General features: G+C 43.4%; 1 protein-coding gene and 2 pseudogenes across 5 annotated transcripts; all 3 read left to right on the top strand.

Moving 5' to 3' along the window:
* The first annotated feature begins 30,754 nt into the window (after nucleotides 1-30,754).
* LOC110309296 (low molecular weight phosphotyrosine protein phosphatase pseudogene) lies at nucleotides 30,755-32,853 on the top strand (annotated as a pseudogene).
* A 798-nt stretch (nucleotides 32,854-33,651) lies between these two features.
* Tgfbr1 (transforming growth factor beta receptor 1) lies at nucleotides 33,652-95,279 on the top strand. 5 transcript variants are annotated; one of them, XM_085839307.1, is made up of 9 exons: nucleotides 33,652-33,670; nucleotides 63,135-63,380; nucleotides 72,583-72,825; nucleotides 75,724-75,954; nucleotides 83,461-83,628; nucleotides 84,029-84,185; nucleotides 85,931-86,055; nucleotides 87,288-87,418; nucleotides 91,010-95,279. In XM_085839307.1, exons 2-9 carry the CDS (start codon nucleotides 63,245-63,247, stop codon nucleotides 91,133-91,135), a joined length of 1,317 nt encoding a protein of 438 aa, XP_085695433.1. In that variant the 5' UTR covers nucleotides 33,652-33,670; nucleotides 63,135-63,244; the 3' UTR covers nucleotides 91,136-95,279. The 5 variants fall into 5 exon arrangements, with proteins under 5 accessions (XP_085695433.1, XP_029331840.1, XP_029331841.1 ...); XM_029475980.2 differs by lacking the exon at nucleotides 33,652-33,670 and adding an exon at nucleotides 34,610-34,786; XM_029475981.2 differs by lacking the exon at nucleotides 33,652-33,670 and adding an exon at nucleotides 34,611-34,786 and having other exon boundaries at nucleotides 72,595-72,825.
* Nucleotides 95,280-141,360: 46,081 nt separating this feature from the next.
* LOC110293290 (microfibrillar-associated protein 1A pseudogene) lies at nucleotides 141,361-142,907 on the top strand (annotated as a pseudogene).
* Nucleotides 142,908-143,493: the final 586 nt, after the last annotated feature.

Below are 143,493 nucleotides of genomic sequence, written 5' to 3'. Positions count from 1 at the left end.
TTTCTCCAGTCCCTCTTGTTGACTTTTAAGTGTTTAAAGTACCAGGAAAAGTGCTTCCCCAAACCCTTTACTGAACTAGACAGGGGAAGAAGGGCAGGGCATGAAGTACAGCCAGCTAGTACAGTGGTAGCTGGCTCCCAGTGTCCTCTCAGGAGCTCTAGGACCTGTCTTCTGGAACCTCAGATTTTCCACCAGATTAAGGGCGCTGTGGTATTTATATATTTGTGGATTCAGTTTTAAATGACTGCAGCCATCTTGAGTCATAGCCATCATGGTTGCCCCTAGTAACTCTAGTCGGTTTTTTCCTGCATAGCTTTCCAGCAATCGATAATGAATGGCTCCACACCAACCATGTATGGAGCTTTACAACAGAGCCATTCGTGTTTCCAGAGATATTCCTGACTCTTCCACAGATCCGAAGAAAACCCAGGCACATCCCACTTCATCCTGGATGAAGTCAACTTAGTCCTCACCCACCAACCTACACTCTTTCTGACCCAGATTTTGAGGACCCAATTGATGGTGCTGCCTGCGAGGACCACATTTTCATCATTGACATAATGGTTAATCAATTGTCCTCTTCGATCCTCCAGCTATTTGCCTCTTTTCCCTCAGTCTCGGCACACTGGGACCAGACTTAGAACACCAGGGCTAAGCTATTCCAAAAGCACAGACCAATTCTAATAGGTTCCTGAGAAGTGGGTGGGCAGGGGTGGAGTTAGGGCACCGTGTCGAACTCCAGCTGGCCGCCCATAAGCAGACTGGATGGACAGAGCAGGCTCTCAGGGCAAGAAGCGCCATTACAGGAATGGAGAGGCCTATGCGTGCTGCATGAGGACTTACTGTATCTTGTGCAGTTTGACAGGAAACCACTCAGGTTTGATTTCAAGATAACAACTTGAGCTTACAACAACTTCTTAGAACCTCATTGAGATGAGAGGACCGAAGAGGAGAAAGGGATGGTGGAGGGGGAAGAACAGGAAGATATGGTAGAGGAGGAAGTAGTGAAGGAAGAAAAAAAGGAGGAGACAGAGGAGGGGGAGGAGAAGGAGGAGCAAGGGAGGAGGAAGATGTGGTAAGGAGTAGATGGAAGAGGAAGAAAAGGAGGAGGAGGGGGAGGAGGAGGAGGAGGAAGAGACCATCTGCAAGTCACTGGTAGAAAGGGAAGCACACCATGAGCCAGAACTGTGACTACTCGCTGGGAAACATGAACCTGGTATGGCTGGATAGCTGATAACCACAGCAAAGACCAGGCCTGGGCCCCACTTGTTCTCCGACTGCTGGTCCATGCAAGCAGGGGCTGAAGTCAGAGATTGCTGAGGAAGAGGTGGGGGCTCACAGACACCTGTACCACAGACCACAGCCTCAGCAGATCCGCTGATGCTTATCTCTAGCTTTTCATATTCATGAACAGCAGCAGCAACAATCATGTCAGTCATCTGAGACGTCCCGGCAGCTCTCAAGCGGGAACGAGCAGATGGGTCAGAACCAATGGCTTCTATTTAAAAAGAATGCTCATAACAAAAAAGGAGACAACTTTGTAAATTCAAATTTGTATTCTCAGTGAAATTTTAGAGGATAATAAATTAGATAAATTTAGGAGGATCAGCAACAGTCCTTGGAGATAAAATAAGGTACCAGTGAGGTGGCTCAATGGGTAAAACTGTGGCTGAGCTGGCCTGGTGACCTGAGCTTCATCTCCAGCTCCATGGTAGAAGGAAAGAACCAACTGTAGAAAGTTGTCCTCTGACCTACACACACACACACACATACACACACACACACGCAGAGAGAGAGAGAAAGAGAGAGAGAGATACATACATACATACATGCAAGCACATACATACACAGAACAAGCATACACACAGAGACACACATGTAGACACAGACACATGCACAGGCACACATATAGATGCATGCATTTACATACATACACAGAACATGCACACACACACACAGAGAAACACACAGAAACACATGTGGACATGGACACACACAGACACAGACTACATGCACACAGATAAATACACATGCATACACGAAATGTGCATACACACACGGAAGGGGGGCATGGATTTCAAAATTGCAATATCTAGGTACTCAACCTGTGGAAAAATCTTTTGAAAAATTATAACCAAATGAAAGTCGATAGAGAATTGAGATCTCACACAGTAGAGAGCAAGGAACCATAATAGAAATCTAATGAGAAGAAAGTCACACTATAAATTCTAGCTATGTTCCAACTGGTGGTTTCTAATGTGTAATATGCGTATGCCATCTGAATTAAAGTGGCATTTACTTTATTATTCTGACATGTTAAAAAAGTGTCTGTAGATATCCAACTCATAATTTCACATTTATTTTCATTTAATATGAAACTAAAATGAATCCAAGAAAAAGTTATAGCGTGTTTGTTGAAGGAAAGCTCTTAGGCGACTAATGGCACAGGCAGTATGACGTTAGGGTGTGTGGTATGAGGCTCCATGTTGTTAGAATGTATGTGGTTAGGGTCTATATTGTTGGCATGGTAAATGTGCTTCTGCTTCTTGACATGGAAAACATGCCAGCGGGGATGTCTTGAGGTGGTATTCTAGCAGCACGAATTAAGTAGAACCACGTATCACAGCGGTGACTGCAGCTGGGCTAAGGGACAAAGGCTGACATTGGCAGAGTTTACTGCAACCTCTCAGCAGGCCACACCCAGCCTTGTCATCAGGGCTCCAGGCACCATTTTGTTCTGTCCAGTAATTCCTCCTGATCTATGGGTGTTGTTTTCTGTGATTTCCATTATCCATGGTCACCCACCATTCAGAAATATTAAATAGAAAATGGCAGTTTAAAGTATTCATAAGTTTTACACTATGCATAATTCTGCACACCATAGCTATCCTCCTCGGGCTGGTTGCTTTTAACAGTCAACTTAAGACATTCTAGGATCACTGGAGAATAGTATTGGTGAGGAACTGTCTAGACCAGATTGTATTGTGTTGTAGTTGTATCTGTGGGAACTTCTATCTTCCTTCCTTCTTCCTTCCTTCCTTCCTTCCTTCCTTCCTTCCTCCCTCCCTCCCTCCCTCCCTCCTTCCTTCCTTCTTTCCTTCCTTCCTCCCCCTCCCTCCCTTCTCTCTCTCTCTCTCTCTCTCTCTCTCTCTCTCTTTCTTTCTTTCTTTCTTTCTTTCTTTCTTTCTTTCTTTCTTTCTCCTGTATGTATGTATGTATATATGTATGTATGTATGTGTGTGTATTTCATATATATGTGTATATATACACATATATGTGTATATATACATTTATATATATATATACATATATATATATCCTAGATCTCCATCTCTATATCTATCTTTAATATGTATAAGTGTCTTTCCTGTGTATATATGTGTGTACTATGTACATGCCCGGTGCCCTTGGAGGTCCGAAGAGGTTATCAGGTCTCTAAAACTGGAGACAAGATGAGTGCTGAGAACCAAACCCAGGACCTCTACTAACACAACAAGTGCCCTTAACTGCTAGGCCATCTCTGCAGCCCCGTTTCCTTAGTGGCATTAACTGAGACCAGAAGCCCCGCCCCAAATGTGGGTTGCACCTTTTTATGAGCTGAGCCCTGAACTGTATCAGTGGAAAAGGTGAGGTACATGTGCAAAGATTTCCCCCCTGCTGTTGACTGTACATGTGACTAGTTGCCTCAAGGCTCCTTGATTTCCCCACAATGACACTATAAACTAGAAGTGTAAGCCAAGTAAATCCTGTCTTCCTTAAAGCTGCTCCTGTCAAGAGGATTTCCTTACCACAAGGAAGTGAAAGTAGGGCACTCCCATTGGTCACTTAATAGCCATCCCAGTCTTAGAGTGACTGTCAAAACATCTACTAACTTTTATGTTAACAGTCCAATGCAGAAAACCTCATGCAAGTCTGGCAAGCATAAATTATAGTGAAAATATAAACCACTGACATAGAAGCCATTTTAAGCTAAGAAGAGTCTAGAAGGGGCAGTCGGAGGCAGGTATGATTAAGTTACATTATATACACATGTGAAGTACTCAAAGAGCTGAGTAAAAGGTGCTGTAAAACTATACAAGATCCTATATACAAATCATAATTTTAAATTTTAAGATGCAGATACAGTGAATAATATGCTATGAAAATGTCACAGGCACAATTGATGCGGGCAGTCTGAACATTTCACCACCTATAAATTAAACCAGAAGGAATACTTTTTTAAAAAAACATCTGCTCAGCTTTCCACATTCGGTATATGTGTTTATGGGTAGTATGGGGGGGCAGTTCCTCAAGGAAAGAAAGATGCTACAGAAATGAGAAAAATGAAGGGGCAGGTGACAATTAATATTGCCCACTGAGGCTCGGGATGTAATTTTGTTGGTAAAACATTTGCTTACTAGCCACAAAGTCCAGGTTTCCGTCCCTAGTACCACATAAACCAGGCGTCACAGAACAGACCTGTAATCCCAGAAGTGGGAAGGTAGCTCAAGGATAGCGTTGGCTACGTAGCAAGTTTGAAGCCAGCCTGGACTACATGAGACTCTGTCTCGGGGGGGGGGGGAAGATGCCCATTGCATCCTACTCCTTGTGTTAAACACTACACATACAGACACACTACACACTGCCTCATTAACAATTTCAAGAATGTCCCAACTCAACTGCCTCTTTAAGGATCACCCGCCAAAGTGACATGCAGCTACCAGCTGTCCAGTGCAGCCGAGGTCCTGGTGTCTGTGATGAGGTTCATTCCTCTTATTCAGGTCCTTGGTGCAGATTAGATTGTGATTAATTAATTACTGGGAAGGGCAGAAAAAGAGCAACTTCCCTTGAGGGTTATATTCCCGTGGAGTATATAGAATACGTATGTAACCAAGTACATTGATGTGGTAATTCAGGCAGTCCTGAAAACTGCAAAAAGACAAGATAACAGGGCTGGGGGTGGGGGTGTGCACTGGTGTGCAGAGGCTGGTGTGAAAGATGACATCCAGATCAAGATGCGTGCAGCTGGCTTAGTGAGTGTCTTGATTTAGGTGTAACTATGGAGTGACTTCTCGTAGTTTCTGTCATTAGTGCCGTCTCTGCAGCACAGTCTCCTCCAGCATAGACTGTAAAGACCCCTGGGAAAGGACATTAGTTAAGTCCATCCAAGAGACAAACTGCACTTTAAATAATTGAGCCCAGGGAATTTGATGTGAACAATTAATTATATGGATAGTAGAAAAGACACGACATGAATAGAGGGCAGTAATGTCTGTCCCGGTATTATAAAAAGACAGGCAAATGGAGAAGGATGTGTCTAAGAGCTCAGAGGCTAGGACTGGAATTCAGAAAATGGCTTGTGCTAGGCCTGCAGTCATAAGGGATGGATAGAGCCCACAGCAAAAGTGTTACTGGAGACGGGAGGAGGCTGAGTTCTTATTCACAGGACTTATCTATGCCAAGCACCAGTCAGCTGGCCCAGCATCTTAGAAACTTCAACCTGTAGGAAAATGCCCCCTATCCCTTAGAGAGCATGGGTAAAATAGGGGAGGGGCCAGAGGCACAGGATGGCCACAGGAAGATTGAGTAACTTTCCAGTTACTAAGTGTCTATCTTCCGTAAGAGCCAACCTTAACATCTCCGTGCAGGCTGTCTTCCTTGCCCCACCCTCACACAGCTGTCTTGAGTCTGCATCCTTTTAGGAAGGAAAATAGAAGAGGTGTGTGATATGGACCCAAAAACTCCCCTCCCCTTCCTTCTTCATGCCCAGCTCTTTTCATGTGTCTGAGGTGGGTAGAAAGGGAAGAAAACAAGACTAGAGTCTCTATTCCCCTGGCTACAAAGACAGTCTTTTCTGGGTCTGCAGTTGCTGCTTCTCTGACTAGGCCCTCACTGCGATGGGCCTTCAAATGGTGGGAGGAACAGATTATGGGCTCAGGCCTCACCACTTCTTGCCTTATCACTGTGTCTAGCCAGACTCTCCTCCAATTAGCTTCCTTCTCTCCCCCATCTTCACCTTGACACAAAGACCAATTATTTCTTGGCTCAGCCCAAAGCCAAATAGAATATGCCAGATTTTGGGGACTCCATGGTGGCTTGAATGAATGGCCCAGATAAGTGCATCTAGTGATTTGAATAGGTAAGGCTTCCATAGACTTATGGTTTTAAATTCTTGGCCCATAATGAGTGACTTTATTAGCAGGTATATCCTTATTAGAATAGCTGTGGCCTTTGGAGCAAATGTGCCACTGTGGGGGTGGGCTTTGAGAGCTCCTAGTACTCTAGCTCCATGCAATGCAGAAAAGAGAGTCTCCTTCTGCTGCCTTTGGATCAAGATGTAGAACACTCAGCTCCTTTTCTAGCACCATGTCTTCCTGGATGCTGCCATGCTTCCTGCCATGATAATAGAATGAACCTCTGAAACTGTAAGCCAGTTTTAATTACATGTTGTCCTGTATAAGAGTTGCCTTAGTGGTGTCGTTTCAAAGCAATGGAAACCCAAACTAAGACAGCGCTTATGTTTGAATACTTGGTCCCCAGTTGGTGGAACTATTTGGTAAAGATTAAGGGGTATGACCAGCCTTGTTAATATGCCACTGGGGATGGTCTCTGAGGTTTCAAAAGTCCTTGCCATTCCAGTTATCTATCCTTCTATCTGCCTCCAACTTGTGGATAAGATGTAAGCTCTCAGCTACTCCTCCAGGGTCATGCCTGCCTGCCTGCTGCCGTGACAGTCATAGACTCTAACCCTCTGAAACTGCCCGCAACCCCCATTAAATGCTTTCTTGACAAATTACCTCATAAGGGTCTTGGTGTCTCTTCACAGCATTAGAAAAGTAACCGAGACAGGATCTTACCAAGATTGACGTCATGAGGAGGGTTTGCACTTATCTAGAATCCTGAAGTATTCTCAAGGCAGATGACCAAAACTCTGTCTCTCCCTCTAATCCTGTCCCAGGCTTCTCATGAAGATTGGGTAGTAAGCCTAGGGAGCTGCAGTTGGTGTTGTGGTGGGTAGGTGTAGGCATTATTTTTCTCACAACTGTTCCTTGTTGGTGTGAACAAATACCCAACAGAAGCAAGCTAAAGGAGGAGAAAATTATTCTGGCCCATGGCTTCAGGGCATAAAGCCTATTATAGCGTTGGAAATGCAAATGTTTGAAAGATTCCATTTAAGTGGGGGGAGCACAGGGAGGCTCCTCTCGCCTTGCTGTGCCACATCAGGATTCAGGATGCCATAGCCAGAAGCAGAAGCACATATCACTTTCAGAACCTACTCTCAGTGACACATTTCTGTCAGCTAGGCTAGAGGACCCAAAGGTTCCACAGCTCCCCCAAACAGCGTCACCATACGTGACCACCTTTCAAACACATGAGCCTGTGGGGGACACTTCAGATCTAACCATGAGAGCAGATAGCGCTCTTGAGAAGGTGTTTTACTGACAGTCAAGTTTTTTGGTTGAGCTTTAGGTGGGATTTCCAGACAATAGGAAAAGTACTGTGGAACATCCCTACTTTTGAACAATGGCAAAGAGGAAGGTTCACTATAGTTGCTCTAAGAAGTGCTATTGACAATTGGACTTATTTTTTAAGTGTGTGTGTGTATGTGTGTGTTGGGAGTAGGGGATATCCAGGTATCTGCAGAGGAGGAAAAAACCTCCAGATCCCCTGAATTCAGAGTTACAGATGGTTGCCAGTGGTCTGATTAGGGTGCTGGTAACTAAAGTAAGGTTTTCTGGAAGAACAGCGTGTATCCTTAAGCACAGAGCCATCTCTCTAGCTCTTGATTGTTTTGAAGTGTTGAGCATTAAACTAAGTCCTTATGGATGCTCAAGCACTCTATCACTGAAATATATCCCTAGACCCCCCTCTCTTTAATTTAATTTGAAACAGGCTTTTACTAATTTACCCAGACTACCCTTGGACTCTATATATAGTCCAAGCAGACCTTGAGCCCATGAAACCTTTGCCTCAGACTCTCAAGGGGCTGGGATTATAGGAACATATCACCAAGCACGACTTTGTTTTACTTCTTTAAGTTTTTTAGGGGCTTTGTCTTAGTTAGGGTTACTATTGCTATGATGAAACACCACAACCAAAAAGCAAGTTGCGGAGGAAAAGGTTTATTTATTTAGCTTACACTTCCATATCATAATCCATCACTGAAGGAAGTCAGAACACAAACTCAAACAGGGCAGGAACCTGAAGGCAGAAGCTGATGTAGAGGCCATAGAGGGATGTTTACTGGAGTTGTTCCTTATGGCTTGATCTTCCTGCTTTCTTATGGAACCCAGGACCACCAAGCCAGGATGACACTACCCACAATGGCCTGGCCATCAATCACTAACTAAGAAAATGCCCTACAGACTTGCATACATCCGAATCTGACAGAGGTTTTTTAAAATTGAGGTTTTCTCCTCTCCAGTGACTTTAGCTTATATGAGGTTCACATTGAACATTACAGCTTTCTCCAGGGTCTCATGTAGCCCAAGATAACCCCGAACTCCTGCCCCTGCTCTTCCTGCCTCAACTTACAAGTGCTATGATGACAAGCCCACCCCACCACGCCCAGCTCATTATGCTATTGTCTACTGTGAGAGAAACAAAGCAAAACTATCCTTGGAGATTTTACACCTGGAGGCCGTCTCACAAGCCACACACCTTGATAACATGAATTTTATTTCTGAGACAGATATGTTAATCTGGCTGTTAGATTTTAGCAGATCCTTTGGGCTTAGTAGGACATGAACTGGTATGTGTTTGGGGTGACCCGTGTGACTTCTGTGCTGCTGCAACTGTGGGGGAGAAATGGAACAACTGATTGATGGTTGCAGTAATGCCCCGAGAGCTTATGATGATATCTTAGGCTAGGATGAAACAGAGGAGGTGGGAGAAATAGAGATATTTAGGTTAAATCGGAAAAGAAAACTTGCTGGAAAGTCTTGGTTATGATACAACAGTCCTGGGCCTTGGGCCTGGCTCACTGCCTAAATAGTGATGCTATTTCCTGGTATGGAGTGACTCCACGAGGGTGAAATTTGCTCATACTTCTGTTTGTTTTGTTTATTATCCTATCCCCAGGGTCTGGAAGAGTGTCTGCCGGTTAGTTGCTCAATAAATAGATGCTGAATAACTGGAAGTCATTTGATCAGGATGTAGTTTGTTGGGCATATACATTTGCCACCTAAGACCAAGGGCATGTTGAACCACTCCCCGTGTTTGCCAAATCCACTTGAAAAGGGGTGGTGGTGGTGATGAATTTCAGTTGTTGTAACTGAGAACCACTATCCAAGCCTTTTGAACAAGAACAGCAAAACCTACTTTGTTTGTGGGAGAGAAAGCTCTTCCTGTCTGCCTATCTGCCCTGCCCCTCGGAATACTGGGAGAATCCATTGAACAACCAAAAACTTACCTGCATCTAAGTGTAACTCTTGGTTTCCCCTAGAGCTCTAGACGAGGGCCCATTTCCCATCAGCTCGGCTTCCTGGCCTCTGGTGTTTCAGTGTTTCTGGTGATTACTGACACAGGCAATGGCCCTGCTAATGCTACCTTAAAACAAAGCATCCTGCTTTGCTCCCTAGAAACATCACTTCCCCATCACAGAACAGCAATTTTGCAGTCCTTGAAGGACAGAGATCAGCAATGGCCGTGCACTCAGAACCTTGCTGCAGGGAGGAGCCTCTTTATACACCTACTGCTCCCTCCTGCTTTCAAGCAGCCTAGCTTTCATCAGAGTCCTCATCCTTGGTGCCTGGGTGTGATGTTGTGTTTGGGTTTTGTCTATGGTTCCTTGCCCATAATCCTCTCCTTGAGACAGGTTATAGAAACTAGGATCTCTCTTTCTCAAAGTAAATCCTATGCCCCCATCTTCCTCTGAGCATCTGGTTTGGAGCATGATGAGCCATACCCATCATACCAGCACTTCAGTAGTGGACGCAGGAGGATCCTGAATTATAGGCTATGAGGAGTGGGTATGTGAAAGGAACTCTCTGATCTATCCTCCTGGCAGCAGATCATAATACCTGAATCGAGAATGGGTCCTACTTCATACCCTTGAGCAAGAGATGCAATAGAATCCGACAGGCAGCTTCCTGAACTGCCCCACCCAGGTTAGTCATACCAGAACACACCCTTTATATCCAGCTTTGTTTTTACACTGTTTTTTTATTTTTCTGCTTCAATAGTACCCATGCAATAAAGTCTCCATGAAAACCCAACAGGACACAGTTCAAAAAGCTCCCAGACAGCTAAAGAAGACACGAAGAATCCCAGAGTGCCATGCTACCCAAGGCTAGGGCCACGGAAACTCTGCATCCCTCTCCCATTTCAAACCTTATGCATCTCTTATTTAGTTCACACAAGCAGTCCATATATCCAGAAATTAGCTCAAGCTGGACTACAGAAGGATTTCTGGTGGTTAAGTTAAAAGCCAGCATTCCTCGGGAACTTGTGAAACAGGTTTTTTTCTGCTCCCTCAAAGGAGTCATTTCTTTACCTCTGTCACAAGGGCTGGATGGTTTTCCTGTGGACGTACACCCGTGGTGGCTATCAGCATATCAAAGCCCATGCTGTCCTCCAAGTGTCCTCAGCATTACAAGGACTTGGTACACATTTCAAAGTCCACCCTGGCATCCTAATGCCTTACACTTCCCCCTCTGCCTCCCCTTAGCTCATTAGCTTCCCTCCCTCCAGATACTCATCCTTCTGATAACTCAGGTAGCTGTGCTATTCTCTTGCTATGCTCTGTCTGTCTGTCTGTCTGTCTGTCTGTCTCTGTCTTTGTCTGTCTCTGTCTTTCTGTCTCTCTCTGTCTCTGTCTCTGTCTCTGTCTCTGTCTCTCTCTCTCTCTCTCTCTCTCTCTCTCTCTCTCTCTCTCTCACACACACACACACTATCTCACTATGCTCTATTTTCAATCCCTTGCTATTTGCTCTCTCGATGTCTCCACTATTCTCCTCCTCTATGTTCCTTCACATACATCTGATGCCAATCTCCTTAATGTCTTTTACCTGCAGCCTTTGGGATAGTCTTCATAATAAGCCCAAGTATTTCCTTGAGTTTTGTGAAACATTCAAGCAAACTAATCAAAGCTGAGTAGGTGGTGGTAGGGACTCCAGTTGATAGGGATGGGAAGAGAAGCCCAGGTAGCCTAGAGCTTGCAGCTGCCATCTGAAGGAGAGGTTGGGGTGTCAGTTTGTGAACCATCCTTCAACCTGTGAGATGTAATGCTCATTTCAGATAGATAATATCAGAACGATTGAATTAGAGGCCACCAGTTGAAGGATCAGCTGAACAGTTCATTGCTAGCTTTCTGATTGGGAGAGAGCCCATACCTTCTGTGCTCACAGAATGATCTGTGTGGTAAGCACACAGTAGAAGAAACTGAGTCCGAGCCTTTCAGTTTGTCTCCTACCAGTTCTACAGAGCAGAACTGCCCATTGTCTTTGTAGCCTAGTATCCAGAATCTGTAATTGGCCACTGCATCTTCCCGGGGCCTCTCACCAGAGGAGCGGGGCGGGGCTGTCTACCGGAAGAAGGTAAGGATGGCTATCTTCCCAGGAAGAGAATGAAAAGCCGGGCAGGCCTACAGCAGAAAGCCCTCTTAGAACAAGTCAGATAGAATATGGCATCTGGGAACGAGTGAGCAAATTTTTGTTTTCTTCTCTAACTTAAAAGAGAGCAAGTTGGTGAGGAGTAAGTGACTGCAGACCCCTTCCTTTGAGGGGAGCTGCCAGAAGAGCCCTGAATTGTCATCCAGAGCAGAGGCAGAGGCACTTGGAGAAGAAATCTTCAGGTGGTGACTCAGCCTGTCCTGCCGCGCCTTCCTCAGTCTTGCTCTGTCCAATTCTCCAAGGCCAAGCAAATAGGAAGTGCAGCAGACGGACCCATTTTAGCAGCGGTCCACTTGGGGTTGTTTTGATGGGCAAGAGTCCACTGGAAAGTAGTTCTTTTCCTTTGCATGTCTGTTGCAGCAACGCGCCTCTAAAGAGAGTTGTTTTTTTTTTTTTTTTTTTAAAAACAACAAGTGATATTGCCTGAGCAAAACAGACCCACACACTGCCAAGTTGGATGGGCTAAATGTCATGACTTCTTCTGATCTCGGGATTTATTATAGCCCTAGCATGCCAGATTCAGAAGATACTTCAAGACCAACTCTCTCACCCTCCAGAGAAGGAAACTGGACGTTGAATATGAGCCTGTGGTGACTTAAAGGATCGGTGAGCTAGTGGTAGAGCAGTGGCTAACTCAGAGGTCTTTCAGATTGCTGAAGCACTGCGTGCTGCCATCTTGTCAGCCAGTAATGCTTGTTAAATAAATAACGAAGAGTTTTTGTGAATTTGCTTCAAAGTGTCCTTGAAAACATGGTTGGAAAATTCCAACCTAGTGCTACAAGTGAAATGGTTATATGAGCTCAATTCTTATATGCCAAAAATCTCCCTACAAAGAATCAGCAATATACAGATGTTGTTTGGACTTAAACATGGAGCCCTTGAACTTAGCTGTCAAGGGCATGGCTTTGTTCAAAGTAACCTTGTTTCCACTGGTGTTTTCAGTTCCTAAATGTCTGAAGTCTAAAGTTGTCTTGACAGGGCGACTTCTCTTCCTGTGTTTTCTACCATCTCTGATCCCCTCACCTCCACCATCTTGTCTGATGTGCTAGGATGCTCAAGGCTGGTCCTTGCAGCTCCCCCAAACTTTAACTGTGAGTCAGAGTGTAATTAGCTCTCTATCTCCAACTTGACCCCCACCCAATATAACAGAAGGACTTAGTCCATTGACTTCCATGTCAGTTCAGTCGACTGCCTAGAGGTGGGAGGGAGAAATGAGTTGAGATTTCCCAGTTATCTGTCTGTGGGACCTTCAAGGATGGCTCGAGAAGCACAGTCTCACCCTGCCCAGAGCTCGATCCCCAAAACCACAGCAGCTCTCCTTTCTCTAGGCACTGGGGAGGGGAATAAGACCTGCTGATGCTGTTGCTTTGATGAGCCCTTTGGGTTCTCCCTTGTGGCTTCTTCTCAACCTGCCATTCCTTTTTAAAATAACCCTGACTAAACTTGCCTCAAATTACCTGCCATCTGTTCAGTTGGATATAACTCCAACCTAGGGCATCCCCTGCTCCCAGTCTCTGTGTGTGGAATAGGGGGGGAGAGAGAGCGAGAGAGAGAGAGAGAGAGAGAGAGAGAGAGACTCTCTAGAGACCACTTTAAAGAGTCACAGTGACTGTAGGGCTCTTGAACTTGGACTCCCCCATCTTCATCACAAGTTCCTATCTTACTCTTAAGAAGGAACTCGAAGAACTAAGATGGAGCCTTCGAATGGGTATGGCCGAAGGCCAGGAAATCAGAGGCTCTTGAGCCAGCAGCAGAGGGGCACAGGCTGAGTCTGGGGAAAGGAGTGTCTGCCCTGTTGGCATCAGAGGTAGATTACTTTTTCCTTGGGTAAAGAGACCTGGGTATAGAGCATGTATGATGATGCATGTCCAGAACTCGGGAAGTGGAGGCAGGAAGATGGAGAGTCCGATGTCCTCCTTGGCTTTTTAGTAAACTTGAGGTAGACCCAGACTACAAGAAACTCTGTCTCCAAACAAAAGTAACAGTAGTATAAAGCACTGGGGGAGGAGAGGACCTTGGTGTGTGTTTAGGCCCAGGCATGAATGCAGGTGATAATGATGAGGGGCTGTTACCAGGATTGAAGGGCTCTTGACAAGGTGAATTATAGTCCTCTCCCCCAGAATCTACCAGTTCAAACTCATCTCCTCTTGTCTAGCCGTCCCATGTTCCCTTAAGCAGCAAGCCCCATTTTGACAATGACAAGCTATTCAGCAATAGCCACGGTCTTTATTTCCATCCCTCATCGTGCTAGACACAAAATATGTTAGATTGAGAATAATTTATAGTCACTTACAACCTGCTTCCTTCCGACTGCCACTTGAGTATAAAACTGTGTGGATAGCAGTTTCACAGGAGAAATAGACAGTTAGCGGCAAAGCTACCCAGAGCGATAATATTATCTCACATTTTTTACAGTTTCACAGTTTGTCAGACATTTTCTCATGCATTATGTATATTAGTTGATTCTCATAATAAACCTACTATATATGTGTGTGTGTGTATTATATATGCATCTATGTAAATGATATACACATATACAGATATATGTATGCTCTGCATAATGTGCCTAAAGAATAAGGCTTAAGAAAGAAAATCACATACTCAAGGTCATGGAAGCAGGCAGAATGAGTTTCTCTGGGTATGCCTTATGGCCTCATTGTGTAACACAATAGCTGTGACGATGTCTGTCTGCTTGTGTCTGTGAGCTCTTTTTGCCATATACACTGATGTTCATGTCTATGTATGTCAGGTACTGTGAGTGATTGGGTACACTCAACTACAGCCTATGGCCCATCTCTTAGATCAGGAAATAAAAGTTTTCCTTTACTTCAAGACTCACTCCCTTCTGTGTCTCTTGCTTTCACCCCTCTGGAACTCCCAATCACTGTTGTGAATTTTGCCTTTAACCCATGAAAACACCATGAATAACATAGCATTTGTTTGTGTGCATCACTGAACACTATATGAATGGGTCCATGGCTCATTCATTCTCCTCCGCTCCTGTGCCTTCAATATACACAGTGTTGTCTAACAGGGCCCTGGATTTCCTTGCTCACTGTCACTTCCTAGATGTTGAAAATGTCTTGTCAGAGTGACAAAACATCTTTGAATGTTCAGTGGTGTTGCGTGCCCAGTCTGCCATCTCAGAGTGATTCTTCATAGCCATGGAGCTGATCTAAGCAGGAGGAAGGCTCTAGTGAAAGGTTTCACTATTGGCCTCTATAGTCCTGGTGAGGAATACAGATGTCTTCTGTTGCAAGGTCCTTCCTTCTGAGCTTCCAGTGACGAGTGTCACCCACTCCTGCCCATTAACCCAACTTCCATGTCTTTACATACTTCTCTCTCAAATTTTTGGAGTATTGATGCTACATTCTTACAACAATTTCAGCAGCAAGCAGCTTTTGCAGAGGTAAAGGATGGTGTTAGGGGAGAGGCCACCTTGCCCAGCATGTGCAGTGCCCTTGGCTCAATACCCGGACGACATGGGATGGGAGGGAGGCATATTCAGATTGTAAGTCATGACCCACTTGTGAGTTATGGAGTTCAGAATAGAATCCTTTAAAAGGTCATTACTTTCTGTAGCAGCCAAGACTACAAAAACATCAGAATGTGTTCCCAATAGCAGGTGGCAAGTAATAGTTTGTGACAATTTTGTTTTAGGTATGTATATGTGTCACAATGTAAGATGTTTCTGTGGTCCATGTACAAAACTTCTTCACAAGCCGCTGCTCAAGAGGAACATTGCAAGGTCAGTGGCTACTCACCTACACCATCTATTTCTTCTCTCTGCCATGGTAGCATGGTCTGTGGTTTGGATGGACCCCAAGAGCAGCTATGGATGACCTAAACCAGCAACAATATTCTTAACTCAGTGGGCACCATGATTGGCTCAGGAATGAGCATTAACCTCACCTAGACCAACCAGGACATGTCATTCCTGTCCATGGGGGAAAATACATATGACCAATTAATCTAGATAGCCATCTTTTGGAGAAGCCAAGGAAATCCTTTCATGAGACTGTGAATCTTATAAGCATGCGGTTTAGAGACGCTCAGTCTAGTCAGAGACACAGAAAGACTTTTCGCCATTTCACCAACTCCTACCTGAAAACAGAGATTCTGAGAGAAGTGACAAGATCAATATCCAGCATGGCACAAAGTGACTTCCAAGTGACATCATCAGAAACCCACTTATAAAGTCATAATCCCCCCAAAAAAGCTTTGTCAGCTGGGCATTGTAGCGCACACCTTTAATCCCAACACCTGAAAGGCAGAGGCAGGATGATCTCTGAGTTCAAAGCCAGCCTGGTCTACAGAGAGTCTTCCAGGGCAGTCAAGGCCACACAGAGGAAAAAAAACTTAAGAAAAAGCAAACTGTTAGGGAAAGTATGCTTAGAAAAGAATAAATTACATTAAAGAAAGAGAAAGAAAGGGAGAGAGGAAAATAGAGAAAAAAGAAGGAAGAAGGAGGAGGAGGAGGAGGAGGAGGGAGGAGGAGGAGGAGGAGGAGAAGAAGAAGAAGAAGAAGAAGAAGAAGAAGAAGAAGAAGAAGAAGAAGAAGAAGAAGAAGAAGAAGAAGAAGAAGAAGAGAGCACAAGCAAGCAAGCAAACTATGTCAGTGACCACAGGTCTCCCTCAGTCTCTAGCCCCATAAAAAAATAGTCTGAATGTTGGAAAGTCTTGCATATGTAGGAGGCTGAATTCCTAGGGAAAGAACCAAAGACTTGGGAGTCACCAGTGTGCCTGTGCTGGTAGAAAGCAGGGAAGCATTTGATTGTTCCAGAAGAGGTAAAGACAAAGAGAGGTGGCCTAGAACACATTTCCGAGGAGAAGAGTGCTTGGAGGTGGGCAGAGGGGAGAACAGTCAAAGATCACTCCACCTGAGCTCTTGCTTCGTGGTTCATCTGCCTGACTTCCAGAGCTTTCCCACTGGAGCCCTCCCTGGCTGGTGGAGAAGTGGAGGGAGAAGGCCAACTGCAAAGTTCTTACTTAGAGTGTCCAGAGCCCTCTCTAAAGGAAAGAGAAGGCACTGACCTAGACCACTCCTGGACAGAAATCTTTCATATAAACTCTTCTGGAACCACTAGAATCTTTGTCTTCATCAACTTAAGTGACCTCAGCGCTCAGGGTGAGTGAGACTGTCATCCTTTAATGAGTGAGCGAAGGGGGTGGCTGGCTAGGTTGGCGTTACAATGGTGAGACAAGTGATTGTATGTGGCCATCTGCCTCGCTAAAAAGAAAGATGGGCTGAAAGGGATATCGGTGGATGCTGGAGGGAGAAAGGATGAAGAGATGAACAGGTGAGTTCTTTGATTTATTTGATCCTGTCTCTGCAAGGCTATTGTCTTCCCTTCTCCCGTGCTCTTGAAGACTAAGGAAGAGAGAAAAGCACACGCAGAGAGCCAGCCTCCTCCACTGGCTTGTTTTGTTTTGTTTTGTTTTATAAGCAAGAAGGAAGACTTCATCTAAGAGAGATAAATAAATGGAACTCTAAAACAGGATGCAGAGCAGAACATTCTAGAAGTCCAGTCACTCATTCTGTAAGGTCGGTACGGTCAGTGGACCTCTGGTAGTTTCTTTTATTTCCTTTAGCTTCAGAACTAAAATCCTTTGGAAAGTACCTAAACTAACCACCTCAAATTCATTCCCACAGGTGAGGAAGGGCTTAGGGTTGATTACATTCTGGGACTGAAGGGAGAGGAGAGGAAGACACAAGCTCTTCTTTGGGGTTGGATAGGATGACTGAGGAGTGGAGTTAGAGGTGCCCCACCTGAGCAGTGTGGTCATCGGTCACTGAGCTGCTCTGAAACCTATCCCAGAAAGTCATCCCGCCGGCCTTGGCATTTTGCTCTACTGCTGTGGGACTGCACTCAAACTTAGCCTTGGCCCCATGAAGATGCTGGAGCTCTTCAACAGAAATCTCACCTTCCTCTTTTTTTTTCCCCCAGAATCCAAAGATGGCTAAGCTGCTGGCTTCTCAGCACCTTCCTAGAAATCCACATGACCTAGTTCTGATGGGCTGATGGGCTCATGTGCCCCAGATACTGCATGCCCATATATATATATATATATATATATATATATATATATATATATATATATGTATATATATATATATATAGCCTTCTGGCTTGGTCTAGCAAGGTTCTAAATCTAAGGGCTGAGTCCCACATACAATGAACACCTTGATATTCTTGGAGATTGTGGGGCATGGAGCACATGGAGAGAGTGTGTGTGTGTGTGCATGTGCATGAGAAAGAGAGAGAGAGGGAGGGAGAGAGAGAGAGAGAGGGACAGAGACAGAGACAGAGAAACAGAGCGATCAGGAGACCCCAGGGGCCACAGTGAATAGATGGTTTTCAGCTGGATGCAGGAATTAGTTACTGAAGGTGGTTGGTAGGAGGAGAGGGGAGTAGTCCTTTACTCTTGGGAGCATTCACTTTCACTCCAGAGTGTGGCAATCAGCAGCTGTCAGTATTTGTCTCTAGAGCATCCTTTCTGAAATAGGAACCCTGTGACAGTTCCTTTGGGAACAACTTCAGTTAACTCCTCAGCCACTGGTGCCACTGGGTCTGGAAAGTTACAATATACAACACCCTATCTGTGCTGACTCTACCGAAGAGAAGGCTCAGCTAGTCACATGGCCACAAACCCCTGGTTTCAGTGGGAGTTTTCAACGTGAAGCAGTGTGGCACTCTACTCACTGGGCATTAGAAATGGGGGACTGTTTGGGTGACTGTTGTCACAAGGGTGATAGATGTTTCTGGCATCCTGGGTGACCAGGAGTATCAAATACCAAACAACAAACAGCAGTAATCTACCCTATTCAAGAGATTATTAGCTTCTCCATGGAGTTACCCTATACCAAAAGATGGATACCCTGTCTTTGCTGGGCCAATCTGTCTGTTCCTGGGATTTTTAAAATATCTGGCAAGGGCTGGAGAGATCCTGGGATTTTTAAAATATCTGGCAAGGGCTGGTGGTTAAAAGGACTTCTGGGCTCTTTAGAGGACTCAAGTTGTGTTCCCAGTTACCACATCAGATAGCTTGAAATAATACCTTATATTTAATTCCTTATATACTAGCTATATATTATATATAATCACTAATATAGTGTTAAAATTTATTATTAATTTAAGAATATATCAAATTATAATTTATAATACTATGTTTTATAATAATACTTTATATCCCAGCTCCAGAGGATCTAACACTCTCTTCTGGCATCTGTGGGCACACACACATAAGCATACTTTAACACACACACACACACACACACACACACACACACACAAATAAACATAAACAAAAAATTTAAAACAAATTTTCAGAAAGAAAATTCTCTACCTCTGGGTTCACCAGCTACAGGAAACCTGAGACAACTTGGCCATTTCCCACCTAACAACTCAAGCAATAAGATGTTTGAAGGTGAGAATATGGCTAGTACCCAGAAAAGGCTGAGATGAGCCATGAAGGGTGGTGTGTGTGTGTGTGTTTGTGTGTGTGTGTGTGTGTCTGTATGTTAGTCACACCATCTGTCCTTGTAATTCTTGTTATGACTGAAAATATTAATTTTTCAAATTTAAATTATAAATTTTGTTTATGCCCTACTTATCTCAGTGCATTTCCAAAGACCCTTGTAACCCAAAGACTCTTGACAATATTGATGTTTCAGAAATCAATGTCCCTCCTCTGTGGGTGACAGATGGTGTGAATGTGAGACTGGAGAGATGGCTCAGTGATTAAAAGCACACACTGCTATTGCAGAGGACCCAGGTTTGGTTCCCAACACCCACATCACGTAGCTCACAATTGGCTGTAACTCCAGCTCCAGGCAATTTCTTCTGGCCCCACAAGTACTTACACACGTGAAGTACACATCCTTATGTTCATGTAAGCACATACAATGAAATAAATATCTTAAAGGTAGCTTTAGCTTTCTCTATTCCTTGCACCTCTCCCTTCTGAGTATCTAAAAATAGAGAAAACAGTCCAGGGAAGGCTCACATATCAAATTAGGGACAGATGTAGGGTCTCGGCACCATGTCATTTAATAAGATAAAGCTGAAGCTGCTGCCACTCAGGTGGAAATGTGACTAGTCTTTACTAACCCACCTGGCACTCTGGAGAATACAAAAATCAGATCCTCTGGGAATGTGTAGCTGCCTGGGATCACCACGGCTACAGAGATCCCATCGCTTTGGCCTAAATAAAGACTGGGACATCAACTGGAAATGGTAGTATGAGAGCTACGGATGAAAGGGCAAAGAGATGCTTGCCTGCTAGCTGGGGTTTCCACGTGGGGTAATAAAGGAACCAGGCAAGGTTCTCTAGAGGAATATAATCAGTGTATGTATATGTATGTGTATATAATAAAAGGGGATTTTACTAGAATGGATTACATGATACGGCGTGGAAAATCCAACAATGACTATCTGTGTGCTGGAGAACCCAGGAACCTGGTAGCTGGCAGACCACAAAATCAAATCAGTGGACATCAGACTGACAGCAATTGACTCGATGCCTTAGCAGTCCCAGTCTGGTGCTGAAGACCTGTAATGTTCCTGTAGAGTCACTGGTCAATCCAATCCACCTTTATGGCCAGGATCTGGAGTCCAAAGTAGCGACAGCATATTAGATGCACTCAGCAGCAAGGGGTGAAGGCAGGCAGGCTGAGAGGTTTTGTTGTAGACTTTTATCTGGGAACCTGTCAGAAGGTGCTGCAAGCTCTGAGGGAGGGTCTTTATCCCTCAGTTGATCCTCTCTAGAATGCCCTCAAGGGTCTGTTCAGAAGGGTGTTGCTTAGTTGATTCCAAGTACCTGAAGTTGACAATCAAGATTAAGTGTCCTGCTGCCCTATGGGGGCTCCCATTTCCACCAGGAGGCGGCTGCCATCTCTTTCCAGCCTACAGCATTCTTAGAGGCTCCTTGTAGTCAGATTCTACCTAGATGGGCATAGAGCTTTTGTCTTTCCTATTAGGCATGCAAAGCTGGGGCTTGCCTGACTTATCTGTTAAAATGGGGAAACTGACCACGTCTAATTAGCGTCAGTATTGAACTATCGGGTGTACGAGCCCCTCTGAGATGCCCACTGTTTATAACCTGTCTACCAGCTCTCCCCTCCCCTCCCCTCCCTTCTCCCCTTCCCCCATTCTCCTTTTCCCTTTCCATTCCTCCCTCCCCCTCTCTCCCTTCTTTCTCCCTCTCCCTTCCTCCCTCTCCCTTCCTCCCTCTCCCTCTCCATCACACAGACCAGCTTCAAAGTCATTGTGGGTTTCTCTGCCAGCATACAGTATTAACTGTAACAGATACAGGAGGGACTCACATAAAAAGCATTGGGTAACTACAATACAAAGAAAGTGTGATTCTGATTTGTCTAAAATTGCTCTCACTTTCTTCTCTTTCAAGTTGATTTCTCCAAATGATTTAGTTACTGCAATCTCTCTCTCTCTCTCTCTCTCTCTCTCTCTCTCTCTCTCTCTCTTTGACTATGCTGTTTTCATTCAAACATTTAGTACCCATACCCAGCTTGAAGCACACCAGAGACAGAGGATTAGTCTCTTCTTGGGGGCATTTCTTGGAGTTTGTTAATTTATGATTCCTATTGTACATGTCCCATGAGTACTTGAAAACAACAAAGGACTCTGCTCCTTGGGTACTTGTACTGGATCCTGGGAGTTATTTACTCTTCTTCATCTTTTTAGTTGCTCAGGTCACCAAGTTCAGCATGTCTCTGCAGATCTTGCGGTGCTTCTGTTGAATTCTGTCAGCAAGTGTGGGAAACTACTGTGTGAGCGTAGAGTTGTGAACGTGCATGAGAACTGCATGTGCGTCTGTGTGTGTGTGTGTGTGTGTGTGTGTGTGTGTGCGTGTTTGCTTGCAAAACTAAACCTGTGCAGGTTTCCAACAAAGAGGCCACATGGTCATGCATCCCTCTGCCTTCTAGTCTGTTCTTCGTCTTTGTGCTTTCCAGAATATGTGATTAAAAGGGAATTTGATCCAGAGGAAGGGGTAGTGGCAGTCTCTATTGAAAACCTTCAATTTGTTTTGACCATAGGATTTGTTTTCTCCTGATTGAGCAGGAGAAAAGCCAGGCTCTGCCAAGAACAATATAACTTGGATGGGGCAGAATGATAAGGAGAAAGGGGCCAGCATTGAAGGGAGACAGGGCATGCAATCTGAGAGGCAATAAATAAAGCCACAGTGGCAGATGACAAACAGGCAGTCAGTTTTGGAGATTCTAACAGGGGTGTAAGGTGAGCGGAGAACAGCAGTAGTATTTGAGATGCTGAAAGAGATGGACATTATGGAGGTGGGATTGCAGAGAGCACACACCCAGATCCTAGGCTGGATCTCAGCCTGTGATTTCTGCCTCATAAAGAGGAATGGTAAGAGGCAGGCTGGGCCAGTCTGGAAGAGCCTGACATTATAGAAGATGAAAAGAACAGCTTAGGTATGGACTCTTTAAGGCAGGAGTGTGCCCATGAGCCCACTCAGGGTCTGAGGACAGACCGCTGTTTGGGAGCAGCTCTCTGAGGTATGGAGAAGCTACAACTTGCCAGCCCCACGCCCTGGCTAAGAGAATCCCAGAGGTGCACATCTCACTTTAGTCCCCAAGGGAGAGTGGTGAAGACAGAGGGACTGTTTCCAGGGACACAGGGACAGCAGCAGGGAGTAGGGTCAGCTTAATACATTTCTATTTTTGGCAGACCAAACAGTCAAAAAACCAAGCAAGGATTAGCAACTAGTATTAAGTGCACATGTACCCACAAATTCACATGCCCAGCAAACCAAGTTCACTCTTGCTTCCAGGTATTCGTGGAGCATTTATGAAATCAATCATAAATACAAAAAGAAGTTCCTTGCCTAAATTTAAAAAAAAGTTGTTGGTCATAATTCTCTGACAACAATGTATTTTCAAACGAGACATTCGTAAGAAAAGTCTGAGCGAAAACAAAACAATACAAAACAAAATCAAACAAAACATTTTCCTAAAGTAACCCAAGCATTTGGGGAGGCAGCTTGAGAGTGGGGGGTGGGGTGGGGGTAGACAGCCTGTGAGACTATTTCTAATGTTAGAGAAGCAGAGAGGCAACGCCAGAAGCAGAATTCCTCTGGTACTCTATTGGCAAAATAGCTTTTCTTTCGATCCTCTTGGATCCCTAGAGTGGTTCCAACAGTGTTCTGCTAGAACAGGAAAACTGCTCGTGATTTTTAATTTGTCTGTGTGATGGGGGAGGTTGCACGGAAGAGATTTTGCTCCTGGTCGTTAATAGATTGACCCAGTCGTGAGAAGGTAAAAAAACAAAACAAAACAAAACACACACACACACCAAATGAAACAGACACCCCCAAACCACAAACAAAAATCACTGAACATTCATAAGAAATACGTCTTCTTAATTGCATTTCTGAATTGGCAAAGAATACGAGATTTTGAGGCTAACACAGGCTTTTGTGGGAAGGAGCTCAGCGGGAGGGCACAGCTGGCTGATGCTCTGATGCCCTGGGGGCCCATGCTGAACCAAGTTCCCTTGAGCTTTGTGGTCTGTTCTCATAGGGCACGGAGACTAGGAGAGGAAATTCAGGGACCATCCAAGGCTCCCAGAACACCCCCTACCCCAGAACTGAAACCCAAAAGGTTGTGCACCTCCAGTGGAAGGAAGGGTGAGCCAGAAGTAACTCTTAACCCCATTAACCCTGGAAGTTTCAAGAACTTCGGGGCGAGGTAAAATGACAAGAGAATGAAATCACTGAGAACTTGAAGCCACACGCTGGTATAGTTTTAGAAGGGTTTTGTTGTTGTTGTTGTTGTTTTTAACATTATTTAGTTCTTGTGTGTTTATCTGTACATGTGTATATGAAATGGGGCACACACACTATGGCATATCTCAACCCTCCAATGAGTGTTGCTTGGAATTGAAGTTGAATTCAAGGACCAACAGAACCTGGGAACGCAAAGGCTACGATGCTCCCGAGCCCTTGATTGGTTGGTATTCTATGAAGTTCTGGAGAACGAAGAGTTCGAAGCAGGGAGAGAGAAATAATGAAAACCACACAGCATGTTTCTCACCTCTATGACCAGATGTGCTCAGTGTACAGGAGGTCTCATGGCAGAATGGGGGTTGTTTGCAGGGTGACCTTGAGCCTGCTAAGCTATATTGCTAAGGAAGGGAGAGGAGACATCTTACCTGAGGCAGTCATTGACCAGGCAGGCAGAGGCATTCCTCTAGGGGAGTAAACAAGGTGCTGTGGGAATTGGGTTCACACTTCATGATAATGTAGGAAAGTCCACTATATGCAGGCTACAGTGGCAGTTGTGTAGAGGTCAGAGGTCAGAGGTCAGAGGTCAGAGGAGGAGCTACCAGAGTTAATTCTTCCCTTCCACCATGTGAGTCCCAGGGGTCAAACTCAGGCCACCAAGGTTTTAAACAGGAGCCTTTCCCCTGTTGAGCCATCTCTCTCTTAATTTTTTTCCTTTTCCCTCCCTCCCTCCCTCCCTCCCTCCCTCCCTCCCTCCCTCCCTCCCTCCCTTCCTTCTTTCCTTCCTTTTGAGACAGGGTCTCATTCTGTAGGCCTGGTTGACCTAGAATGAACTCTGAGGACCAGAATAGCCTAAAGCTCAAAGAGATCCCCCTGCCTCTGCTTCCTGAGGGCTAGAACTAAAGGTGTAAATCTTCCTTTCACATATGTTAAAGCCCAAAGTCATGCTACCAGTATGTTTCAAACAACAAATGAATAAAAAATAAGCCATACCTTAATTTGCACTCATTATAGACTCACAATTGTTCAGGTGGCAAAAAACAAAAGCAAGCAAGCAAGCAAGCAAGCAAACAAACAAACCAAAAACAAAACTGGAAGCCTTGATATAAAGGCTGATCTTTCTATCAGATCTCAAAAGCCCAGGAAAATGAGTTTTCGATAAAAAAAAAAAACAAAAACAAAAACAGAAACCCGACACAGGGGGACTGTGAACAAAAAGCAAAACACAGTATAAATGATCAAGTTTAAAAAAATAAAGAATTTCAATGTAAAAACAAATATATTTGGAAAAGATCAATACAGAACTTGCATAAATTTGAAATATAAATTAATGGAAATTAAAACATCTTGGAAACTGTAAGAAAGAAAATTTAAAGATAAATCTTGTAATTTAAATCTCACTTTCCAATATTTCTAGGTTAAGGACTTATCTAAGGATAAATTTGACACATTGCCATAAAAGTCTCATGCTAATAGAAACTCCAAAACATTGTAGAGGAAAATTAGAGAACAGAAATATGCCATATTCATGGAGGATCAGATTCAATACTGTAAAATATGTCAGCCCTTTCTAGAGTGCGGCTCTGACTCCACCCACTGAGCGCTGCAGTTATGGGTGGGCTCGGCAGCATAGCCTGTACCTGTGTAGGTGCAGGAGATTCAAACTTGGGTCTTTGTGCTTGTGTCACTGTACTTGTCCACGGAGTCATCTCTGTAGCCCTGTAAACAATTCTTGACAAAGGCACCTCTGTGGTTCAGTGGTGGAAAAGAGTATTCAACAAATCATACTGGGAATAGAAAAAAACTCGATTATTCTTCACATCATACCTATGCATTAGTTTAAGACAGCTTGAGGACTTAAATATAAATTATTAACATCCAGAATACCATGTACAAGAATGTCTTTGTGATTGTGTCTTGGACAGTTGAACTATTCTATAAGAAACTACAATGTGGGATACATGGGCTTGTACCTTTGTTAAAGCTCAAGGAATGTGCAAGTGTTATAACCATTATTTCTTCCTTGGAGAGATAGAAACAATGTATACTCTTCTTCATGAGGTCCCACTGATAAAACAAAGTGCATCCTGGGAAACGACTTTAGGCTTCCTTACAGGGCATAAGTGAGGGATTACTTACAGTGGGGGGTGGGGTGGGGGAACTCCCAAAGTAGCCACACTGTAAAGTCTTCCCTCAGAAGGAGTGATAGAGTCTCATGGCCATACAGATGGAATTCCCTCCAGTTAATCTCCCCAGTCTATATACTTCTGTACCCAGAGGCCATGTCCAATAGGGCAGAATTGAGTACAGAGCTGGGAGGAGTGGCTGGAATGCAGTGACCTCCCCCAACTCCTCTGAAGAAATGTGCGCAGCCAACAGGCCAACGGCTCTAGTCTCTTACAAGCAAGCACAGCTGATCTGATGCACACAGTGGCTGTTTTCTTTGGAGGACCATGTTCTCTAACATAAACCAAATGTAAACTGATGTGAGTGTGTTTCCGTTCAGGCTCACTGTTAGTAACAATGTACTCCACTCTATGTGGGGCATGGGTAGTGAGGCAGGTTGTGTGTGGATTGGGGCTGGAGATAAATGGGAAGGAATTCCATGGAATTGCAAGTCAGTTTGGCTACAAACCAAACTATGCTGCAAAAAGTCAAGTCAAGGGCTTTACTTCTTTTTACAAGGGGTGTGGTTGGGGTGGTAGAGCGCTTGCTTAGCTTGCACAGAGTCCCGAATTTGATCCCCAGAACTGTACAAACCCTTAGTGGCAACAGAGGTCTGTAATCCCAGCACTTGGAAATTAGGAGCAGAAGGATGTAAAATTCATTTTTGGCTATATAGTAAATTTGAGTCCACTGTGGGCTACATGAGACTCTGTTTCAATAGATGACAAAATAAATAGTCCATTAAAAACCAACCAAAGAACAAATAAAACCAGACAGAAAAGAAAGCCAGGTTACCTACAAAGGAGAAGCTATTTGACTGTTCTCTGATTTCACACCAGCAACAAAGGGAAGGCAGAACCACTCCCGTATTCCAGTTGCTTACTAGCATTCTATTTTCAGCGAAAACATAATCTAACAATGACAATGAAAGAAAAACATTTGTACCAAACCAGAGCCAAGAAGGTATGTTAGTTACCTTTCTGTTGCTGTGATAAACATCATGGCCAAGCACTTTATAGAAGGAATTGTTCATTTTGGACTTATGGTTCCAGAGCATTAAAGTCTATGACGGCAGCAGCTCAAAGTCATGGCTGCAGGAGCAGCTGAGAGCTCACATCCCCAGCTAAGAGGAAGGCAGAGAGCACACTGGGGATAGCAGGAGGCTTTTCAAGTCAAGCCACCTCCCAAGGCCACACCTCCTCCAACAAGGCCACACCTTCTCAAACAAAGCCACACCTCCTCCAACAAGAGCATGTCTCCTCCAGGGCCACACGCCCTCCAATAAGGCCACACCTTCCCAGACAGTCTCACCATCTGGGAACCAAGTATTTAAAGGCCTAAGACTTTATTGGGTGACTTTATTGGGTGACAACTAATTCGAAGCACCACAAATGGTTCCCTCCAAGGAGACCAAAAAAAAAATATATTTTAGGCAGAATGGAGGTGATGCAATCCGGATATTCAGAGATTTAAAAAAAATGATCAGAATTGTTTTGCAGTGTGATTTTATGGATTCTTCTATTTTAAAAGAGAGTCTATTTCACCTTTGAGTGGGGGGGGGGGGAAGGTCAGTGCTGGCTCACTTTCTTCTATTTTGTTTTTCAAAATGTTGTTCTTAAAAAAGAGATGTCTGGTATTTTTGGTGACATGTTTACATGTGTTTACTGTGTATGAGTGTGACCATGTGAGTGCAGGTAGCAAGGAGGCAGGAGCTGGAGTTTCAGGTGGTCGTGTGAGGTTAAGTTCTAGGAACCAAATTAGGTTTCTGTGTGTGAATAGTCCGGTACACTCTCGTAACCCCTGCAGCAGCCTCTTCAGCCCCCTCTCCTGACCTTCCCTCTGAGCACGTGCATTTCTAACTGACTTCTTTCATGAGTCATATGGGTCAGGGCCCCACAATGACTTATGATATCCCTACCATATGGTTTCCTAAGCAAGACCCACACACCCAACATGGATAAGAAAATGTTTATATGGCCCTACCCTTAGATCAAGAGCTATGTAGCTGCTGAGAGAAAGAGAATCTGTTTTCTTCAGGGATGCGCTCCATGAGAGCCTATTCAATCCCCAGGAGCCAGTCCTAAACATATGTACATATAAATGGACTAATGTTGATGTGTGTGACGATAATAATTAATGGAGAGGAGGTTATGAATTTCAGAAGGAGATGGGGGTGAGCTGGAGGTAAAAGACAGAGGGATAGAAATGAAAAAGATGAAATTCCCAAAAAATAGTTAAAAATGAAGGGGAATAATAACATAATTCCTTTAACAAAACAAATAAATATAGACTTGCAAGGTAGTATTAATATAAATATATAATGTACATGTTTCTCTCTCTCTCTCTGTTTGTGTGTGTGTGTGTATGTAAAGCAAATAACTTAAGGTTGAAAAAACTGTAGCATGACATAGAAATTGGCAAGATAAAAATCAGTTCGAGTTTGACCAGAAATACCTCAATTTAGAAACTGAATAAAACCCAGGCTGTTATGTGGATTCAATCTGGTGCCTCTGAGTCCCTGCATTTTCAAATGTGTGGGCCTGGGGTCAGTGTTTGTAAAATCTCCATCAGGCTTCAAATGAGTTAAACCACATCCTTCTGATGTGAGTTTCAAGTCCCAGCTTGTTTACGCTTACGCCTCTGGCCAACTGACTAAATTAGATTGCTAGAAACGGCTCACATCTGAAGAAAACACCTAGACTTAGCAGCTGATTGTGAAGAATATCACAAAACCTGCGGATGAAGAGATGCCTAGGATTCGCTGTGGGAGAGGGACACAGAGCATCCATGCCTTGGAAAGAGCATCACCTTCAAGGATCCTCTGTGTGTTCATCTCCCCAGAGGTCTCCCATCCCAGCCTTGCACAGGCATGGTTGAAACATGGCTAACCATATAAAACATGACTGGACAAGAGGGTATGTTCTGGAGTGCCTGGCCTGGGTAGAGAAGTTTAGCAAGTCTGTCAGCCTGATTCTGCTGCATCTCTGGAGAGTACAGAATACGACTCTTTCTTAAGTTCAGGTATTATGTCAAACAGGATGGGCAAGTTTCTTTATGTCCAGTGTCTCCAAGATAGAAAGGGAGTGAGTGGGGGTTACTATCTATGACCAGCTTCAGGGAAGAAACATGAAAAGGGAGCTAAGAACCATGAATGGATTGTATATATATTATATATAACATGTGTGTGTGTGTGTGTGTGTGTGTGTGTGTGTGTGTGTGTGATAACTTCACCTCTATGCTTTAACTTTGGTCTCTGCTCAGTTTTTGCCCAAATCAGTGGAAGGGGCAGAAGTGAGCCCAGTGTGCTATCTCTAAACCTAAAATATGTCAAGCAATCTTACATATTTTCTCTCATTATCTTAGATCTCTGCATTGCCATGGTAGCAAGTCCAGGCTAGCCTGCTAGAGGATGAAAACTCCCCCAAGAGGGTCTGCCTGGTCCTGACAGCGTGCTCATGACAGAGCTTAGCGGAGGCCAGCTCACATTGCTCTACACCAGAGAAGCTGGCTCTGCTTGCCCACAATCTCTAGACAATAAATGTGGCTATGATTCCTAGCCACTAAGTTGTGAGGTACATTGTCATTCAGTTAGGAGCACAAAGAGTTGGCAACATCTAACCAGGACATAAATCAATAATATTCTGCAGGTTAGAAGAGAGAAAAGGCTAGGACAGAATAAGCAGAAATGAAGTATTCTAGGGCTTAAAACAAAGGCTTGCTTTTTTTCTTACGCAATAGGAAATATGCATTAGAGTTGATGTAGTTGATCACCACATTTACTGGGGACCCATTTTCCTTCATTATTAAACCTAATATGAGCTATCACCATTATGCTTACAAGATGCTGTTGTGTCTCCAGAGGTTGCAATTATGTTCCAGAAAGAAAGAAAGTGAGAGTGATGTGTTTGCTCCTTGTTTAAATGGTGTATTAGTCCCGGTCCTCTAAAGGAACAGAACTGATAGACTATACATGTAGGTGTATTAAAATGTTTTGCAAGATGTAGTTTGGGCGGTGGAACACTTGCTCCCTCACACTGGACAGGCGGAGATTCCAGGAGTTTCTCAGCCCATGAAGCTGGGTATCTCAGTAGCCTCAGTCTGCTGTTCAAAGCCTGGAGGACGGCTGGTCTCCAGTGTGCATCTGATGCCCAGAGAAACTGTTTCTAAAGTGGGTGAAGGAAGGCTACAGTAATGGGATCCTTGGAGTTGCTGGTGAAAGTGAGGGCAAGGAGGCAAACAAAAAGCAAAGCAAAGCAAAGCAAAGCAAAACAAATGCCATTTAGGGTGAGTCTTCCCATTGCAAATAATCTGCTCAAAAAGACACTTGCAGGAGTGGCTAGCAGCTTGGGTTTTAGTAGATTCAAGTTGACAGCCAAGGTTAGTCATCTCAGGGGGAACAAACTTAGCTGAGAAGGAAAGCGATTCCTGTTCCTGTTTTGCTGGACTGAACCCTGCTGCATGCTCACTCAAGTGTGGAGCTGAACAAATTGAACCCCTCCCCCTTCCCTCCTGGTAAATTGCTTTCCCTGAAGGAGTTAGGATTCTGTTACCAAGCCAGTCTAGAAATGGATAGAGATGAGAGAACTAGAACCTTTTGCTCTCTGTTTCAGAGAAAGTATCTTCGTTAGGAGAATTGCCCAACGGGAAAAGACCAAAGTACTCAGGGTAAAGACTGAGGGTTTACCCGGTAGAGGGCAAGGTGCCGGAGTACTTCTCTCAGACAGAGCTCCAGAGCCGACTTGCTGAAAGATGATCCTCTTTCTCTTCCCCTTTAAATTAAGACACTAGAGTGAGCATCCTATGAGCCTTCCAAGAATCTGTGGAGACTAAGATGGGAATGAACTTTTGTGATTGACTGTCTACGGGCAACCACTCATTTAGGCCTCACAACAAAACTGTGTATATAGGTAAGATAATTCTTACTTTGCCACAAGGAGGGTGGACAGGAGGGGTGTGTGTGTGTATGTGTGTGTGTGTGTCTGTGGGGAGGGGTAGCAGGAGGTGGAATGAGTGTTGAGGCTAGGGAGTGAGTAGAAATCAGGCAGCCCAGACCCATATCTAAAGAATGCTAGGATCACTAGGGTCCAGAAGTCTCCAAGGCTGGAGGCTTCGACCTTTGGCTCAACCTTTCAACACAGGTGGGTTCATTCATTTTACTGTATTTAAGCAAGTGGATGTCTTCTGAAGTGGTCAGGTGCCCTGTGCAGTAGAACCTCCTGAGTAGTTTATTAGCGATGAATATTCTTGGACTGCCTCCAGAGGAGCTTAAGCAGGCATTCCAGGCCCCAGACCCAAGCAGCTGTACCCAAAAAAACTGTAGAGAGTCCCAAATTTAAATAGACAGTTTTTGTTTCATTCCAACACAGCTTGTTTTCAGATCTGTAGCTCATGGAAATTTCCCCCTAATATCAGAAAGATATAATTTAAAAATAGTCTGTTTCTCCTTCTTGTTCCTCAGTTTCCAAGTGAACGCACTTCGTTCCATGGAAAATGTCCTGGACTAGGAAGTGTGTCACAGAAAAAATCCTCGTGTTGATCAGTACAGGCTTCATAAGGCAAAGCATTGGGTTAGACTCGGGTTAACATCATGCAAAGGGGAGGGGGCAAAGTAAATGGTATTAACTAAATATTTACTATGTCCCAGACACTGTTCCAGACACACTATGTCACTAAGGCACCCTGGACTTGTGATTCAGTCCCATTTATAAGTGGGATGGGTGCTTTTAATATTTGCAACCCATTAAAGATAACCAGAGAAAAAATTCCTATGAGATTAATTATTCATGCATAGCATAAAAATCTCTTGAGATCTTATGCAAGGCACAGACTAGATCAGAAAAAGAAAAGTGGGGGGGCGTCTTGGCATGTGGCTGCAACCCCAGGCCTGGGGGAGGGGAGGTGGGGGACTAAGGCAGGAGGATTCCAAGTTTCAGTCTAGCCTGGTTTGCATAGTGAGATCCCATCTTTAAAAACCAAGGGCTGGGCAGAGGTTGGGTCCAAGTCAGTGCTGTTCGTGTGTCTCGGTAACATTTGCCGGTCACCCATTGCAGAAGCAGTATTCAGAAAACTGGTAACTGATGAAAAGGTTTCCGATAATTGGGCCATTGACAGCAGCGCCGTTTCCGACTGGAACGTGGGCCGGCCCCCAGACCCAAGAGCTGTCAGCTGCCTAAGAAATCATGGCATTAGCACAGCCCATAAGGCAAGACAGATTACAAAAGAAGACTTTGCCACATTCGATTATATACTATGTATGGATGAAAGCAATCTGAGAGATCTCAATAGAAAAAGTAATCAAGTTAAAAACTGCAAAGCTAAAATTGAGCTACTTGGGAGCTATGATCCACAGAAACAGCTCATCATTGAAGATCCCTATTATGGCAATGACTCTGACTTCGAGGTGGTGTACCAGCAATGCCTTAGGTGCTGCAAGGCCTTCCTGGAGAAGACTTACTAGCTGGTCCTAACCACCACCATTGAGCAGCTCATTCATCAGTACTGTGCCCAAGGGTGGTGGCAGTTCTTAGCCCCATACCCCACCTCTCTTTTCAGCTGACTTACTGTATATCTTTAAAATAATTGTAGGTGGAAATTAGGCATATGTTCAAAAGGATAAAAGCATTTGAGTCAGACAGTTCGAGATGTGGCTAAGCATTCTTAGACTAACTAAACCTTTGACCTTGCCGCAATTACAAAACAGTGGAACAAGCAAATAGGGAACAACAACAACAACAACAAAAAACCCAGTAAAGTAAGAGTGACCCAGAAGGTCCAGGTCAGCCTCTGAGCTCGGCAAGCTTGGGTAGCCGGGTCTAAGTAGAGCGTGTGCATGACCAGCACCCAGTGTGCCATTTGCTTGCCGTGTACCTCTCTACTCTAGACTCTCATTGTGACAATATCTCCATTCACGGCAGCCTTCCAGTTAGCACTGGCAGAGTTTAAGCTCAGACACACTGAGGGTGTTGAGGGATTTGAGAAAGGAGACGCTGGATGTGCTGATGGGCCTGGGACTCCAGCAGGCCGTCCTGGGCTGGACAGTGACACCCTGTCTAAAAGGGGAACAAAAATAACAACGGATGGGAGCAGCAGACGGATAAAGTTACCATCTTCAGTCTTACTTGGTTTTTGTCTGCTTTCCTGAGCTTTGTTCTTGTTTGAGCCAAAGTAAGTGTGCTTAAATACTGGTATGTGTTTGTAAGTGTTCTCTCATCAGCAATTTACAAAGTTTTAGGCAAGCATGAGTAATTTTGGTGTATTTTCACCTCAAATTTATATGAATGTATGTCAGAAAGGAACCTGAATTCAACTGGGAAGTTATCAAATACAACTGAGATACAAAAAAAAAAAAAAAAAAAAAAAAAAACCAAGGGCTGGGGGCCGGAGAGATAGGTTAATAGTTAAGAGACTGCTGCTCTTGCAGAGGAAGTGGTTCCGTTCTTAGCATCCTTGTTAGGTGGCTCACAACCACCTAACCACTCCAGTTCCAAGTGATTGAACGCCCTCTTCTGGACCCCACAAGCACTACTTGCATACGGTGCACATAGGAGCACAAGAACTGGGGGTATAGCTTATGAGTAGAGTACTTGCCTAGGAAGTACAAGGCTTTGGGGGTGGAGGTGAGGCCGGGGCAGGCACTGGAGATTTTAGGTGTCTCAGGCTCTTTATATTTCCCAGAGAGATTTCATCAGAAGCTGGTCAAATTTAGTCCCTGTAGCCTCAGGGCATTGGAGCCAGGGGAGCCAGGGGAGGCAGGAACTGATGGTTCTGGAGTTCCAGAGAGCAGGCCTGTTCAGGTCCTGGCAGGTTGAGGACTTGCTGAAGCGTGTCCTAGCTGGAGCTGAGGAGCAGTCTCAGACCCCAGCTCTTAGCCCCCACGGTTTGCTTTCATAAGCAGGATCAGACTCTTGGAAAGTGGCTATAAAGCAATTTACCAACAGCTACTAGAGGCCGGCTGATTCCTACTACCGAGCTTTATTTAATTCCGAGTTCAAATCACACAGAAAATAACATTTTCTCCTTAAAAGGTTCTGCGGAAAAATGCTGTCGGTGCCATGCGGCCGCCTCCGTGACTGTGTTTGTGTCTGAAGAAAGGACTAGTCTGACAGGAAGAATTACAAATCTGGAGCTCATTTTGGCGTCCCAGAGGGAAGGTGGGTGGAGCGTCTCACAGTAAATTAGGAATTCAGAATGAAAGCGGAGCTGAGTTTATTTGGGTTTTTAGTGACACCTCGAAATTATTACACAGGCGTGTCGGAGACAGCGCAAAGTACCTATGACTGCTCCCGCATCGCCCCGGGGCGGGATGCTTCGTAGGGCAATCTCCCTCCTTCGAAACCCGTGGGCCTCTCCGCTTCCACCCGGGGTCAGCAAAGGTGGGAGGGAAGGAGGACGGAGGGGACCCTTAGTCTGGGTCGTTTTACGGTGCCGAGAGACAGAGGCCACTCGGGGGTGTGTCTGAGCTCCACCTTGGGATTCCGAAACTGGGCTCCGACTTAGACTGGAATTTGGGGAGAGGACGACGAGGTCTGGGGCGGACGTGGAGTGCAGGAAGAAATCGGGCTGTCTTTGCGGGGAGGCTGGAAGCTGCGGGTCTAGGGTGAGGGAAGTTGAACCGCGGACAATATTGAGGGTCCGAGTGGCGAGAGTTGGGTTTTGCGGGTGCAGGATTGTGCAGGGGAAGTCAGGGTGGGGTTGGAGTAGAAGAAAAGAGCGTGCAACGGTCACAGTCTTTCCCTGAGCAACTCTCACGGGCACACCCTGCGCTCAGTCGGGACCGCGGGCTCCCTAGGGCGCGCAGACTGGGACCCTGCCCCCACCCGCCGCGGGAGCGCGAGCTGCCCGCTGTGGCTGGAGTAAAGGCGCCCAGCGGTGAGGGGGCGTGGCCAGAGGCCCAGCAGTGCGGGGGCGTGGTTAGAGGCAGAAACCCACGGCCGCTCATTGGCAGCTCAGGGGCCCCGCGGGCGGGGCTCTCGGCTAGGTCCCGCTAGGGCGCTAGCGGGCGGCGGGGGAGGCGGGGTCGGCGGGAGCCGGGCAGCCAATGGGCGTACGCCCCTCGAGCAGTTACAAAGGGCCGGAGCGAGGCCGCGGCGGCGGCGGGGAGGTGGGGCGAGGAGGGGCGAGGCTTCCTGAGGAGAAGCTGCGGCCGGGGCCGGGCCGGGCCACAAACAGTGGCGGCGGGACCATGGAGGCGGCGGCCGCTGCTCCACGTCGCCGGCAGCTCCTCATCGTGTTGGTGGCGGCGGCGACGCTGCTCCCGGGGGCGAAGGGTGAGTGGCGGGCGGGTGGCTGCGGGGCGCGCGGGCCGTGCCGGGCCTCTGGCTCGCTTCAGCTCTTTCTCAAACATGGCGCGGGGCCGGGGGCGCAGGTGGCGGCGCCCGGCCGGCCGGGCGCTCCTGACCCGGCAGGCGCCACGCGAGCCGGGGCGGGGAGGAGAGGCGGGGCGGGGGCGGTGTCGAGCGCGGGTGGCGGAGCACCGAGCAGAGGTCGGCCCTCTTGGGCTCCCGGTGAGCAGCGGCTGGCGAGCCTGCCGAGGTCGGGGGCTGCCCTTAGGGGTGCGAGGCCGGCCGGGACCGTGGCTCCCTGATTCCACTGCCTAAGTGCGCTCCGGCCTGAAGCTCTTGGGGCGCGGGCGGGCACCGGCGTGGAGGCGCTCGGGGCCGGGCGCGTGGAGGGCTCCCCGGAGGGTCGAAAGGGGCGCCGTGGGCAGAGACCCCGGGTGGGCCGCACCGCCGTGAGTGCCGACGCCCGCCTAGGGCGACTTTTCTTCAACCAGGGGCTTTGTGTGAGAAGCAGGCGCGAAGATGCGCGGAATGTTCTCCCTTCGTGCGTCTGGGAAGAGTTCAAAGTCCAGTAACCAGAAGGCTGCAGATTGTCTTCTTGCTAGTAGAAACTTGAACGTTTGCTCACTCTGCAGATTTGGGAACGTTTGAATGGGAACGATTTTGTAGAATTGACCAAATGCTTCCTTCTCTCGAGGGGATCGTTGCTTTGGGTGTATTATTTCCTTAAGCGGTAGTTTAAAAATCAGACCTCTGTGTAGCTGGGGTTTGAAGGGAAATGTGTGGTTTCCCAAAATATTAAAGCCGGTCGTGATACTGGTTGCCACCTCTGGAGGGAAGATTGAAAAAACTTTGTCAGGAACCAATTAAAATAGGAGAAAACAAAATACTGAGGCTCGGCATTAGCAACCAACCTGCATACAGTGAAAATACATTTTTGTTGCGGAAATTGGATAACAACATTTTAAAAAGCAAAACAAGCCAAAACAAAAGTCTCTCCAGACTGTGGGTGCCAACTATGATTAAACTTAATAGTTACTGTTTATTGGGAGTTGATTATAATGCAGATGTAAAAGACAGAGTATCAGAACCCTCGGAGTACCAGTATTTGTCCTGTATATTGACATGAAAACTGAGGTGCAGAAGATTAAGTTCTTAGTAAGGGCAGAAATTCGGATTTGCACTTAGGCCTTTCAGGGTTCAAAAGCTGTGCACCTGCTACACCAAAGTAGCATGACTCACTTAAAGAACAGTTGATATTTGATAACATAACTTAGCCATCAGTTTCTTAGTTTACTTGAACATTCTCTTTACATAGGTCTACAGTAGAAGATACAATGGGTTTTTGACATTGGCTTAGGAAGGAAATAATGGTGGACAAAGTGGGAGAATTGTTATAATTATGCATCAACTATAAGTGACCATATCTAAGTTATTTGGGTAAAGTAATTCTTTTCTACCTAAAACAAAGCAGGACACGTTCATGCATTTAGCAGTATTGATGTGGATGCTGAGAAGACTGGTTCATGTCCTGGAGGACTTTATAGCCTATTTAGGCAATGGTGTAATACAAAATTAGCCTAGATGTTTTTATTGCTCAAAACCTAGACTAGTACTTCATAAACTTTCCCCACTTGCCACCCTCTTTTCTCAAAAGATTGTATGTGCCCTTGAGTCACATACAAAATGTAAAAGACGGGTATATAAATCAAATGTACTGATAATAGATCATAAATAAAATTATTTTAAAACAATTCATTGGTATATACAGTTTTACCATTTATTAAAGATTAAAGCACATTTCTATAGTAATGAGATGGGTGAGTTTACTTTTACTTAAAGAACTGAATCATCCAGTGCCGGCGACGCCACATAATTATAGATGTTTAGGACCATTTCAGAAATTGTTGCAATTCTATCTTAATCACAAGATGAGATTCATGTAATAATTTTTAAAATGAAATTTAAGTCAGCAACTTAAACAGCAGTTTTTAAAATCAGACATTTTAACACAATACAATCAGTCAAGGATATACCACTTTGATGTACATGAGGAAAGAAAGTCTTTTCTGTAGTTTCTGTATGTTTCTGGAAGAATAGAAAACTTTGTATATTCAATAAAAACATTAAAACTCATAAAATAATAGTCTGGACTGTGTTAGCACTGCATAGCATGACAGCATGTGTGTTTAGAACCAAGACTGTAGTGAAGTTGCATCTTGCAACATAAGCATGCATTACCAGAAACACCTCAGATTCATTACTCATTTGATTTTGAATTAATTTTGGGGTGTTATACATTCACAAGTCCTTTACTGTTGCCAGATTGTTATATGACCCAGCACCTCTATGTGGAATTAGGCATCAGTTTAAGCTATGGCCTGCTGGGCACGGTGGCTCATGCCTTTAATCTTAGCACTCAGCAGATTCTGATCTCATAGTGAGTTCTAGGACATCATAATATAGAGGTCTTATCTCAACCCTACCCCCGAAAAAGAAGACGCTAGACCTAGATAAGTTCACCTTGTCTCATTGCATTAGGTTGTTTCAGTGTAGCCTTTTATACATTCTGAAGAAGTGCAAGTCTTTTCTTTAGAATTTAGCTTCTCTTAAAACTTGAAATTGCTCTTTACTGTCTATTATTTATATTTCTCTGCTAGCTTTCTCCAATATAGATTTTTGTAGGGAAATTGATTCCTTATCCCTGGACAAATACACAATATTACTTGTTTATATTTGCATCACTTGTTAGAATGCTTTTTGCTGCCACAATTTCAGGGCTTTCTTGGGAAAAATGCCTAACATCCTCTTTCTCCCCTCTTGCTGAGCAACTACCAGCTTAGTACTGCCAGTTATCCCCTAAATCTACATGGTTTTGTTGTGTTCTGTCTGTCATGGAGGATTTTGTATGAACAGGTGCCAAACTATCCTGGATTTTCCAGTGAGGTTTGAAGGTTTCCCATGTGAGGCTAGGAATTAGGATTGTTCCATTGGAAAGATGTCTCAGGACTGCAAACTCCTGAGTTCTAGTGATAACTGTTTTCCCACTAGTTCCTGACTCTTAAGTCTTTGCTGCATGCTTCATTTTATCTCTTTTGTAGGAATTTGAGGACAGAACTTCTCAGACCTGATATTCTAGATAGCTTTCATTTGGCTCTCTTTGAATTCCATCTCTTGGAAGTATATAGTATTAAAAAGTTTGTGTTATCCATTGTTACTATCCTGCATTGTTAACTAACTGTATTTGAGTATGTATTGAGTATTCAGGGGTAAATTATGCCTTTATGTCCTCAGAACCTACATCCGTGTCTTATAGTCTGTTCTACATAGATCTGTGTTGATTAAATGAATTCTGTGTGAGCAGTTCTATTTATGTACAGATGATGCTATGTTGATTTAGAATTATATGTGTATATATATAATTTGAGAAAGTTGCATGATGTGGCAAACAAAACAGTTATTTATTTTGTGATACTTGCTTTATATAATTCATGAGATTTTAGAAATTAGATGAGAAAATATGTGTATTTAAATTTGAAGTTGCTGGTCTTTTAGCAATGAGTAGGACTTGTGTATAACCACTGCCCACTAGGCTGCTTAATGTTTTGATTGTTTAGATACATTTTCTGATTGCTTAATGCCCTTTGTAGTACCTGTTAAGTGTTTTTAATACTCACCTTGTGTGGAGAGGCATATCAGTGTTTGATAGGGAAGTGGTAGTACAGGCTGAGGTCACTGGAGAGACTCATTCTGACTAAAAGATTTTGAAGGGTCTCTAGAACTTAGATAGGCAGAGAAGATGATTCCATGATTTCTAAAGTTCTTGTCTTTATGTTCCCAATAACCTCATGGCAAGCCCAGTGATTCTTTACTTTAGTCTATACCGTGTGTTTGGATTATCAACTTGTATTATCTTTCCCCCAGTTCTAAAATCTCTCTAATATGTGCCTAGAAATGAGACAGAATGGTATGTAAGTGGGTGAAGTCAAGGAGGATAACGTAAATGTGATGCTGGCCTCTTCAGTGGTGAAGATCATAGGTGTGTCATCATTTCAGTTTACCATAGAGACTCCTGAGAGTAATTGAATTTCTCAGGGCTCCACTGCACCAAACTGAGAAAGGAACTTAAATTTCCTAATTTCAGATCATCTACTTTAAAAGTAAAGGCCTTGAAGATGAAGGAGGAACTGAATTAGTGGTGATTTCCTTAAGTGAAATTGGTCTTGATGAGCAGAATTTAAGAAAAGTGAGTTTTCAGGAAGGAGGGAGGGTGATTAGATATAAGTCTTCCAGGGAGAAGTCACTTTTTAAAAATTTGTTCATTGAAAGACTTGGTATATAGTACTTACTGATTGAGAGTAGTTTTCGATTGTCTTGGTTAAATAAGGTGTAGTTGGATTAGGTATAACTATGCAGGTATAGTGAACATGTTTCTAACTGCAGCAAATTGTGAGCCTTTGCCGCTCTTTTCTTGTTGTGGCTTACATAACACAATGTTTTCTGAACAGATGGACTGTGGTTTAATATCATGTGATTGGGACACATTCTTATTTCCTGCTTCTGAAATTAAGGGCAGATGATGCTTGCATGTTTCTCAGGGATGTTTTTGCTTTTCCTCATAAAACTGGCTCTAGGAAATGTTTTGGAGTATTCTCAAATGTATAGTAAGCTTGACCTGACCTAAGTGCAGTATTTAGGGCAACATTGAAGGCCCCCTACCCATTTTTTGAGAAAGGGTCTTATGTAGCCAACCAAGCTAGTGTCGAATTTAGCTAAGAATGACCTTGAACTTTTGACCACACTGCTTCTACTTCTCCCTGAGTGCTGAGATAACAAGTTTGTACTGCACAGATTGATTGGTTGATTTTGCTTAACTTTTGGACAGTATTTAGAATTGAACCCAGAGTTGGTTTTGTTTGTTTGTTTAACATGCTAAGCAAGTGCTTGGCCAGCTGAACCACATTCTTAGCACTGAATGCATCTCTGAACTTTTTCATAATGTTTTGCTGAAGTAGGTCCATTTTTTAACTGTTGGCCTTCAGTTCAGACACTGTAGGTTGCTCTAGTGACTACTTCATTGTGAATTTGTAATTGGTTGACTTATCAACTTTTTGTTTTTCCTTAGATCCATTTTTAAATACCAATTAAGCTGATTATATGAGCCCAATTTTATTGCTCTGATATGGTCTTTTATAAAGCTGTTCCCCCATTTGGCAGCCTGAAAGCAAGACATGTAAAATTAATTTCTAGCTCAAATACAAATAGCTTCCAGACTATACAGATAGGCTGCATTAACATTCACTAGAAGAATATATTATGAGAGTGTGCCAGGCACTTACTTACCTTGTCTCATTTAACCTAGTAGCCAACCCTGAATGCTAGTTCCATAGTAGCACACAAAAGGAACAGATTCTTGTTTACACACTGATTAATTCCAAAAAAGACTGTAGTGCTACCAATCAAACCCAGGACCTGAATTTGCCGGGCAAGCCTTCTATCCTGAGCTACAACCCTGAGCTTACAGAATGACTCCATTTGTTCCAGGTCTGGACAGCCTGTGCTCAAAAGATAACTGGATTTTGATGACATGGATCCTTTTCAGTGCTCGTTATCATTGACCAAAGATACTAAGGTTTTGTGTTTGACCTTCCAGTAATAGAGACTTTTATAACAGTAACTCTCTACTTTGGTTAAAACAGCTATAGATTAACAATAGTCCAACTACTGAGACTCAAATGTTAGCATTAATCCCTTGTGTCTGGGTAGACAGAGCTAACAGGAGTTTGCTTAGATTGATACCTACTTTCCTTATAAGGATGTGCAAATGAGGAGCTTCTGGCCTCTATTTGACAGTCAAGGAAAGTCATATTGTTAATGACTGACGAAGTTTGCATTTGATATTGTGCTACTTTTCTATATTCAGTGAGTATATTGTTAGAGTTACTTCAGCAGCAAATCCTTCCTTCCATGAAAATATGAATCAAAATTTTACTTTTTATTTTTCTACTTTAAAAGATATTTATTTGTATCAGTGTGAGTGTAAATTGTGTGCCTGTGTATAGAAGTGCCTGTGTGTGTGCAGAGACCAGAAGGGTGCATCAGGTGACCGTCTCTATCACTCTCTTCCTATTCCTTTGAGGCAGAATCTTTCCCTGAACCTGGGGCTCATATTTTCTCAGCTAGGCTCGAAGCCAGTAAGCTACAGCAGTCCCCATTTCCCTGTTTTTCTTCTTTGTATCAATCTATCCTAACTACTGAATCATCTCTTCATACTCCACCGCCCCCCCCCCCCCACCACGTTTTTTAAAATAGTTTTGAGACTTGGTCTTGCTATTGAGCCTATGTTGGCCACCATGTAGTCCCAGGCTTTCCCGGGGCTTGAGGCCTTCTTTCTGCCTTAGTTACTTGTGTGCTAGGATTACAGGCATGTACCACCATGCCTTGCTGCTTCAGCTTGTCTTAATTGTAGTTTGGTTCTGCAATTGCAATTGACTCAGTGTGTGATCTTTCCTTAAAGTTGTATTTTTAGGTAATTTGAGAATCACTTATGAGCTCAATGATAGTTGATCACTTTATTTATATTAATTTGCATAGCCCATAGCAAACTCCTGCTTTAAAAATAAGTACAGAAGTGAAAACAACTGAAATTTCGGATTAGAGAAAAGACAAACAAACAAAGTAGATCTTGCCAGATATCATTAAAATCGGTGCTTTATGCATCCTTGAACATTAAAAAATACTTGATTTCAATTGTTTTAAGTGTGTGTGTGTGTGTGTGTATACAGGTGTATGCCTTTGTATATTCACTTGCAGATATCTTCCTCTGTTGCTTTTTACCTTTTTTAAACATTCTCTTTGATTGAACCTAGAGTTTGCTATTTCTGCTAGACTGGCTGGCTAGAGAAAATTCAGGAAGGACTCCACCTGTCTCTGTATCTCCCAACCCTCCACCAAGTGCTAGAATTACAGATGTGTACAGCTGTGCAAAGTTTTCTGTGTGGGTGATGGGAGTCTTAACTCACCTTGTCATGCTTGCACAGCAAGCATTTTACCAGTAGAGTCCTCTGCCACGCCCTGAGAATGCTCTAACTGTTGTGTTTAGAAGTTTATCAGTGCTAATAAAAGTCTTTACACTTTGCAGCTTGAAGAATAATTTTTCTTAGCAATTATTTGGTAATCACATTAAGGTGGGAAATACAGGAAACCTTGATGACTGGTTTTCGTTTAGAAATTACAGTGCTGGGATATTACAGACTCAGATATAGCAGCCATAGCAGCAGTTGCAAAGGCAATAGAGCTTTAAGTCCACCCTGCCCGGCAGTAGGGTATAGAGGACTGAAAGAGAAGTGGTCCTGGATAGGGGAAGATGGCACTTCTGGAAAGGACCATGGTAAAGTTTTACAAATTTTAAGTGAAGTAAAAGTTTGTCATATTTGGGATGGGTGGATAAAAGAAATTGTGAAAGTTGGACTGGCAGTTTTACTGTGGGAAAAGAATGTTTAACTACCACAGAGGCAGTGGAGCAGGACAGCTGTCTAGGGAGACTTTGGAATTGGTTTGATGATACTGGAAATGGAGTGGAAGAGGGGCTCTGTGACATTTCAGTCTAATCAGAATTATTCTTTCTCTGGTTCCTAAATGGCCTCCTCCCACACCTCTCAGAAGTCACTCTGATGTCCCTTTTACAAATTGTTATATTCTTCTACTTTTTCTTTCTGTAATACTTCCTTCCCACATATTTTATTTACTTATGTAAATACTATATATAGTTTTCATTTCTTTCTCTTTTCTATTAGGAGGTAAACTTGAAAGCAGTATCTTTTTGTTGGTTGGTGCATAAAAAGTGCATGGTAAATAATTAAGTGGCAGACTGTCTTAGCAGTAAAAAGTAGAGTATAGAAATCAAGAAGGACTCCATCAAAAAAGACTGACTGAAGCCTATGCCCCTGAAAATGTCTTCTATAAGGAATCTGGAAAGAGAGATTGCAGAGAGATGGATTCTGACTTGAGCAAGCTGAATTAGGCAAAGGTAGCCAAGAGCTACCTTTGTTGCTTAGTTGTTCAGTGGGGAATGAAGACAATGCCTTACCACTATTTTCCTTTCCCCTTGCTCTCTTTTCCTTGGCTCCTGGTAGTCTGAAAAGCCTCCGTAAGAGGTGTCGTACTCCTGAATGTTCCTCATTCCTGTGTTGGGAGGCCTTACTTTGTATATTTCCCACCTGACTAACAAAAGATATGTGCGTTCAGAATGTGATCGTTTGGTTATAATGTACTAAATAAAAATGTCCAGTCGATGTAAGAATTTGCTTTGGTTCCTGGCTGAGATAGAAGACAGGAAGCTCCCTTTTTGGAGCTTAGGTTTCCACTTCTGGTCACAGGTCACTGAGATTAGAGAAATCTTTCTTGGAGTTCCCTGATCCCTGTCCTGTTATATGTTTTTGTTGTTTGTTTTCCTCCTACTCTTCTGCTTCATAAGTCAAACACTGGTGCTGGGTATCTCTGGACTGTTTCATTTTTCTATTTGAATTTCTCTAACTGAAGTTTGGTTTCTTTCCAATTCTGAAGGCAGCTTCCCAGAAAATTAGTAGTATTTTTGTTTCTAAGAGTAGATAAACAAAACCTGGTATACTTATTTGTAATTATCTTTTAATGGGTGTGTTTCAATGGGGAACATTTTTCAGAGGTTAAGTGCTGACTCCCGTGGCCATTGTGAAGATAGGAACACAGCTGTGTATGTAACTAATCTCACATGAGCCTGCCATACTAGGTATTCAATAAATGGAAATTATTACATATTTTAGTAAGTGAAGAAACAGAAATGTTTGATACACTGAAGCAAATTTCAGCATAAAATACAAAAGAACTTTCTTGATCTTAGCTGTCATAATATACCTGTCACTGCAAAGAATGCAAGCAGAATCTGCAGGCAGGGCTGAAAAGCTACAGAAGAACTTTCTTGCATTATGTGGAAGGTTGGAGTTGATTATGTCTATGCTGTTTCTCCTGGAAAATTCTGTATATTTAGGTATAACCCAAACTTTCTTGCTTATTGTTTTTAGCTAATATACCAGCTAACCCCCTTAGCTAACATATCAGCTAAACCCCACTAGGATTCATAGTTTGAAGATGAGCATTATCTTCATGAGGCTGGAAATAGGGCTCAGCAGCTAAGAGTGCTTGTACATTTTCAGAGGACCAAGAGTTTGGTTCCTAGCACCCACATCAGGTGGCTTACTACCATCTGTAACTAGTTTCAGGGGATCTTACTCACTCTTCTGGCCTCTGAAGGCACCTATACACTTATAGACACACACACACACACACACACACATAAAAATTTTTTTCACAAAGATCTTTTTTTAGTACTATTTTCTTGTAACTTCCTTATTGTATGAGAATGGTTGTCTTATACTCTGGCTATTCTTCAAAAGGGGATTTAATGACTGGAAAGGATAAGGAAGACACAGAGGACAGTTATCTGTACTGTAGCTGAGGAAGGCTTTGCATTTGAGCATGTAGTTAGCGCTTAATTTTCTAGCAGCAAAGACAGATAAAGATGACGCTCTCCTGCCTATTAAGAATTCATGAGCCGGGCGTGGTGGCGCACGCCTTTAATCCCAGCACTCGGGAGGCAGAGGCAGGCGGATTTCTGAGTTCGAGGCCAGCCTGGTCTACAAAGTGAGTTCCAGGACAGCCAAGGCTACACAGAGAAACCCTGTCTCGAAAAGCCAAAAAAAAAAAAAAAGAATTCATGAACAAGGCTCTCCCTCCATCCCACTCCACCCCAAGCTTACAGTAGTCAAAGAATTTCCAAGGGATAAAGTTATTGCTGGACTTGTCATTTCTGATTTCTTGTTCTGAGGTTCAATCTTCAACACTTTCCTAGGGTTCAGTTTAGAACCCACTGACACTATCCTTCCCTATTTAAGGCTCTGATCCAAGTGTGGACATTTGAATGCCTAATACCAGTGGAACAGCTGATGTTAAAGCTGGGACATTTGAATTAAGCTTTGCTAGAGGCTAGAGGCTAATGGTTAGAGAACAACATGAAACTATTTGGGCTGGCTTATAAAGACGTTTTCCTAATGTTCTTAAATTGGCCAGTATCCATCTGGCAGACATCATCAAAGAGTGGTCCTCAAAGATGAACAGAACCAGACATGTTTTTCTTCTAACAAGTCCAGCTAGGCCAGATGCTGAAAGTGTCTTTGCTTTGGGTTTCCTGTTTGAAAAGTGACTTCTGGGTAATGGGTATTAAAAATGATTATTTTAGGAGAGATAACATGTACCCAGGGTGTGTTCTTCTGTTTTACCAGTTTTATAGTAACCCTGAGATATGCACATTAGCTTGAGGAGTATTCTCTATTCAGTGTATCCTAAATTCTTCCTGCTTCTTAGTAGAATCCTTCTTTGTGTAAGTACCCTGAGAAGTGAATGGGATTTTTACTCTTTGCAACTTAGGAGGATATTGTTCCCATTTAAGTTTTATGTATGTATCTGCTTATCATGTATCCTTTATTGATTGGTGGTTGTAGTTGTTGCTACTTTAAGTATCTGTTTATCATGTATCCTTTATTGATTGGTGGTTGTAGTTGTTGCTACTTTAAGAATCTGTTTATCATGTATCCTTTACTGATTGGTGGTTGTAGTTGTGGCTACTTTAAGTCCTTGTCAGAGTTGGCTTGATCTCACCAGCAGGACAGACCTAAAGCGTACCTTATGTTTGATTACTTGCTTCAGGATAACTGTTCTATCTAGATTTCTTAGGTGTGGACCTCACTGGTTACATAATGGTGTATTTATAGTTCTAGGACACCTTGTACAGGCATCCTGTTACATTTCTACAATATAAGATCCTTAAATATGTATTGAAATTCAAATCGATCCTGTGACAAAAGCAAAAATGAAAAGCCTTCCTACTAGAAGCTAGGACTAATATACATATTTGAGAGCATTGAGCATGGAGGATATAGCCAGGCCTACTCAGAATATAGAGACAAAAGAATACCAACTGTGGCTTTTCATTTATGTGTGTGTATATATGTATTTTTTGCTTGATTTATTCATTTCCAAATTGAACTGTAATGTGCTCTAATTGAGTCTTTTTGTTTAGCACATGGCTGTTGATTTGAATATTCTCCAATTGAGAAACTGACATTTTAATTTTGTTATTCAGTATGCAACAGATTTAAATAAAACATCAAGATTGTCTATTGTAGATTTCCTTCAACAGTAATTATATGTAATTATTTTTACCAAAATAAACAAGCTAAAATAGTTTTGGTTATTTTATGTAATTTTATATTTGGAAAAAAATTACAAACCAGGGGCCAATTTGCTTGTGTTCCTCAGTGAGTAAAGATACTCTGATTACAAGCTTCACAGAGGTTCACAAAACAGGTCCTGGTACTAACAAATGACTAGAGACAAAGCATGGTGTGAGGGATTTCTTTCTTCTGTACTGTGAATTAAATTTAGGGCCTCACTCATGATAGGCAGGTGCTCTACCACTGAGTTTCATCTATCCTTATCTAAGATACATCTACTCTTACCCCTTTTTAAAAACTGTTTTGTTGTTATTATTGTTTTTTAACTTTGGTAAAAACAGGGTCTTATTCAGTTGCTCAGCCTGGCTTTGAACTGGTGATCCTACCATTTCAACCTTTCAAGTAGCTGGAACCTATAAGCCACCAGGCCTGGCTTATGGATTGCTTTCATATGAAGAAATACTTTTCCCTACTTCTATTATTTTCCTTTCTTTGCTCTATTTTGTGGTCTTCTTACCGTTTATTGTGCTCTCACACTCAGTGGTCACCATTGTATCTTCCATGGTATCTTTTTATTAAGCAAAAAAGGCTAATTAAATGGCTTAGTTAGATCTGATCTATTCACTTCACTTTTTTTTTAAGACAGGGTCTTACTATCTAGCACCAGTCAGTCTGGAACTTCTTATATAGACCAGGCTGACCTTGAACTCACAGAGATCCATCTGGTTAAACTTCTTGAGTTCTGGGATAGAATCAAATCCATAAATGCCTTTATTTTATGATGGAAAATGGAAAGAAGGAATGAGGTTGGTGGGGAGGGAGTAGACAAGCAGAAATAGCAGAATTGGGGGTACATTGCAATTAGTGTGCCCTGAGGATAAAGTCTACTCTAAGCAGCTGGATACTTCCCTCTAATTTAGCTTGGAGTCCCTGGAACTGGGAAAACAAGTCTCACGGAACAGATGGATGTAATCACCTATGATCTATATATCCTAAAGCATAGCTAGAGCTTAGTAATTGTTGACTTGTATATAACTGTCACAATTCTGTAAGAAGAAACTTCTGTGCTGTATCTTTACTTCTCCAAGTGATACCAAGACCTTCATTTCCCTGACCCTAGCAGGTCATTATGTTTCTCCCAGTATTGAAGACTTTCTTCAATAACCACTTGTTAGCAGCAGTAGGAAGCCTGTCATATTCTTATTGCCAAGTTTCTTGACATCTAGGTTTCTGGGTCTGAAAACTTACTCTCATCTAGGAGTAAGCCTAAACTATATGTAAGGGGCAAGTGTGTTCCCCAAAGGAGTTGAGTTACCATGAGGTGGTTGCTTCCTTACCCTGTAAGCCAGCCCCAATTAAGAGTCCTTTTAAGACTCTTTTAAGACCTTTGCCTTGCTCATGGTGTCTGTTCACAGCAGTAAAACCCTAAGATACATGGCTTAGTTTGTTATGTTCTTGTAGGAGGAGCTGTAGCTGCTTGCTTTTATACTTTGTTTGCTGAGGGAGGTGAACATTTCAGCTGAGAGAAGGCAACAACATACAGGTTTGTGTAACTACTATGTGTTGTCATTTACTGAATTTTCAAGCTTTCTAATCATTCCTAGCTACCATCTGGTTTTGCTAGGTTCAATAATAACATTTCACTTTGCAAATAAATGGGAACTAAGTGAAGCTAAAATACAGAGAGAATCAACCAAGGGTAGAATGAATTTGTTTCAGTAGAGCAGGGACTATGCAGAGTTGACTATTGGAAGTGCTACTTTTTTATATTAAAAGTCTTGGAGAATTAACACTATAAATTGTACATATGTCCCTTTAAAAAATATAATTACAGGTTAAATTTAAGCTGTGAATACTTAAGAAATCTGAAGGGTTTTTGAAAAATTTCTTAGATTTTATTAATGCACCAAGAGGACTGCAAATCTACCTGCTTCCCCCACCCCAAGAAATCCTTATAGTACCACCAAAATAATATAATAAATAAAAGGCAAATCTGATAACAAGAAGAGGTAGCTAAAATACGATTAACGCCAGACAAAGTAACGGTCAAGCTGCACAGCCTTAGGTGAGAGGTGTTTTATGTCGAGATACCATTCCCTGTGCTGCATTATTAATCATTATATAGCTAGTAAGATATGTATATATGGCTAAAACTGTTAGAATATAAGACACATAAAACAACTGTAGATTAAGAAAAGCAGGATTCAAATTAGAGAATAAAGAGTTAATGAATTCCAATTTTGCAATCATAAATAGCATTCTTTCAGAATACTACTGGATTTTCCAGGAAGTTTACCATGCAGAGGTCTATAAAGAACACTCTGATTAGAAATTAACGATAACCAAAACTAAATCAATAAAAGCCAAATAAATGTGTTTACTTGGAAATTTTATATTTTCTCAATAATCCTTTGGTTAAGGGAAATTTAGTTACATAAATCTAGAAATGATTGTGTACCCTCCATACCAGAACTGGTAGTTCTGATAAAGTAATGTCTAAAGGAAAATTAGAAGGCAAGAAGTTTGAAGATCAAGCTGGAGATAGAACATTTTGGTAATGCAAAGAAAACAGAAGTACAGGAAGAAGATTTGATCAATAAACTAAATTGTTTTTGTTAAACATTAAAATAGATATTTGGTAAACTTTTAAAAAGAGATTAAGTGAATAGAAAAAAGATAGAAAGGAGAATGGGATAGATAGGTAGATACAAAAATTAATTTATTTTTATTTTATGTGCATTGGTGTTTTGCCTGTATGTATGCCTGTATGTGAGGATGTCAGATCTTGGAGTTACAGATAGTTCTGAGCCACCATGTGAGTGCTGGGAATTGAACCCTGGGTCCTCTGGAAGAGTAGTAAGTGCTCTTAACCACTGAGTCATCTTTCTAACCCCCAATATATTTTAACTTTAGTTCTAAGGTTGGTGCATTTTATTTATTTACTTTAAACTTTTTATTGATTCTTTGCAAGTACATGAACTCCAATCCCGCTCATCTCCCTTTTCCCACATATCTGCCCTTCACTCTTGCAATTAACCACCCCACATAAAACACACACACACACACACCCTCACCACCACCATCAACACCACCAAAAAACAAGGCATAGAAAACATCTCACTGTGGAACTGTAGTATGTCACAGTGTGTCCTACAGTATAGCCCTCTGTCCATACATCTCCACTTGCAAATGTCCATTGTAATGAGTCATTGGTCTGGGTTGATAGTTTCTGTAATACCATCAATATTGGATTCTCATTGGGACTCCTCCTGGTTATCTTACTGTTCTGTGTCATGGAGATCCTGCAGCTTTGGATCAATAGGACTGGCCCTTTCACTTATCCCAACCATGTGCAGATGATAAAGATTTTAGGGTGGCCCATTTCAGAGCCCTGATCTGGGCCTGGACAATAGCTAAGAAGGTTGGCCCAATGACTTTTCTTTATCACTCTACCAGAGCAAGTTCTCCAGCACTGCTCCAGGTAGGCCACCCAATGCTGCCATCAGCAAGAAGCAGGGTCAGTTCTCTTGCTCTCATGTCCTTGGGGCCAACTCACTCCCACTCAAGCTTCCAGAGCCAGCTCCACTGTGCTACCCAGTCAAGCTGTGGGGCCCATTCTCCCAAGGGCTACAGCCTGTGAACTGGACTCTCACCCTCTGGGACAACTCACCTGTGCCCTCTCCACCAGGGCCAGCTCTACTGTGATGCCCAGGCAAGGTGCAGGGCCCACTTTCCTAAGTGTTGTGGCCAGTGAGAGGCAAGGCCAGCTCACCTGCTTTCATGACCTCAGGGTCAGATCTCCCGATTGCTACAGGTGGTGAGAGGAGGGAAGGGCATCATCTCTGCCCCATGCAACCTCAGGACAGAAAGATAAGTGACAGTGCCAACTCTCCTGAGCTCTCACCCTCAGGGGCTGGCTTTCCTGTGCCCCCTCTACCAGGGCCAACCCTACTGTGCTGCCTAGACGAGGTATAGGAAAGTTGTTGCATTCTAAACCAGTGTGATTTATCTTTCTGTATCCAGATTGCCCCCACCACTGCCCCTTGTTTTTAGAAGTTTCTTGTTTTACCTTTCTCATTGAGATGTATGGTAAGCTCCTGTATGTAATGCTAGGAAATGAACCCTAAGCTTCTTTTATGTTAGGCTTTACCCACTGAGGTTTATCCTTAACCCTTCAAAGTTTTATTATACAATTTGCTAATAGCTTTTTTTAAATGCATGTGGTTTTATCTGTTATTTTGTTTGTGTATATTGTCTAAACTATCCATTTGTTGTGTCATCTCTCCCAAGTGGTTTTCCTTTCTTTAGCTTTCTTCATATTTAGTGTGGGCATCTTTTTCAGAGAACTTTTCCTTTACTCTTTTAGAACTTTGCATGGCATTCACCAGTAGTGTGTTTTGTTCTTCATGTGATAAAGTAGAAGGCAAGAGTCTCACCCTCTACATCCTCTGAATGTTGTTTTTTCCCTGTGTGGGTTACACGTGTTCTTGTTTTCTAGAGGAAAAGCTACTAACCACAATGACAATATTAGCTCATTTTTTTCAGCAATGGGTCCCATAGGTCCTTAGCTGTTTGCTGGTCCAGGTGTTATTTCCTGTACCCTAAGTCAAAGACAGCTCTGGGAGGTGATTACTACTTACATCTTCTACCTCACTTAAATCTTATACCTCAGGCCCTTAGTCTAGGATGGTCTATTACATTCTCATACAGCCAAGGCACAGTGTTCCCTACAGCTCTTCTTTCCAGAGAGACAATATGGAGCCTTTCATCTTATGCATCAGTGTTTAGTCAGAACACTGTAGGTTTTCTCATTCTTTTTGTTCTTTTTTTTTTTTTTTTCTAAAGTAAGTATGAATTTATTGATGTAGCACGTAGGACTTTCCTATATTGTCATTTGTAAAATAAAGGACTAGAATCAGTGTAAACATTTCATGGCTATCAAGTTCTAGTATGAACTATTAGTCGGTAGTGTTTTGTATAAAGGTACTCCCAGAACCTTTGTGAATTTGGGTTGTAAGTGAAGCTATATTTCCTGTAGATACCCTCTTTGCTTCCACAGTAAAGTTCTTTTGCCAGCGTGGTTCAGATGTTACTAAAAGATTCCACAGATGGCAAGATAATAATGCTTGTGAATACCCATTGCTTTTGTTCCTCCAGTTTATATTGTGCTCTGTATTAGTATTGTCTCTTAGAGCTGTCAGAAGATTATTTGTGTAGCTTTTAAAATGGATAACAGCATGAAGTAGATGCTCTAAAGAATATTTTTGAATGATTGTGTAACAAATTTGGATTATAAAGTGCTTTGAGTACTGCTGATATTTAATGTCCAACTCTACATTTAACTCAGATCTTCTATAATTAGTACTGTTACAGAGCATAAGTCGAAAAATAAGGCTCAAAATAAATTAGTGACTTTTTTAGATTTACTTTGTGTCTGTCTGGTAGAGTTAGGATTTAGTGTAAGTCTTTTGTTTCTGATTTCTGTATGCTCAACAATTTTGTTCTTATAATGCCAACTAGTCAAATTGAAATCTGCCAAGTAAAAGTGTTTAGGAGAAAATAAGAAATGTAGATATTGTTTCACCACTCACCATCAGCAACAGAAGTTTCCGGTTTCTTTTTAGGATCTAATGTAATGCTGGGTACACCAGCCTGCTTTCTGCACACCCAGACTCAGAAGTGTAGAACAAAACTACTAAGAACTTGGCAGAACTGTAATTATGCCATGTGGAGCTTTACTTCCTGTTCTCTTCCTGCAGTTAATAACATGACTATTTTAACATGATCGTTTCCTGTCCTTAAACATGCTGGTAAAATCAGTCTTCTGTATCTGACTGTCTCATACTTAAGGTTCTCATTGCCATTGTCATTGTCTCATTGTCATTCATGCAGGTTTCTCAGTCATAAATACGGATGGACAAATATGTGTGTACATTTTTGTTCTCATCTCCATAGACAAAATTCTATAGAGTGACATGAATGGATTAAAAGGTAACTGTTTAAGGCTGTGTGTGTGCGCGCGCACATTTTACTTTGCAGAGTGAACAAAAGTTTAAGATTGGAATGAGGTAACTACTTCCTAAGGAGAATATGCTGATGTAGAACTGTGAAGGAAGTATAGAGAAAAGGATGGAACATAGAGAAGCATTTTAATTGTTTTCAGTATCATTGGGTAGGTATAATACACTCATCCTTTTGGAAGTTCATACATCTTTCAAATGTATATGTGGTAAAGTTTTCTTCTCTTCATCTTTTAGTCACCCAGTCCTTTCTTTGGAAGCTGATGTTACTTATTTCTTCCTTTAAATTTATTTATTTATTGTGTGTGTGTGTGTGTGTATATTGTGTGTGTGTGTGTATGGGGGGGCACTGGTAGAAAGTTGTCTGTTGAGTGAGGGATTAATCTCCATATCTCCATGGCCAGAGTATCTTTCTGTTCCTGCTTTAAATTTTTTGATACCGTGAGAGTTTATATTCAAGTGACTAATATGCTGTCACTTACTAATGCAGTTCATTCTTTGAGAGCTGTTGTCAAATTTCCCAAACCTGCTGAGTAGATCTTTATCTGGTACTAGTATAATTTATCTCATTTTGAACTTAAAGGAAGACCTTTGCATTACTCCCTTCTAATATCTCCTCTTGTAACTGGATAGCCTGTTCACAGCATGCTCGTATACATAAATAAATAAACCTAAAAAAAGTTGGGTGTGATACCAACTTTCAGTACTTGGAAGCCAGAAACAGACAAATTTCTGTCACTTCAGGGCCATCCAGAGCTACATGACCCTGTCTCGAATGAACAACAAACTCAAGGCAATAACCTGGTTTCGTTTCTTTTCTCTTTTCTTTTCTTTTCTTTTCTTTTCTTTTCTTTTCTTTTCTTTTCTTTTCTTTTCTTTCTTTCTTAAATGGTTTTAGAGCTTTATTGTAGAAAGGCAGGGAGAAAGGAGAGAAGGTAGAAAGAGAGAGGGAGAGGCCGGCCATGGCCACGTAGAGAGAGGGGGAAGGGAAAGAGAGAAAGAAGGCTAGAGAGTAAGAGAGGTGAGGGCTAAAGAGCCAGCCCTGTAGTTTCATCTGTACTAATAGCAGTATATTGAAAGGAGGAAGAGAATTTTCCTGAGATGCTTGCTGTATTCAGAAGTAGAAGAAAGGGGGGAGAGAAGAGAGGGGAAAGCATATTGGGAATGGTGTGGGCAAAGTAGATTTTGCAGAAGAATTGGAGTAGAAGAATAGGTGGAAAGAAGTGCCTCAAAGCATTTGTCAGGTACGGAGAGGATTTATCACCCTCATACTGTACAGTAAAGAAAGATACCCAAGGGAACTGCTCTCGTTTTATTTGAGTCACTTTATTTGACATGCTAGGAGTTTGGTATCTGATAATCTTTCACATCACTCTGACTTACTCGGGAATATTTGAAAACCTCACTGGAAGTAATTATATTCCTGATATCAGTCTGAGTGGAGGGGGTTTTTGTTTGTTTTTTTAAGGTTTTTTTTTTTTTTTTTTGGTGTGGAATTGAAGTGAAATCTATGTACAGACATTTTAATAACCATCAAAATTATAACACTTAGTTGCAGGAAAGCAACCAGTGCAAATAATTAATGTGATGATTTAATGAACAATACCATCTGTGATCATCCCTATAAGCAAGAGTGAAGTGAAAACAGTGAACTAGACTACTGCTCTATGGGTAGAAAGAAAAGTTTATTTGGGGAATTAGAACCTTCTATGGCTATTTCTTTTGGGGGTTGCTTGAACAGCCTGAAACTAAGAGTAGTAGCGAGGTTTTTAGGCCGGAAGAGCCAGGAGCTATCCTGGGGTCTTTGGTTTGTATTAGGTGTGTGCTAATAAGGAGATTGTTGGCTGTGAGGCAGATAAAGGAAATAATGGTTCTTCCTGACAAACAGAGATCTGCTTCAACAAGTTTCTGAGGAATTCTGATAGGCTTTTGTTTATATCTTAGCAATTCTGTTTCAGTCTGAGTACAGACTGAGGTGTCATTTAAGACATAATCAGTGCCATTTTGTGGTACCCATTTAGTTGGAATATCCATCTTACCTGTCCCAGAGGTTGGACTATGATGGCGTGTGTCTTGTTCCCTCCTCCTCCATTGTTATTTTTATAACTTTGATTGTGAAGTATATCTAGATTTCAGAATGTTGAAAGTTCAAGGAAATATACTTCTCAGAATTAAACCTTTGCATAATTCCAGAGATTATGGGATAGAAATAAGATTGGACAGTATATTAGGAAGGTACTAAACATTGAGTTTGGCTTTTTATCTTTGCAATCAATAAGAAAAAAAATCAGGCTAAGGATCTAAACGTGAAGCTGTCCAGTTGAGCCACAGTTGAGATGTGTGTGTGTGTGTGTTCGCCAGAGGTCAATATTGGGTATCTTCTTCAATTGTTTTTCACCTTTTTTTGAGATAGGGTTTCTCATTGAACTTGAAGTGCACCAGTTTAGTAACACTGACCGGCCTGCAAGTCCCAGAGATTGTCATGTTCCTCCTCCTCCTCTTCAAGTGTTAGGATTGCAGGCATGTGCCACCATACCAGGCTTTTACATGAGCACTAGAAAGCTCAAGTCATTTGTGTTCATGATGATTATCCAGAGGGGATTCGGATCCATCTGTGTAGCCTAAGGAGAATAATTGCTGTTAATCATTATGGGTCTCTTAACTTGATTTCTTCATAAATGACAGAACTGAATTACAGTCTCCTGAAACTCTTAAGAGGAAAACCAGTAAAACACTTCAAGGTACAAATTGTATTATGTACATTTCTCTTGCTGTAGTAAAATATCCTGATAGAAACAAGGGAGAAAGGGTTTAATTTGGCCCCCAGCTTGAGGGTGTAGTTTATCATGTCAGGGAAGTCATGGCACCTCAGGAGCTTGAGGCAGTTGGCCAAGTTGTACTACAGTCAGGAAGTTAAGAGTGATGAATGCCTGTGTTCAGTTGCAGTTTGGGACTTCACGTGCCATTCACAATCACATACACATAGTCCGGAACTTTCTGTGATAGATTCCACTAGCACAGGAAGTAATACAAGAATTAGTCAGCGGGAATACATGAAATTAAAAGCTTCTGTACAACAAAGGCTACAATCAGCAGATCAGCAAAGAGAGCCTACAAAATGGGGGTGGGAGGTGGGGGGCAACTATGTATCAAACAGTATCAAGAGTCTGATACTTAAAATACACAAAGAGCTTCAAGCACCAAAAAAAGAAAAAAAAAATCACCTTGTTAATAGGCAGGCTACTGCATGAGCAGCTAGTTGTCAAAAGAAAATATATAAGAGGTCAATAAATACTTAAGACAGCACTCAACATTTTTAGCTATATAATATAGGAAATGAATATTGGAACTACTTTTTGAGCCTATTTCAGATACTTAAAATACTCATCCTTATACTTCTGTTTCTTTAGACCCCACTCTTGGTACCAGTTTTTGTCTTAGGTAGGGTGAATGTTGCTGTGATAAAACACCACAACCAAGTTGGGGAGGAGGGGATTTTATGCTTTTACATCGCTGTTCATCATCCAGGCATCAGTAAGGCAGGACAGGAACTAAAAATAAGTCAGGAAGCTAGAGTCAGGAGCTGATGCAGAGGCCATGGAGGAGTGCTGCTTACTGGCTTACTCCACATGGCTTGCTCAGCCTTCTTGCTTATAGAAGCTAGAACCACCAGCCCAAGGGTGGCCCACTCACACTGGGCTAAGCCTTCCCACATCAATCGCTGGTCTTATTGAGGCATTTTTTTTTCAGTTGAGGTTTTTTCTTCTCTGATGACTCTAGCTGTGTCAGCATAAAAGATGACACAAAGCTAGCCAGGATAACAGAAATACTTGTATAGGCATAATGTTACTGTGTAGTGTATAAAATTATTCTTGTATTATTCAAATGCTGGTTTCTCTGCCACCATATCTTGTCACAATCTGGACATGGCATTATAATGCTTATTCTAAGTATCTCCTATTTCAAGTTTGTAATGTAAACATTGCTCTCCATTTATTCTCTGACTTGTCAATAGAATCAGCCAGTGCCTGCACAGAAGAGACAATAGGGCTGGGCTTCTTCCAGCCAGGGGAAGGAGTGAGGGTAGGGGTAAGAAGAGTGGGGAAGAAGGGACTTATAGTACTACGTAGAAGTTTGGAGAGACACCAGGGAAAAACACCTAGAGCCCAGAACCAGACCAATACTAAAATGCAAATATCTCAGGGATTTTGGCTGGGAAGTAACCAGATTAGCTTAGATGATTAGAACAGGTCAATGACTGCCAGGTTATTGTGTTGTAAAGCTAATTAAATAAATCTTACAATGTCTCATTCATTTGGGAGCTAGTCGGGGATAAAGAAAAACTGCCACTTTAAAAAATGCACTTACATACTTGAACATTCATGTTTATAGTTTCACTGTTCATAACAGCCAGAGAATGTAACCCACTTAGATGTCCATCAGCAGATAAATGCACATAAACATAGTCCATGTATACAGTGGAATTTTGTTCCTCAGTATCAATTTAGGAAAATGGATAGAACTATAAATCATGTTAAATGAAGTAAACCAGACACAGAATGACAGATGCTGTTTTCTCTCACGTGAGACCTGGATTTAACTGTGTGTGTGATAGATCTAGAACAGGGACTGTCAGGATGTGAAGGATCTTACTTGAGAATGTACTGGAATACATAAGACATAAAAAGAGACTATTTGTAAAGGGAAAGGTGATGAGGAGAGGACATGGGTGAATTACAATATAGTGTAATGATACATATGTGTAACAATGCAATCATAATATCCATTACTTTGTATACTAACTTAAAATGTTTACAAATGGAAACAAGACCTAGTTTAATTAAAAATATTTTAATTACATTTTTATTTGGGATGTAGTACTTATAAGAGAAAATGTACCACTGTACATGTGTGTCAGTCAACTTAAAAGAGTCAGTTTCTCCATTTACCATGTGGGTTCTGGTGATCAAACTCAGGTCCCCAGGCTTGGTGGGAAGTGGCAAAAAGCTACTGAGCATTTTGCCAGCCCCACTTTTACTTTAAAAAATTATTTGTGTGTACTGTGTGTGAGTAGAGTTCAAAAGACAATTTTGGGAGTTGCCAGCCCAAAGCCCTATTTTAATAAAAGAGGAGAGAGGTGGAGGCTGGAGAGATGGCTCAATGGTTAAGAACACACGAACACATGCTATTCTGTCAGAGGACTAAGTTCTGTTCCCAGTACCCGTATCAGGTATGCACAGCAGCCTATAACCCTCTCATCTGGCCTCCCCAGGCACCATATGCACATGGCATACACACAGAGGCACTGAAACATACACATAAAGGAAAAACATTAAAATTAAAAATGGGAATGAGATAACCCAGATCTATTTAATAATAAAGTCAGTTATAATTTTAGGGGGAGATATAGTGCTGAGTTTTGAAACCAAGGTCTTGCACATGTCAGGCATTACCACTGACTACGTCCCTAACCCCTGATTTTTTTTTTTTTTTTTTTTAAGAAGCAATCTTACTGTGTATGTAACTCAGGCTATTTTGGAATTTTGGATTCTCTTGCCTCTGCCTTCTAAGCACTAGAATTAAAAGTGTGCACTACACACTTAGCTTACAGACTTCAACTTGTAAGAAATGAGAATTAAGATATATGTTCATGAGAATCTGTTTCTGTTTTAATTTACATAAACTATTTTACTATGTCATATGTCTCAGTCAGGGTTTCTATTACTGAGACGAAACACCATGGCCAAAACAGAAGTTTGGCTTACATTTCCAGATCACAATCCATCATTGGAGGAAGTTAGAACGGGAATTCAAACAGGGCTGGAACCTGGAGGCAGGAGCTGATGCAAGAGCTCTTGGAGGAGTGCTGCTTACTGGCTTGCTTCCCTGGTTTGTTCTTATAGAACTGAGGACCACCACAGCTCAGGGATGGTACCACTCAAATGGGCTGGGCCCTCCCCCATTGATCACTAATTGAGAATATGCTGGATCTCATGTAGGCATTTCCTCAACTGAGGCTTCTTTCTCTGTGATGACTCTAGCTTCTGTCAAGCAGACACACAAAACCAGCCTGTACATCATATAATAGCAAGCCTATATTCAGGCATCTGATTTAGACTGGAAAAATGGAATTTTAAAATTCCCTCAAGACATAAACCCTTGCCTGGATAAGCATTGTGTTATAGGATGTTTATATTGTCTAGTGACCTTTCTTGTTGAAAGACTAGTAAGAGAAGCCCTTCAGCATTGGCATTTTTCAAAATTTCATCATATGTAGACCTCTTTGAAATGAAAAGTGCAAAACAATTTTTCACATTATTCCTTAAATCGTAAACATGAAACTAGAAGACGTAAAACTTAATGTTTTGGGTTTATTTACAACTATAAATTAAATCTGTAAATTAGAATCAAAGACAACTACAAATAATAGAATGCAAATTAATACAATTATTTGGTGTGACAATTGATGTTTCTGTTTTATTGTAGAAATAAGATGACCTTAGGTCTGATTCTGTTTTTATATCTGTTTCACTGTTGTAACTGCAGTGATAATAAATGCTGCAAGTGGCTGCTCTGATCAGTAATGTTCAAGATAGTATTAATGACCTCAGGGCTTGTTGGGAAGTTTAGGATAATGAGGTCTCATACCTAACCAAAGCTAGGGGATCAGTTCTCAAATATCAGCTTTAAAGAGTTATTTTGTTTACTGGAAGATGTGGCTCACATTATACTATAATTGAAGTCTTCACTAAATGGTTTTCTAAACCAATTATTGGAAGTTAGAACAAAAAGTGTTGTTGAATATCACAGCCATATATAATGCTAGTAAATGTTTGCCAAGTGTCCTACAAAGAAAGGATTTGTGTAAGGCTTGCATGGACTCGGGGCACTGGCTATTTCAACTTGACCAGGTTTACATTGTGCTGTGTATTTAAGTGTTACTTAATCCTGTGATTCAAGTGTTACTTGTATGTTTTTACTGTATACACATTGTGAAGCTGTCTGTATGTAAAGTGTGCCACATGGACACTTGACCAGAATGAGCTTTTCACATAACTATAGAAACAGCAGTGAAAGTTTTGTAATGCTTGTGGAGATAGATGGTGGTTACTCAGGATCCAGAATGTTTGTCATTGTAGATAGATTATCTTTGGAATGAAAATGTGTATGTAATTCATAGACTGCATTTCTCTCCTTGATGTTTGTGATCTCTTGTTTGGGCAACTATTTAGCAAATGTATTTTTCTGATACTATACTATCTAGAGGTCCAGAATAAAACAAGATAGCTCAACACAGCCCTTCCTAAAGTAAGGAGAGACACTAACAACAAACTATATAGACAGATTTGCATGCACCTTCAAGGTATGCAGAAGTATGTGGGAGCAAATGAAACAAACCCCAGTATTTGAAGGGGAGAAGTAAGATCACTTGTGGAAAGGATCTTTGAATAGAATTCTTTGAAGGATAATCTTGAAGGAGGAAGAGACAGAGAAGTGGAATTTGACTAGGCAGAGAGAACTACTAAATCTCTTTGCCAAAATCAACATCATATTTATCTCTTTTTAACAGTGTTCGGTCTTTTTACTTTTCTTGAGTTCCCTTCATACTTGGTTAGAGTTAAGTCAAATGACTGAACTCCAGGAAGAAAGAAAATATTCTTTCAATTTACTACTATTATTTATGTGTGAGGAAGAGAACACAGTGGAGGTCAGATGACAACTTTGGGGGTTGGTTCTTTCCTTCCATCTTTTATATAAGTTTTTGAGATTGAGGTCAAGTCAGCAGGTTATGTGGCAAGTGCATCTCATTCTGAAGATGTTTTATAATGGTCAAATAAAACTTGGTAATCTCTTAAAATAATAGGCAAGTGTGCTGGTTGCAGCAGAAACCTTTTTAAGCATTCTCGAAAAGAACCTGATATCCCCGAGTTAAGAGTTTAGCTATCAAGTCAGTTCAGGGTCTCCAAACACCATTAGCTATGATGATTTGGTAGAAGGACTCACAGTGAGACCAGGTTGGAAGACAGAAAAAAGTAAAAGGATGTAGGAAGGGGAAGAAGTCAGAAACATGATTTGAGAAACTCAGAATTGCTACGGAGAATACTTTTTTTTTTTTTCCTAAAATCATCTCAAACAAGATGCTCCAGAAAACAAGCTATGCTTATTTAGAGCTTGGATGTTTCCTAAATCTAATGAAACCACCTATGCCTGCTGTCATGGTTCTCTGTGGAGGGGGGTGGTGGTAGGGTTGTTTAGACCTATAATACCACTACACCACAACAATGGGAGGCTGAGGCAGGAGGATAGCAAATTGGAGGCCTGCCTGGGCCACTTACCAGGTCTGTGTCTCAAGGTTTTGAAAATGCAAAAAAGCTTCAGGGTATATAGTTCAGTACTTAGTGATACTGTGTTTGCCAAGCATAATAAGGCCAAAAATTCAAAAAGGTAATTCCCTAAGTTAATAGAAAGATGTAATGTAGCTCATATATTTACTTGATATTTTATTTTATTTTATTTTTAAAGATTTATTTATTTATTTATTTATTTATTATATGTAAGTACACTGTAGCTGTCTTCAGATGCACCAGAAGAGGGCGTCAGATCTCAGTACGGATGGTTGTGAGCCACCATGTGGTTGCTGGGATTTGAACTCTGGACCTTCGGAAGAGCAGTCGGGTGCTCTTACCCACTGAGCCATCTCGCCAGCCCTTACTTGATATTTTAAACTTAAATTTTGAGATTTGCTTAATCTTTAAGCCTTGTAGATTATATTGTATGAACAATAAAAATACCTCAAGAAGCTCTTTATAATTTTGGAGGTATACTGTTCTTGTCCTAGATGAATTTCTGCCTGAATAAATTTTCTGCTTTTGATTCACTCTGGCTCACCTTGAGATTCATTCCTTTTTGCCTTCCCTAAGAGGAGGGAACTTAAGGCCATGGTGGCAGTGCTAGGCTGTGTTTCCCTTTTGCCACTAAGAAGACTCAGAGCTGTTACAGTCATGGATACAAGGCACTACAATGAAAAGATAGAGCTTAAGTTTGACAAAGCTGAAAGGCACGTAGGCAGTAGTTTGGCAGAGAACTGGAACACTTTTGTAGATAGTGTCCCAGTGGAGCAGGACCCTTCATTCTCTTAGCAGTGGCATGTACAAAGCACTGCAAGCCAGTGAAGCCAACCTGAGCCTTGGTTAGTGTCCAGGGTTTTACTGAGGGTCAGCCACCAGCCATGATATTAGTTAGATTTTTCATTGCTATGACAAAGTATCTGACAGAAACAAATTAAGGATTGCTAACCTTAGTCTTTAAGGAAGGGCTTAGTTCACTGAGTTTTAAAGGTTTCGGTTTCAGGTTGGGAAGGGCATGGCAGAGCATCTTAAATGGGTCTTTCTGTCTGTCACTGTCTCTCTGTCTGTCTCTCTCTCTCTCTCTCTTTTTTTTTTTTTTTTTTTATTTATTATATGTAAGTACATTGTAGCTGTCTTCAGACACACCAGAAGACATTTTGGGTGGTTGTGAGCCACCATGTGGTTGCTGGGATTTGAACTCTGGACCTTCGGAAGAGCAGTCGGGTGCTCTTACCCACTGAGCCATCTCACCAGCCCTCTCTCTCTCTTTCAGAACAGTAACATCCATATTCAGGGCAGGTCCCCTGCCTCCACCTAAAATCTCCCTAGAAATGCCTTCAGAGGAGTGCTTTACAAATCTCTTAGGTAGTTCTAAACCTGATAAAGTTGATGATCTAGATTAGCTATCACAATCCATAGGTTTATAGTCTGCATAACAGCTGAGTTAAGTAAGGTCTTAACTGCCTCCATTCCAACAAACAAAAATAGATCTTTTCTGTGACTCACATTGTTAGTACAAACTATCTGGTCAAATTGGTACTGTGTGACCCAAGGCCTTACACATACAGAAACATTCTTATCAGAGAGCATATCCCAGAGGCTCAGCGCTCACATCCAGTCGAGGACAGTTCTGAAGATATGCTGTTCTTGTGAACATGCTGGGTTGTTTAACTCAGGCCTGCTAAGTAAACTTACTTGCATAAGCCATTTAGGAAGAAAGCTTTCTTCTGGGCTGTTGTCTGCCCACTACTCTTTTTTTTCTATATATAATGAACCTTCCTGGTCTCATCATTGTTGGCCATTCCTCCTAACTGGTCTTTTCCCTTGCCAGTGAGTAATTAGATTACCTATTATGTTGTTCATTCAGCAAGAAGTTTTGAATACTGCCCTTGGGCATAAAACCAACCATATGTTGTGGATTTCCAGGATAAATATGGGTCTCTGAATTCAAAGAAGTTATATTTTCTTAGGGGAAGAAATAATAAAGTCAGCATTTCTGGTAAGCTGTGTATACTTTGAGAAAGCACTTAACCCCATTAGAGGATATGGCTGTGTTTGACAAAAGATGTTGGTGACAGCAGACACTTCCATAAAGGGGTCATTCCTAGAGTTGAGTCACAAGATCTAATAGATACAATGGGCATATAACTAGGTTCCATGTGGTTTGAATATATAAATTGTTGCTGGAATAATCTTCCCTATACCAGCTGGAAGATACATGTCATAGAGGTTGCACAGGATGAATGAAAAAACCTGTGGCTCAATATGAATCTATTCCTGTTACTTCATTACCACAAATCAACTGAAATGGTGTTTCTAGCCTCTAATGGGTTTGTGGCACTCTTTTCACACATTGCTCTGAAATCACTTGTGAGGGGTGGGGTATGTGTGTGGATGTAATTGTGTAATTTAATACTAGGAACAAATGTAACTGTACTGTGTTTCAAATGGGAGGGCAAATGATTGCCTTATCTAGATGAAATTTTGTGGACTTTTTTCTAGGCTAGGTCAAAATTTCACTAAATTACCTTGGTCTCAATGTATGTGTAATTCTTGGACATTCTAAGGGTAATAAAGTTTGTTATTTGTACAGTGCATAAATTGTTATAGTAAAAAAATATAGTAGTAGTGGTGTAAATGTTGAACTTTTAAACTTAATCTTGGCACTATCTTCTAATAAAATCTTATTCTCTTTCTCTAGCATTACAGTGTTTCTGCCACCTCTGTACAAAGGATAATTTTACCTGTGAGACAGATGGTCTTTGCTTTGTCTCAGTCACTGAGACCACAGACAAAGTTATACATAATAGTATGTGTATAGCTGAAATTGACCTAATTCCTCGAGACAGGCCATTTGTTTGTGCACCATCTTCAAAAACAGGGGCCGTTACTACAACATATTGCTGCAATCAGGACCACTGCAATAAAATAGAACTCCCAACTACAGGTAAGTTGTTGCATTAGCACTCTTCCCTTTCTTCTTCCAAGATGCTAAAAAAAAGCTTCTAGACTGCCTACAAATATAGAACTGTAAGTGTTTACAGAAATCATCAAGCCTGGCTTGTTGAGGGTAGAGGCAGAGAGTTACCTGTCCACAGTTGTAGATGTATGAGTAGCTAGGAGCTTGACTCCTGGGTGTGTATTAGAGAAAGCAGTGCCAGGAGACTCGGTGAGATCTGCTATGTCTACAAGGGTAACCTCTTCAAAGTAAATTTTAGAATCTCATAGGACAACATGTTAAGGGTTTTCTTTGCCTTGTCCTCAGTGAATTTCTCATTCCTTGTTTAGTGTACCTACATCTTAAGGCAATCTAATCAACAGCCTTTTAATGGGCAGAAATCGAGTGCACCAAACAGTCTAAATGTTTTCATTTTGTAATATTTACCTTTTGATGATATGTAAATTAATTGTATATGATGTCTAGTGGCACTATGTATTTAATAATTTTTAAAAAGATTCTAGAAGGCCTGGAATGGTGGTGCATGCCTTTAATCCCAGCACTTGGGAGGCAGAGGCAGGTGAATTTCTGAGTTTGAGAGGCCAGCCTGGTCTATAGATTGAGTTCCAGGACAGCCAGGGTTACACAGAGAAACCCTGTCTCGAAGAAAAAAAAAGGAAAACAAACAAACAACCCACCACCAACAAAAAGATCCTAGAAAGGCTACAAAAATGGCTTAGCAGTTAAGAGTGCTTGTGACTCTTTCAGAGAACCCAGGTTCAATTCCCAGCGCCCATGTGGTGGCTTACACTGTGACTCCAGTTCATGGGATCTGATGCCTACTTCTAACCTCAAATCATGGATATGGATGCACAAACATACATATAGGCAAAACAACCGTACACATAAAATAATAGTTAATAATAAATGGTCCTGATATAGCTAGTAATTTAAAGCTTAATGAATTAAATGGAAATTTGCCACTTTCTCTGAGTCCTGAATTCTTATTTTAATGGTCAAAGGAATATAAAATGGGAGAAAACCTATATTAATGCTAGCAGATTTGATGAAAGAATGAATACTGCTCACAGGCCAAAACTGTGAATAATTTCTGCAGTGTGTGTGTGTGTGTGTGTGTGTGTGTGTGTACATGCATTCATGTGAGTGCACCTATGTTAGAGAATACTTTGTAGGAGTTGGTTCTCTCCTTTGGTTCCTGAGGATCGAAATGAGTTTATCAGGCTCGGTAAGAAGGATCTTTCCACAAAAGTCATATTGCTGGCCCAGTATAAGTTTTAAGTATGGCGAAAAAGCCTCAATGCATTTAACACTGTTTACCAAAAAAGGAGGAAAATGTTCAGATTTTCCACTTTATTCCAGTTTTGGGGCAGTAGAATATTATATATTGGTTATCACCCAGAATTCTTAAAGTAAGCCTTTTAGAAAGACTTTTTTTTATACAAAGATAACAGCTGTCTTCAGATAACTAATTAAGTATGCAGTATATAAGGATTTAAAATCCTTCCTGAAAGAATTTTTAGAAATAGTTTTGTTTGATAAGAAATTAATCTAAATGAAGTTGTCAAGAATGAAAAAAGATTATAATATCATACTTTCCCTTCCCATTCCTCTCTCTAAACCCTTTCATACACTCTCTCCAATCCCTATTTAAATTTGTGGCCTCCTTTTCTTCAATTGTTGACACATTTAGATATGTGTATAAATGTGTTTTTGAAATGAGTAAATATTAATTTATTTAGAGATTATAAGAAAATAAATGTAATTAAAAATGCAATTGGCGGCCGGGACACTTTGGGCTCGAACTTGGTGGACAGTCCCACAGTCCCCAGAGGATTCTCCACCCTCCAGGCGCCCTAGCATACCCAGGTTCTTAGGATTACTGGTGAGTGGAACCAACATCTGTTCCTACAGAACTGGGAGTTCCTGGGGCCAGCAGGAGCAGGGACACAGGAACCCACCTAACCAGTGGTTCTGCTTCCTTCCATTCGGCACTGGTCTACCTTGGTTTTGAACTCAGCAGACAGCCCCACGGTCCCCAGAAGAGGTACCACTTCCAGGCGCTCTAACACGCCCAGGATCCTAGGATCCCAGGATCTCAGGAGTTTGGTCACACCAGGATCTCAGGATCTCGGAGGAAGCTTGACTGCCAAGAACTCTGACACACCCAGAATCTCAGCATCACAGGATTCCAGAATCACAGGATCACAAAGAAAGCTGGACTCTGAGAAGTTCTGACTTAACTGGAATTACAGGAAGGACAGGCTCCAATCAGAGGGCAGGGAGCACTTGAGATAATCAGATGGCGGAGGCAATCATAAGAACAGAAACAATAGAAACCAAGGTTACTTGGCATTATCAGAACCCAATTCTCCCACCATAGCAAGTCCTGGATACACCATCACACCAGAAAAGCAAGATATGGATCTAAAGCCACTTATCATGGTGATGATGGAGGACTATAAGGATATAACTCCCTTAAAGAAATTACAGGAGAATAAAGGTAAGCAGGTAGAAGCCCTTAAAGAGAAACACAAAAATCCCTTAAAGAATTACAGGAAAACACATCCAAACAGGTAAAAGAATTGAACAAAACCATCTAGGATCTAAAAATGGAAGTAGAAACAATAAAGAAATCACAAAGGGAGACAACTCTGAAGATAGAAAACCTAGGAAAGAAGTCAAGAGCCATAGATGCAAACATCACCAACAGAATACAAGAGATAGAGAGAGAATCTCAGGAGCAGAAGATTCCATAGAAAACATGGACACAACAGTCAAAGAAAATGCAAAATGCAAAAAAGATCCTAACCCAAAACATCTAGGAAATCCAGGACCTAATGAGAAAACCAAACTTAAGGATAATAGGTATAGACGAGAAGGAAGATTTCCAACTTAAAGGTAAAGGGTCAGTAAATATCTTCAACAAAATTATAGAAGAAAACTTCCCCAACCTAAAGAAAGATGTTATGAACATACAAGAAGCCTACAGACCTCCAAATAGTTTGGACCAGAGAAGAAATTCCTCCCGTCACATAATCAAAACACCAAATGCACAAAACAAAGAAAGAATATTAAAAGCAATAAGGGAAAAAGGTCAAGTAACATATAAAGGCAGACCTATCAGAATTACACCTGACTTATCCCCAGAATCTATGAAAGCCAGAAGATCCTGGGCAGATGTCATACACACCCTAAGTAATAAATGCCAGCCCAGGCTACTATACCCAGCAAAACCTCAATTACCATACATGGAGAAACCAAGGTATTCTATGACAAAACCAAATTTACACAATATCTTCCCACAAATCCAGCCTTTCAAAGGATAATAAAGGGAAAACTCCAAAAGAAGGAGGGAAAATACGCTCTAGAAAAAGCAAGAAAGTAACCTTCTTAGAATTGGGAACAAAACACCTATGGAAGGAGTTACAGAGACAAAGTTTGGAGCTGAGACAAAAGGATGGACCATCTAGAGACTGCCATATCCAGGGATCCATCCTATAATCAGCCTCCAAACGATGACACCATTGCATACACTAGCAAGAGTTTGCTGAAAGGACCCTGATATAGCTGTCTCTTGTGAGACTATGCCGGGGCCTAGCAAACACAGAAGTGGATGCTCACAGTCAGCTATTGGATGGATCACAGGGCCCCCAATGGAGGAGCTAGAGAAAGTACCCAAGGAGCTAAAGGGATCTGCAACCCTATAGGTGGAACAACATTATGAACTAACCAGTACCCCGGAGCTCTTGACTCTAGCTGCATATGTATCAAAAGATGGCCTAGTCGGCCATCACTGGAAAGAGAGGCCCATTGGACATGCAAACTTTATATGCCCCAGTACGGGGAACGCCAGGGCCAAAAAGTGGGAATGGGTGGGTAGGGGAGTGGGTGGGGGGGGAGAGTATGGAGGACTTTTGGGATAGCATTGGAAATGTAATTGAGGAAAATACCTAATTAAAACAAACAAATATATATATATATAAGAAAGTAATCTTTCAACAAACCTAAAAGAAGATAGCCACATGAATAAAATTCCAACTCTTAACAACAAAAATAGCAGGAAGCAACAATGTCTTTTTCTTAATACCTCTTAATATCAAGGGATTCCATTCACCAATAAAAAGACATAGACTAAAAGACTGGTTACATAAACAGGATCCAACATTTTGCTGCATACAGGAAACCCAACTCAGTGACAAAGACAGACACTACCTCAGAGTAAAAGGCTGGAAAACAATTTTCCAAGCAAATGGTCTCAAGAAACAAGCTGGAGTAGCCATTCTAATATCGAATAAAATCTACTTTCAACCTAAAGTTAGCAAGAAAGATAAGGAGGAACACTTCATACTCATCAAAGGTAAAATTTACTCTCAATTCTGAACATCTATGCTCCAGATGTAAGCGCATCCACATTCATTAAAGAAACTTGGAGACTTCAACACTCCACTCTCATCAATGAATAGATTGTGGAAACAAACTAAACAGAGGCACAGTAAAACTAACAAAAGTTATGAAACAAATGGATTTAGCAGATATCTATAGAACATTTTATCCTAAAACAAAAGGATATACCTTCTTCTCAGCACCTCATGGTACCTTCTCCAAAACTGACCATATAATCAGTCATAAAATCGGCCTCAACAGATACAAAAATACTGAAATAATCCCATGCAGCCTATCAGATCACCACAGACTAAGGCTTATCTTCAATAACAACATAAATAATAGAAAGCCCACATACACATGGAAGCTGAACAACACTCTATTCATTGATAACTTGGTCAAGGAAGAAATAAAGCAAGAAATTAAAGACTTTTTATTTAGAGTTTAATGAAAATAAAGCCACAACATATCCAAACTTATGGGACACAATGAAAGCAGTCCTAAGAGGAAAAAGAATCTGGAGTGTGCATATACTAGCAGCTTGACTAACAGAACACCTAAAAGCTCTAGAACAAAAGGAAACAAATTCACCCAAGTTAGCAAGAGTGGTAGACTGCAGGAAATAATCAAACTTAGGGCTGAAATCAACCAAATAGAAACAAAAACAACTATACAAAGAATCAACCTGGTTCTTTGAGAAAAATGAACAAGATAGATAAACCCTTAGCCAGACTAACTAGAGAGCACAGGGACGGTATCTTAATTAACAAAATCAGAAATGAAAAGGGAGACATAACAACAGAATCTGAGGAAATTGAAAAAATCATCAGATCCTACTACAAAAGCCTATGCTCAACAAAAGTGGAAAACCTGGATGAAATGGACAATTTTCTAGATAGATAACAGGTACCAAAGTTAAATCAGGATCAGATTTAATGATCTAAACAGTTCCATATCCCGAAAGAAATAGAAAGTCATTAATAGTTTCCCAACCAAAAAAAAGCCCAGGACTAGATGGGTTTAGTGCAGAGTTCCATCAGAGGTCTTCAAAGAGGACCTAATTTCAATACTCTTCAAACTATTCCACAAAATAGAAACAGAAGGTACTCTACCCAGTTCATTCTATGAAGCCACAATTACTCTGATACCTAAACCACACAAAGACCCAACAAAGAAACAGAACTTCAGACCAGTTTCCCTTATGAATATTGATGCAAAAATACTCAGTAAAATTCTTGATAACCAAATCCATGAACTCATCAAAACAGTCATCCATCATGACCAAGCAGGCTTCATTCCCAGGGATACAGGGATGGTTCAAAATTCAGAAATCTATCAACGTAATCCACTATATAAACAAACTCAAAGACAAAAAACACATGACCATCTCATTAGATGCTGAGAAAGCATTTGACAAAATCCAACACCCTTCATGATAAAAGTATTGGAAAGATTAGGAATTCAAGGCCCATACCTAAACATAATAAAAGCAATATACAGCAAACCAGTAGCCAACATCAAACTAAATGAAGAAACTTGAAGCAATCCCACTAAAATCAGGGACTAAACAAGGCTGCCCACTTTCTTTCTACCTATTCCATATAGTACTTGAAGTCCTAGCCAGAGCAATTAGACAACAAAAGGAGATCAAAGAGATACAAATTGGAAAGGAAGATGTCAAAATACTACTATTTGCAGACAATATGATCGTATATAGAAGTGATCCCAAAAATTCCACCAGAGAACTCTTAAACCTGATAAACAACTTCAGCAAAGTAGCTGGATATAAAATTAACTCAAACAAATCAGTGACCTTTTTCTACACAAAGGATAAGCAGGCTGAGAAAGAAATTAGGGAAACAACACCCTTCACAGTAGTTACAAATAATATAAAATACCTTGGTGTGACTCTAAGGAAGTGAAAGATCTGTATGATAGGAACTTCAAGTCTCTGAAGAAAGAAATCAAAGAAGGTCTCAGAAAATGGAAAGGTCTCCGATGCTCATGGATTGGCAGGATTCATATAGTCAAAATGGCTATCTTGCTGAAAGCAATCTACAGATTGAATGCAATTCCCATCAAAATTCCAACTCAATTCTTAACTGAGTTAGAAAGGGCAATTTGCAAAATCATCTGGAATAACAAAAAACCTAGGATAGCAAAAACTACTCTCAACAATAAAAGAACCTCTGGTAGAATCACCATCCCCGGCTTCAAGCTGTGCCACAGAGCAATTTTGATAAAAACTGCATGGTACTGGTACAGTGACAGACAGGTAGATCAATGAAGACCCAGAAATGAACCCACATACCTCTTGTCACTTGATCTTTTACAAAGGCGCTAAAATTATCCAGTGGAAAGAAGACAGTATTTTCAACAAATGGTGTTGGCTCAAGTGGTAGTTAATTAGCATGTAGAAGAATGCCCATTGATCCATTCTTATCTCCTTGTACAAAACTCAAGTTTAAGTGGATCAAGGAACTCCACATAAGACCAGAGACAGTGAAACTTACAGAGGAGAAAGTGGGGAAGAGCCTTGAAGATATGGGCTCAGGGCGAAAATTCCTGAACAGAACACCAATGGCTTATGCTTTAAGATCAAGTAACAATAAATAGGACCTCATAAAATTGCAAAGCTTTTGAAAGGCAAAGGACATTCTCAGTAAGACAAAACGACAACCAACAGATTGGGAAAAGATCTTTACCAACCCTAAACCTGATAGGGGGCTAATATGCAACATATATATACATATAACTCAAGAAGTTGGACTCCAGAAAACCAAATAACCCTATTAAAAATGGGGTACAGAGCTAAACAAAGAATTCTCAACTGAGAAATACCAAATGGTTGAGAAGCACCTAAAAAAATGTTCAACATCCTTGGTCATCAGGGAAATTCAAATCAAAACAACCCTGAGATTCCACCTCACACTAGTCAGAATGGCTAAGATCAAAAACTCAGGTGACAGCAGATGCTGGTGAGGATGTGGAAAAGGGAATACTCCTCCATTGCTGTTAGGATTGCAAGCTAGTACAACTACTCTGGAAATCATTTTGATGGTTCCTCGGAAAATTGGACATAGTACTTCCAGAAGATCCAGCAATACCACTCCTGGGCATGTACACAGAAGATGCTCCAACTTGTAATAAGGACACATGCTCCACTATATTCATAGCAGCCTTATTTATAATAGCAAGAAGCTGGAAAGAACCCAGATGTCCCTCAGCAGAGGAATGGATATGGAAAATGTGGTACATTTACACAATGGAATACTACTCAGCTATTAAAAACAATGAATTCATGAAATTCTTAGTCAGATAGATGGGTCTGGAGGATATCATCCTAAGTGAGGTAACCCAGTCACAAAAGAACACACATGATATGCACTCAATGATAAGTGGATATTAGCCCAGAAGCTCAGAATACCCAATATACTTTGCAAAACAGATGAAACTCAAGAAGAAGGAAGGCCAAAGTGTGGATACTTCAATCCTTCGGGGGAACAAAATTCCCATGGAAGGAGTTACAGAGACAAAGTTCAGAGCAGAGACCGAAGGAATGACCATCTAGAAACTGCCCCAACTGGGGATCCATCCCATAAACAACCACCAAACCCAGATACTATTGCAGATGCCAACAAGAGCTTGCTGACAGGAACCTGTTATAACATCTCTTGAGAGGCTCTGCCAGTACCTGACTAATACAGAAGTGGATGCTCACAGTCATCCATTGGACAGAGTACAGGGTCCCCAATGAAGGAGCTAGAGAAAGTACCCAAGGAGCTGAAGAGGTTTTCAGCCCCATAGGAGGAACAAAAATATGAATTAACCAGTACCCCTAGATCTCCCTGGGACTAAACCACCAATCAAAGAAAATACATGGTGGGACTCATGGCTCTAGCTGCATATGTAGCAGAGAACGGCCTAGTCAGTCATCAGTAGGAGGAGAGGCCCTTGGTCATGTGGAGGTTCTATGCCCCAGTATAGGGGAATGCCAGGGCCAGGAAGTGGGAGTGGGTGGGTTGGGAAGCAGGGTGAGGAGGGAGAAGATAGGGGATTTTCAGAGGGGAAAGTAGGAAAGGGGATAACATTTGAAATGTACATAAAATATCTAATAAAAACTACAGTTGGCAAAAATAGTCTAGAAAGAATGTGCATACACAAAGTATTAATATCCAGTGCTGGAATGCAGAAGTTGAAGAATCCCAAATTTGAGACCAGCCTGGATGAACTATGTGATAAAACCCTGTCTCACAAAAAATTGAGGGAAAGATTTAAAACTTTATAAATAAGCAAATAGAATAAAAAACAAAAGTAAACAAAGGAAGTCTTAGGCTTTAAAAAGTTGGTGGAAATGCATATAATAAAATATGAGTCTTTGAAGCTTTGCAAGGAAGTTGATAATTTGTAAGAACTTTATTAACTACATATATATATATTTCTTCTGCTATAATCCTGCAGTAAACTTGGAATAAGAAGAAAAGACCAAAGTGCTTTATAAAAAATGAGTTATTAGAAGTTGTTTCAAATAATTGTTTCCTTTTCTTGTTTACCTGGGGTGACAAGTGGGGAAGGAGGTCTAGAAGGGGGTTAGCTAATGAACTCAATGGTGAACTAGAAGATAGGCTGGGGATACTCAGGAAGAGTAAGAGGGTACTGACAGCCGATGGTCTGACAAAGGAGACCAGGGAGGGAAGCCCTGTGTGACTAAGTGATAGTAGTGGACATGGGGGAAAATATGGAGGGTTTGGGAACTGTGAGTGTCACCTACAGTGTTTTGTTTCTCTTGCTGTTTATTTCATTTGAGGACCTTTTTCAGAAAAGCAGTCAGCTGGCCTTGGTCCTGTGGAGCTGGCAGCTGTCATTGCTGGTCCAGTCTGCTTCGTCTGCATTGCACTTATGCTGATGGTCTATATCTGCCATAACCGCACTGTCATTCACCACCGTGTGCCAAATGAAGAGGATCCATCACTAGATCGCCCTTTCATTTCAGAGGGCACCACCTTAAAAGATTTAATTTATGATATGACAACATCAGGGTCTGGATCAGGTAATGTTATTGTTTACCTTTTTCTTAAGTCTTAACTCATTTTTCCTATTTTATTTAATTAGTTGGTTGGGGCATTTGGCTTAATTTGTTAAAACTTTGGAATAGTATGAGGACTATACAGGATTGCAGCCTATTGAAAACTGTTGAGCTTGCTGTCTGACTGGATAGTTTAATAGAGATAAATTGGAACTTGGTTTTACCATTGAAACAAGTAAGTCACAAATGTATAGGCTTCCACACATCCTCCCCTATATAACTTGAGCCTGGGAGGTAGAAAGTTGGACACCATTCTTACAAAGATAGAGCTGCAGTTAAGAGATGCATCTACCGTTCTGCAGCTCTTAGACTGTTCTGGAATTTGAAAGCTAATTAGCCTCTTTAACATGATACAAAATTGTTGTTTTAATAAAAATTGTGTGTGTGTGTGTGTGTGTGTGTGTGTGTTTGCACACACATGCCTGCCAACCACAGTATCCATGTGGAAGTCAGAGGACAACTTGAAGGAGTCATTTCTCTCTCTCCTCTGTATGGATCCTGGGAAACAAACTCGTGTTAGCAGGCTTGGTGGCAGATGATCAGACCAGTCCAGTTTATTGTTTAAAATTAAACTATTGCATCTTTAGTAACTTTTTACATTTAAAAGAAAATTTCAAACAAAGAAACAAAAATAGTAGTCCTGTGAGTGAATGTGCTATGATGTTTGTTTTTCTCGGCTTTGTTGATTTTTGTGGACTCAGAAGTAGACTGGCTGATTGTCAGGATCATGCTGAAATAGATTTTAGCATAATAGTATTTTGCTTTTAGACCAAAGAGAAAATACCTTTTTTTTTCCTTGTCTGTGGTTTGGAAGAAGACTAAGAGAAGTGTGCCTCCTTTACAGTTTTGGACTTTAGGGATGGAGAGATGGCGCAGTGCTTAAGAGCACTGCTGTTCTTCCAGAGGTCCTGAGTTCAATTCAAAATACCACATGTTGGCTCTCACTGTCTTTAACTAATCTCTGGATCCAATACCCTCTTCTGATGTGTAGATATGCATATAGACAAAATACCTATATGTATAAAATACATAAATAAATTATAAGAAAAACAATTTTGGAATTTGATATGTGGCTAGCAATCAATAGGTTTAGACTCTAACACATGCTCTATGACTTTGGTCAGTCCATATTTCCTCTTTGTTTTTGTTTGTTTGTTTGTTTTTAAGCTTATAACTTGCATTTTTTTATTTGATATTTTCTTTATTTACATTTCAAATGTTATCCCCTTTCCCAGTTCCCTTCCCAGCCCCGAAGTCTCCTATCCCATCCTCCCTCCCCCTGCTTCTATGAGGATGTTCACCCACCCAGCCACTCCCGCCTTACCACCCTAACATTCCCCTACACTGGGGCAACGAGCCTTCAGAGGATCACGAGACTTTCCTCCCATTGATGCCTGACAAGGCCATCCTCTGCTACATATGCAGCTGGAGCCATGGGTCCCTCCATGTGTACTCTTTGGTTGGTGGTTTAGACCCTGGGAGCTCTAGGGGTAGAGGTGAGGGGTCAGGTTGGTTGATATTGTTGTTTTTCTTATAAGGTTGCAAACCCCTTCAGCTCCTTCAGTCCTTTCTCTAACTCCTCCATTGGGGACCCCATGATCAGTCCAATGGTTGGCTGAGAGCATCCACCTCTATATTTGTCAGGCTCTGGAAGGCCTCTAAGGAGACAGCTGTATCAGGCTTCTGTCAGCATGCACTTCTTGGCATCTACAATAGTGGCTGGGTTTGGTGACTGTTTGTGGGATAGATCCCCAGATGAAGCAGTCTCTGGATGGCCTTTCCTTCAGTCTCTGCTCCACACTTTGTCTCCGTATTTGTTCCTGTGAATATTTTATTCCTTCTTCTTTCTTTCTTTTTTTTTTTCTTTTTTTTAATAATCATATTTGGTTTATTTTTTATATTTATTTTTTATTTTTATTTTTTAAATTATTTTTATTAGATATTTTCTTCATTGACATTTCAAATGCTATTCCCAAAGCCCCCTATACCCTCCCCAACCCATCCACTCTTGCTTCCTGGCCCTGGCATTGCCCTGTATTGGGGTATATGGTATTGCGTAGATTATTCCTCCTTCTAAGAAGGACTGAAGCACCCACACTCTGGTCTTCCTGAAAGGATTCAAGACATTGCCGTGTAGATGATAGCTGAGTTCTAGCATAGGCCTGTTTATTTGCCTTTGAAATGTAACTATGGATTGGAGCATGGAGTTACTCTTCCTCTTTCTATGACTCATGCACTTACTTGTAGGGCCATCAGGAGTTGTTCTGTTGCCTCAGAGCTTCCCTCTCCTTTCAGACCTCTCACTCCAAAAGCTTATAGGTCAGGGCTCAGTTGTGTTTGTGTCCACATTCTTCTCCTCCTCCTCCTGTAAGTAAAGCAGTTACTTGATCCATCTTTCTAAAATCAGATTTTACAGCCATTTTACCGTTGGTCATCGAGGGACCTTGTATTTAGAATTGTTTATCTTCTGGTGACAACTTACCTTTTCTTCCACTGACATTCATATGCTCATGAGTGAGACTGGTACCCAAAAGATACCTTGTTCCTTTCTTTCATCTGCCTTTGCTAAATCTCTCTCCACAACCCTCTTCTTTATTCTCTCCCCTTTTGTCCTGACCCTTGAAGGAAAAGTTCAGTTTACATCCCCAAATCTCTAGGCAGGTGTCTCTGAATTCTTTTTCAGTATTTACTACTTTTTTTTTCCACACACACACACACACAGACAGAAAGGTAGAAAGACAAAAGTCTTTCCAACAAGGCAAAGGTTAAGGAATAGTACTTGCCTATGGGTCTCCATTGTGGACTGTCAGGGGTGAGACAGGGACCGTTGATGATTTATGCTGTACTTATTTCTATATTTAGGTTTACCACTGCTTGTTCAAAGAACAATTGCCAGGACCATTGTGTTACAAGAAAGCATTGGCAAAGGTCGGTTTGGAGAAGTTTGGCGAGGCAAATGGCGGGGAGAAGAAGTTGCTGTGAAGATATTCTCTTCTAGAGAAGAACGTTCATGGTTCCGAGAGGCAGAGATTTATCAGACTGTAATGTTACGCCATGAAAATATCCTGGGATTTATAGCAGCAGACAACAAAGGTCAGTGATGTTGTCTTTCATGTGTGTGCATGCGTGTGTGTGTGTGTGTGTGTGTGTGTATGTGTGTGTAGGATGTTGGATATCTACTACAGTCAGTCTCCACCTAATTTTTGAGATGGTTCCCACTGAACCTGGAATGCATCTGTGTGTCTAGACTGATTTGCTAGAAGCTCAGGATCCACCTGCCCAGCACTGAGATTTCAGGTGTGTACTACCACATCTGGATTTTACATGGCTGGGAATCTGAACTTAGGTGCCCATGCCTGCATGACAGGCATGCCGCCAGTTAAGCCATCTTACTAGCCCCATCTCCTTACTCTTAGTGGAATGTATCAAAGTCTGGACGTGCTTTGTTTTTACAGAGATGACGACTAAATACTGTCATATTTGGTGAGAAACAGATATTTGTAATATAGTAAGATCAATTAGGGCAAATACAGTCTTTTAGACACAGAACTTTATTAAGATTTTCTTCATGACAGTATACTTTAAATATCATTTTGTATGGCATTGTGTACATGTGGAAGTCAGAGGACAACTTGTGGAGTGTTCCACCATGGGGGTTCCAGGGATTGCACTGGCAGCAAGTATCTTAACCCACTGAGCCATCTTGCAGGCCCATGTAGTGGATTTCTAAGTTTTTTATTAATTTGTAAATTAGAAAAGACCCATAAAAATGTCATATACTTTTGCTGTTTTAAATCTGGCTATTAGTTGAGTATAGTCATAAGATAGAAGGAAAATACTATAAACTTTGGTTTTTCAGAATTTGATATGAGACCAGGAAAACATCTTAGTATAGACTAGCTCCCTGCCACACCCCCACTGCTTTGGTTTATAGGACATCTCAGCAGCATGGATTAGTTCGTCCTTTCCTCTCCTAGTACTGGGGTTAGTAGGACATCTCAGTATAGACCTGGTGCTGGGTTAGTAGGATATCTCAGTATAGACTAGCCTTCCCCAATTCAGTTCTGTGATTTAAGCCCAGGGCCTGCCTTGCACATACTAGACAGGTGTTTTACAACTATGCTGTATCTCCACTCACAATGGCTTTTTTTTCTTTCTTTCTTTCTTTCTTTCTTTCTTTCTTTCTTTCTTTCTTTCTTTCTTTCTTTCTTTCTTTCTTATGCTGTATCTCCACTCACAATGGCTTTCTTTCTTTCTTTCTTTCTTTCTTTCTTTCTTTCTTTCTTTCTTTCTTTCTTTCGCTGTATCTCCACTCACAATGGCTTTCTTTCTTTCTTTCTTTCTTTCTTTCTTTCTTTCTTTCTCTCTCTCTCTCCCCCCTCCCCCTCCCCCTCCTCCCTCTCTCTCTCTCTCTCTCTCTCTCTCTCTCTTTCTTTCTTTCTTTCTTTCTTTCTTTCTTTCTTTCTTTCTTTCTTATGCTGTATCTCCACTCACAATGGCTTTCTTTCTTTCTTTCTTTCTTTCTTTCTTTCTTTCTTTCTTTCTTTCTTTCTTTCTTTCGCTGTATCTCCACTCACAATGGCTTTCTTTCTTTCTTTCTTTCTTTCTTTCTTTCTTTCTCTCTCTCTCTCCCCCCTCCCCCTCCCCCTCCTCCCTCTCTCTCTCTCTCTCTCTCTCTCTCTTTCTTTCTTTCTTTCTTTCTTTCTTTCTTTCTTTCTTTCTTTCTTTCTTTCTTTCTTTCTTACTTTATGTCCCAATATCAGCTCTCCTTCTCCTAGTACCTCCTCATGCAGAACCCACCCCCATTCCTCTCTCCCTTTTCCTTTGAGAAGGGAGAGCTCCCCTTTGGATAACAACCTCCTTGCCCTCTCCATCATCAGGTCACAGCAGGACTAGGCACATCCTCTCCCACTGAGGCCAGATAAGACAGTCCGTTTAGGGGAAAGGAATCCACAGTCAGGTGGGCAGCATGTTCAGAGAACCCTTGCTCCTGCTGTTGGGGACCAAGCTGCTCTTCCGCTACATATGTTCAGCAGGCCTAGGTCCAGCCCATGCTCGCTCTTTGGTTGTGATTCAGTGTCTGGGAGTCCCCAAGGGTCCAGGTTAGTTGACACTGTTGGTCTTCCTGTGGAGTCTCTATCTCCTTTGGGTCCTTCAGTTCTTCTCCCACCTCTTCCATAGACTCCCTGAGCTCCATCTAATGCTCCGCTGTCGATCCCTGCATCTCTTTCCATTGGCTGCTTGGTAGAGCCTCTCAGAGGACAGTTATGCTAGGTTACTGTCTGTAAGCATAACAGAGTATCATTGACAAAATAGCCTTATTTTTGAGGAGAATAACAATAACTTACCAGTGTATTCTGTTCTGACCTGGCAGGGGTTAAATATTTCCTCAGTTCTGTAAGGAAGTACAAGTAAACCTGAGAAGGGGTTTCTCCTAAATTGCCTTGCTGCTGGAGCCAGTGAACACTACAGACAATGTAGTGAAACTATGAGATAAGGTCAGGGCACAACACGCTCAAGAAGCATGGATGCTGCTCAAGAAGCATGGTGACTGACTGCCAACAGTGACCTTAGACCCTCTTCTTTATGGCTTCTGTTAATACCTTTATGCCACAGTGTTCTCTTCTGATATCTGTTGTGGACTTACATTGTGACTCAACTTTTGCCACCCTAATCAAATAAATATATCTCCTGCCTTCCTATTAAAAACAAACAGTGAGGGGCTGCAGAGATGGCTCAGAGGTTAAAAGCACTGGCTGTTCTTCCAGAGGACCTGAGTTCAGCATCCATGTGGCAGCTTACCACTGTTTGTAACTCTAGCGCCAGGGTTCTGACACCTTCACACAGACACACATGCAGGCAAAGCACCAATGTACATAAAATAAAAATAAATAAATCACTAGAAAAATAGCAACAAAAATCACAACAAGTGTCATTTGTGGCTTGGTGAGAGAGACTTGCAGTGGCCATCCTTCCCTTTTCTAATGTCAGGTGGTTACTCCTTTTTCTTTTTTCTTTTTGGCTTCTCAATATTTTCAAATTTGTAGTATACCATTAGATTTAGAGGCTCTATTAGTTAACATGGCATTACTATGACAAAATACCTTTGGGAGGGCATGGTTTCTTTTGTTTTCTATCTGAAAGGATCATGATGGAAGGCATGGTGACAGACTGTATGTAGCCTGAGGCTGGTCACACTGCATCTGCAATCATGAAGAGGGGGCAATATGCAGCCATGAAATAGTGCTATCCATCTTAAGGGTGAGTCTTCTCACCTCATTTAAACTTCTCTGAACAACCCTCACAGTCACACCTAGAGGTTTGTCTCTGAAACATCCTAAATTGCAGTCAAGTTAACAGTTAAGATTGCCCATTACAAAGGCTGAGGCCGATCGTTTTTGTTGGTTTCATAAGTAGACACTAGCTGTGTTGTGAACTTAAGCTGTCACATTAGGACTCTTATGTGTGATTGTGGGAGGAACAGTAATGGGTGGTAGGTTGTGATTATCAGTGGCTCCTAACAATTCAGAATCTAATTTAAAAACAAGCAAAGTAGTAATCACAGTCTGTCTCCTTGGCTCTTACTTTCTTCTGTTTTGACACTAGGTAGCTCTCCCTCTTCCAACTCTTGAAATAACATTTTTTCTTAGTATATTTGTTTCTCTATCTATCTATCTATCTATCTATCTATCTCTATCTCTTTTTTTTTTTAAATAAGATTTATTTATATATGTAAGTACACTGTAGCTGTCTTCAGACACTCCAGAAGAGGGCGCCAGATCTTGTTACGGATGGTTGTGAGCCACCATGTGGTTGCTGGGATTTGAACTCTGGACCTTCGGAAGAGCAGTCGGGTGCTCTTACCCACTGAGCCATCTCACCAGCCCTCTATCTCTATCTCTTGATGGCCACAACTGGCTTTGAACTCATGATCTTCCTCACTCCATGTCCCAGTGCTGAGGTTACAGTGTGCCACTATACTAGCCTATTCTTATTTCCTACTATTTGCTTATTTTCTTCTTATTATTATTCTGATTGATTTGTAAGAAAGCTCTGATTCTACAATAGTAATTGTTCACTAAAAGGGCTTACCCAGATTTGTGATTTCAAATTCTACAATGGTGGTGACTCATTTGCATTTGAATTTTAAACCTCTTTCAGGCTTTTATTAGGCATGTTTCAAGTTACAACCCACAAGTGCAAACCACTGAACCTGTTGTGCCCTGAAGTGCCATTTGTTCAAAGTGCAGTCAAGTGGATGCTGTCATCTGGTGGTCACGATGGGAACTAACTGACCTTACTACTGTTTTCTTTATTAGGTGTACCAGGCAGAACCTAGGCTTTCCATCCCACTTCTCTTTTTCTTCATCTTCATCCTCTTGATTTGGTTACCTTTGCCTAGGCCAGCCTTAAACAAAAATAGATAGATAGATAGATAGATAGATAGATAGATAGATAGATAGATTTTTAACTATAAGTATGTGAGTATATCTGCATGCAGGTATGCGTGATTGAGTACAGGTGCCCAAAGAGGTCAGATGTATAGGTTCTCCTGGGCTGGTATTGTAGGCAGTTGTGAACCTGATACCTGTTCTAGGAACTGAACTCTGCTCTCCTTATGGCCAGTATTGGTTCTTAAATGCTGAGTCATCACTTAAGCCCGTTATGCAGCTCTCTCTGTATGAGCAGTCTCTTCCTTCTTCCTCTCTTGTTAGATACTTCAGGAAATCTCTCTTTCCTGTCATGTTCTCTAGCTGTTGTGCTTTTGAATCTTTCAGAACACAGTTATGGTTTACAGATATGAACATGAGCTAGTGGTGTACACATACCAAGAAAAGAACTTTAGAGAATGCATGAAGAACAGTTGAGAAAAGAAAACAAAAAAACTACAACAAACATAAACAAGCCAAAAAAACAAAACAAAACAAAACAAAACCAACCCCTAGAATCACTAATCTCTTGAGTTCTTACGCCTAGCACTGATGTATAAGGACTGTGCGCTAACCGGTTGTGCCACTGGAGTTCCATCTCTTGAGTTCTTTTGGCAGAACAAGAAATATTTTGCATGGGGCTAAAGAGAAGACTCAATGACTAAAAACACTCAATGTTCTTCTAGAGAGCCCACGCTCAACTCTAAGCACCTGCATGGTGGCTTTCAACTGTCTCTATGTCACTTCAATTCCAGGGGATCCATTGCTCTAAGCACCTGCATGGTGGCTTTCAACTGTCTCTATGTCACTTCAATTCCAGGGGATCCATTGCTCTAAGCACCTGCATGGTGGCTTTCAACTGTCTCTATGTCACTTCAACTCCAGGGGATCCATTGCTCTAAGCACCTGCATGGTGGCTTTCAACTGTCTCTATGTCACTTCAATTCCAGGGGATCCATTGCTCTAAGCACCTGCATGGTAGCTTTCAACTGTCTCTATGTCACTTCAATTCCAGGGGATCCATTGCTCTAAGCACCTGCATGGTGGCTTTCAACTGTCTCTATGTCACTTCAATTCCAGGGGATCCATTGCTCTAAGCACCTGCATGGTGGCTTTCAACTGTCTCTATGTCACTTCAATTCCAGGGGATCCATTGCTCTAAGCACCTGCATGGTGGCTTTCAACTGTCTCTATGTCACTTCAATTCCAGGGGATCCATTGCTCTAAGCACCTGCATGGTGGCTTTCAACTGTCTCTATGTCACTTCAATTCCAGGGGATCCATTGCTCTAAGCACCTGCATGGTGGCTTTCAACTGTCTCTATGTCACTTCAATTCCAGGGGATCCATTGCTCTTTTCTGGCCTCCATGAACACCAGACACACAAGTGGTAATTTTGCCATACATGCAGGCAAATACTTGAACATAAAATTAAAAAGAAAGAAAAAACTCTTCCCAGAGTATGAAGCCCTATTATTTTTGACACCCTCCTCTCCCCCAACCCCCACCCCCATTTTTTGTTAGGTTGGTTTTGGTTTTGGGTTTTTGCTTTTCTTCCAAGATAGGGTTTCTCTATGTAGCTCTGACTGTTCTGTAACTCACTCTAGAATAGGCTGGCCTCCTGCCTCTGTCTCCCAAGTGTTGGGATTAAAGGTACATGCCAACAAAATATAGATCTCATTTATATTTCCTTTTTTTCCTTTTGTTTATAGCTGTAGGGAACATCACATTTTAAATTTTCATGTGGCAAACATTGTATTACCTACTTTAAAAAGAAATATAGTTCTGTATTCTCTTTAAACATCTTAAGAGTCTTCATAGTAAGTTCTTGTTCTTGTATAAAAGAAGAAACATAGGCCCATTCAAAAATTTGTCTGAGTCCATTTAATCAATAGCACACAGACCCTGGATTCCTGCCTGGGTCAGTACAATTTGTTGTTTTAGTTATGTTTTTCTAATACTGGGGTAAAACACCATGACTACAAGCAAATTGGGGACGTAAAAATTTATTTCATCTTACATGTCACAGTCGTAGTTCATTTCAAAGGAATTCAAAGCAGGAATTGGAGGCAGGAACTAAAGCAGAGACCATGAATGGACTTTTTTTTTTACTGGTTCCCCCCCACCCCATGGCTGGCTCAGGTTGCTTTATTTTAGCACCTAGGACCACCAGTGTAGAGGTGGCATTTCCCACAATGAGTGCCCCCCATGGTTTATTAATCAAAAAAAGTACACCCCAGGCATGTCCATATGTCCAAATGTCCAATTTAGTGGGGACATTTTCTTTGTTGAGTTCCCTTGGTCCCTAATGACTCTAGCATGTGTCAGGCTGACATAAAACTAGCCAGTACATGACTTAGGATGTATATTTTATTGAATTGTGTTGTTTCTTGTTTTCCCATCTACTTCTAAGTTAAATTGCATTTACTGAACCTGTGTAGCCTAGGAGCCTGTCAACCTTAATGTTACATTTCAGATGCATGTATCAGTTTACCAAGGAACTCTTAGCACCCACATTTCAAGTTGTTTAGGTTCCAAATCACCTTGTACAGTGAGGTTCAGTCCTAGTCTCTTTAGCCTTCTCTTTCAGCACTTTAGTTCCTGTTTTAGCATCAGGGGTTTTTCTGAGATAGCAGCATTGAAATTATGATCATCTTGTCTGGCATCTTTGAGAACTGTACAGTCTGTCACTGAAGCTTGTCAGTTCTCAGCAAAGCTTACTTCAGTTTTGTCACATGCTATTGAGGTCATACTTGGCTCCCCAGAAGTTTCTTATCTTCACTTGCTGCTGCCCTTCTTCCTCCAGAGCAACACTGAGTGTGAACTAATCCATCCCAGATGCCTTAGGCACTAAGGAGTCCCTGCTCTGCTACTATTTCTGTAGGTTGAGGAAATGAACACTGTTGGAATATGATTCCTTTTCTCTTAAATGGAGTTATTTATCATTGCTTTAGCTCACAAATAGGGGGTATACTCTGAGGATCTGAAATATATGCACATAAAAGTGTAGAAAAACTAAATATAAGAAAATATGGAAGGAATTCATGCAAAGTTAAGGTGGTGTCATGTTGCAGGTGTGTGTTCAAGAGCGATAGTGAAAAGTACTGACAGCTCGAGTAAGCTGCAAGTGTTGAGCAGCCTGACTGAAATGTGTGTGTTCTGACGTGCAGACAATGGGACGTGGACGCAGCTGTGGTTGGTGTCAGATTATCATGAGCATGGATCCCTTTTCGATTACTTGAATAGATACACTGTTACTGTGGAAGGAATGATCAAGCTTGCTCTGTCCACAGCAAGTGGTCTTGCCCATCTTCACATGGAGATTGTTGGTACCCAAGGTAACACTTTCTACAGTTCTGTTATTTAAGCTTATGTTCCTGTGTGTATAATATATATTCAGATCGTGAAACCTAACTGGAGATATGTAGCTTTTTAAAATTTGAATGTTTTTTTTCCAATGAAAATATAAGAAATCTGAAAGTTTACTTAGAGATCAACAAACGAACAACTTTTTTACCTTGATTTTTTATTTTTATTCTTAGATTTATGTTTTCTGAAGATTTAAACAATTTCTTCCTTTTCGACACAGTGGTTTGCTGAGTTTAGTAATAGTCTAGTTGTTATAGGTGATGTAGCTCGAGTGCTTTCGCACTGGGACTAATGATGCTTTTGGACCTAAAAGTGAATTGTGAATGGTATCTCTTGTTTAGCAGTCATTTCTAACTTTTGGTTTTCTAGGAAAACCAGCTATTGCCCATAGAGATTTGAAATCAAAGAATATCTTGGTGAAGAAAAATGGAACCTGTTGTATTGCAGACTTGGGACTTGCTGTGAGACATGATTCTGCCACAGATACAATTGATATTGCTCCAAACCACAGAGTAGGCACTAAAAGGTAAACTTAAGAATAAATGGTCTTTAATAATGGTTAATGTTACGGCCCCCCAAATTTTCACATCTGTATCTCTTCTGAAGCTCAAACTTGGTCCTTTATTAGATTGTTCACAAGCTTTTAGGGTCTTTGCTACTCGGAAGCCTAGTTACTTAGCTTAAAAACAAGCCTATTGATAGACAGCCCTTCCAGAAAGTATTATCATTAATTAGGTTAATTGTAAGAACAATAATAATTAATAGTAGTCTAAATCCTTCTTGTTTCTGTACCATAGCCATATTTTCTGTTGTCTTTCTTCCTTAGAACATTTGTGTATGCTGTCCTAAAACATACATCCCTTAACATACTGTTTCCTTAACATCCTTGTATACCTCAAGGAACCCTTTTCTGATCCTCGGGACCCTTACGTCTTCCTGGTGCAACATAGTGAGTGACTCTTCGAGTCATTTGCTGTAACTGTGTTCTCACATTATGTTTTAACTGCCCCTTTGTGTGTCTGGGTCTGTGTAGTCCATTGGCTTGCAAGAAGCTTAAGAGGCCTGTGTTCCAGGTACTTATTGAAGTGCCTAATCCACTTTCATAAATGTTTGTTTCAGTCATTTATCCTCAAAAGAACCTCTGTAGATAGATGTCATTACTATTAACTCAGAAGAGAAAAACACACTATTAAGGTTTAGTAATGTGACCTACTTCATATGACTGGCAAGCTGAGATGTTGTACTCAAAATCTTACTGTGTTTAAAAATTGCATCACAATATTTCTTCAAAACTTTGAACTTGGAAAAAGCCAGCAACTTTAAATACAATCTGAATTGTATTTATAGTTTCTGGGTTGCTGGGGACTTGGGGAACTCATGAGGCTGAGTGAGCCTCAGTAGTGGTCTGTAGGACCTGTGACTATAGCAAACTTAAGAGCTGGGCAGTGCTGGTGCACGGGGCAGAGGTAGACAGATCTTGGAGTTTAGGCCAGCCTGGTCTACAGAGCAACAGGACAGCCAGGGCCACACAGAGAAACCGTGTCTCAGAAAAATAGAAAGAAGGGGGGAGGGAGAGAGAGAGAGAGAGAGAGAGAGAGAGAGAGAGAGAGAGAGAGAAACTTACTTACTTTAGAACTTAGTGCCTTTTCTCTTTCATTTTTCATACTGTTTTGGTGAGAAGACTTCCAGTTCCAAATTTGTGGTTCCTAAATAGTCCGTGAGGGTGGTGTACATTAGAATATTTGTAACAGACACAGCTGTTCTCTGTGTGTCTTTCATAAGCCATGATCAGAAGACAGATGGCATGGAACTGTCATTTCAGCATTTCATGGGATTTAGTCAACATCATTAATTTGAAAACCAGTTTAGATACTTAATATTTTGCTTGCATTTGATATGATCTCAGTCACGTGTTATTTTATGTATGTCTGTGTATAGGGAGGTGTCTGAAAGGACTGACCCATGTGTTGACACAGTAAGGGGGTGATTTTTTTTTCACTTTGCTCCTTATATACTTGGGAAATATTTTTGTAGGAAGTGTAAATCATTTTTTTTAAAACAATAGAACCACAATAAAAAGAAAAAAATATTCCTGTTTGGTAGTATAAATCTTTAATCCAGGTGTTTATGAGGCAGAGGTAGGTGGATCTTTAAGTCAGCCTCGTCTATATAGTGACACAGACTATCTGTTTTTTCAGAAGGAAAAGTGTATGAAAGAGCTCAAAAGTAATGTGCTTTATAATTGACTACAATGTTGACTTCCTTTTTTAGGTACATGGCCCCTGAAGTTCTAGACGATTCCATAAATATGAAACATTTTGAATCCTTCAAACGTGCTGACATCTATGCAATGGGCTTAGTATTCTGGGAAATTGCTCGACGCTGTTCTATTGGTGGTAAATCATTGTCCTTTCCTCAACAGTGTGTCAGGAGCAGTTAGTCCCGAGTTGTTTTCTTTCTTCCTAACTGAAACTATAGTGGGCAGGCAGCCTGACAGGTGACCCCGAGAAGGCCACAGAGAACAAAAGATCATCGGCCAGCACACAGTTTATCCAGCTGTTCTCCTGCTGTTTTAGTCTCAGTGTTAGAACCCAGCCTCTTACTATCATCTTGCTTATCTGAAAGGATACCGAGAAACTGTTTCTAGTATGGACTGGGCTAAAAAGACTTCAAACAAAACAAAACACCAACTAGAAAACCTTTTTTTTAAAAACGACTGTTGTTTTTGTACAGCTTGATGATTGAAGAGCTACATAATGATAATTGCATTAACATTGCATGCTTTTTAGATTGTCTGTTTTAACTTTTGGTTTTGTATTAGGCTGAGAACTTGTCAGTGTGTGCTCAAAACACTGCCTCTTAGGCTTAGGCATCCTGGCTAGGACTTAGGACTTCAAGAATTTTAGACAGTGAGAGATAAGAGTATATTTGGTATTGTAGCAAATAGAACATGTTATTTACAGACACAGGCAGAAGGAAGAGATTTGTATCTTAAGCCAGCCTTGTGGGATTCACATTTTCTTATAAGAATATATCCATGCATCCAGTGAGAGACTGCAATCACAATGAGATCTCATCTTCTGACTAATTGAGTTATAGTCAAAATCTCAACCTGGTCATCATAGCACACGAGGCTCAAAGTTGTCCTGGTTTCTTTTCCTGTTGCTGTGATACATACTCGGTTTATTGTGACTTAGAGTTCCAGGTTACTGTCTATCATTCAGGGATGTCACAGTGGCAGGAGCCTGAGGGAGCTGGCTGCCAAGAGCAGAGACCAATGAGTGCATGCTTTCTCTATTTTATATACCCCAGCATCCCTTGCTCAAGATAAAATGAGTCCTCCTGTGTCAATTCTGTTAATCAAAAATAATTCCTCATACGTATGCCCAGAGGCCTGTTTTTCAGGTGATTCTAGATTTTGTCAGGTTGACAGCACTATCCTTCACAAAAGTGCAGGCATGGTGATGACCCAAGTAGGTGGGTTATTGCTGCAGATGTGGGTTAGATACGGAAAGCTATGACCCTTACTTCCCTCCCTGAGGAATTATGAACCACTGTAATGAGCCTCCCAAGTGATCCTTCCAGTGACAGGGCAGTGGATTAAATTGGACTTTTTAAACCAATACAGGAATCCATGAAGACTACCAGTTGCCTTATTATGATCTTGTACCTTCTGATCCATCGGTTGAAGAAATGAGAAAAGTAGTTTGCGAACAGAAGTTAAGGCCAAATATTCCAAACAGATGGCAGAGCTGTGAGGTAAGTGTTTCCTTTTGATACAAGGCTCTTTGCTAAACTGTTTCTGCTTAGTAGGCAGATATTTGTTACTTTTCTGTAAGGAAAAATGCAAAGGTTCTTTTTCTTTTTCATAAATTAATAAGTGTATTATTAAAAGTATTAAAAAGACCATGAAACGTTTGCAGTGGTCACTGGCATGTCTGATCATCCTTAGATATGCCAAATGAAGTAAAATGCCTGCTGTTGGAAGAAATGCCTCCCTCCAGCCAGTGCAGCCCAGAGTCATATGACAGACGCTGGGCAGGAATAAGGAGGCCTGTCAGTACTAGCTTGACTCAGACATGAACAGGTTGCATCAGTTTTCTGGAACTTAGCACCCTTTGTAAGATGAGGAGCTTGGGTGTGATCACTGCAGGGAACTGCAGGGGTATGACCTGTATGCCTAGGCTATGCAGGGCTGCTCCTCCGAGGGAGGGGTGCTTTCCAACAGAGTCCAACAGAGTCATCCCCAGCTTTTATAGAATGTTGTAGGAATTCATTCTTAACTGTAAATTCAAAGAAGTCATAAAACAAATTTTATTAACAGCTGTTACTGTTAGATGTTAATGTACCAAGGTGTGCCTTCCAGATTGGAAGTTTAATAGTTTAAGTGGACTTCAAAAAAAGGAAGAGTGTCACCTCAGTGTCACTTCTGACATCATTAGCTGGCATGAGGCTGAGATTGTAAAGTTCATGCTTAGTATACTAGAGGCTAGAGATTGCTCCTCTGCACCGCTTTGCGCTAGGGTGGTGCTACACAGGCTTGTCCTACCAGTATCCCAAGGTGAAAGCAGGATAGCCGGGAATTTAAGCTCAACTTCAGCCAGTTCCTGGCCAACCTGGGCTACAAGAGACTCTATCTCAAAATCACAACAAAGTTAGACCTCTTAATGAGGCCCCAAGGAATTGTAATAGGTGGTATTTTGTGATTTTAGGAAAGTTCTTATAGTTGGTAATTTCTACAAAGTTCTACTCTGCTTTGTTGGAAAAGTGCCAAATATATGCATTCCTAGAAAAAAAGTCCAGTGGAACACATACCCAGATGTTAACAGCAGACTATGAGAGAAGTGAACTTAGAGAAAGGATGTCTTCTTTTTCCTTAAGAAATGTTTTAAAGTGTTTCAAAAAATTGTAAGACACCTTAAGCAAAATACAATGTGCAGATCCAGAGGAGACAACTGAGTGTGCCCAGAGTTCATGTGATAGACCTCAGCACACAAAAGTGTGCTTTAAAATTGTCTCTGGGTACTTGATAGCACAGACATGAAGTATTCACACTCATTTAGTAACTGAAGCAGTTTAAAGACAGACATCTTTTAAACAGGAAGAAGTTGGTTACTATTACAAACATGTGCGGTTCATAGTTACTGTTATAGAATGCTGATTAATGCCATTGCTGCTGTGTTATTTTCTCAATTTGATAAGATTAGCTTTCTGTGTACTTTCTGCTATTTCAAGTTCCTACTTTTCTAGGGTTTTAAAGTCTCTCAGTTGAAACACAGAAGAAGTATGGAACTGGCTAAGCTTGCTGGCACAGGCCTATAATCCCAGCTGCTCAGGGGGCTAAGGCAAAAATATCATAAGCTCAAGCCTGCCTGTGCTATAGAGTTCTAATATAAGCAGCCTTGGTAAGGAACGTAGGGAGACCTAAGAGTAAAACTAAAAAATAATCTAAATGGTTCAACATATAGCTTAGTGCTAGTGTGCCTGCCAAGTGTGTATGAGGCCCTAGGTTCAGTCTGCAGTAACACATGCATAAATACACACACAAACCCCAAAATGATCCGTACATAAATGTGTCTTCTGGGCCATCTGCTGTTTCCAGTCTGGACTGGTTGCTTTTGAGAGCCACTGTGTGGCTTCTGTCCTGGAATTTCTTTTGCCTTTGTGTCCTTCCTGGGCATCTCCCTCTTTGTTTACTGCTCTTCCTGTTTGTATGTATGCTCCTCGCTGTTAGAACTGTTCACATTAGCCATTTCCCTTCCCTCTGAGAATATGCTTCCCCTTGGCAAGCTTTATCTTCTCTAAATTGTTTTTCTTCTTGGCATTTACCACCTTAAAGGTCTGTATTTCACAGTAATTTATTAATTGGTCTATCTCTGAAATGGAAACTTTTTGAGGATAGAAATTTCATAAGTTTGTTCACTGCTGTATCTAAAACCTACAGAAATATTTGTTAAATGATAGGCCTTCAAAAATAGTTATTTAAATAAATGTTTATGTGTACTTTGGTAATGGTCCTTTAAATCTAGAAACATATTTTCTAGGAAATACTTCTGAAGCAGTCTTAGGTAGTCTCCCATTGCCTTTGTTGTTTTTCTTCACCTTTGGTTACCTGACTATACGCCTACCCACCCTCCAGGTTTTGCTCCACTTACTGGAACATTTATCAGCTTTGTAGTTCATTCAGGTTTTCCATGTATCTCCCCATTCTCCCTCCCCTTGCCATCCTCCCCATGCTCCCCACCTGACCTTTCCCTCAAGTAGTTATTTGAAACTATCTCTGAGTGTTCCTCCTATTCACTACGTACAGAACCTTATTAGACTATCACTAGACATTTGAGGAATGCTGTAGTATAAAATACAGGGACTGAAGGGAACACTGGGAAGAATAAAGTAACTTTGAGTATAAAGACTACACAGAGAGAATAAACTTAAAACAAAATACATGAACCAATGATGAATCCCAGGGGTTTGGTGGTGTGGTGGTACTATAGCCTGAACACGGTATGCATACTGTACAGACACTGGACCAAGGAGCTACACCCTGCCTACTAACAGTAGAGCTTTGAAAATCCAGTGTTCTCTCTCTACATCTTGTGTTGGTTTCAGTTTCTTCATTTCATGTTACTTTTTTCAAATGTTCCAATCAGACAGTTTTCACTTTTAATGAAGGCCTACGTAGGTGCATGTGATTGGAGCTTACGTGTGTACGCGTTAGTGATCTCTCGGGGTTATTTGATTGATTCTCTGGTCACTGTTAATAATCTGTCAGGCCTGTTCTCTTGGACTGCCCTGATCTCCAGGGGAGATTCCTTTGGAATCCACAAGAAGAGTGTGCACAGGTGCTAGTACTATGTTCTAGAGAAGGCTTACAGTCAGAGTCCAGCATGTTTCCCGTGTGAGATACCTGCCCTTTTTCTCTGGGCAGAAAAGATGACAGTCTTTCTTTCCTTGGACAAAACCCTTAAGCCTTCTGTTGGGCTGGAGAAGTGGCTGGGACAAGTTGGGAGTGGGCAGAACCTGTGTTCCAGCACTTTGAGCTCTTCTCCCTGCTTTCTACCATAGCTTTGCTCTAAAGGACTCAAAGTGCAGTTATGTTTGGACCCAGTGTCTCGCGTGCCATAGTGGGTGCATTCTTTCAGTGCTGAGCCAGGAATTCTGAGGTCTCCTGAAAAAGCTCCCCTGTCCACAGCCTTTCCAGCAGCTGGCATCAGGGTCTTGATGGAGACTAAAGTCCTCATTTGGTACTACAAAACCTAGAATAGGCACCTTATACCTATCATTTTAAAGTCACAGATCAATAACAAGTAGTATGTGTGCATTAATTATTTTTCCTATGTTTTCTTATAGGCCTTGAGAGTGATGGCTAAAATTATGAGAGAATGCTGGTATGCCAATGGAGCAGCTAGGCTGACAGCTTTGCGAATTAAAAAAACACTGTCACAACTCAGCCAACAGGAAGGCATCAAAATGTAATTGAAACACCGTGGGAACTCTGCTCTCTTCATATCTGCTCCTGGGTGTTTAGGAGGCCGGTTGTTCTACCTCACTGAGAGAACAGAGGGCTCTGCTTCCTCTTGCAGCAGTGGAATATGGTCAACTGAAAGCTTCCCAGGGTTTCTCTGGGCCCGGAGGCAGCCGTGGGGTCCTTTCTGTGCACTATGGATACTTCTTCCAGACAGTTACAGAATGTTGTGTAGTCTACTTTTGTTTTTATTAACAAAGCTTGTTTTTAAAGACAACTGCCAGCCCTTAGGGAGCTGCTGTGCTGTTGACCATCTGTAAGGGTGAAGGAGCTGGGGTGTGGCGCTAAATGAAGCACTTCTGAGTTTCACTCCTAGTAGTACATTCTCAGAGGACTCTGAACCACTAGTGTTTCCTTGGTTCACTTTGAATGTACTGTTCTATAATTTTTCAAGATCTTAAACTAACACTTTAAACTCTATAGTCTAAAAAATATGACCTCGTGGAGGCGTGGGGGCACAGTTGCTCCGTTGTATTTGTGCACAGCTCCTGCTCCTTCACACTCTGAACACAGCACACCTTCACAGTAGGGTTGTGCTACACCAGTAAGTGCTACTTCTGCATCTGTCTAAGTGGAAACGAACAGAACTGCTTAAAGGCTGTGTTAAGTCCTGTACCATTTTCATTCAAAAAGTTTATTTTTCTGAGTAACCTAAGCCTTTTCTGGGTTTGTTTTTGTTTTTTGTTTTTTTTTTTTTTTTTGAGGGTTTTTGTGATAGCTGTCATTCAGTATTCATGCCTTTCTCCCACCCGGATGTGCTTGAACCACTGAGGCAATGCTGCAGCATTGATAAGCAGTGACTGCCATGCGGGAGCCCACAGGGAGCACTGGAGCTCTGCACTTGAGTGAAGTGGCACTGCAAACATGCACAGTGCTCTATGGATTTACTCATTATGGTGTACAGACTCCTTGTGAAAGGGGAGGCTTGTCTACTGCCGAAGGGAAAGTTGTGTGCTGTTCTGGAAGCCATTTCTTTTTCTTTATTTGATCAAAGACAGTGTTTTGTTTTGTTTTGTTTTGATTTTTCTTTTTTGGAAAGGAATTGCATTTAAAATTCAAATGTGGTTAATGTTAAATAATAGGCCTTTTTCTAGGAAGGCAGAGATAGTTAATTTGAATATACAAGTGTAGGCGACTTTCACATGTTATGTAGCTGTAAGTATTTGTGGATTCTATCTTGGGAAGGGTAGAGTTAGTGGAGTTTTGAGGTCTCGCTACACTTCGAGGAAGGCAGCTTTTAATTCAGTCTTTTTATCTCATATGTGCAGATCTTGCAACTGCTTGATTTACATGTTAGCAATGAATTCAGTGCCACATTGATACTAGGAGAAGCAGCAGCTAATAGCTATTCTGAGTAGAGACTCTCTTCATATATTCTTGGTCATATTAAATGTCAAAGTCAGCCCGTTGGGTCTCCGGTCTTCTCACAGGTGCTGGAGTTAGGTGGTTAAGCCTGGGTTTTACTTCAGTGCTGTCAAATCTTTGCAGGGCTTGTATGGCTTTTAAAGTCCTTTTTATCACTGTGATCATATTCTGGGCGGGGAAATGTTATCATCATTGCTTGAGACAATATGTTGAACATAGTGATACCAATTCCCAGATAAAAAGGTCAAAATAACCTTTAGTGTTTAGCCAAGAAGAGATTGTGACTGTTGATCTGAAGCAGCTGGGCTCTGTTAATGTCTTATCTCAAACCTAGCATAAATTTGAAGACTATTTGGTCTTAAACCAAAGTAACTGTAGGAAGAATGACATGCTACCTAGACATTAGTGTCCGTTTCATACGTTAAAAACACCATGGGAAAAAGTACTTAGAGATTAGTATCTTTAATACAAATCTGAGTTTTTTCTGTAATTATCATGATATCATCAATGTAAGGGTTTGTTGTTACAGTTGTATCACCTGCTTAAATAAGCTCTTGTGCTATAATCAGGTACTTTTGGGGCCTTTGTTTTCAGTTTTTTTCCATTTCTAACCCTTCGAGATCTGCTTTATAGAAATCCAGGGACCACTGTATTTTATCACTAAGACTGTCTTTATGTAATTTTATGTAATTTTAAGACCATACCAAAAGTTGTCTGAGTTCAAGTTGTAATACGTTTCTTACTTTCTTGCAAGGAAATGGGTTTTTACTGAAGACACTTCTCATGATATCTGAAGTTGAAGAATCATTATGTTTTTCTTACCTAAGTGGATAAAATGTGCTTTGATGAATCAGGGAATTTTTTAAAGTTCGAATTTAGTTCTAAATTGAGTTTACATGTTTACAGCTAATTTTTTGTGTAGGGATAGTTTGATTCTCTAGGTGGCCAATACTGAATATAAAAATAACTTAAAAATTGAGATAGGTCATGGTTAATGTGGCTATAACTATAGATACATCTAATTAGAGAAATACTTCTATGTCATTTTGTAGTGCAGTCTGTTGTTTCTATTGCCAATCAAAGACTCCCCCCAGCCCCAAAGTGTAGTATGGCTAAGACATATCTTCTGACAAATTACATATCATCTTGTCAATACCCTGGTTAAGCTAGCATGAAGGAAGTATGACTTACTGAGGCTTAGACAACTTGAGTCCCTTATATCTTCAGCTCAGTTTTTCCCACTCTGCCTTTCTGCTGCCCCCTGGCTCAGAGACTTCCTGTTCCTGACCCCACCTCCAGCCTTTGGACCTAAGAGCTGCTTTTGAGACCTAAAATGAAGTGGTTGATGGAAGCTGTGTGACATTTTTCCACTTCCTTGAGTCACTGGGTGTTATGGGGGAGTGATCTGCAAATTGGGGTGGGGGGTGCCCCTGCTGGAAGCCCTGCTTTGATGTCAGCTCTGGGCAAAGATTAGGGTGACAGCTAAGTGGCAGTGGGAGTTGGCCTCAGAAGCAGTGGCCAGCTGTGTCCCTAGTAGGACAGTAAAGGCATGAAGCTCAGCCTGTAATCCTGCTACTACAGTAGTACTCCAGAAGTGCCTTGAGGCCCTGCGTGGGGCCGTGGCCATCAAGAATTCCAGATTTTGGTTCTCCCTGCAGACTTAAGTGGCCATGTAGCCATTTTTGTAATCTATACATGTTTGACTCTTCCCTCTGCAAATTGTCAGATACGTAAAACCAATGACAAACTACTTAACACGCACCCCAAGATCTGCCCAGAAGACATTGTGATTTCATTCCATGCACTGAAGGAATGATTGTCAATCATTTCTTTGTTCCTTGGTCATGGGAGTGTTCTGGTTCTACATTGTGGAGATTCCAGATGTTGTTCTGTTATAATAGCCCAGCAGAACAAGTCGACGTGTTGAAATTCTGAAGAATAGTTTGGGAGTGCAGTGCAGCTTCATGTGTTGGATGTTGAAACTTTCATGGGCCCTCTTTAGGAAAGCGGAGGACTGTCAGCACATTATTTTCAATCCTGTTACACACTCGTACTTATAAACATTGAAAATATTGTCAGTAACATTCAGTCTCTTTCTTAAAGTGAATTTGCTTTTATTTTTCAATGAGATTTGTGAGTTTAATATTATGAACTGTGTTTTGATAATCCCTTTTTCACATTGTGCCAATGGAATGGAATATTTGATATTTCTTTATATGTCAAGGAGATGCTTCAATATGTCATTTGCTTTAAACTTAAATTACCTCTCAAGAGACCAAGGTACATTTACCTCATTGTGTATATAATGTTTAATATTTGTCAGCATCCACCAGGTTTGCAGTTTTATTTCTATAAAGTGTGAGTGTTACGTTGCTAAGTTACTCAGATGGTACTGTATTGTTTATATCTGTACCCCAAATGATATCATCTAGACTTTGTTTTCTGTATCTTATTGTATTTGTGCAGTCCTTTAACCCTGTTGGTGTGATCTCTGCCCTTTCAGATACGTGCAGGTGTCTATAGAAATTCTCATTTAAGGTGAATGGTTTTGAGAAGCCTGTGAAGAGAGAAGCATAAACTGCATTTCCCCATCAGTTTTTTAAATGTACATTGTATGTGTAGTAATATTCCAGATGGACTGTAAATAAAAGCTAGGGAGATGCTTAAATTTCATCCTAACACTACAGTAGAAAATGGAAGCAATGCAAATAAACAACTTTTTCCCACCAATGTCAATGGCAACATTCTTTTCTGGAAAGCAAAATTGAATTAGTGTTCAAGCTCAGTTATAAGAATTCACTGTTTCATGAGTTTGTTGGACTGAGTGTCTCCTTGGCTAGAGTGCTCACCTAGCAGGTATGAGGCCCTCAGTATCATCAAAGGAAAGGAATTTAATAAGAGTCCCAAGGTCTGGAGAGATGGCTCAGCACTTAAAGGCTGTGCCTCAGTTCAGTTCTCGGCACTCATACTGGTGCCTCACAACTGCCTGTAACTCTTACCTAAAGGGATCTGACACTCTTCTGGCATAAGGGTAGACAGTGGAACAAAAGTTCCGGAAATGAACCCTTATGAGTACACTCTAATACACTAAGATGACCCAGTGGGAGAAAGGATAGCGTTCAACAGATGGTGCTGGAGATGGCCGTATTTCAAAAGAAAAATGACAGCAAGAGGGTTAGGAAGTCCTTATAGACTTACCAGTTTATTTGTTGTTCTTTCAAGACAGGGTTTCTCAGTGTAGCCCTGGCTGTCCTGGAACTCATTCTGTAGACAAGGCTGACCTCGATTTCTGAAATCTGCCTGCCTCTGCCTCCCAATTGCTGGGATTAAAGGCGTGCACCACCACTGCACAGCAGATTCCCCAGTTCTGCTATACAGTTTCTAGAAGGATATAAGAGAAACTGTGTGAAAGACTTAAACAAAACCCATTTGGTAAACTGGACTTTGTCAAATTTAAAAATCTTTTAGGGCAAAAGAAGCACAATTAAGAGTAAAGAGACAGCTGACTGAAAGCAACTGCAAATTATATACCTGAGGAGATTTGCATTTAGGATATATAAAGAACATGTGCACATACACAGGCATGCTTGGGAGTCTTAGTGCACAGAGCAACTTGGATTAAGTTCCACCATGTAGGCTTGTGAGGAATCAAACTCAGGGTGATTAGGTTGGGGGCAAACACCCTTAGAGTCATCCCATAGTGCACATATATGAAGAACTCATAAAAATGAATACAATAATCCAATTTTAAAGTGGCTGAGAGTTTGGTAAGCTTTTTGCCTAAGAAAACACATTAATGTCTATTTTTTATAGAGACTACCAGTGACAAGTGTCCTTACACATGCTTGTAATCCCAACACTTGGGAGGCCAAAACAGAATGCAAAGTTCAAGGCCTGCCTAGACTACATAGCAAGACCCTGTATTTAAAAACAAAAAAACAACAAGAGATAATATACACCAAGTGGTAATACCTCCTTAGCAACGTCCTTTGCTTATTCCTGGGGTATAAAGTGGCAGTATCTGTTTACAAACATTTAATTTCTGAACTAAATATAATCCTGTCTAGTGACCCAACAGTCCATTTCCATGTATGTACATGCAGTAGGGTTGTCAGAGAAGATACAGTATTTTCAATTACATTCGAATGCCAGCTAAACAGAAAACAAATGGTTTATTGTAAGAATATCCCAATATTGAATAGAATGTAATGTGGGTGTTGTTTTTTGATCTGACACTGAAATGCAGCTGGCCATCCTGTCTTGTCACTTGCTAAGTCTAGTAAGTGAAAGCATCCCCACAGTGTCTTGCATGTGGATGCTTCCAGCGGTTCCTCATAACAAAGTGATTTTCTGTGTTATCACACTCACTGATGAAAGAGACAGTTGTCACCTCAAAGGAACAAAAGAGATGGTTTATTCACTTCTACTGAAATAGAATACAGTGGGGTGTGACATCTGTCAAGCTGGTGTTGACAGATTTCAGTCTTCCTTCTTTTTGGATTTAGTTCAGGAAAGCTCGGGGAAGGGCTAGGAGATAATCTTCACTTGTGGCTTTGGACTTTAAGCAGACAAGGGGGAGACAGGAAAGCTGAATTTAGCACACATTCTTCACTATATTTATTAAAATAATCAGCATACCCTGGTAGCATATTTGGGGATGAATCTTAGCGTCTTTTTCTATTGCAGTGATAAAACACCACAGTAAATTCAACCTAATGGGGGAAAGAGTTGGTTTTGGCCATGGTTCAAGGTGAACATCATGACAAGTCACAGTCAGGAAGCAGAGAATGAAGAAGACATGATGCTGTCAGCTTCTACTTCACTTACACGGATCCCAGCCAGGGATTATACTGCCTACAATGAGCAGGTCGTCTAAACTCAGTTAGGACCATCAGGACAATCCCCACAGGCAACGGCAGAAGCCCATCTCCCAGGTGATGGTAGTGTCTGTCCTTGACAACACTTAACCCTCACAGGATGATAACCTTGCATCTCTTCCCCATCATCCTAAATGAAGGGAAGCAAACCAAAGGACTCTAAATAGGCCTGAGGGAATTTGGGGATGACCAGGATGTTCTAAAAACTAATTTTGGTGAGTCCACACCTCTGCAAATGTACTCAACCTCATTCACGCTGTGCAAACAGTGGGTGAGTTTTGTGCTGTTCACCTTACCCTTTGATAATATGTTAAGGACAAAGCTCTCCGATTGCCAATGTCACCCACGCTTCTGTGCGGTCGCCATCTTGAATGACCCTCATGCATGCTGCTTCTTGAGATTCTGTTTCTGCTCAGTCTGAGACTGGGGCCACACTTAACCCCTGCCCTCTGCTCTGACTCATCTTAGTCACCCCAAGGCTCAGCTTCAAGGCCATTCCTTCCACAGTTGTTCTGATCCTGCTTATGGTAGATCATCTGTTCTCTGTGGGACCAAGACTGCACTTTTCTCCCACTTTAACCCCTATTCACCTTCAAGAAGCAGGCATTTTTCATATCTAAGAATTAACAAAGTGTTCTTAGATGTTAACCCCCTTGGGTTCTCAGGGAGCTTGACATATTTGGGGTGCTCTTTCAGTACAGGACTGCTTCTAAAGAGTCTCTGAATGGCTCCACAGTCTACTTTGTTCCTACTATCCCTGGTTTCCTTCTAAACCAGTACTGTTGTGGAAGCAAGAAATGAACACCCCAAGAACAAGAATCACACCTAATCTATTTCCACAACCCTTTCACCTACCTGACGGATGGGCTCAGAACAGGCCCGGAAGAGCTTGCTGTCGATAAGAGCCCAGAGCTTGCCATGGTCTGAGCTTTACGAAGCTTTACCATGTTAAGTATTTTGATTCTTCCTGGGCTCTCTACAGTCATGGATATGTCTGAAGCATTCCAAAAGCCAGTCTTCGTGACTTGAGGGCCTTGCACTAACCTAATATAGTATGTGGGTGTAAGCAGAGACCCTGCAGGATAACTTCCTCCAACACGCAAACATCTTTGCTGTGACATGTGGGGTGCCAAGGCTCAACTGCAAACACCATGAAGTATTATTTATAGAAAGTAAGACTTATTTAAAAATCTGTCTAGTAGTGTAGTCAGCTCTGCCTGTGTATATTCCTGGACCCATGCCAGGCCTCTGCCCTAGCAAAGCCAAGTTAGAGATTTGATGCTATGTCCCATAGGCTATGTCCCCAATGGCTAGGGTACTGCACACTTTTAATCTCACCACTAGGGACTCAGGGACAGGCACGTCTCTGTGAGCTTGAGGTCAGTCTCTTCTACTTAGAGATTTCTAGGCCGACTAGGGCTACAAAGTGAGACCCAATCTCCAAAACAAAAATCTCCTCCCCTGCAAACCTGCCTTCAACATTTTCCCGTGCCTTCTCAGGCTTCTCTCTGTAAGCATCCCGCCCCAGCTACACATACACACACCTGCTGTTTACACAGATCGTTATGCATGCTTATGGTGGAAGATGGGCCTGTTTTCAACTACTCATAAGTCTCAAAAGATAATAATATGCAAAACCCAAGAAAAACCAAAGCAACTCAGAGAAAAGACCTCATTTGCAAACTCCTCCACATCTCCACCAGGGGGCAGTGCTGCTCTTCCGTTGTTTTTTGTTAATTTGGGTTGGGTTTTTTTGTTTGTTTTGGTGGTTTTTGTTTGTTGTGATTGTTACTTTTTGTATGGATTAGAATTTCTTAAGCTTTAAACGAGTTCTTTACTACCCAGTTTAACTTATTTCATTAGTGGGTGTCCTAAGAGCAGTACAGTCCCCTGGACTGACTGCAAATTAAGTAGATCTTTAATACCTTATTATTTTCCAGTTTTAGATTATAAACATTGTACACGCTTCTACAATTTCCATAGGAAGAAAACCACAAGATTCCCAGGTATGTCGCCACGCATGTAAAATGTATACGCATACATAAAAATAGGCAGTGTTCCTGAATGCACCCTCACTCGCCCTTGCAGGCTCAGCCCGTCCTTCCTTTTCTGCAATTTCTAGTTGCTTCTGCACAGCTTGAGTTCCACACAAATACAAAACACTCCCGTGCGCCCAACTCATGGGGTTTGTAATAACCTTTCCATTCGGCTCTGGAAACATGCTCAAGTTTTTTCCAGCTCCAACTTCTTAGTACTTAAACCCAAGAAAACTAGTGTGGTTGTGTGTATGCATGCTCATCTCTACAGATTGTGATCTGATCTATAGAGGAAGGGAAGCTGCACCTACCCAGGGCCTGCCTCTCCTCTGGCAGGGCACAAAGCTTCCCTCTTTTTCTTTGGTTTGTCAGAAGTTGCCTCGCCTCCCTGGGATAGAACCCGTGCCTTTCCAGCCCTGGAGCCACATCCCCAACCTCTGTTCTTGGGTTCCTTCTGTTTTCCTTATGTACTTCTTGGAGTAAATTCCAAGTCTGACTAGGCAAGGGACAAATGTCCTACAAATATAGCTGATGGATGGTTGAATCTGTAAATTGGGCCCCTGTTCACTTTCCACTGGACTTTTAAGGGCCTGGTTTTAAAAGCTTTTCTGATGGGAAGTCTGGTGGATTCCTTTGTGGATATTTTCTCTCTGGAAGCTTGGAAGGCTTTCTGTCCCCACCCCACCCTCGGGCCTCCAAAGTTGCTACTCCGAGTGTCTACACGTGGGCCTTTATTTCCCTACCGTGCCTACCGGGTTGGCACCTGGTAGGTTTATAAAAATGTGTGTTTTCCCCAGCTCAGCCAGGGTCTCTCCTAGGCATTTGATCCCCTCTCTTCCCTCCAACCCCTTTCCATTGTCTTCCTATTGAATCAATGGATACTGGCATTTGCATCTTTTCTGTCCATAAAGTCAACTCTTTGCTTCCTTCTACCTGTGCTCTCAGACTTCCTGATGCCTGGACCGTCTTTCAGCCATTTCCAGTATCTTCCTTCCTTCCTTCCTTCCTTCCTTCCTTCCTTCCTTCCTTCCTTCCTTCCTTCCTTCCTTTCCTCCCTTCCTCCCTCCCTCCCTCCCTCCCTCCCTCCCTCCCTCCCTCCCTCCCTTCCCTCTTTCTTTCTTTCTTTCTTTCTTTCTTTCTTTCTTTCTTTCTTTCTTTCTTTCTTTCTTTCTTTCTTTCTTTCTTATATAGTGTATCTGTTGCATCTAAGGGGGAAAAGACCATCATTTAAATTCTAAAACCTGCTTCTTGTTTGGATGGCAATTAGCTGTCCTCTCCGAGGTTGCCCACTGTTTCGATTCTCTCCAAAGATGCTAATTAAATGAGCTTCCTTCTCTTTTTGTATCTCGCTTTCTGCAGCAAGGTGTTCTCTCTTTCTTCTTGCTCCGTCTTGAGGGTGTGGTGACTCGAGGCGGGATGAGCATGTCCATAAAGGAAGCCATCCCTATGGACGGCTTCTGTGGTCTGTTCACCTAAAGGGCATGGTTAGCTTCAGTTTCCACAGTGGTGGTGCCACATCACCAGCAGGTTTGCCCTGGGGTCGTTTCTTTTGAGAGGATCATATGAATTAGAAATCATCTCTGGAGTAATCAGCTCTCTTCCCTGGAAATTACCAAGGATTGCTAGATTCCCCCAGACAGTTAATGTAAAATGAAACCAATAATGCACCCATTAAGGAAAACATGCATACATATGCAAACACGTACGCCTATGGTATTCTGATTTGAATGTGGAGTGTCCCACGTAAGTTCCTATGTTTGAACCCCGATCTCCAGCTCATTGTGCTGTGGGTACTGGAGCTGGGCCTGAAGAGACTACAGCATGACCCCTCTTCCCAGTCATGATCTGCTTCTAAACTGTGGACGCATCGTGACCTGCTGCCTGACTCCTGCCACGGGCTTTTCTCACCATGAGGAGCTCTGTTTAAACTGCAAGCCCAAATAAACCCTTCCAAAACGTTTTTTTATTATTTAATATTATTGTGAGGAGGGTGCGTGACCTGTAGAGGTCAGAGGATAATTTTATGCTCTTCTCTACCTGTACGTGAGCTCTGGGCATCTGCCTCAGGTTGTCAGGCTTGGAGACAGTTGCTTTACCCACTGAGCCAGCTTGTGGACCTTAAACCCTTTAAGAGATTGATCTTTGTCCCGTGTTTTGTCATAGCACAAAGAAAAGTAACAGTCACACAGATTCATGGTGCCCTCTTTGTTTCCAGGTCAACGATGTGGTTGCACTCTCTGTGGAGGAGGACGGCTGGTAACAGCCCTCTGCATCTTGTTGTGTTCCTGCTGACAAAGTGAATTCTGCCTCCAAGTGTGTACCACTCCCTTAAAGCCCCCACTTCCTGCTGGGCCCTAAGGCTTGGTTCCCAGGCCTGTGGGGGGTTTATCAGCCTTCCCTCCCTGAGAAAAGAGATTGACATCTAGCCACAGGACAGCCTCTCCTTGGAGTTCCAGGAGAAATTAATTTTTTTTTCTCACCTGGAATCTCTGAGTGACAGGAGGTGGTGTACTCCAGGTGGAACCAACCTTAACTTAGCTTGTCACTGTCCACAGGAATCCTAAACGTAGATGTCTCACTGACCCCAAGTCCCTTGCTTTTTTGTCTCCCAGAAAAACACATTCCCCCACTGACCCAGTGTCCCGAGCTGGCCCAGGACAGTGTCTCGTCTTACCTTTTCCACAAGGACAGAGATGCCAGAAGTCTCCTGGGGGGTCTTTAGAGAAGAACGGAGGGGGGGGCAGCCCTAGAACTAAAAGCCAACGTACAGGCTGGTTTCTGTGTGGTCAAACTTGTGCCTCCCTGATTTACCCCAGTCCTGGCTTGCTCAAAGCCCGAGTCTTTAACTCTAGTCTGCTGCTCTATGCTGGCAATGTCTCTGTCTACACTCTGTCTATTCTGTCCTCCTACCACCTAGACCCTCTGCTTTTTTCTCAGATACACACATGCACACACACACACACACACACACACACACACACACACACACACACACAGCACAGCACACACATAGTTTCTAAACCGTCTCCTTGTTCCCACAGTCCATCACAGGGGCACTCAGGACCTTCTTGAAGAGCCAGTGCTCTTAAATAATTTTTATCTTTTGAATAGAGAATGCACCAGCAATTCAAGATTGCCTTCCAGTGAAGTGTCTTGCTCTCACCCCCACTATATCCCACCCTGCTGCCAACCACACCACTAGTTATGCACTCTCCACCCTTCCTGTGGTGATAGGAACATAGTTGTATTTTCCCTTCGTGTACACGGGTGTCTAATGTTCGATTTTATTCTTTCCGACTGTAACCTGGAGGTTTTCAATTGACAGAAGAATCAGATTTTTTCCTCTTTCACAAGAAAACAAGGATATCTACAATCCCTGCCTATAAAAGATATCGTTCTATGACCTCTTCCTGAGAGGGAGGCCCTGGGGAGGAATTGCCTCACTGAAGGCAGGGTGCAGAAACCAGGAACTGGGCTTGGGAGACAGGGGGATGGCAGGGAGTTAGAGAAATGTTCTCACCAGTGGGCCTGAGAACTGGGAGATAGCCACCTTAGATTTCCTTTGTGAGACCAGTCAGAACTGAGCCCAACAAGGGAACATCTTCTGGGCCTGAGTGACTTTGGGGTTGTAAGTCTGTTTGATGGACTGGCTTGAAACATCAGAAACTGTACGAGATAAATTCTAAGAGATCTGCTGCAAGGAATTGGTTTATGCAGCTACAGGGCTGACTGGGAGAATCCAAACTTTGAAACCCAAAGAAAGAAGGCTGGGACTCTTCTGGGAGGGATCAGAAGTCACACCCACAGGGAAGACTTCTTCTACAAGGAAATCTGCACCTGAAACCTTCCCACAGACGACCCAGGCCCACTCTGCTCTCTGTGATACTCTCCCTTACCAGGGTCATCTGCAGAACACTCTCCTCACAGGAGATTAGCACGAGAACATCCCTTGCTTTGGCTGTCCCCGGTGGTTATAGCTGAAAGGGCTGGCTTGACAGCACAGACTTGGGCTGGGTATCGCAGGGAAGGCTAGAAACTTGTTTCATCTCTCCAGATAATAACACCTCAGGGTGATCTCTGATTCAATTGCTTAGTCTTTCTACCTATGGAGTGAAGTGGCTGGGGCTGAGCTTATCTTGGGCAATAACCAACTTTGGAAGTAACCCCATGAGAACACACCTCCAGGGTCCCTGCTGGTCTCTCAGTCTGTCCTCTCCCTCTCCTTCTCCCTCTTTCCCTCTTCCTCTTTCCCTCTCCCTCTCTCCCTCTCCCCTCCCTCCCCCACCCCCTCACCTTCACCCTCCCCTTCTCTCCCTCTCCCTCTCCCCCTCACCTTCACCCTCCCCCTCCCCCCCCTTCTTTCTCTCCATTCTGGTAACTGGAGGGTTAAAGTCAGGCAGCCTCTGCTGGCCTCAGGGGTTTCTCCAGTACTCGGAGGCCATTAATCATCCAGGCCCAGGGCTGCAGGAACGACACTTACCAGCAATTAACCTGCAGTAGGGCAGCATTCACTCCCGCCCCTCATCAGCACACCCAATTACTCTAAATTAACATTTACCAAGCAAAGTGCCTGTTAATTGGAAGGGCAGTGGGAAGAAAGGCCACACACCTACCCAGTCTAACTTAATAACCTCAAAGGCAGCCATTAATTAAGGGAGAAATGGTTCTGTTTAGATCCTGTTTAGAAGACCTGCAGTTAACTTTGTCTGAGTTTTAGCGCTCAGCTCTGCACCCCACCTTTCTTTCTGACCCCCATGTTATCAGCTAGATGATGAAAACAACCACCACTCATTAGTAAAATTTCCCTTTGAAGAATATCTCCCCAGGGCAATCTTACTGTCTAGGAGAGGGCTGAGGCCAAGGAAAAGGACAAGAAAGGACCAGAGTCCAGGGTCGTCGCAAACCTGTCTCTGCTTGACAGGCTGTGCCCCCCTCTGCCCTCTGCTAGTCCAGTCAGGTTTGCCAGCTTTGGTGAAGAACAGGAGGGACAGGAAGAAACAGGGAGGAAGGAATACCCTCCCTAAAGGAAATGTTCTAGAACGTCTTCCATCAGGCCCCTGACTGTCCTCCTAACGTGTACAAATGGGTTCTCTGTCTCCTTCATCCGCAGTGAAGAACCTGGGAGGTCCTGACAGACTGATGGACAGCTCTTCTCAGCTCTTCTAATGTCAGCCCCAAGTCCTGCCCACTTCTTGCCATCCTTGGAGTGTAGCTTTATTTTCTTTGCATACTCTTAGCCTTCGGCACAGCAAGGCCTTCTCTGGTCCATTGCCCATGCGTCACTACTCAGTAGCCTGTGTGCTCCTGGTCTAGGGACGTCCCCAGATTTGAAAATTTAAAAAGACGTTCTCCAGGCTGCTTCTAGTCAATTCTCTGGAACATTCCCTGCATGTCATATGGCACTTCAGGTCTTAATCTTTCCATCTGCTTCAGACACCTGCCCTCCTCTGTGCCCTCCCATGCGGTTGCTTCTGCAGTTGGTGGCTAAAACAGGCAGAGTTTTCTTCCTGGAACAAGCCTCTCTCTCACTCTGTGTGTGTGTGTGTGTGTGTGTGTGTGTGTGTGCGCGCGCACGCGCACATGCATGCTCTTACACTCATGCATGAGCGCATGGGCACATGGGCACAGCACCCTCTTTTCTTCCTCTGTCTCCAACAGCACTGTTGTGTCCCATCTGGGTCAATCCAGTAGCCTGGTATGGTGGAGCATCTGTCATAACGCTTACTTGATAAGCTGAACTGGGAAGCTCTTTTGAGTTCAGGAGTTTGGGGCCAGCCTGAGCAATATAAGAACTCAGCTCAATCAAGCCCCCCCCCTAAAGACAACATCCTAGCTTTCCCTACACCCCCACCTGCCCTCCCTCCTCCCTGAGGCTGAGCTTCTCCAAGCAGCTGTTGTGCTCACTGGGCATGCTCATCCCTTTCGGGTCCTCAAAATCCAGTCTTGGACCCTTTTCCTGAACCACCACTCAGATACAGTTCTGTTTATCCTTGTCACAGGATCCAAGGACAGTTGTTCTAGTTCAGTTTGGGCCTTTAAATAATAGTGCCTGGTGACATTCCCTGAAGCTGGCCTTTCCTTTTCTCCTCCCGCCACCTCTCCCCTCAGCTTCATCTCTTTCAGCCAGCCCCACTCTCTTCTCTGTGCTGGGTTACCCTGCATCACAGTCTTCATAGGAGTCTCTGCTGCTCTTTGGATTCCTTTACTAATGGGAGGAGGCCGACAAAAATCACCAAGATGATAATCGAGATGATCTGGTCAATGCACTGAGTTCGGATCCGATCCCTGTCATTAGACACATGTCCAGTCACCTGGAGGAGGCGACACTCTTGGAGCCTTACGAGCATCTTACTGCTTTCAAAACAAGCTCCTAACCGTCTCTCGGAACACCTCTCCTCCAGGCTTCTTAGCTTCCTGACAGGATCTGGGGTGTGAGTGAAGGGGAGACTTCTCTCTGTCTTTATCTTTCATTTCCCAGTCCAGTCAGTCAGTTAGCTTCAGGTCCTATGCACAAACTCGAACCAGCTGTGAGCAGTTCCAGGATTACTTCCAGGCAGAGCCACCTGAACCTGTGCTGGGTGGCACAGCATGCCCATAGGGACAAAGACAAATCCTATGACTTCACACAGCAGCCTGCATTTAGCCAGGTTCTTCAGGCTCCTGACATCACCAGCTAGCATGACACACTGCAGAAATTACTGTATGGTACTTGGATGCTAATCTTCATCTTGATTTTCTCTTTTAAGAAACTAAAAACGTCCCTGGAGAGGTAGCTCAGAGATGGCTATGAGAGCATGCTGCTTTTTCAGGGAACCCAAGTTTGGTTCCCAGCTCCTACACTGGGTGACTTGCAACTTTCTGTAATTCCAGCTCCAGAGCCCCCACTCTCTCTCCTGTGTGTGTGTGTGTGTGTGTGTGTGTGTGTGTGTGTGTGTGTAATTTTAAAAGTAAAAGAGCTTCCAGCCTATGATGTTGGTTCTCTGAACTATGGTGTCTGGTTTCTTTTTCTTTTAAAGACAGGGTCTCTCTGTGTAGCCCTGGCTGTCCTGGAACTCACTTTCTCACTCTGTAGACCAGACTGACCTTGAACTAAGAGATCCACCTGCCTCTACCTCTCTAGTGCTGGGATTAAAGGCATGCGCCACCACTGCCTGGTGGCATTTGTTCCCCATCTTATGTCTCATAACACTGTAAGATAGGCATTGCTGTGGATGAGAAAAGGGTGAGTGTCACAGGGTCCAGCTCATGAGTGGGGACCATGGAGTGACATTACCTTCGATGACAGACCACACGTATGAGTGTCTCCTTAAGGTTCTAGGGCCCAGTGACATTTGGTCAGCTTCCTTTGTGGGTGTGCCCTCTCTAATGGTTGTACAACGATGACATCATTCTTAGAATGAATCCCTGTCCTTAAGCAATAGATGATGTAATTAAAGCAGGGTTTGAACTCAAGTCTCGAATTTCCTATGTCCTTTCCATGGGTGAGCAAAGTGGTGACCGGTCTGAGCAGGCTACAGGCTAGAGAGTCCCTCTACCTTTTGAAAGTCTGTGTACTGCTGTGTACCTGGAGCCTGAACCCCAACGTGAGTCGGTGAGGTCTCAGGGTGAGAGACAGCTCTCTCCTACACCTTACCTCAGATAGGACAGGGATGACAGCCAAGCACAGGATCAATAGCCATCTGCCTAGACTCCCCTTGACAAGCTAATCTTTACAGTAAACATTTCTTTCTCTCCTGCTAGCTGCTGCACCTGCCAATGGGAGAGTGAGTAGGGAGGGGGATGGGTCCTCTGCTTTAAGGAAGAGCTCCCACGTCAACAGGGCGCTTGGGGCCCTCTGGAAACCAGTTAAACTCAGCTAGAGTCCCTTTGCTGTGGCAAAGTCCTTGTTTCCTCTAGTTGTGTTCAGGATGGCACTGCCCACTGTGGGCACAGCCTACTGTTCAGTAATCAGTTCTCATAGCTTTTGCTTTGTTCTCATCCTGCCATTACACCTGGGGCCTCCCCTACTGACAATGCCTCTGAATAATCACAATGGCCAACCCTACTGAGCACGCATTATAAGTCCTATGCTAAGGGCCTTGGACTAAGCATCTTGTGTGTAGTACTCTGCAAAGCCCACTGCAGGTCTGCGGACGAGTGACCTTGGACTTCCCCCATTTTACAGATGAGCAGAGTGGAGGGGCAGAGGCTGGGTTGTCTTGCCCCAAAGCCCAACTGCTTAGCCAATTTGTTGACTGACTTCCCAATACTGTGTCAAACTCTCTGACGTAAGTGGGTGCCTGAGTCCTGCTTGGCCATGTGTAAGGGGTGGCATGACATGGTTCCTGTCCCTGGGACAGAGACAGCAGGATGTGGGCCTCCAGGAGTGTTGGTGGTTGCTGTGGGTGTAAGGCTTGTTTGTATAATAGTGTACATATTTCCATATTCCTCCTTCGAGCCCTCTCTGCCAAGGTTAAGGACTACATGATAATCAGAGACAGCATGAGCCCAGAAGTCTGTGTCTCAGCAAAATGGTAGATTGCTGTGACCTTCAGGACAGCCCTTGAGGCTGTGGGAAAGAATGCTGAAAACATGAATTTGAAAATATATACAGAGCCGGGCAGTGTTGGTGCACACCTTTAATCCCAGCACTTGGGAGGCAGAGGCAGGCAGATTTCTGAGTTCGAGGCCAGCCTGGTCTACAGAGTGAGCTTCAGGACAGCCAGGGCTACACAGAGAAACCCTGTTTTGATAAACAAAAACAAAAAAGAAAGAAAGAAAGAAAGAAAGAAAGAAAGAAAGAAAGAAAGAAAGAAAGGAGGAAAGAGAGAAAGAAAGAAAGAAAGAAAGAAAGAAAGAAAGAAAGAAAGAAAGAAAGAAAGAAAGGAAGGAAGGAAGGAAGGAAGGAAGGAAGGAAGGAAGGAAGGAAGAAAGGAAGAAGAAAGAAAAAAGAAAATATATACATTCTCAATTATGCAAAATATAAGGACTCAATATGATTTGTATAAGGAGCTTCACAGATCTAAAGGAACAGAGGCAGCTGCACTATAAGCCAGCTGGTCAGAAAGATACAAAGACAGGCAGATACAGATGCAGGGAGATTCCTGAGTTCAAGGTCAGCCTGGGACAGAGCTAATTTAGGTCCAGGTGTGGTAGGAATGGTGATTTCAGGGCAAGATCCCACCCAGTTATCTCATTGTCTGTGCTTGTGTTTGCTGTTTCTTCCTAAGAATTAAAGAGGCTGGGGTCCTAGGGTGCAGATTCATGGGATAATCAAAAGGGAACTTTTGATTTGATGTGAACAAAACAAAACAAAAAAATCAAACCAACAACAACAACAACAACAAAAACCTGGGCTTTTGATCTTCAAGAGATGAGTTACCTAGAGAGAGTCTTTAGAATAGCAAGAGAAAACTGTCTGGAGCGAGTAGAGAGCTGTCTGGAGATCTCCAGAGAGCAGTGCAATCTTAAGTAGAACATAGGCCATCAGCCTGCAACCCACGATTTGACTTCCAGTCATTTCCTTTACTGCTCTTAAACACCTCTTCTCTCAGAAACCCTCTCCAAGCCCAATCGGTCCTTGGCACTGGGGACTGAACTGGGAAAGAGGTATTTCTGCTCAGTTTCAGACATGCCTGTCCACCCTCACTTAGCCTGTTGCGAGTCAGAACATCATGGTGTGTAGTGGAGCAAGGCTCCTCACCCCCAGGCAGCTTGGGAACAGACAAGGGAGGAGGTCAATGGCCCTTTTGTGAGGATGTCTCCAGTTACCCAACTTCCTCACTAGGCTCCACCTTTTCAGAAGGTTGCACCACTTTACACAAGTGCCAAGCTTGGGCCCAAGTCATTTTTAAATGTTTATATGTTTGTTTGCTTGTTTACTTAAATTGTGTGTGTGTGTGTGTGTGTGTGTGTGCACATAGATGTTTCCACTTGCACATGGACAAATGTGTGCCTGTTAGAGGACACATTTGGGAGTCAGTTCTTTCCTTCTGTCCTTTTCATTTTCTATTCCCACACTACTGGGACATGACCCACTGGACCTCTCAAGGTTGGACCCTGATGTTCCAAGTTCGGGAAAGTGCACACAAAGATTCTTACCAGATGGAAGCCGAGCAACAAACACTGACAATTAGAAAGTCAAGTCGTCCATGATTTTTATTTACTCAGAATTAATTATGAAAAGGTGTGGTGTTGAAAGCTTTCAGAGTTCCTCCTAGCTGCATATAGTTCATACACAAAGAAATACAGTCAAACACAGCACGTGATTGTGTAGTCAGTTATTCTTACACAACCATACTCAGATCATTGCTATCCAATGCCCACCGGAGAATTCCTGACTCTGGGGTTAGTCCCTAACCCTGACTGACTAGTATTTGTGATGACTAAAGTCATGTTTTAAGTGTAGATCACTATGCTTAAGAGATCTATAAAACAAAAATGCCTCTAAGCTATAAGCTCCACTTGCCTAAGGACAGATGATAACTTCTTGGAATGCTGGAGGCTGTTGTTGTTCAGGTAAGATAACAAGCCATGTGTTTCCCTGTCTGTAAATAAACTTGGTTGCCGCAATTACCCAGGATGTGATTGCTCACAAATGGGTGGGAGGTATGTAAGCAGGAAGTACGTTGGCCCCAACTGGATAAAGACAGGAAGTGCAGAGCCTTGGAGGTTTTGCCTTTATAAGTCCCTGACTAACATAATTTGCTGCCTTACTCTGGAATCCTCGGCCAGTGTCCAGTCCTGACTAGTCCTTAATAAAGCTTGCTTTAAACGTGGCTCAAAAATTGTGCTAGTGGTCTTGTTCTTTTTTTTTTTAAAGATTTATTTATTTTATTATATGTAAGTACACTGTAGCTGTCTTCAGACACTCCAGAAGAGGGTGTCAGATCTCATTACAGATGGTTGTGAGCCACCATGTGGTTGCTGGGATTTGAACTCAGGGCCTTCGGAAGAGCGGTCAGTGTTCTTAACCGCTGAGCCACGTCTCCAGCCCCAGTGGTCTTGTTCTTGCCTGGTGAGATTAACATACTCTTTTGTAACCATGCTGCCCAGAGAAGCACATATATTCCTGTGAGCTTACCTGAGGTTTCCCCAGAAAGCAGAATGTCTCAGTGGGAACAGCAGTGACTCTTAGTCTCTGGGGCTGTCCAATGCATGGTAGGCTGTTTAGTGGGACCTCTACTATGCCAGTAACATACCTCCCTCTAACATGGTGACCACCAATGTCTCCAGACTTCCTCTAGGTAACAAAATTATCCCTGACACCCAGAACCTCTGTATTAAGGGTAAGGAGCTCAAGGCACAAAACTAATAAATACAGATATTTTAAGTTTTAGTATTTATTTGCCAAATTACTTGTAGAGACAAAGAGGCAAAAGTTAAAAGCACGATTAGTTAACAACAGGAAAAACATTCTGGTAATCTGTTGGATGATAAGTTACCTCAATATTGGATTTTTTTTTAATTAATAGAGTGATGTAGGGGTGGTTCTGATGCTAAGGTCCTGTTCCCCAATTGGCTCTTGATCTATCAATAAAGGTGCCAGGAGCCAATTGCTGAGCTGAAGGAAAGAGGTGGGACTTGTAGGTCCCTGCAGGCAGGGAGAGACAGATCTTGACCATGCTTCAGAGGGAGAAAAGGTGACCAGCCATGTGAGATCTTGGGCAGAGCGGCCACAGGCTGCTTGCTTCCCCAGGCAGGAGATTAGAAATGAAATTAAGCTGAGGGCAGTTTTGGGGTTGCTGAACAAGGAGAAGGTAACTAAGCAACTAAAGTTGAGGGCAGATTTAAGGTGCTGAGCTGGGAGTAAAAAGAAGGGCACCGGATAGCCACAGAATGCTTAGAAGCGCCTAGCAATTGAACTGATAAGGCAGGTTCAAAATTAAGCTAATGTGTGTGTCTTTCATTCACAGATCCGAGGTAACCTGGGTAGGGCTGGTAGTGTGGTCTTCCCAGAGCTTAAAGGAGGGTAGCAAAAACTATTTGCGACAGAGTGAGGCTGATATATATATGCATATGAGTATATATGTATATACAAATATATTCATATATATATAATATATACACACACACACACATACATACACACACACACATGTATACCCCCCACACACATATATAAAATCTGGAGCTCCTTGTATAGATCAAGCTAGCCTCAAACTCACACAGACCCACCGGCTTATGTTATCTGAGTGCTAGGATTAATAGTGTGCATTACCATGTCTGAGGTCTGATATCAAAGCATAAAGCATTGTTGTATTTATTGACTGTTGCCTCTTTGATGACTTGATTTCCTTTGTTGGGACAGGTTGTGCCCTGCTCTAGGTTTCTATGTGTTGTGTACGGCACTGGTTTTCCAGACTGAGCCTTGCCCTGAAAGCCTGCTCTGTGTATACAGCTTTAGTCACTGTCTTGAGTCTGGAGGATAATTCTGAACCTGAACACATGCCTGACACCATCTGTGTGGGACCAGCCACACAGCACAGACTGATAAATGACTTAGTCCTGGGAGTAGAAAAGGTGCTGCCATGTGAGTTTATTGCTATGAACCGGGAGTAGGGAACATGGGTATTAAAATTATATCAGTAAAAGCAGGCCTAGGAACTTGTAAGACATACCAGATCAAGGAAAGGGTGCAACTCCCTCACCTGGATCCCACAATGAGGTGGACACCCAGCACCACAGGACTGTTATCTGGCCATCCAGGGTGTGTGTGTATGTGTGTGTGTGTGTGTATGTATGTGTGTGTGTGTTACTCAAATGTGTGGGGGACCAGCAGATGCACAACACTGACTGTCCCAGGGGCCTTAGCTTGGTTGTCTCTACTGCTGACACTGCCCGGTCATTGCCATCTGCCTGTCTACCTGCCCAGTCATCCGTTCATCTGCCCAATCCTTCACCCAGCCCTCGCTTCCCCTCTAAGGCTGCAACCAGACTCTACAACCAGCAGGAGCTTCTGCTGTGGGTGTTTGGTTGTCTTCACTAGAGATTGTGTTGTGTCTCTCTCAGCATCTCAGGTTCAGGCCTTCTGAAGCAGTCATGCTATAACTTACACACACACAGACAGACAGACAGACAGACTCTCTCTCTCTCACTCTCTCTCTCTCTCTCTCTCTCTCTCTCTCACACACACACACACACACACACACACACACACATACATTATACACTGTGAAGTGTGACAAGTGATCTAAGATACAAGATGAGTAATTAAGATCAAAATAAAGAATTCTCTGCTCAGCCACGGCTCTCAAGGAAAATATCTGACAAATTGCCACCATTGAAACAGTTGTACCTTGAGAATCAATGTATTGTTATTCAGTCAATTCTGACACTATGGAAAGACACAATCACGCTTGTCTATGTTTCTCACATGGTATGAGCTCACAGCACTTTTTAATTGATATTTTCCTTTTGGACTGTTACTTTTCTCAGTTTCTCATGTCAGTTTTTGTTTGTTTGTGAGATGGGGGGTCTCACTATGTAGTCCTGGCTGGCCTGGAATCGTGGCACACTAGACGTCCACACTAGAAACCTGCCTCAGTTGAATGGTGTTTAACATGTATCCACCGGTTTTCTTTCCCTGTTATCTTTTATACCTGTGGCCTCATTAGCTTTAAAATCCTGACAGTGCTCCAGGCTGGGAGAGAATTGTCTAGGCAGAGCTGCCTTCCACCAAGAAGCCCTCACTGGCTCACTGCCTCATCTTGCTTCCTTCAGGCCTCTGGTTCCTCATGTTCTTCTATATTAGAACCTATGGATGTTGCTAGTGTTTTGTGTTGCTCTGAGGCAAACATCCCAGCCCCAAGGACAGTTGTGGGCTCTGCCAATAATTAGTTCAGGTTAATTATTACCAATCGCTAGATGTGTGTAGCTCAGGAGTCACCCCCCCCCCCAAGCCAGGGCCTCTGGAGATTTCCATTATGAGCCTATCCCCCACCCCAGGGAGGTCTTAGCGTAATGAATTTTGCTATAATCGCATTTAAGGATCTGGTCCCTGAGCCATGCAGTCAATTGCAGAATGGAGCACCATCTGGTTAGTTTGGCCACAGGATGGGAAGATAAGGCCTTAGGCCTCAGGTAAATCTATTGAAAAATAGCTGCCTCTGCTTTTAGGGGCGAGGTTCTATTACCAAAGGGAGAGGCCATCTGGGAGCTGTTTTGAAAAGAATACACTGGCTTTCAGAAAATGGGAGTCCTCTCAGCCTCGATGGGATCCTTAGCTTCACTTTATGCTTCAACTTCCTAAAAGAGCAGCACAATTTGCACTGCTCATATTTAATGTGTTTATATTTAGTATAGAATCATCTGCTTATTTGTTCATTCATCCATCAATCAACCATTCATTCAATCGGCAGGAGGCAAATCCCCACCACAGCAAGGCAAAGGCTGGGGTCCCCAAGAACGAGTGGGGACCCTGCATTATGCAAATCAGGGGCTCCTGGTTAGTGTAAAAGAAGCTGATTTAGTGAGCCAGTGGGTGGGCAGGGAAGGAACAACAAGGAGCGCTGAGAGCTGCAGAAGAGAAGAGCCCACCCATCACCGAGAGGCAGCCCTAGTCCATGTTTCTCAACATGGTGGCCCGCTCACAGCCTTCAGAGTTTCAAGAAACCTCAGAAATCCAGATGTGGTGTTGGTCGACTGGAAATAACATCTTCATCTTAAAATTGTGGCTCATATTTTTATTGAGTATCTTCTTGGCAAACAAACAAACAACTAACAAACAAACAAACACCACATTTCAGTGCACCAGGTTCGTGGCACAGACGGCAAGTTGTACCACAGACATACCCTTGTGGAGCCCCGGGACATTCTATTTCATAGGCCCACCTATAAAGAAGACTGAATGAATTCTTCCTACATCAGAAACCAAATAAAGGGAAGGATATTTGGAACTGAGGGACGTCCACACTAGAAGCCTGCCTCAGTGGCTATCCCCTGCTTAAGCGTAAGTGCTCTCAAAGCCTCCTGCAAGCTAAGGTTAAAAAAAGATGTTCAGTTCCCCTCCCCGAGAGGGTTTGGATGAATGAAAGAAAAGCCGTCTTCTCTCCAGGCCAGGCGAGAAGGCTTTTATGAATAGATACTTGAAGCTAAGACCCTGCACTGGGTTTAACTTGCTTCCCTCAGCTCAATAATTCCTTCCCAGGGGATTGTGGGTAACAAGAGTGGGCACCGTAAGTGATGCTGTGCGAATAAGTGAAAGAACCCAGGACCAAGGGGCTGATGGGTAGCCCCACTGGAAGGAGTTCAGCAGGCTTTGCAGTCCCACAGACATGCAGAACACAGCAGGGAAGGGGGGGGGTCATTGGGGCGGGGCGGGGGGAGCTTCCAGCTCAAAACAGCTGGGAAACTCTGGATTGGTCCAAACTCACAAAGTTGATTCAATTGCAGCAAAGTTTGGGCTCAATACTGTGCTCCCTTGCCTTGTGAATTCATTTTCCTCATAATAAGATTATCTCCAAGCTTATCCAATGCTAGAACTCAGAGAATCCCTGAGGGTAGGCATCACTGGGAGGAAACCATGTGGACAGTGATGGAGTCAATTGCTTTCTGCCATCTTGCTTTCTCAAAAGCATCGTGCATGGTCCACCTACGCCAGAATCTTCTCCTCCTGGATCCAGAATCGCTGAGTCACCCTCTCAGGCCAAGCTCTGACTTAAACATTTTGCTAAGTTCTCGGAGTCGCTTTCCGCCTCTCTAAAGTTTGGGGTCCACTGGGTGGCAGAACCCCGCCTCCACCTTACCAACACCACGATGGCTCGATCAATTCCCAACCAGGCTCTTCCTCCTGGGCCCCTCAAAACTCATTTCTCTCCCCGCCGCTCGCTCGCCGATCATTTCTCCAGCCCCGTTCACACAGCTGGCATTTATCTTTATTGCCGCTCTGTTTATTGATTTAGGGCCATCTCTGCAATTCGTCAAGCCTGGATCCCATTTTAATCTGGGCCTCCGAAGTGGCAAAGATCCCTTCCAGCTTCAGCGCTTGCAGAAATGTGATTAGCTGGGGCTCCCTTCCATCCTTCAAGCCATTAATGGAAATAGTAAATGGTCTCGGTTTGGCACGAAAGTCTTCCGGGTCTCTGGGGATGTATGAGTCCCTCACCGGTCACCAGCTCTGCCTGGACAGTGGCTCCCCACCGTCATGCACATTTCAGTGGTGGATTGTTGCTTCCCTATTACGAATCTATGCAGAAATCCTAGTTATTAATTAGTTCACTCACGGGGGAAAAATAGCCTGAGGTCGTGTCATTTTCCCTCTCATAAATGGTTTGATGACCTCAGGGAGCGGGAGTGTATGGGAAGGACATGTGTAGAAAAGCATGCTTCCACCAGGGGTGGTGACTCACACCTGTAATCCCAGCATTGAGGAGACTGAGGCAGGGGGATGGCTGAGAGTTCCAAGTTGGTCTCAGGTATCTCCTACCTAAGTGGTTTTCATAGACTGGAGCTTGGCTTTTGCGAAGCACACATGACAGACAAAGCTCACTTCCCAGGTTTTCCTCCATGAAGGCCAGAAAGCAACTGTGCCATTCACTTTAATCTCTTTCTTAATTTATTTATGCACTTTGCATCCTGATCGACCCCCTTCCTCCACTCCCCTCAGTCTCACCCTTACAAATCTCTCTCCCCCATTACTCCCTCATCTTCTCCTTAGAGAAAGTAAAGCCCCCTGGGGTACCACCCCACCCTGAGACATCCAGTCCCAGATGGACTAAGCACCCCTTCTTCTACTGAGGCCCAACCAGGCAGTCCAAGTAGAGGAAGGGGATCCAATGGCAGGCCACAGGGTCAGACAGCTCAGTTGTTAGGGACCCACATGAAGACCAAGCTGCACATCTGCTACAAGTGTATAGGGAATCTAGGTCCAGCCCACTGGTTGGTGGTTCGGTCTCTGTGAACCCCCACAGGCCCAGGTTAGTTGTGGTGTCTTTGACCACACTCCAGCTGGCTTAATCCTATCCCCTACTCTTCCACAGGATTCCCCACAGGCCACCTGATGCTTGTGTCTACTTCCATCCGCTCCTAGGTGAAGCCTCTCAGGAGACATACATCTCCCCTTTTCTATAAAGTAGTATGAAATACAGAGAAAGTATATGTGAAGCACCCTAAGGGGCAGGGCAGAGGGAGGGAGGATGGCAGTGAGTGTTCCCACTCCGGCAGGCTGACTCTGTTGCTGGCTGGGGACCACTGTCTTGAATTGTGTTTGTATCTGTGTCTGTACGAGCAGGGAGCTTCCCCGGGGCTGATTCTCTAGGAAGCCCAGCCCTAGAGAAGACACGCTGGACTGGTGTTTCCCATAATACTCCTGGGAGAGGGGAACATTGGACAGGCAGGCGGAGAAGCAAGCTCTGGAGCATGGAGCCCAGCTTCCCTGAGGCCTCATCCATACACCTGCCACACAGTGCCAGGAGACCTGGCGCTAAGGAGCCACCTTTCTCAAAGGAACCGATCCTCACGGAGATTGCCACTGCTCTGAAAATATAGCGGGTGTGGCCATCCTTTCAGCTGACACACCCTTTGACCCCTTTGAACTGCTTGGAGCTGGCAGATGCCTAGAGCTGAGGATACTTACTTGTATATTCAAACAAGTATAAGAAGCTGCACCCCCCCCCCCCCATTCAGACAGAGCAGAGATGAACCAGAAGGTCCCCCGCCCCCATCTCCAGCAAGGGCGGGACAAGCCAGCTGCCTGGAGGAGGGGCATAAGAGTCAGTTCCCCACGGACGACTTCGTTGACAGCTGAAGGGTGAGGTGGAGCGACAAGGAGACACTCGCTCACCCTTCACCCCTCATGAGTGCTGGGGCAGCGCTGCTGGCTGGTCATTTCCCAAAAGCTTGCCAAAACAAGCGACATAAATCAAATTTTCATTTCATTCCTTCAGGCTCGACCCTTCCGTCAGGCACTCAACAGCTGCCTCCTGAGCAGATGTACAGCTCATTAGTCTATCGTGCCGCTAGAGCCAAGTCCAGGACCCCAACCCCCATTCCGGGGCGGGGAGGGGGGGGGTGAAGGACGTTAGCAGCCTTTGTTCTTCCACTGTCGAGCACTTTGCATATCAGCCACCAGGGGGCGAAAGGTGCACACACATCGTTGGTTCCCAGAGTCAGCTCAACCCTACAACCCTCTGGCCTGGCTGGCGAGAGCTGGCGAGTTTGGAAGGTGATCACAGAGGGATGATGAGACCTTCCTCTACCGCCAGAGCTTTTCAAGCCTTTAACGTGTAGGAATAGCTTGTTTGGTGCGAGGATGCTTGGCTTAGGCAGACAGAACTGGATTCAGATGCCTGGTCTGATGTTCTCAGCCTTTGGGCCATCATGATGAAATGTGATGGTATCGCTTGCTGTGGGACCCCACCCGGTGATCCTGAGGCTAACGTGAAACAGATGAAGTGGGGAGCAGCTAAGCATCGTGACAAAGGAGTCCTCTAGGGACATTGAGTGCATGCAATTTCTCATGTCTTTATTTTCTCTTACTATGTCTGGGGGATCACTCATTAATCACACATTTAAGCCTCTTATTTAATATAGATGAACAGAATCATATTCAGAATATTTCTGTGTTCTCTGTCTCTCTCAGACACACACACACACACACACACACACACACACACACACACGTCTCTGTCTCTCCAGGGCTGGAGATAGAAGCCAGGGCCTTGCACATGCTCAGTAATTACTCTACCATTGAGCTATGTTCTCAGAGTCGTCTTTCTTCTCTAAAACAAACCAAGCCAAGAAGCACCATGTGTTTGTCTGTAAATCAACATGTCTATAAATCGATTCCACCAGTTGTCTCCATCCTTAAGTGTGGAGTCCAAGAAGCAGCGATAGGTTGGAGAGTGAAGCTGTTTCTGTTGTGTCTGTGGCTCACCCCGTTCTCTCCCTTGTGAACCTGTGATCCTCTCCCTACTCTATCCAGGATCCTCCCCTGCCCCTGCTTCCCACATGCACATTACATCAAGGTGGAGTTGCCTCCGCTACTCCCACAATTCTGACATTAGCAACCTGCCCCAGGTGCCTTTCTAAAGGGAGGTGGGTTCCTGCTACATTCTCCTTGGAGGCATCACGGTTGCTTTTTGCCTGTTGACAAAGCTTGACAGCAGGCATCAGGGCCCTTAGAGCAGAGCAGCGTGTACTGGCTTCAAAGCCTGTGCCTGGCTCTGGTTATGTGCTGTGCACTCACAAGGCTGTAATCGCCTTCATAGCTATCTTGAGACGGGGGGGGGGGGGAGGGTCACATTATCAGCTTCAATTTGTAGTTAGAACTGGGCACTGAGAAGTGACCCTCTTGGTAATCTAGGGAGGAATAGAAGGGACAGCAATCTGAGTCCTGCTTTCAGAGACTTCCCCAAGTCACAGGACAATGTAATGCTATGCCTAGTGTCACCTTGCTTAGACATACTGAGCCTCCTCCCAAGCAGCAGAATTCATGGTTCCTTCCCCCATGTTTTCCAGGAGCCCTGGTTATGTGCAAGACATTTTACCAGGTGTCGCTCTGCCTCTGTTACTAGGATGGAATGGATTCAAGCATAGAACCAGGCAGGAACACTCAGAAAATTCTGACTACATCAAATCCTCTTTTATCTAGTAGTTTTACTGAACCATGCCTCCCACCCCACGCCCTAAACCTACCATTAGCCTCTATGCAGCTGGACTGCTGTGGTTTGAATTTTGAATGCACCCCAAAGGCCTGTGTGTTGAAAGCTTGGTTCCTGGCTGTGGTGCTATTGGGAGATGGGGGAACCTTTAAGAGGCGGGGCCGAACGAGAGATCTGCAGGTCACCAGGCTCTGCAACTTGTCCCTTTGCTTCCTGCCCATGAGGAGGTGGTTTTGTAGCATCCTGTGTTCCCCGTTCCCCGCTGTGATGTGCTGCTGCTTGTCACAGGCCTAAGGAATGAGCTAGGACCTCCACACTGGAGCTAAAATAAAGCTGGTTATCTGGGCTTGTCTGCCACAGCACTAGAGAGTTGACAGCCTCATGGTCTCTGCACATGCCGCAACCTGTTCAAGCTAAATCTCCTAGGGCAGAGCTCTTTGTGGATAGATCTGAGGTCCATCCTGGGCCCAACTGTGGCCTCCCTCTCTAGACCAAATCTCTCTCTGTGTACTGGCCTGGCTAGTCACTTTGCTTAAGAGAGCCTCTTATCTTCTGCCACCCATCACCTTCTTACCCCAGGCAGGGGGCTGTTCTCAGCTTTGCACAGCCACTTTCAGCCCCAGAGGGGGCAAAGGAGCTGTTCTATAGGCAGAGGCAGATACATATTCAAAAGCAAGCGAGACAGTAACAACTTACATGGTGCTGTAATGATCCACACGGAAATATTCCCTCGCCTCTTGGTGAAATTGTCATTCCGAACCACGGAATACATTAAGTTTTATGATCTCGCCGCGTCTTTGGGGAATATAAATCTGGAAACATCATCTTCATATGACAGGGCAAAGAGTCCCTGGGGACTCAAGATGTTTGAGAACGTTAACCGAGAATCAGAAATAGTTGGCGATTAATATTGGGATTTTGTTTATGGGCACAAATAAATCCCAGGTCTAGGGCTGACCTCTAAAAATCTGCCTATGACAAAAATTCTGAAGGCAAATGATGGGGCAGGAAACAATCTGAATTTAAAGAAGGGGTTGGGGGGAGGGCTGGGCGGCAGTGTTTAGAGGCTCATCTTTTCTGACTGTACATTTGAATTCTGTGCACACCGCTGTAGTCACCGACTGAAATAAAGATGATAGAAGGTAGGAATTTATATCAGCGGTCTATAGTCAGGCAAGCTTTGTGACTACATGGGGTGAAACGGGAAGTACTCTTTTCAAGGCTCGTTGAGGGAGGTTCCTCACTCTTCTTTCACCACTAAAATGAAGACCCAGTGGCCATCTGGGCAGTAAAGGGACACGGGAGGATACGCTGGCATGCTGAACCTTACTGCGTCTTACACCCAGAAACGGAGGTGAGGAGTGAGTCTTCATGGAATGAGTCAGCTTGGCGTGTGAAAGCATCCTTTCTGTCTCCTGCTTTCCGTCTCCAGCTCTTGCCTAACCAGAACCAGCCAGGCTCTTCCTGGGTCTGGAGCCCATTCTGGAATACTCATGACTTCTAGATGACAATTACTGCCTAAGCTGGATATGGGGGCGCATGCCTGTAACCACAACACTTGGGAGGCTGAGGCTGGAGGACTGAGTTCAAGGTCAGCCTGGCCTACCATGAGACCACAGATCCAAAAAGCAACAACAAAAAAAAAAAAACCAAATGTGGAGAAATATGACGGTGGAGAAATATGACAGTGGAGAATAAGGTCATTAAAACTGGCAAGTGTGGCTCGCTCTTGTTTGTTTCGCCTCATTCACCCGCTACTCCCCTCCACAGCCTTTCTCTAACCTGCCTGGCACAGCTAAAGACACAGAACGACCACTGAATCTAATAATAAAAATAAAATCAAGTCTCTCCACTTCCTAATATCTGTGTGAGAGAGTAAAGACACAGTTTTAAGTCACCTGCAAAAAAATCACCCCAACTAACTACTTACTAAGGAAACACACTTTGCCTGTCATTGAGATTTAACCTTGACTTTTCTAAGAGTTTGGCATCTAACCAGAGCTAGCTGTTCTCTGTCCTGAGATGCCCTGGCCTCTCTTTTATCTTCTGGAAGGCCTGGATCCTTGCATCTTCAAGATCCTTTCCCAGTCTGGTTACCTACTGCTCACATTGCAAGCCTCTATCTTGGAGCAGACCTCATGGATAAGAGCAATTTGATGGGAGAAACACATATGTTCTAAGCTTGAAAAGCTATGTAAGAGAGCTGATACTGTACACACACACACACACACACACACACACATATGTACACGCACACATGCATACATATGCATATACACTAGCACACATGCACACACGTGGACACTCATGCACACACACACATGCATAAACACATGTATACACACGCATGTACAAACATGCTGTGGTTACAGGTGCGTACCCCCACATCCAGCTTAGGCAGGAATCGTCATCATTCTAGAAGTCATGGGTATTCTGTGATGTGCTCTAGACCTAGGAAGAGCACACATGCACACACCCTCTAAACCAAACCATCCAAACAAGCAAACTACTAAGCATAGGGCTAGAGAGATGGCTCAGCATTTAAGAGCACTGGCTGCTTTTCTGGGGACCTGGGTTCAATTCCCAGCATGTACATGGCAACTAATAAACATCTTTAACTCCAATTTCAGGGGATCTGATTTTCTTACATGGGTCTGTAGGGAAAAAAATTAATCCTTAATGAAATTAATCACTTTCCGGTCTTTAATGGTTTGAATGCAACTGTTATAGCTCATTGTCCTATACTAAAGGAAAGTACAATTCAGAGAACGAGTAACCACTCTCATGTTGGAGAAGAGTAAAGTCGTCCTTACTGTGAAGGACTGTCACGTTGCTGTAGGTCATTTCAGAGCACTTTCTGTGAAAATAAAAATGGTGTAGCTGTTCTTAGTGAGTGGTTTCTGTGTCCCTGGAACAGCCAAATTCTTATGATTCAGGGTATAGAGGAAGAATCCCATTTTACAGTTGATGAAACTGAGGCTTGAGAAAGCATTTGATTTTCCCAAGGTTACCCCACAACTAAAGGTAGGATCAAAGTTAGACCCTACCTCAAAAGCCCAAACTCTTCACCCCTGCTTGCCTCTCCTCCCACCTTTACAAGGTGCTGTCTCACAGCCCCTATTGGACTGTCTTCCATCTCTGCTGTAACAATGTTAGCACGGTTTTGTGGTTTAAAACAACAGACCTATTCTCCTACAACTGTGGATGTTGTGAGTCTAAAATGAGTCTCCTGCGACTAAAATCAAGATGTAGACAGGTGGGCAGCTGAACATCTAATCCTTCCTTCTTCCTACCACTCTAAGTTCCCCCACTCCCAGCAAAGATGAGCTTCCTGTGGTTTCTCAGAGACTAACTCACAAAGACACCCAAAGCCCCACTCAGCAGTGGCTCCTATGTAAATACAAAGTGATTTATACGTTTAAGACAGCCTTGCTTATGATGGCAATGACTTGAGGGCAGACTTTCACTGTCACACAGCACCAAGTGGTAAATTTGCAATAGAGGACATGACCATGTGTATGGCCCCATGATTCCTGCCTTCATTCCCTCATCTCTCCGCTGGTCTTTTCTCCTTACAGAGATGCTGTGGTCACCCGGGGTCCACCCAGATAGCCCAGGAGAACCTTCCCTTCTCACAATCGGCAGCTTAGTTACACGTGCCAAGGCTCTTTCTCCGTTGAACTAGCATAATCACAGGTGTCAGGCCATGGGATATGGATGCCTCTGGAAGTATCATTTAGCTCATCCAATGGCCTTTCTATCCAAAGATGACTTTTAGGGTGACCCATGCCCATATTTCATGACCCACCAAGGACAACATCCTGTCTTCCCTGACAACACCTAATTTGGAAACTAAGCAATCCCATTGCCCACTTTCCTCCATTCAGTCCCAGGCTTACCCTCTTCAGTCTCTCTGGGGCACGACATGCCCCTCCATTTTTTTTTCACTTTCTTCCAGAGGGAAGAGGTACTCCAGCATCAGCACCCCGGCTGTCCTCTGGTCCATCTGCTGCCACATATGACCTTCATATTTAAGTAGAGTGATTCTGACCTCCATAGGTAATGGGATAAAGGGAATCTCCCTCGGGTGCAAGGTTTCCAGTCCTCTTCGTTACTTCTTGGCTGGTTTTGCTTTTCAGTCAGTTGCAGCATCTGCCCTTTCCCACACTATAGCTGCCGTCAGGGAGCTGTGTGTCCATTCTTGCTGCTCCATAAAATACGTGAGAATAAGGAATTGTCCTAATTTGCCTTCTATTGCTATCACAATATACCACGACCAAAAGCAGCTTAGAGAGGAAAGGGTCTACTTCAGCTTACCATTGTCATCCATTATGAAAGGAAGTCAGGGCAGGAAGTCAAAGCAGGACCATGGAGGCAGGAACTAAAGCAGAGACCATCGATTATAGTCTACAGCAAGGAGAAAGGCTGCTTACTAGTTCAGCCTGCTTTCTTTTATACCCTAGGATCATCTGCCAGGGATGGCACTACCTACTGTGAACTGGGCCTTCCCACATCCATCACTGATCAAGAGAATGCTCCCCAGACTTGCCTCCAGGCCAACAGGAGGGAGTTCCGCAAGGGATGCTCCCTCACCCAGATGACACATATCCCAATCCTGAGCCCAAGTCTCCTCTCTGGACAGGGTGGCCCTCTCTCATGAGGTGTGGTGAGGAGAGCAGGGAGGAAACCCACTGAGTACCTTTGCTTGTTTCTCTCTCTGCTTCCTGACTGCAGATGCAATGTGACCCGGTGCTTCACACCCCTGCTGAGGCAGCTGTGAGCGCTCGACTCACCAGCAAGAAAGATGCCACAACAGGATCCTTCTGCTTGATTGCAGAGGCGAAAAACCCCCGAGCCCCAGAACTGGCGCTGCTTATATAGGCCTAGGAGAGGTGTGTCTACACCTGATTGGTTATGCTTTCAGTACCTCATTTGCATGCCTCGGGCCAGGCAGTGACTCGGCAAAAAACTCTACTGCACATAATGGCGTATGTGGCTTCCCACAGGCAGCCAGAGCTGCTGTCTCACCTTCAGCTCCACAGTGGCCTGCACCTCAGACAGTGAGCTAAAACCCACCCTTCCTTCCTGAAGTAGCTCCTGTCGGGTGGTTGTTTTTGTTTGTTTGTTTGCTTGCTGGCTTGCTTGTTTTTGTCACAGCAACTATAAAAGAAAGTAACACACCACCTTTTATGAGAAAACCATGGTCCTCTCAACTCTTAGCTCCCTGGCCATCGGGTCTTTAGTAGGATAAGAAGGAATGCTAGAAACTGGGGTCTGTGCTGAACAGTTTTATGTCAATTTGACATAAGCTAAAGTTATTTGGGAAGAGGGAACCTCCACTTGAAAGACTCCAAAACTCCCAAAGGGAGGCACTTACTCAAGCCTCGGGACAGCCGCGCACCCAAGAAGACACTGAGACCGAACTTAAGATGTATAGAGAGTAAGATTTAATACAGCAACGACAAGAAAGCAAACAAAAAGCACATATACCAGATATCTGGGGTCGGATCTCATGCAGCCTGCAAGGTGCAGAGGAGATTCGGCCCCAGATATCTGGTATATGTGCTTTTTGTTTGCTTTCTTGTCGTTGCTGTATTAAATCTTACTCTCTATACATCTTAAGTTCGGTCTCAGTGTCTTCTTGGGTGCGCGGCTGTCCCGAGGCTTGAGTAAGTGCCTCCCTTTGGGAGTTTTGGAGTCTTTCATTTGGTGCATTGGCCGGGAATCAGCGCGTTTACCCAGAAGCCCTGGACCCGCTCAGAAGTAGGATTTACTGTTCTGCTTTGGTCTAGTGTCTGTGTTCTGTTTACTGTGGGCCTGGGAGAGGCCATCTGAATCTGTATCTGGTGCGATCGCTGTTTTGGGTTTGCGTGACGCTCTGTGCTCAGTACGAGCACCAGAGACCGTGCTCCGGGACTGTGGGCCTGGGAGAGGCCATCTGACTGGAGACCAAGCAGGTCTCAATAGAGAGCACGGGGTGGGTAGGACAGACGTGTCTGGTGCCCACCGTCCGATCGCCCTGGGGGACGCCCCAGGAAGACAAGGGGAGGGTCAAGGACGCTTGGCGGACCCCTCTGAAGGCCGAGAGACCATCACTTAGGTGGAAGGTCTAAGCCGGCCGGCCTTGGAAAGGCCATCTGAATCTGTGCCTGTGGGCGACGGGAAGTCGCCGCTGTTTTTGGTTTCTTTTTGTCTGAGTCTCGTGTCTGCTATTATTCTAGAAATGGGACGGTCTGCTGGGTGTGTAGGTGTGGAACTGCTGCATTTGTGTATTCTGAGATTGTGGGTTTATTCTGGCAGTGGCTGTGAGAGGACGACTGTCTATGGCCTCACGGTCCGCACCCCAAAAGAGATGTTCCAAGGGAGACCCTGGAAGGAGTGCCCAGGGTACAGAACAGTCAAAAAGACCTGGCTGTTGCCTGGCAGAGTGAAAGAGAGAGAGTGTTCTCTCTGCCAGAACGGGAGTGGATGTAGAATCCCACCCCTGTCAGGAAAAAGAGTCAATGTGAAATCCGACCCCGTCAAAAAAGTGTTTGGCTGGTTGTGTAAGTCCAGGCGTGGACGAGTGTGCTTGTTTGTGGCCACATGACAAGACTGTGTGTGTGTGTGTGTTAACCCTTTGTCGACTGTAGACTTGGACTGACGTCAGGACAGAATTTGTCAGCAAAGGTTTTAAAAAAGGAAAAAAAAAGAGAAAAAAGAACCATCAGGCCGGTCTTGCCCACCGCGCTCTCGGCGAGGCAGTGCCAGCGGCTCGCAGCGGGCAGGCAGCGCCGGCCAGCCTGGCTGCGGGGCCATCGTGGGGCAAGACCAGCTGCCACCGGCCGACAGAGGCAGCACACGGTCCGCACTCGGCTGGGGAGCCCCAGGCTGTTCAAAAGAGAACCTAGATGCAGAGCCGGCTTTGGCGGCGCAGTTATGCTGGTGGTGAGTGCGGCCGCCTGCCGGTCCCGGAGTGGCCGTGAAGCCTGCCACAGCTGGGGAGGGGCCGACTACAGCCGCCGTCCCTGCTTTGGCCCCCCCAGAGTCTGCCCGCACTCCCTTGTGCCTGCCTGGCTGCGTGCTCCTTCCCCAAAGACAGTGCAGAGAGCACAGGGCGTCTATCAGGTAGTTAAATAGTTAAATTGCTGCCTCTGCCTGCCTGCCAGCGTTTGTTTGCCACTCCCAGGAGTTTACACCGCATTCCGGCGCGCAGCGGAGACTCCGCTCTGGGCTCTTCGCATCAAAGGGTTTGTTTTCAGCCTTTGCCTGCCTCTTGGGTGGGAAAAAGGCTCATTCTCCTGCCCCCTGTATCCTGTCTCTTGTAAACAGAAAAAATTGTGTTCATTTTGAGATATCAGTGTGCAGCCAGATGTAAGAGCTACACTCCCTTCTCTGCCCCATGTGTTTTCTCTTCTCAGGCACTGCCCTGAGCTGTGTGAGTTTGTTCTAAGCTCCGGTGAGGAAGACATACAAGGTAAGGAGCACCTGACTGCCAGGCTCTGTTGAGGGTCTCATGTCTGTGGGACTAGAAAATGTCCCATCAATCTGACCTAGGTTATGAAAAGTTACAAAAGTTAAGAGAAAGATAGAGGTCTGCAAAGAAGAATTGAGAGCAAAGCTTCAGCAGACTCAAAAGAAATAGGTTAACAGTAAAAAGAGGTAAACTATGAAAAAGTTAAGTGACAGAATATAGACGTAATAATTAGATCCATTGCAGTTAAGAAACAGGAGCAAAGAGAGATAAATGACAAAGATTAGAACTTAGCACAGTGATACTTGCTAATAATACTAGCACTTAGAGATGATCTGTAAGAAATAGGGAGCCAGAAAATTTTCAAAAAAGATAAGAGAAATGAACTGCTGGTCACAAAAGTCAGGGAGACTAGAAAACTTAGTACCTGGCAACAAAAAAAGAAAGCTTTTGGCTAAAGATCAGAGTGTTTGCTGTTGAGAAAGAAGAACACTGGGTGAGAGACTGTCCTAACAAAAAGAAGAGGAGCCCCCCCCTCCTCAAGACAAAACCCTTCACCTGTTCGTGGCTAAAAATAAAGAGATAGAAGAAGGGGTGCTAACACAGAAGCTGAGTCCTTAAAAGAGACCGGTAGTCTACCTGTTGAAGCAGCTAAAAAGAGACTGTGTTTTCATATTCCTCCACTAACCAATGCAAAGCAAGTTTAAAAGGTTCCTGGACACTGCAGGCCTTTGCAGACTGTGGATTCCAGGTTTTGCTGAATTAAAAAGATGAACAGCCCTTCGTATAAGAAATAAAGAACAACCTTGGATGGCCTTGGATGCTATTGAGACTGCCCTAATGTTGTCCCCAACTTTGGGACTCCTAAATGTGACTGAGAACAAAAGTATTGCCAAAGAGGTTCTTACTCAGAAATTGGGACCCTAAAAGACCAGTGGCACTTGAAAAATTAGACCTGGTGACTGAGGGATGGCCTGCTTGTCTGCATATAGTGGCTTCTGGTCAGGGACACATGATTCAATTGTTTCCCTGGCTGATGGACACATTATTAGAGCTTTTTTTGACAGAACAAGTGACTTTTGCTTCCCCTGCTAACCTGCTGAGTCTTCACCTACTCATCGAAGGAACTTTGGCTCAGAAGGTTGAACTCCTGGCGCTAACCCAAGCCCTGCGGTTGGCTGAAGGCAGAGACATCAAAGACAAAGAAGAAATTCTGGCCCTCCTAGAAGCTCCTGAATGAACTGGGTGAGTTGGGGTACCGGGTATCGGCTAAGAAAGCTCAGCTATGTCTCAAAGCGGTGGCTCACCGAAGCCAAGAAAAAAGACTGTGATGCTGATCCCAACCCCCACCACCCCGCGCCAAGTACGTGAGTTTCTGGGAACGGTGGGCTTTTACAGACTCTGGACTAAAGAAAAAGTCCCATTCACCTGGACTGAGGAACACCAAAAAGCCTTTGACAGCATAAAGGCAGTCTTGCTTGCAGCCCCCGCTCTGGCTTTGCCAGATCTGACTAAGCCTTTTACCCTACACGGATGGCAGTAGCCTCATGGTTAAAGGTAAGCGGAAGGCGGGGACAGCAGTGCAGCAGTGGGCAAAAAGCAGGTGATCTAGGCCAGCAGCCTCCCTAAAGAGACTTCAGCCCAAAAAGCTGAACTTGTGGGTTTGATACAAGCTTTATAAATGACACTGACAGCGGGTATGCTTTTGCCACTGTATGGAACAATATGCAGACAAAGAAAGCTGTTGACATCTGCAGAAAAAGACGTTCTCAATATGGATAAATGATACTGCTCACATAGTCATCAAGAAGACTATTAAAGAAAATTTTTTTCCAAGGTTCAGAGTGCCAAAAGCAATGGTTGCCCAGGTAAGTCAGGGTGTGGCCAAGCATTTAGAGGTCAAATAAAAATTACATTGTGTATATAGACCTCAGAGCTCAGGATAGATAAAAAATTAGTTTAAAACTCTAAGACAGACCTTGACAAAATTAATCGTGGAGACTGGCATGGACTTGGTGTTCCTTCCCTATGTCCTATCTCTTGATTCAGTTTTACTCTGTTTAAGATCCTTTATGAAACTCCTATGCCCATCATAGTCTCAAATGATGTGTTTAAACCTATGTTGTTAATAATGCTCTGTATGCTAAGTTAAAAGGGCTTGCAGGTGATACAGAAAAAAGTCTGGTCACAACTGGTTACAGTGAACGAGCTGGATATCCCAAGGACATCTCACCAGTTCCAGCCAGAGATCTGATCTACGTGCACCTGCGTCATGCCCAGACCCTAACTAAATTAGTTATTGAGACTGGCGGTAAAGACTGGGTGACCCTCCTTCCCTTTGTGCTTCTCAGAGTCCGAAACACACCTGGACGTTTTACTTCTTTGACTGAGTCTGGCAGGATATTGGATCCCTGTGTTGACTCTTTCTCACCCTCTGCTCTGTTTACCCATTTAAAGGCCTTGGAGGTTGTCAGAACACAGATCTGGGACCAGATCAAAGAAGCTCATGCACCTGAGACTACAGCAGTTCGGTCCTTGTCAGATGACATCGCACCGGCACTCTTGAGCCTCGGTGGAAAGGACCATATCTGATACTGTTAACAACTCCACGCCTCCCACGTCAAGAAGGCTCCTAGCCAGGGTAGAGGCAACCATGAAGACAACTGGACGGTGGCAACTACTGACAATCCTCTTAAACTTCGCTTGTGTCGTGGGGGCCACCCTAAGCCTAGGGAACGACAACCCTCTTGCCCCGATTCAACAGTCATGGGAAGTGCTTAATGGGGAGGGAAACATTGTATGGGCAATCACTGCAGCACATCCCCCTTGGACTTGGTGGCCTGATCTCACACCTGACATTTGTAAGTTAGTAGCAGAATCTCCCAATTGGGACCTCCCTGACCATACTGATCTTAGTAACCCACCCCCTGAACAGCGGTGTGTTTCAGGTGGAATAGGGAACATGTATGGGTGTTCAGGGCAGTTCTACCGGGCTAATCTTAGAGCTGCACAGTTTTATGTTTGCCCTGGTCAGGGTCAAAACAAAGAGCTTCAACAAAAATGTGGGGGGGCATCAGATTACTTCTGTGGCAAATGGACATGTGAAACGACAGGGGATGCCTACTGGAAGCCTTCCTCTGACTGGGATCTAATCACGGTAAAACGAGGTAGTGGTTATGATAAGCCATATCAAGGAGAAAGAGATCCCCATAAATATCCAAACTATGGCGACCTCCATCCAGATGAGGCCGCCATAGGAGCTTATGGGTGTGCTACTGAAAACAGCCCCCCAGGACCATGCAAAGGTAAATACTGCAACCCCCTACTTATAAAATTCACTGAAAAAAGAAAACAAAATCGTTTAAGTTGGCTTAAAGGAAATAAGTGGGGTTGGCGTGTATCCAGTCCACCGAGAGACCCTGGGTTCATTTTTACAATCAGGCTGACTGTGACAGAACAGGGTCCCCCAATAGTACCAGCTCCCCCACAAGTCCCGGCTGTACCAGCTCCACCAACTCCACAGCCCAGAACAGTGAGACCTTCCCTATCGACCTTAGTTTCCCCACCGCCCCTAGATACAAAAAGCCGTCTGGTCAGTCTAGTTCAAGGAGCTTTTTTGGCGTTGAATAGGACTAATCCTAATATGACTCAATCATGTTGGTTATGCTATGACTCTAGGCCCCCTTATTATGAAGGAATTGCTCAGATCAGGACTTATAATACTACTTCAGATCATTCTCAATGCCTTTGGGGAGAAAACAGAAAGCTGACTCTGGAAGCAGTTTCAGGAAGTGGACTCTGTTTAGGCCAGGCACCTCAGGATAAACGGCACCTTTGTAATCAGACCCAGAACATCCAGCCTAGCAAAAGTGGTCAGTATCTGGTGCCTCCCATAGACACAGTATGGGCTTGCAATACCGGTCTCACTCCTTGTGTATCTCTATCTGTTTTTAATAGTTCCAAAGACTTCTGCATTTTAGTTCAGCTTATTCCTAGACTCCTGTATCATGATGATAACTCCTTTTTAAATAAGTTTGATCATCGGGTCCGTTGGAAAAGAGAGCCCATTACCTTAACCCTGGCAGTACTTTTGGAATTGGGAGTAGCAGCGGGAGTAGGTACAGGGACCGCTGCCTTAATTCAGACCCCCCAATACTATAAAGAATTACGTACAGCTATGGACATTGATATTAGAACTATAGAACAGTCTATAACTAAATTAGAAGAATCTTTAACTTCCCTGTCTGAAGTAGTGCTGCAAAATAAGAGGGGATTAGACTTATTATTCCTTAAAAAAGGAGGACTTTGTGCTGCCCTAAAAGAAGAATGTTGTTTTTATGTTGATCATTCAGGAGTAATCAAAGACTCTATGGCCAGACTTAGAGAACGCCTAGATATGCGTAAGAGAGAGAGAGAAAGCCAACAAGGATGGTTCGAAAGCTGGTTTAATAAGTCCCCTTGGCTTACCACTCTCCTCTCCACCATAGCAGGACCCTTAATTATACTTATGCTTTTGCTCACTCTCGGCCCCTGCATTCTTAATAAGTTAGTGGCTTTTGTCAGAGAAAGAATAAATACAGTGCAAGTTATGGTATTAAGGCAACAATATCGGGTCCTTCAGGAAGCCGGTACCCAGCTCTAAGATTAGAGCTTGTCCCTAAAAGAAGGGGGGAATGAAAGAGTTAATGAAAGAGTGAAATTACTGGACACCTGAACTCTCCATGAACTCTTCAGCTCAGAGTTCTCTTACCCCTCCCATCCAGAGATAGTTCCCGGAGCACTCCTGAACTTTTTACCCCAAGGTACCCCCTCCCAATTAGAAACTGCTCCAGGAACATTTTTTAGATAAGGGGTCTCCTGGAAAAAACCTAGTCCTACCCCTCCCAACTGAAGACTATGCCAAGAACATTTTTGAGATAGGGGCCTCCTGGTACTGTCCCAGAATGTTCCAATAGATCGAGTACATTGCCAAAATATAGGACACGACCCCTTGGTTATGTAAAGCCCCTTGGCAGAACACCTTGGTGACGTAAAACTTGTACTTTTTACCTGGCTATTTCCTATAAAAGCTTGTGAAAAGTTTGAGCTAATTGCCGAATCTCCTCTGCACCTTGCAGGCTGCATGAGATCCGACCCCAGATATCTGGTATATGTGCTTTTTGTTTGCTTTCTTGTCGTTGCTGTATTAAATCTTACTCTCTATACATCTTAAGTACCGGTCTCAGTGTCTTCTTGGGTGCGCGGCTGACCCGAGCGAGGCTTGAGTAAGTGCCTCCCTTTGGGAGTTTTGGAGTCTTTCACACTGAGAAAATGCCTCCACCAGATTGGAAGCCTCTGAGCAAGCCTGTGATGCTCCCCCCTCCCCCACCTTGGATTAAGGATCAATGTGTGTCTCTCTGCTGTGGCCTCAGCCCACTGCACCCAAGGATCTGCCTGCCTCTGTCTCCAGAGTGTGAGGAGCTGCCCTCACATTCGCCATTACAAGATGGCGCCGACATCCTGTGTTCTAAGTAGTAAACAAATAATCTGCGCATGTGCAGGGGTAGCTTTCCACTCCATGTGCTCTGCCTTCCCCGTGACAACAACTCGGTAGATGGGCTGCAGCCAATCAGGAACCGAGGCAGAGGACAATCCTCCATAAAAGGGACGGGGTTTTGCCATTCGCCCTCCCTTCTCCTCTTGATCCTGAAGAAGTAAGCAATAAAGCTTTTGCCGCAGAAGATTCCGGTTGTCCTGAGTGTGTTCTTGCCGGTGGGGACAAAAGCTCGGGATACCAGAGTGCTGGGATTAAAGGTGTGTGCCACCAGGCCTGTCTTCATAAAGGGTTTTCAACAAGCAATCCCAGCAGCACCTTAAGGCTGGCAACAGCGAGAGTCTATGAACTTATGGTTTGCAATCTGTACTTGGATGGTATGCTGGTTACTTTTCTTACTGATGGCACCAAATACCTTACAAAAGCCATTTCATGAGTGGCAGCTGTGGAAAGCCACATGTGCAGTTGCAGGGTGGCACTGGCTTCCGCTGGCCACCACGCATACATAGGCAGTAAAGTTTTTTTTTTTTTTTTTTTTGCCAAGATGAGGTTTTGAGAATTAACCAAAATTAACCAATCAGATGAGAGAGAAGTTAACCAATCAGATGAGAGAGAAGTTAACCAATCAGATGAGAGAGAAGTTAACCAATCAGATGTAGGCATGCAAATGAGGTGGTAAGCATAACCCAACCACAACCACTCCGGGTGTGAGACATGGCTCTCCTAGGCCTATATAAGCAGCACCAGTTCTGGGCTTGGGGTTTCTTCGCCTCTGCAATCAAGCTCTCACAATAAACGTGTGCAGAAGGATCCTGTTGCAGCGTCATTCTTGCTGGCGAGTCAGGCGCACGCAAGAGGCAGCTTCACCTGGGCTCACAGTCTGATGGTGGGATAGACAGGGCAGCAGGAGCTAGAGACAGCTGGCCACTCTGCATCTCCAGCGAGGACAGACAGGAGGGTGATGCTGCTACTCAGTTCTCTTTCTCCTTCATTTTGTTTTGAGACAGGCTCCCATTGTGTAGGCCTGGCCAGCCTGGAACTCCCTCTGTAGACCCTGCTGACCTCACATTTATACAGATCCTCTTGCTTCTGCCTCCCAACTGCTGGTAATAAAGATCTGTTCCTCCATGTCCATTCTAGCTAGTTTTATGACAACTTGGCACAAGCTAGAGTCATCTGAAAATGCCTCCATACGATCCAGCTGTAGGGCATTTTCTTAATTCTGTGGCTTGATTATGTTCTTAATTATATGTAAGAAATGCTCCCCATTTCTCCTTTATTCTGTCTAGGGAGCTATCCAGTAGAGGCTCACCTACAGCGTGCTATAGAGTGGGGTCTTCTGACTCTCATTGATTGGGGAGAGTCTAGCCCATTGTGAGTGGTGCCATCCCTGGGGTGGAGGTCTCATGTTCTTTAAGAAAGCAGGCTGAGCAACTCATGGGGAGCAAGCCAGTAATCAGCACCCCTCCATGGCCTCTGCATCAGCCCCTGCCTCCAGGTTCCTGTGTTGTGTCCACTCTCGAACCCCGTGACCACCAAGGAACTGACTCGGATGCAGTCGCATTAGGGTCTTCTTATTGAAGACCAAGCTTGGGCTCACCTCTGACCCTGATGCAGCAGGACAGGAGGGTGAAGTCTTGAGCTCAGTTTCAAGCAAGCCTTTTATAGGGGCATGCAAACAAGCAAGGGGGTTTCTAGCCAGTTCTGATTGAGGGGCTATTCTGGAATTTTGTTGCCCTTTAAAATAATTGGCTGGTGCTGAGAGCCATAAACTTAACCTCTGCTTCCCTCCTGATTGGTGGCTATTATGAAGGGAAGTATCAGGGGCGGGCTTGTAACCTGGAGGCGTAGGTTTATGGGGAGTAACCTGGAAATGGGTGCTAGACACAGGTTTGTTGGGGAGTAACTTGAGTTCGACCTTAGGTCAGGTTCTCTAAGATGGAGTCTGAACCCAAGATCTGGTCTCTCACCTGCCCTGCTTGAGTTCCTGTCTACAGGATGTATACTACCACGTGGAAGTGTAAATAAATCATTTCTTCCTCATCTTGTTTTGGTCATGATGTTTTGTCACAGTCACAGAATCCTTCACAAAGACAATGCCCAAGCCCCTCTTTCTCATTTTTATTTTGTCTGGGGACCTGGCCAGTAGAGGCTCACATAGAGAGTGGGGCCTTCTGACATTAGTTACCTGATCTGAAGTTCCCTATAGACTTGCTCAGAGACCGGTCGGTCTCTTAGGTGATTCTAGGTCTCGTGAAGTTAATCAATAACAATCAACTCAGATGGGATTCCTTCTTCGTTCTGAGAGTACCCGCTCAATCTGGAGAAAGTAGATTAAAAAGAAAATGTCTCCCCAGAAAAAAATCACACAATGGAGCAAGCAACTCTGTCGCCTAAGCAGGGAGAAGCCCCATCTCAGTTTGAGGTGATTGGTGGCTTTCTTTCTAGTAATGACACAGAGGGCTGTCAGATGTGGTCTCCATTGTGACTGCCCTGATCACTAAGGTGGCTCAGCAGGGTGTAGACAACCATTTAAATCATGGCATGGATCTTCTAGGGGTAGCCAGTTGCTCCCTGGTTGGATCTGAGGACTGCCCTGGGAAGAGCATATGCCATCACCACAGACCTGTCAAAAATGGATGACTAGGGAGGTCACAGGCCCTATGGGAGAATCCATGGTGGATATTTTGCCAAATGGACTTGTGTGTAGTCAGAATGCCTCCTCAATCTATGTGTGTTTATACCCATTCTTCACTGCAGCTCTCAGCTTTGGCCAGAGAAGCCTCTCTCTGCTGTGGCCATCAGTCAAAACTGGGCCTCACAACTGAGCAAAGTGCTAGGAATAAGTGTTTGCTGAGTGTTCATTATCAAGAGAAGGCCACGGAGCATCACGAAAGGGGTGTGTAGAAGGATCCTGGGAGCCAAAGTGTGAGGAGGAGGAGGAGAGTGGTGGGTCACTGTCTTCTCCATATGGCACGGCCATTGCAGGCATGAGTACATAGCAGCCTTAGCAACCATAGCAGCCATGACTGCCTGCCTAGAACTGAGAGAGGGGATAGAGGAGAGGAAAGAAAGTACAAGAGCCTGGACCACTCGGGGAGAAGGAGGTTAGCAGGAAGGGGCAAGAGAGGGTAATGAATGAGACTATAGTGGGATCCTGGCTAAAACCCACCAACCCCCAGTAAATCATGAAAGCAAATTCTGTTCCTTAAAAAAAAAAAAAAGGCTAACTTCCTGCTTCTGCTGAACATGAAAGATATGGCCAACTCCTTTTCTAAAAACAAAACAAAACAAAACAAAACAAAACAAAAAAACCCCAATAATTTTATAAATCATTTTAACATATAAAGGCTTACAAAAATATTGTGCTGCTAATCTTATGTCACTTGACAAGGGCTAGGGTCATCTGAGCGGAGGGAATACCCATTGAGAAAATGCCATCATAAAATCAGGCTGTAAGTAAGTTTATAGAACATTGTCTTAATTAGTAATTGATGAGGTAGGGCTTAGCCCATTGTGAGTAGTTCCATCCTTGGGCTGGTGGTCCTGGGTTTTATAAGAAAGCAGTCTGAGCAAGCCAGTAAGTAGCACTTCTTTATTACCTCTGCGCCAGCCATTGCCTCATGGTTCCTGCCCTGACTTCCTTTGATAATGAACAGTGGTGTGGAAGTGTAAGCTGAATAAACCCTTTCTTCCCCAAGTTGCTTTGGTCATGGTGCTTCATCACAGCAACAGTAACCCTGACTAGGACAGATAGCATGGTGTGTTCGTGGGTACATCACACTGCTTTTTGTTGATGACCTCACACATTGCTATTCTACTCTGCTGTTATAGTTAAGGGAACATTACTGGTCATTATTATTAATCGGTGTTAAAGCACATGCAGATTGTCTTAGTGTCTATCCATTTCTCCTCTGTCCTTCTGATGTCCCAGGCATCTGACACGTGGTTGAACCTTCCACATGGTCACTGCGTCTCCTTGTGCCTGTGACAATTTCAGCTTTCCTTGTTTCTGATCCTGGCTGTTTGGAGGCTGTTTGGAGGGATGTCTCTCTGTTAGAATGTATCTGAGGCTTTTCCCTCAGGGTTTGCATTGGGGAGAAGCCGGAGAAGCAAAGTGCATTTCTCACTCCATGTTGTCCTGTGACCACCATGTTGTCCTGTGACATCATAGCATGCCAAGAAGGCTACATCCTGTGATGCAACTTCTCACCATTGGTTCTAATCTCGGTCAACTGAGTGAGGTGACTTTCTCTATTGCTAAATTACTCTTTTCTCTCAACTTCCTTCATGTGCTTTTTACAAGGAAATAACTGTGCCAGTCCCAAGATGGAGACTGGAGAGATACCCTCTGCATCCTCTGTCTACCTAACTTATTTGGAATTCTTCGTAAGGGAGACAGTACCATTTATTTATATGCTTATTCCATCATTTATGTGCGTCAGTGTGGACTCCTGGATATTTGTTTTATTCATTGTAGGACACATACTTCTGTTTTTGTTTTTGTTGGTCCTGTGTTTCTTTGATATTCCCTGATTCCCCCATGAATGTATGGCTGGTATTTTTCAAAGAACTTTCTTACTCTCTAGCCTTGTGTGTAGTTCTGTGTCTTGTAGTTTCTCCCTTTCAGCAATTTCTCTAAGGAGCTTGGTACTGTAAGAGTGAAGAATGGTAAACATCCAGTCAGCTGTGACAGTGCATGCTCGAGATTCTAGCACTGGGTAAGCTGAACTAGGAGGAGGCCAGCCAGGGAGACCTTATTTCTAAAACAGGAAATCTGAGTTCTGAATGAGGACAGGGGACACAACCATGACTAAATGAATGGAGGAAACCACCACGAGGGCAGGCTGCAAACCTGGGCTCCATCACACCACATATGTGCAGGCTTTATATGTCTCCAAACCAAGTTCTCTCTGGTAGCAAAATTTTAATTGCTTTGAAATGTGTTCTTCAAATTACATCTATTAAAATGCAACTCAAAACGGAGCCTAATAAAATACTTTGAGAAATCACCCACTGCCCCCTGAAAGGCGATCTAAATAACACTCTGGTACTCATAATTATCCTGTGGCTCTGAGGCTAGGGGCTTGAGGTCTGAAGTGACCTCCCTGTCAATGCAGTCCCTGGGGATTCAGAGCTAGTCTGACAGCTCCTTGCCTTTGATAAGCACCTTTCTTATTCTAATGACACCTTTCCCTAACTTAACTCAGTGCCTGGCTCCCCTCCACACCTGACCCTTGGCTCCATTTGAAAGGAGCTCCCAGAGGCAGCTGGTGGACAATGGTGCTCAGGGATGGCTTAATCGGGAAAGGAAACCTGTAGAGAGCCTTATCTGGGGTGAGGTCTCAAGCATCCAAGATTATGTCCCTGTCACCCCGTGACCCATCTTCTTCATGCCACCTTTTAATTTTGGTAGCAATTACGGTGTATATGGATAATGCCCATTAGCATATTCATAGTCATCTCTTCATATTTATTGTCCACGCAAGTCATTAATCTTCATCTACTTTGTGTGCTTGACAGCTCAATCTATTTTGCAATCTCTGGGAAGCCGCCATAGCCCTCCAAAGCCTTTGTTTTCCTGTAAATAAACTGTGTTGGGGACCAGAGGACAATGGTGCATCCTGTGGTGATTGACACCAGCCATGGCTACTAATCAGGATGGGACTTCATTGCCAGCTGAGTCGAGTGCATTATGAGGCCATTGTTCCGATGCTGCCAGGGCAAGAACATACGCAGCCAGTCACCTTCGCAAGATGGGCTGATTGTTCTTCAAGATTAGCTCGAGTTGCCTTATTATCCATCCTAGACAACAACGCATCTCACTCAAACAGACAGTGTTTTCAGGGATGGCCCGCACAGCAGCCAGATTTGAATTGCTAATGTATAATCTGCCCACACAGATGTGCAATGAATATTTGGATGTTGTTTGGCCCGTCAGTTGAGGAGGATGAATTGATGAGGTGAGGAGTATTCTAAGATGGGTCCTGGATTTTGGCCAACAACAGAGTCTAAGCACCCCCATGGGGGATAATCAGGTCACTCTAAAAGTACCTTTACCACCAAGCAGCAGCCAGGCTGTGACTGCCCAGCAGGGCGCATTTCTGGTGGTGGAAAGTCCCCTTACTATTCTTGGGCAATTAGAAGTTTTTCTGACTTGAAGAAGGGAAGAGGATTCTCTTATGTGACATTCTATGGCTACAAAGAAAAAGAAAAAAAGAAAAAAGAAAAAAGAAAAAAACCCCAAACGGTGTGGAAATCAACTGTGATTTCCTAGCTTTATTAAAGCTCTTGTACCTTAACTTCCTCTTCTGTTAAAACATTTATTTTTTTTACCAATTCCATAGGGCTAATGTGAGGACCAAGCCAGTTGCTGGACCCAGGCTAAGTCCCAGAACACCTTGTAATATAGTAATAATCTCCTCTCCTCTCCTCTCCTCTCCTCTCCTCTCCTCTCCTCCTCTCCTCTCCTCTCCTCTCCTCTCCTCTCCTCTCCTCTCCTCTCCTCTCCTCTCCTCTCCTCTCCTCTCCTCTCCTCTCCTCTCCTCTCCTCTCCTCTCCTCTCCTCTCCTCTCCTCTCCTCTCCTCTCCTCTCCTCTCCTCCCCTCCCCTCCCCTCCCCTCCCCTCCCCTCCCCTCCCCTCCCCTCCCCTCCCCTCCCCTCCCCTCCCCTCCCCTCCCCTCCCCTCCCCTCCCCTCCCCTCCCCTCCCCTCCTCTTCTCCCTCTCTGACTTTTTTTTTTTTTGTCAACGTTTCTCTGTATAACAAACAGCCCTGGCTGTCTTGAAACTTGCTTTGTAGACTGGGCTGGCCTTGAACTCAGAGAGATCTGTCTGTTTTAACCCCGAGTGCTGGGATTAAAGTCATGTGCCACCATATCCAGGCCAAGTAGTTGTGGATACACTGGAAATAAAGCCAAACCATCTTGATGGCCTCTGTTCTCTGGGCCTCCACTTAGCTATGTTGGCACATTTCTGATCGAATAGACTCTACCCTACACGTAAATAACCAAGGAGCCCCCTTTTTTCAGAGCTTTCGTTTCTTTTTCTTTCAACTTAGGTCCTCAATATTTACTTTATAGGAAAACTTGAGCTGGATGATAGTAGAAATTTTACAGAGTTTTGAAAGAATGTGATTTAAGAATTTACGTACAATGTGCAGAGTTTTATGACAATGGAAACTATGCACATGGATATTGTACCATTCTCTCGTGGGGAAAACAACTCAAATGTTCAACAGAAAGGGAGTAGTGGAGCTGAGGTGTGGACTCAGTGTCTGATGATAACTACTACAGATCATGGAATCAACTGACTACGTTGAAATAAGTCCAGTCACGGTAAATATATCCTCATACTCGAAACCAAATTATTTAAATCTTTCTCCCTGCCGGACAGCCTTCTTCATGCTGGAAGGTGGGGGCTGCTGTTAGGAGAAAGTGCATCAACAGTTCACCAAGATGTAAAGCAAGCCCTGCGCGCTACAAATTCCACCTGCCCGCTACAAATTCCACCTGCCCTGTAAGGAATGCTCTCTGATTAGATTTAAGCTCCTCCAAATGAGGGAATGCAGGCTTGCTTCTCTAAGCCTGGTGAAAAGTGCATGGCTAAATGAGGTCTTAGGTCTCCTTAGGTGGAGGGGCTACAGAAGATGCTGATGGTTTGCTAAATAGGCATGCTCTAACCCCTATAGGAATTTCATTCTCAGACCTGGGGAGGCAGAGATGCTCCTTTTTGCAGTAGGACATGGTTACTATAGAGACATATCTGGTGCAAGTGCTGAGAATATGAGTGTTCACCCCAACATCACATCTGTGTTAGGCATCTCTATTGCCTGCTCCAAGGGAACATCTCACAATCGGGGGTAGAGAGAACTAAGAGAGTAGAGAGCAGTGCTTTGAAAACTGCTGCACATGGTTGCAGTCGTGGACAGACACGACTGTGGGCACTTTTCACAAGGCTCAACGATCAAGGAACCCCTTAACATTGCATCATGGCTGGGAAGGCATCCATGAGAGGCCCTGCTCCTTCCTGAGATGTTAGCAGTTAAGATTGGAAGGCTACTGTTAGCAATCTCCTCCTCTTCCTCCTCTCCCCCCTCCTCCTCTTCCTCATCTTCTTCTTCTTCCCCCTCTTCCTCCTTCTCCTCCTCTTCCTCCTCCTTCCCCTTCTCCTTCCTCTCCCTCTCTTTTTTTTTTTAGTGGTACAGTGGCTGGTAGACTGCCTACAGTCCGGCAAATAACCCCTTTGGGTTAGTTGGGAAGCAGATGGAGTTCAGGGCGAGAGGGAGGGGGTTAGAGAGGATGACAAAGGGTGGATATTATCACAGACTACATAAACGTGAAGTAGTCAGAACATTAGGAAAAATCAGAAGTAAAGTGTTTCCATTAAATAATGAGATAACTTCATTCATCAAGGGAGACCAAAGAACAAGGAAAGGCGAGCGTTTTTCCGAAGGAAAATAGAGAGGATCACATCCATCTAATTATCTAGATACAGTTAGAGAAATCACAGCAGTCTTTAACAAGCAGTCAAGGCAAACTCAAACCCACATCCCCAAAAATGAGCATCTAAAACCATGTGACTCCTAAATCTAATCTTTCTCTGCTTGTTAGACAAATAAACAAAACCCAAGACTGGGGTCCCCTCTGTTTCCCAGCCTCATCCCCAGGATACCAGCTGCAGCCTTCCTTCTCCCTGCCCACATTTGTGGCTCCCACAGAGCTTCACCTCAGAGCATCCCTGTAGTGGCTATTCCTGGTTGTCAATTTGACTATATTTGGAATGAACCTCAATTCAGAATTGGAAGGCTCACAAGTGACCCTTATCCGGAGGCTTGGAGATAAAAGTTTCTGATCTGGATCTTGGTATGGAGATCTTGAGGCATAGTGGCTATGGATTCCAGAAGATTAAATCTCCGAGTTCAAGGTCATCTGGGATTAAGGGTGTGGTGGAACACACCTTTAATCTGGGCTACATCTTCTGCTGGAGACAATATAAGGACATTGGAAGAAGGGAGTCTCGCTCTTGCTCCCTCACCTGCCTGCTTGCCTTGTGGGACTGAGTAACCGCTAGATCCTTGGACTTCCATTCACAGCTACTATTGAACCATTGTTGGGAATTGGACTGCAGACTATAAGTCATCAATTAATTCCTTTACTATATAGAGACTATCCATAAGTTCTGTGACTCCAGAGAACCCTAACTAATACAGAAGTTGTTTCTGTCAGTTGCGCAGCTGTGTTGGGCACAGGTCGGTGGGACGCAGCCTTCTGGACCTTGCTCTTTGTTGTTGGGATTGAGTCCGTTTTGGAGAGTCCCCGCGGCAGCTGTCACCATGTGGGTCCCAAGCACACTCATGAAGCAGCCGCCCATCCAGTCTATGGCTGGGGCCGTCCCAGTTTACAACAGAGAAAAGTGAGATATCAATGGAAAAGGTGAAGGTGAAACGTTGTGTCCAGAAAGGGACCAGATTATGCCCCTATGGAGTCCTCAGATGAAGAGGATGAAGAATTTCAGTTCATCAAGGAAGCCAAGGAACAAGAAGCAGAGCCTGAGGAACAGGAGGAGGATTCATCCAGTGACCCCCAACTTCGGCGGTTACAGAACCGCATCAGTGAAGATGTGGAAGAACGATTGGCTCGACATAGAAAAATCGTGGAACCTCAAGTAGTGGGAGAGAGCAACTCAGAAGTAGAAGGGGATGTTTGGCGCCTGGAACGGGAAGATAGCAGTGAGAAAGAGGAGGAAGAGATTGACGATGAAGAAATCGAGCGGCGCCGTGGCATGATGTGTCAGCGAGCACAGGAGAGGAAAAACGAAGAGATGGAAGTCATGGAGGTGGAAGATGAAGGGCGCTCTGGGGGAGGAGTCTGAGTCAGAGTCTGCGTATGAGGAGTACACAGACAGTGAGGATGAAATGGAGACTCGACTTAAGCCTGTCTTCATTTGAAAGAAGGATCGGGTGACAGTTCAAGAACGAGAAGCTGAGGCTTTGAAACAGAAGGAACTGGAACAAGAAGCAAAATGCATGGCTGAGGAGCGGCACAAGAACACCCTCAAGATTGTAGAAGAAGAGACCAAGTAAGAGCTAGAGGAGAACAAGCGGTCCCTTGCTGCCCTGGATGCGCTCAATACTGATGATGAAAATGAGGAGGAGGAGTACGAGGCGTGGAAAGTCCGCGAGCTCAAAAGAATCAAGCGGGAGAGAGAAGACAGAAGTGCTTGAAAAGGAAAAAGCAGAAATTGAACCCATGAGAAATCTGACTGAGAAAGGCGGGCAGAACTTCGGGCAAATGGCAAAGTCATTACCAACAAAGCTGTTAAAGGCAAATACAAGTTTCTACAGAAGTATTATCACCGAGGTGCCTTCTTCATGGATGAGGATAAAGAAGTCTACAAGAGAGATTTTAGTGCACCTACTCTTGAGGACCATTTCAACAAAACCATTCTTCCTAAAGTCATGCAGGTGAAGAATTTTGGACGGTCTGGTCGCACCAAGTACACCCACCTTGTGGATCAAGATACCACTTATTATGACTCTGCATGGGGCCAAGAGAGTGCCCAGAACACAAAATTCTTTAAACAAAAGGCAGCAGGAGTACGAGATGTATTTGAGTGACCATCTGCCAAGAAGAGGAAAGCCACCTAGTCTTCAGCTTATTCCAGCTGTGGGACACAAGGGGATCTGGTCAATTCTCTTGAACCATTTTTTACATGGTTCTTGTATAGAGCTTTTCAGACTTGCGGCCATAACTTGTGTTTGAAGGTGCTTTCTAAGAGGTTTGGACTCATACCAAGAAACCCACAGAAAAGCACTAACCAGGTAGGCTAGAGGCTTCCAGCTTAAAACCATTCCTGAGAAATCTTAGGTTTCTCACCTTGGCTTCCCATATTGACTTGGGACAATTCTGAGTGTTTGTCCAGCCTGGATCAGATACCTGGACATATGAATGGATGGCACTTTCTTTCTTTCTTTCTTTCTTTCTTTCTTTCTTTCTTTCTTTCTTTCTTTCTTTCTTTCTTTCTTTCTTTCTTTCTTCATTCCTTCCTTCCTTTCCTTTCCTTTCCTTTCCTTTCCTTTCCTTTCCTTTCCTTCCTTCCTTCCTTCCTTCCTTCCTTCCTTCCTTCTCTCTCTCTCTCTCTCTCTCTCTCTCTCTCTCTCTCTCTCTCTCTCTTTCTTTCTTTCCATTATTTCTTAGGGTTAGGAGTAGGCTATCAGGAAATCCAAGCTCAGTCCAACCTGTTTTGCATTTGTGGTGTTGAATCTAAATATTTATGTGGATAGATCTCTCCAAATGGGCAAAGGATGTGAAGATATTTGTGTCCCATGTAAATGCTCACCAAAAGGTGACTTCAGCCGAGGAGGATGATTTCAATAATCAAGTGGATAAGATGACCCATTCTGTGGACAGTCAGCCTCTCTCCACAGCCATCCCTGTCATTGCTCAATGGACACATGAACAAAGTG

This window comes from Mus caroli, unplaced genomic scaffold (assembly GCF_978045245.1).
Source record: "Mus caroli unplaced genomic scaffold, Mus_caroli_1 scaffold_6, whole genome shotgun sequence".
NCBI classification, from domain to species: Eukaryota; Metazoa; Chordata; class Mammalia; order Rodentia; family Muridae; genus Mus; species Mus caroli.
This window is presented reverse-complemented; position numbering and strand designations above follow the sequence as displayed.

What these genes read in the sequence shown, in the direction of transcription:
- Tgfbr1 (XM_029475980.2), top strand. Translation starts at nt 34,702, where the DNA reads ATGGAGGCGGCGGCCGCTGCTCCACGTCGCCGGCAGCTCCTCATCGTG. An exon ending in TATAGCAGCAGACAACAAAG is followed by an intron (nt 75,955 to 83,460) that starts GTCAGTGATGTT and finishes TCTGACGTGCAG; the next exon opens with ACAATGGGACGTGGACGCAG. An exon ending in TCGACGCTGTTCTATTGGTG is followed by an intron (nt 86,056 to 87,287) that starts GTAAATCATTGT and finishes AAACCAATACAG; the next exon opens with GAATCCATGAAGACTACCAG.